The following is a 142,682-nucleotide window of genomic DNA, read 5'->3' as shown; positions in this document are numbered from 1 at the left end:
TCCAATCATCATCCACAACTGCTTATCCAGTAGAGGGTTGCAGTGTTTGCTTGGAGCCAACCCAGGAAGCCCAGGGCACAAGGCAGAGAAACACCCTGGAAAGGATGTCAGCCAATTGCAGGGTCTTATAAGACAACAGCTCTACGCTGTTTTATTTTGTTGTTGCTTTGTGACAGAGAAATGAACATTTCACTAGAGCTGGAAACATACCAGTACTGCTATCCAGCAGCTAATGGAACGTGTGTTAAAAGTAGCTACTCTGGATTTGCCAGGTTTGCCTTGTACGTGTTTTTTGTGTCGGGGATGACCATGACCATCATGGGGAACCTGGTGGTCATCATCTCCATCGCGCACTTCAAGCAGCTGCACACACCGACCAACATGCTGGTGATGTCACTGGCCCTGGCCGACCTGCTTCTGGGGGCCGTCGTGATGCCCTTCAGCATGATCAGATCAGTGGAGGGCTGCTGGTACTTTGGAGATACCTTCTGCTCATTACACTCCACTTTCGACTTGTTCCTCACGTGTCTGTCAATCTTTCACCTGATTTCCATTGCAGTTGATCGATACCAGGCAGTTTGCAATCCTCTGCGGTACCATGACACAGTGACCGTTCCTGTGGCTTGGCTGATGGTAGCATTGAGCTGGGCTGCAGCTGCTTCTTACTCCTGTGGTCTCCTTTATTCTAAGGCTAATGTGACAGGCCTAGATAAATACATCACTTCCATAAATTGCTTGGGAAGCTGCATCCTTCTGTTCAATGCACTGTGGAGTACCCTAGACTCTCTGATTGGATTTTTCCTACCATGTTCGGTAATGATTGGTCTTTATGCTAAAATATTTATTGTAGCCAGACAACATATCAGGCAGCTTGGAAATGCGAGGCAGCAGCCATGTATAACAGAGGGACATGGCAACAGGAAAACTCACAGCTCGGAGCAAAAGGCTGCAAAGACCCTTGGCATTGTTGTAGGCGCCTTCATACTCTGCTGGATGCCTTTCTTTGTCAACTCTATACTCGACCCCTATATTGACTTTGCAACTCCTCCTGTTCTTTTTGAGGGGTTTGTCTGGCTGGGTTATTTTAATTCCACTTTAAATCCTATAATCTATGGACTGTTTTACCCGTGGTTTCAAAAGTCATTGAAACTCATTATATCTTTAAAGATTTTTTCAACACATTCCTCAGATACAAAGGTTTTTCCAGAAAATTGATTATTCATAAATCCATATTTCAGTATCATGTTTAGCATATGTACGTAAATACTCCACTTACATTCATGTTTTAAAAGAAGCAGAAATAGCTGTTTGTTTCTTTCAGCTCTTTTAATAAAAGTGAAATCTTTTAAGCGCTCCAAAAACTAATTGTTAATAGAATTCTCTTCTACACCTTTGTCACGGATCAACCCCGGGGATCCCCCGACTGACGTCACGAAGATCACGCCGCCGGGGATTCCTTGATCCTGCCTTCCCCGTTTTTTACGAACTGTCAGTCCTACGCCGCTATACCGGGTTGTCCGGTTTCTCCGGTTCTCGGTACATCCACCTACCGCAAGCTGTTGCTGATTATTTCCTAGATTAGGGAGACTATTTTAGCCATCGGATCTTGCACCCTGATGCTAGATCTTCAAGAATTATTGCTGAGTTCGAGCGTTTTCCTGTTTTTGCCTCTCCGTGTTCTCTGACCGTTTGTTCTGCCGTTTTTGACTCCGAGTTTTCTGTCCAGCCCCTTTTGATGCCCGACGTGAATCGCCTGACCTTCGCCTGTACCCTGACTACGAGACCAGCCCAGCCCCCAAGACCGACTCCGTACATCGCCCGACCCCAGCCTGTCCCACGACTATGATCCAGCCTGCTCCTTTCAATTTTTCTGAGCGATACGTTCGCCAGTAGACCTTCTGTTCTTCGGACACTTTATTTATCTTTATTAATTAAAGTCCCTTGCACCTGTTTCCGCGACAGCGTCCTCTTTGTTCCCTACCAATACCGTCACAACCTTAGCAATAATTTTCAGGTACACCTGCACTCTGAAGTGTACTTAATGTATAAGCACTGCCAGTTAAGCCAGGAAACAATTTAAATCCTCAGCACTGGAGGCGTGAGGCAACAGGTTTAAACCCAGAGAAACAGCAGGCTAATTGATGGTTTAAATATTTATTTTGGGAAAGTATTGAAAGTTTTGAAATATAGATTTATATTTAAATATAACAATATTTGATGTTTAAATAGTTTAAATAATGGGAACCTGTGATTCAGATACAAAGCTGACAGGGATCAGGGACAAGAGATCGTAGCGAAAAGGAGAAGCCGGGCTCAGCGAGTCCATCCCTGCAGTGTCAAGAATTATGCAAATTTAAGAATGACAGAAATGAAGTGCAGCTGTTATAATCACAAGTTCCCACTATTTAAACATGAAATATTGTTATATTTAAATATAAATCTATATTTCAAAACTTTCAATATGTGGGAAGATGGTGGCGCAGGAGATAGTGCCCCAGCAAACATGCCCATTTGGGCCCCGCATGGGCAGGTGTGAGTTTACTGTGGGTCAGTGTGGGCAGGGCAAACCCACACTAATCCCACGTGGGGCCCATGCGGGTTAGCCCACGTGGGGCCTGCAGCAGTTTTGCCCTTTGGGGCCCCCATGTGGGTTTTCTGTGGGCCAGCCCCTGGCCCCCCTGTGAGTAAGCCCATGCAAGGCCTGCAGCAGTTTTGTTTGACAGCCCCTTTTTAATTAGAACTGCACACAGTCACCAAGGCAAGTAATTATTATTAATTATTATTAGTGATTAATGAAATTATTAATAATTTATTACCAACAGCAACATCAATAATAATAATTATTGTTGTTGAGGATGATTATTATTAATTAATTATTATCAAGAATAATAATATTTAATTTTTATTATTATTATTATTATTCTTCTTGTTATTATTATTATCTAAAGCTGTGTGACATTTTGGCTGTGGGTTGGAAAACAATCCCGTCATACAGAGTGTTCTGGCCCTGCCATTTATTTTGTGTGGTCACTGGGGACACATTCCCTGCCCTGTGCCATAGCTTCTGCGATAGGCTCCGAACCCCCAGCGACCCTGAATAGGACACGAGGGTACAGAAGCTGGATGGATGGATGGATGGGTGGGGGACACGCGCTGGGCGTTTGAGTGCAGCGGGAAGCTCGCGATCTCGAGACAGGTGTTTCGACCGTTAGGAGAGAAAGCGACAGCGACAGTGAAAGCTAATTAAAACAATTATTGATCATCCCTTGATAGCCCCATTTAAAGGCACTCCCTGTGAGTATAAATGTTACGTTAATTTACATGTTTAACCGCATTCAGTTTAACCGCATTTTGAGTTGTTGAAAACCACAATGAAAGTTAAATTGCTCCGTTCTTGTCGGCTGAACACGTATCCGCTTGATCGGCTAAATATAGGCAGGGCTGCCAACTCTCACGCATCTGGCGTGACACTCAAGCTTTCGGACTCTCACGCTCGTGCAAGAAATCTTATGGCAAATTTATATTATTACATTATAAACCTAAAATTAGCTGCAGCAAAAGCGTTGGGGTAGTTTTCAAACCCTACAGACCATTTACAAGGGAATAAAACTGTCACAAAGGTGTAAGTGCGTGTGCGGACTTGTCTGAAATCGAAAATCTCACGCCAACCGGCTGACCGAAGTTGACAGCCCTGTATAGGTTATACTTAAATATAAGGTAAGATGTAATATTAAACGTTCCTTTATATATGCACATCTATATTGACGCGCAGAGGTAATGATTTAGGCTACCTGAAGTGTATGTGTTCCTGTACATTTATTGGAAAGACACTTTCGAAAATTAAACGAAACTAATCGATCTCCGCACAAGCAGTTCGTCTCACAAGTACATCGTTATGAACTTCTTTCACATTATCTTTTTATTTTTGATGTGTAGTGTTGGTCATACGTATAACATCTACATACAATGCGGGGCGGGGGGGGGGGGGGGGGGGCAGACGGACACCGACAGGATTCATGGTGTTCATGTGTTTCTTTTAATGACAGCAGTCAATATAACAACTGAACTAAACATCAGAACATTTCTTTTTATGACAATTATCCACAAAGTGTGCAGCTTTTGTCACTGCAGTATATTTTTGTCTGCTTTTCAGCGACACATTTTCCGACGCGAGCACTCTGTCCGTTGGTGGGAGTGTGTTCACCTGTGTGTGCGCGCGCATCAGGGCGGAACTCCGCCATGCGCGATACAGAGAGCAGAGGAGAATTGTAAATGCGTGACCGCGTAGAGACAAAAATGACAAGCAGTTGTGTAAATAATTTATTAACTTAAATAACATAAAGCTCCACATCGTACTGTACTCTGTCTCTGTCTCTGCTCTGCCACTAATCTAGTTTCTCTGTTGCCTCACATGAAGTACAGTGGTACCTCGGTTCTTGAACTTAATCTGTTCCGGACTCCGGATCGAATCCTAAAAAGTTTGAGTTCCGATCGAATTTTTCCCATAAGAAATAATGGAAAACCAATTAATTGGTTCCCGGCCCCCCAAAATTACATCTAAATATGTTTTTATTTATTTTTTTAGCATTCAAACACAAAATGAACAGGATAAAACGAGCATTTTTTTCTTAATGGCTTCCAAAACAATAAAGATCTTATCCCAACATTACCCCTGTCCTGCCCCAATCGTCCGCTCCTTCCATGTGCCACGCCCCCTCGTTAACCCAGTGTGGGATCCCCATGTGATCAGCTGTTTCTGGTTGTTGTCATTAGTCCTCTGTATAAGTCCGCTTGTAAATTTTGTTTCGACTTGCTTACAGTACTGGCTTAAAGCAACGCATTCTGACCCTGACGCAATGCATTACGGTTAGATGCATTGCGACCTGGCTGCACAAACTGGAACCGCCTCCGTGTCGACACACCTTTGCCCTTATTGGCTGAAGAGTTTAGTTACATGCATGACGTTTGTATCCCATCAGTTCCGATGCTTAATCTGCTATTTCTTTGATTATTTATGTTGTGAGGAAAGTTTATGTTAGTTATGTGATTTATTTATTGCTGTATACTGTTTGGCTATCCTTGAACCCCTGGATCTTTGCCTTAATGTATGTTTTGTTGCATTTGTATTTCTGAGCAAATCTTCAATAAAAAAAATAAAAAAAATACACACGGCCATTAGAGCACAAAAAAAAAAAAAAAAATCTGCTATTTCTCCTGAATATCACGTAAAGCAGTGAGAACTGGTTTTCAGTTAATTTACCTGGTAAAATAAAGTTTAAATAAATGACATAAATGCTCTAATAGTACACATAAGTTTGTGATTTATTTATTGTTAGTTACTGTAATGTTGCGCTGCTTTATTTGGTTAATCGTCCAGTCTGTGAAGAAGGCATTCAAGTAAGAATTGCATTGTCCCACCTCGATAGAGGCGCAGGGATTGCTGGGATTGCTGCGAGAGAGTGGTGTTGAGCTGCAGCGATTGTTTGGGATTGTTTTTTTGGAGTGTTTTGAGTGTTTGTGTGCTTTACCTGTTTACGTGGGTGGCTGTTTATTTCTATTTATTGTTCTTATTTCGGTCAGCGTGAGTGCTTGTCTGTCCTGTCTGTTAATCAACAGCGCGATTATTACCGACAGAGAGCTGCGGGTGTCGCGTGCGCGGCGTTTTTCTGTCCGCGTTTAAACTCCGTAACAAACACCCGCGGGGCGATTATAACTAATAACATCTAACGTCGGTATCGCTACCAAGCGTCGGAAAAGGACAGTTGCTCCTGAGCTTTGCTCGGTCGCCAGTCGGGGCCGGGAGGACATTTTCCACTTTTTTCCCGCTCCGGCAGTAGCCTGCTGTGAGGGGGTTTTTGTGGTTTTTCGACCTCCCAAGAGCAACTTCGATTTCGCCTTGTTTTTAGTTCATACTTGGTTCAGGCAGAAGTTCTTCTGGTAAGTAGTAGTAAGTTTATCAGGTTTAAAATTTTTAATAAAATAATAATAAAGTTCCGTTTTAACACAAGTAATAACTTATTTTAGTGTACTCCGCACGTTACTGCATTTATTGTTACGCAAATTAATCTTTATAGTTAAATACACTATATAAATTTACTGGGCTGGGAGTACGGGGTCATAGTGAGTTAGTTAATTATGGGGCCAGCTCAGTGTTGCGTTTGCAAGATGTTTGCCCTTCTGGACGTTGGTGTCCAGTCGGACTTCATCTGCGAGCGATGTAAGCTAGTGGACTCACTCATGGTCAAGGTTCGCCACCTTGAGGAGCAACTGGCTCGCATCCAATGCAACAGTGAGTTAGATGAGCTAGTTGATACGCCGTTTAGGGAGACGGTGTGTACGCCACTAACGGGGGGGAGGGAGAATGAAGAGCAGAGAGGTCGAGAGAGCTGGGTGACCGTAGGTCGTAGACGCAGGAAAAGGCGTACACACGTTACAGAGGCGGCATCACCTGAGGTGTCTGTGTCTAACAGGTTTCAGGTGCTTCCAGCTTTAGAGCCGGAAGGGACTGGGGAAGCAGGTGGGCCCTTGGGCACTGAGGAGCCCCCTCCCCCCAGAAAGAGGGAGGTTGTGGTAGTGGGGGATTCAATTATTAGGGGAGTAGACAGTTATGTGTGCACGCGTGATAGAGGGTCCCGTACGGTGTCTTGCCTGCCTGGTGCCCAGGTAGGAGACCTTCCAGATCGTGTGGACAAGCTTTTGGCCCCAGCTGGGGTGGATCCAGTTGTTGTGGTGCATGTTGGCACCAACGACATAGGCAAGGGTAGAAGGGCTGTTCTGCAGGATAAATTTATAGAAGTCGCCAATAAGCTTAGAAGCAGAACGTCCATGGTGGTATTTTCCGAAATACTCCCCGTGCCACGCGCAAGTGAGGCTAAGTTAGCTGAGATAAGGAGATTAAATGCGTGGCTAAAAGGATGGTGTAGGAAAGAGGGGTTTAGGTTTATGGGGCACTGGAGGACCTTCTGGAACAGGTGGGACCTGTTCAAGCCGGATGGGTTGCATCTGAACCGGAGGGGAACCAGTGTACTGGGAAGGCGTATTTGTAGAGTAGTTGAGGAATGTTTAAACTAGGGACTGGGGGGGCAGGGAGGTTAGTTAAGTATGTAACTGGGGGGAAACGGAAAGCCCAAAAAAATCATATTATAAGTAGGCACTGTAATAAGCCTACCCTTTGTTGTCTGTATTTAAACGCCAGGAGTATTAGGAATAAAATTCATGATTTAGAGGCTCTTATCTCATCGGACTCTTATGATATTATAGCAATAACTGAAACGTGGTTGAGTGATAAGGATGGACAAGAATATAATATGGATGGTTACACATTGTTCCGTAAAGACCGTATAGGTAAGAAGGGAGGTGGTGTTGCAGTATATGTAAAGGAAATCTTGCAGGCAAGGGAGCTTACTGATATAAGTAAAAGTACGGAAGCTATATGGGTAAAATTAGATGCTACAAACTCAAATAGCCTAATTGTCGGTGTTTGTTACAGAGCACCCAATGTAGCTGCTGAGGAAAGCAGATTGTTATACAGTGATATTAGGATTATGAGCAATAAAAATGATGTGGTAGTTATGGGTGATTTTAATCTACCGGGGATACAGTGGGACATTGTTGCTGGCTCTTCTGAAAATGAACTTGAGATGGTGGAATTAGTACAGGATTGTTTTTTTACTCAGTTTGTTAACACCCCTACCAGGGGAGATGCCATTCTTGATCTTGTTTTGTCTAATAACCAGGACAGGATTGGTAAATTAGATGTTTTAGAACCACTTGACAGTAGCGATCATAACATGGTTAAATTTGAGGTTAAGTTTAGTGCCCGAAGAGCAAAGTCCAAATCAAAAATATATAATGTTAGGAAGGCTAACTTCAATTGTATGAGATTAAAACTAGAAACCGTGAACTGGATGGAGTTAAATAACAAAACTGTTGAAGAGGCATGGGAATTTTTTAAAAGCACATTATTGCAAGTACAAGAGGACTTCATACCTGTTTCTAGCAAGAATAAATCTAGGAAATTGCAACCTAGGTGGTTTAATAGGGACATAAAGTATAAAGTAAGGAGGAAAAGGGCTTTGTTCCAGAGATGGAAAATAACTGATGATGACATAATAAAGCAAGAGTATCTAAATCTACAGGCTGAATTAAAAAATGACATTAGACGAGCTAAAAGGAATGTCGAAAGGAAGATCGCATTGGAGGCTAAGGATGACGTTAAAAGTTTCTTCCAGTATTTTAACTCTAAAAGAGCTCTAAAAGCTGAAATTACTAATCTGCAGGATAGTAAGGGTCTTATAATTGAAAACGACATTGACATAGTAAATGAGTTCAATGATAGTTTTGCACGGGTATTCACTGTCGAGGACACTAGTAACTTACCAGTTCTTATTACTAATTCAACATCGTCTATAACTAATATATATATAACTGAAGCTGATGTTTTGCAAAGCCTAGCTAAGCTCAAAATAAATAAATCACAGGGCCCTGATGGCATCTTACCTATAGTGTTAAAAGAGATGAGGGATATTATTTGCCGACCCTTAACATTACTGTTTCAAAAATCCTTATCTGAAGGTGTGGTACCTTCTGATTGGAAGCATGCCAACATAACGCCCATTTTCAAAAAAGGGGATAGAAGTAATTTGTCAAACTATAGGCCAATCAGTCTAACTTGTATAACTGGTAAAGTTATGGAGGCTATAATCAAAGAGAAAATGGTAGATTACCTGGACTCAAATAACATTTTGAGGGATAGCCAGCATGGATTTAGGAGAGGTAGATCCTGTTTAACAAATCTGTTGGAGTTTTTTGAGGAAGCTACTCAGGAAGTTGATGATAAGAAGGCCTATGATGTCATCTATTTAGATTTCCAAAAGGCTTTTGATGTTGTTCCCCACAAGAGGCTCTCACTTAAACTCAAAGCGACAGGTATTTTAGGAACTGTAGCGACTTGGATTGATAACTGGTTAACGGATAGGAAGCAGCGAGTAGTTATAAGAGGCTCGATGTCACAGTGGGCCTGCGTTCATAGTGGGGTACCGCAGGGTTCAATTTTAGGACCACTTTTGTTCCTAATTTACATAAATGATATAGACACCAATATATACAGTAAACTGGTGAAATTTGCAGATGACACCAAGGTGGGTGGTGTAGCAGATACTGAACTAGCGGCTCAGCAGCTACAGCGGGATCTTAATTTAATTAGTGACTGGGCTGACACCTGGCAGATGAAATTTAACATAGACAAATGTAAGGTACTCCATGTAGGGAGCAGAAATATAAAGTACAGGTATTTTATGGGACCTACTGAAATAAAGGTAGCTGATTATGAGAAAGACCTTGGTGTGTATGTTGATGCTTCCATGTCTCATTCTCGCCAGTGTGGGGAAGCAATAAAAAAGGCCAATAGGATGTTGGGGTACATCTCCAGGTGTGTGGAGTTTAAGTCAAGGGAGGTAATGCTAAGATTATACAATTCCTTGGTGAGACCTCACCTAGAATATTGTGTACAGGTTTGGTCACCATATCTTAAAAAGGACATAGCGGCCTTAGAAAAGGTGCAGCGTAGGGCCACAAGAATGATTCCTGGTCTTAGAGGAATGTCATACGAGGAAAGGTTATTTGAGCTAAATCTGTTCAGCCTCAAGCAAAGGAGACTGAGGGGGGACATGATCCAGGTCTATAAGATTCTAACAGGTTTGGATGCTGTTCAACCGAATAGTTACTTCAGCATTAGTTCAAATACAAGAACTCGTGGCCATAGGTGGAAATTAGCGGGAGAACATTTCAAACTGGATTTAAGGAAGCACTTCTTTACACAGCGTGTAGTCAGAGTATGGAATAGTCTTCCTGATAACGTAGTGCAAGCTGAATCCTTGGGTTCCTTTAAATCAGAGCTAGATAAGATTTTAACAACTCTGAGCTATTAGTTACGTTCTCCCCAAGCGAGCTCGATGGGCCGAATGGCCTCCTCTCGTTTGTATAGTTCTTATGTTCTTATGTTCTTATTGTAGTATGACTCATTTCCTGGTGCGTACAATTTATATTAGGTCAGCAATCACGATTCTACTTCTGATATTCAGATCGAGTTCTAGGTCAGACTTTCAAGAAATTCGAGTTCTAGTGAGTTCGAGAACCGAGGTACCACTGTATATCGCGGCCTTAACAGTATGCAGCGGTGAGGAAGGGTTTAAGGTTTAACCATGGGCGTAAATTATGGGGGGGTTGTAGCCCCCCCCCCAAATAAATCAAAACCAGCTAATACAACCCCCCCAATAATCATGTTTCCCCCGTAATGGGTGGAGACCTCAACCCCCCCAATGTTCCAGCCAATGTTACGCCCTTGGGGGAAACACTGATCTACATACAGTGTTTCGTATCATATATAAAACAATATTGATGTAGGTGCTCAGACAGAATTCATCTTGTAATTAGACAATATAAACGGTATCTGTACAGTACTTTCTTATGTTTTTCTTAGCATTTTCTTTTCTCTAGATAACTTTATTGTACAGTACAACTATATATATTCTATGCCATGTTCTATCATAAGTTTATTACATTTTCCATTATAGTTTGCTGCTGTCTTGTGAATAGACTAATATATTATTACCTCAATTTAGGTAAAGTATCTGGCAACAACTGGGGGTCCCAACCCATCTGCCAACACAAGATGCATCCTTGTGCATATGCTAACCACCCCACTGGCCCAGCAGTTGTGCTGGCGGGGCTCTGGCCAGAAAATGGCCTTTGGGGAGATGCTGGTCTGCAGAGCAGTCATAGGTACAGTATGTAATGTTCATATGCAATTAGACCCTAAGAAGGAGAACAAAGTCAAATCTTGAATTTAATTGTAAAGACCAAATTACAGAATATTTTGTGACTAGGAAATACAGTATACAAGTTTTGTGTTTCAGATTTCACTAGAAAATAAAGGCATGATAGTATTTCATAAAGACAGATCAGCCTGGCAAGTTGACTTAACTTAATTTAACTTCTAACTTGATCTTAAGTTCTGTTCCAAAGCTAGTTTAAAGGCTCCACCTGTGACTCAACTAGACTAAACCTTTTGCAACTGAGGTACCTTTTGCAACAGGCCAAAAAATGCAGGCCAGCCCAAAGTGTGGGCAAACTGTGGGCCCACAATGGGCCCCACTCTGCTTAATGTGGGCAGCCCACAAGGGCCCCACAGTGTGGGGCCCACATGTGCCCCGTGTTTCACGCCGGGAATGGGGCCCACAGCGGGCTGCCCACAGTGGCCCCACACGGGCCCCAAAGGGGCATGTTTGCTGGGGCTATTGTTCAGCAACTGGAGGGTTGCCGGTTCGAGCCCGGGTTTCTTCTGTCTCCGTCAAAGTGTCCTTGAGCAAGACACTGAACCCCCCATTGCTCCCGGTGTGCAGGTTGGCACCTTGCATGGCAGCCTCTGCCACCGGCGTGTGGATGGGTGAATGTGAGGCACAAATCGTGAAGTGCTTTGAGTACTCGTAAGAGTAGACAAGCGCTATATAAATGCAGTCCATTTACCATTTTACTAGGCAAAGGGGCGGGGCTGAAAGGGGCGGGGCTGCAGTACAGGTGGTGAGCTGGTGTAGCAGAAGCCAGCCTTACAGCACCCCACACCAACACCCCCTGGCGACTCTCGGCGCTAGCGGCCGATGCTGTGAGGCCCATGTGTAGGGTGGTCCAGACGCAGATAGTGGTAATCTTAAATCGACGACAGGTCCGGAATGTCTGGCTCTGGTACCAAAGACTGCTCATTAGGGCTGCTATACGTTTACATGCACAGCTAAGTCAAGCTACAGTTATACCTCGACTACGCCATTAAATCGGACTACTGTCCTCGTCCCAGTATGCATGCATGGGACGGGAATCAATTTAATGACCAAAGTATGTTCAACTCCGCTACAATAGGTGGCGATATGGCTTCTTTTGACTTGTTAGTAATGGGATTTTTCCCATTGACCTATTATACCACAGATGTAAAAAAATAATAATTAAATTAATAACAATGGATACGTGGACAAATGAAGTGACACAAGCTTTAATTGCAATCAGGTCAGGATAGCATAACAAGAAATAAAGTATTTTGTATAATATATTCTGACAGCACAGTATTGGAAAATTTTCAAATATTGTGGTTTTATTGATGGGCCGAATGGCCCCCAATCGTTTGTAAATATCTTATGTTCTTATGTCCTTATTGTAATAAATATTGGGGTATTGGCCCAGGCCACCCGACAGCTGCCTGCTGTTACTGACCAGCTCCCTGCTCTTTATCTCCTCTCAGGCCTTCCTGAAATCTCTCTCTCCCAGGGATGTGGACATTTTAAGTTCTTCATAACATTCTACCAGATAAATGTATTTATTCAACAGTCTGCAGTGCAACACAAAGCAGACGTGTGTGTGTGTGGGCGGGGCTTTGATGACAAAGGAGAAGAGCCCATTAGCTCTTTCTTGCGCCCTCCTGATTCCAGAGACCAATCAGCATATACTGCACATTCTTTGGTAGCCAATCAGCATAAACGTGCATCATAAGACACCTGTAATTCCAAGCCAACATTTAGTAAAATCCAAGGATGGGAAAGTTACACCCAGGATGTGGTGGTTCCCTGTCAGTCCTTCACCTTCATCATCTGGCCTCTGTTTTTCTCAGTTTATTTTTTCATGAGTTTCTTTATAAATGAAAACTACAGTCAGATTTCTTGTTTTACCTTCGCTAGGCCTTCAGACCTTGAGTACCACGAGCTTCTCTAATAGCTCACCCCCCATGAAGGATGTACACAGAGAAACTCCCCACACCCATTTCTGCCTCTCTGCACCTGATCCTACCTTCCCTGCTCTCAGCACATGCAAGAGGTCAGGCTGTTGCATCACCTGCGCTCTGTGTAATCTCTGTATTGACACCTTTGATTGGGGGGGGGGGGGGGGGCAGCTTGCTGCTAACTGGGCCCTTTGCTTCTGACGCTTACATCACGCTTAGGTAATACAGCAGGCCCCCCAGGACTGGAGTGGGGCCGTCTCAGCACATTAATCACACACTCAGTCTTTCTTCCTCTAAACAGTCACAGTGGGAATCATAGAGCGAAAGATAAAACATCCATAGTGTTTGCTGACTTCTAATGTTACCCAGTCATATCCTATGAAATGTACCTTAACCATCTTCCTGCGGTTATAAAAGGTATAAAATACATTACAACATAGAAAATAAAGTAGTAATGAAGTACTTTAGCATATCTTTAGCTTCTATGGCTTTATGCTGACTTCACACATCAAATCAAAAATGTTATGATGTTATAAACTGAAACAGACAACCTGGATTCTTGTTAATATAATCTGGTAACATGACAGCAATAAGACTAATATATGTTTATTTCACATATTTATTTACAATATTGTGTTTAATCAGAAAAGAAACCAAAGAAGTAATCTTGTCCATCTCAAAAAGACAAAACTACTAAATTACTGAGTTTCACTCTAATGTAAATATCCTTATTTGATCTGTATGTTGTTCGCTATCTCATAATGAGCAAAATGGTTTGTCGTGGTATGATTACTCTGCCAGCCAGTCCTGACTGGGATTAAAACTCGACCCTAGACATTGGGGTCCCCCAAGATAAATTTCGCCAGCCCACATACCCATTGGGCCATCAGGAAAATACCCGTTATGCCAGACGGCCTGTCCAGCTCTGCTCACAGTCGTGGGCTCAGGTTCCGAACCCAGTGAGCTGCACTCTGCACTCGGCTAACTGGCATCTCTGTATTGCCTGCAGTGCATGACTGTGTATGTGCCCTGTAATGAATTCACATCCCGCCCAGACTGTACCCCAGCCTTGTGCATGCGCTGCCTGGGATAGGCTCCAGGCCCCCAGTGACCCTGACCAGGAGTGTGGATGATAGATGAATGATTATTTAGCTCCCCCTACTGGCTACTGAGTATTTTTCACAATTTGTTATTCCTATACACAGCATTAAGGTCTACATTTTTATAAAACATGACTTTATATTATACTACCTTTTAAAATAAATATTTTATTACCAACATTTACTTTAAAATGTAATTGATTTTCTTTACTGTTTTGTGTTCTGATCAGTATGTCTCGTTAAAAAGTAAAAAGTAGTGATGATACACTTTGATACTCTCATCGGTAAAAATTTCTGCCATGTTCCTGTGTTGTGACTGTATTCTCAGGTAACCAGGACCTTTCTGTTCATAATCCCATCTCCCAGTTTCCATGGCAACACAGTCACCTTCACACCTGTGGAAAAACGCTGGACAAACACAAAATACTTTTGACAAAACTCTGAGCAATCAGTCCACTTTTCATGTCTCTCTGTTAAGTCTATAAATATATATTGGCATGAACACGTAGACTTTATCACCTAACACAAACTGGACATAAAATATACAAATTTAAACTCATCTCTAAGAAAGAAAAGTACTGGCTTCTACTGCCTTTGACAATCTACTGAGTCATGCTGTATATCACACACATAATCATGGCAGGCACTTGTCCCCATGCCTACTATATGCAAATATATTTATATTAGATGAAACAATAATTCCCGTCTGCATATTGCGTGACCTGCAGTAATAGGTTTGCTTGTCTCAAAGGGGATGTTCAAGTGCATAAATAAAGTTCTTTCCAAAAGAAAAACACTGAGCATGTTCAAAGGATGCAAAACACATCACCTTTAAGAAACCATCTCTCCAATCATCATCCACAACTTCTTATCCAGTAGAGGATTGCAGTGTTTGCTTGGAGCCAACCCAGGAAGCCCAGGGCACAAGGCTGAGAAACACCCTGGAAAGGACGGCAGCCAATTGTAGGGCCTTATATGACAATAGCTCTACGCTGTTTTATTTTGTTGTTGCTTTGTGACAGAGAAATGAACATTTCGCTAGAGCTGGAAACATACCAGTACTGCTATCCAGCAGTTAATGGAACGTGTGTTAAAAGTAGCTACTCTGGATTTGCCAGGTTTGCCTTGTACGTGTTTTTTGTGTCGGGGATGACCGTGACCATCACGGGGAACCTGGTGGTCATCATCTCCATCGCGCACTTCAAGCAGCTGCACACACCGACCAACATGCTGGTGATGTCACTGGCCCTGGCTGACCTGCTTCTGGGGGCCGTCGTGATGCCCTTCAGCATGATCAGATCAGTGGAAGGCTGCTGGTACTTCGGAGATACCTTCTGCTCATTACACTCCACTGTTGACATTTTCCTCTCAAACGTTTCAATATTTCACCTGACTTCTATTGCAGTTGATCGATACCAGGCAGTTTGCAATCCTCTGCGGTACCATGACACATTGACCATTCCTGTGGCTTGGCTGATGGTAGCATTAAGCTGGGCTGCAGCTGCTTCTTACTCCTACGGTCTCCTTTACTCTAAGGGCAGTGTGACAGGCCTAGATGGATACATCACTTCCATAAATTGCTTGGGGAGCTGCATCCTTCTGCTTAATGTGCTATGGAGCACCCTAAACACTCTGATTGGATTTTTCCTGCCATGTTCAATAATCGTTGGCCTTTATGCTAAAATATTTCTCATAGCCAGACAACATGTCAGACAACTTGGAGGTACGAGTCAGCAGCCTTGTTTTAAACAAGAAAATGGAAAGAGGAAAACTCACAGCTCAGAGCGAAAGGCTGCAAAGACCCTTGGCATTGTTGTAGGCGCCTTCATACTCTGCTGGATGCCTTTCTTTGTCACCTCTGTACTCGACCCCTATACTGACTTTGCAACTCCTCCTGTTCTTTATGAAGGTTTTATCTGGCTGGGGTATTTTAATTCTACTTTGAATCCTATAATCTATGGACTGTTTTACCCATGGTTTCAAAAGTCATTGAAACTCATTATATCTTTAAAGATTTTTGCTGCACATTCCTCAAATACAAATGTTTTTTCCTGAAAGTTGATTTATTCATAAATCCACCACATATTTCTGTATCATATTTACCATATATACATGCAGAGTGTACTTAAATTCTTGTTTTAAAATAGCAGAAGTAGCTGTTTGATACATTTTTTGTTAGTTTTTTGTGTTGTACCTCTTTGTTTATTTTTGGTAACATTACGTAATATAGTGAAAACAGTCTTATCTTTCAAGCACTCTGAACACTCTCTGTTTATACAATTATGTGTTATACACCTTAGCAATAATTTCAAGTTATAGTTGCACTGTAAAGTGTACTGACTGATTTACAGCACTGCACTATCCTAACGCTAATGCTAACTTAACATAGGAAACAATGCAAATCCCCAGACGTGAGACAAGAGGCATAAACATATAAAAAGAGCAGGCTGATGATTTTTGAAGGTTTGAAATGTTAAATATTTAAAGTTTAAGAAACTTCAACATTTCTATTCTGTTATTTTAAATATATATATATATATATATATATATATATATATATATATTGTTGCATTCTGTACTTAGATTAAAAAAACGACCCCCTGTAGAATGTGCTTGTGTTATGTCTCAAAATAAAATTGCACCAACTCAGCAATGGACACTGTAAAATAATACAATTAATAACATGGTTAACCATCTCATGCCTGACAGTCTCTGCAGGTTGGCAGGACATTTTAACTTGATAAGAAGTTAAACCACAACCACAACTGTCACCATCCACATGTTTTTTGGTGTTGGTTGTCATTTCTAATAAGACATTTATGGTAATATATATTCATTAGGTATGTAACAATACACTCAACTTACGATTCTGAGTTCAGGATGCGATTTTCTCACGATTTTTTAACAGAATGAGCTGCAGACAAATATATTTTAAAATATTCCTTTATTTATCTTTCTAAACTGTGTAAAACGTGTCCTCTTTCTTAACAGTGCAACTGAAATTGAATAAAACACTGATACCCAAATCAAAATACATAAAAAAATCTTCAAATAATAAACGGTAACGCTTTACATTAACTGCACCTACATAATGCTTTTATATTGCATTCATAAAACGTTCAGTACACCTTCATAATATATTCATTAAATATTCAGAAATCATTCATAAACATCATGTATGTATACCTTAACATCCTAACCTCCCTTAACAGCTATAATATACAAAAATAACAAACATTATATAATAATAAACATTATAGTTGTATAATCATAATGTTTGTTATTAACATATATTAAAGCTGTTAAGGGATGTTAGGATGTTAAGGTATACCTGCATGCTGCTTATGAATATTCTATGAATGCATTATGAAGGTGGACATAATATAAAGAAGTACGAAATAAACTAAGGCTTGCATGTGCAGCTTTTTTGCGTGGTTTGCCCTTTTAATAATATTCGCTCTGGCGGTGGTGAACTGAGCTCACTGTGGTGGACATGTTGAATCATGTTCTTTGTGCTATTTGTGTATGTTATCAGTCTTTTACAATGTTTGCACGTAGCTTTTTGTCTTGTCTGTGCTTTTCTCGCCGTTTTCGTTTGTGATTACCGGAAAGATAAAATGCTGCCATACCGCCGACTTAAGATCGGGGCGGGGTTGGGGGTGTCCAGGTGTCCTCAATTTCAAATTAGCTCGCCATCTCGCGTTCGGTCAAAACCAAAAACTAACGTACGACGTCGACGTGCATACGCAGTGACATCTGACGTCGAACTGACGTGAAATCAAACGTAATATTACACCAGGGCCGGTATGCATAAAACTTCCTAAGAATGATCTTAAGAATGGTCGTACACTTGGACTTAAGAGTAAAAAAAAATCTCGCCCCAAATACTGAGTTCAACCAATAGAGGAGCTGCACGGTGAATATATTAGTGACATTAAACCGTTAATGTACAGCTTTATACAACATACCGTTCTGTGATCATACCTTTAAGTGGTTGTACGAAAATTTACCTAGCACACCACCAATCAATTTCCACTAATAGATGCACATGTGGTATAAATTACTGTATGGGTCAAACGCAAAACTCATAGCAAGACATTGGATTCTAAAAGAAAACTAAACTGGACGACAAACGAAACGGTTCTTTTGGCACAGTTGGTGCTTAAATGGAAGGAAGTAGTGCGAGGAAAGTTTGGCCCAGCTGTTACAAGCACGGATAAAAAAAGCTTAGGAGGCTATTGCAAGCTCCGTAAATGCTACGTCACCTCGGGCAACGCGTTCAGCACCTGAATGTGAAAAAGGTGGTATAATGTTTTATCGACCTCGCGAAAGGAAATCACAGTTTATAAAACAAGCATGCAAGCTACAGGTTTGTGTCATTACTTATATTGCTCTTATGACCCTCGCTATAATAGATAATAATAATATTTATTATTATTATATTTTTCCAGTTGCCAAAAACGTAGAGTCATTATCACCTTCAGTTCAACTGTAAGTGCATTTTTTTAGGTAACGTAGGAGATTGTACCCGTTTCCTAATTAGGTTGGTAACAAAAAGAATGCCCTCATGATCGAGCCTGTACCTTTTTATCAATTCATTATTGTCGTACGTCTGCAGTACGTCCTTTCTTACTCTTTTCTCGGTCTCCGTCTTCGTGCGCGTAGTGCTGCTGCCATCGTGCAACTGGTTTAGGAGTCCTCTCCAGCTCTCTTAAATAATTTAGGAGCTGATACCAAGTCTTAACACTTAAGAATGTTTATGTTTGCCACTTATTCTTAAATCTGAGAGTAGGAGCAAAATCACGTCACTCTTAGAATTGTGACGCATTTAAGAGTGAAATTTTACTCTGAGAAATTTTATGCATTCCCGCCCAGATTTTCCGTTAAGTAAAGTACCGTTAAGTACTCCTAAAGTAGCAATTCATTTTCCACATCAGCTGGTTTAAATCGTCATACATTTACATCGATTTTTAACTGATTTGCGTTTAATCTTTGTATGCCTAATATTCATTCATTCATTTTTTATGTAATAGTCTTTTTCATGTACGTTTATTAATGTTTCAGAAGTGGCACCTGTGTTCATTATTCATACAGAAACATTCTCATTACTGAGTTAAAGTGGCAGCACTACAGTAATGGTTAGAACAGAAAGTCTGCAGGACGAGTCACATACACGACACAGTAACAGCTTAAGGACCAAAGTGTGATGATTATTTAGCTCCCCCTACTGGCTACTGAGTAATACAATATTGTCTTGACCAACTATTTATGGTACATTACTGCTATCACCTGCACTAAGTACTGACGTCAAAGCCTAATTTTTATAGTACAGTACATGACTTCATGGTAGGCTAGCTTTTATAATGAATATGTAATAACCAAAATTTAATTTCAAATATAACCGTTTCTCTTTACTGTGCTTTGCTGATCAGTATGATGCATAAATATCTTGTTAACACAGAGTAGTGCCAATATATTCTCTAATGGTAAGAATTTCTGCCATGTTCCTGTGTTCCTTTCTGTTCATAATCAATACAGCTCCCAGTTTCCATGGCAACACAGTCACCTTCAGACCTGTGGGAACATGCTGGAGAAACACAAAATACTTTTGACAAAACTCTAAGCAATCAGTTCACTTTGCATGTCTCTTCTGCTCAGTGTTTCAGTTTATATTGGCATTAACTCCTTTACACTAACATCTAATATAGACTGTACTTAAGACATAAATTAAATTAAATAATTTAAATCATCTCTCATAAAGAAAACAACTGGTTTCTACTTCCTTTGTCGATATGCTGAGTCATGCTGTATATCACACAGATAATTATGGCAGGCACTTGTTCCCATGCCTACTATATGCAAATATATTTATATTAGATGAAAGAAAAATTCCCATCTGCATATTGCGTGACCTGCTGTAATAGGTTTGCTTGTCTCAAAGGGGGTGTTCAAGTACATAAATAAAGTTCTTTCCAAAGGAAAACCACTGAGCATGTTCAAAGGATGCAAGACACATCACCTTTAAGGAACCATCTCATCATTCATCATCCATAACTGCTTATCCAGTAGAGGGTTGCAGTGTTTGCTTGGAGCCAACCCAGGAAGCCCAGGGCACAAGGCAGAGAAACACCCTGGAAAGGATGTCAGCCAATTGCAGGGTCTTATAAGACAACAGCTCTACGCTGTTTTATTTTGTTGTTGCTTTGTGACAGAGAAATGAACATTTCACTAGAGCTGGAAACATACCAGTACTGCTATCCAGCAGCTAATGGAACGTGTGTTAAAAGTAGCTACTCTGGATTTGCCAGGTTTGCCTTGTACATGATTTTTGTGTCGGGGATGACCATGACCATCACAGGGAACCTGGTGGTCATCATCTCCATCGCGCACTTCAAGCAACTGCACACACCGACCAACATGCTGGTGATGTCACTGGCCCTGGTCGACCTGCTTCTGGGGGTCGTCGTGATGCCCTTCAGCATGATCAGATCAGTGGAGGGCTGCTGGTACTTTGGAGATTCTTTCTGCTCATTGCACTCAACTTACGACTTGTTCCTCTCATGTGTTTCAGTCTTTCACCTGATTTCCATTGCGGTTGATCGATACCAGGCAGTTTGCAATCCTCTGCGGTACCATGACACAGTGACCATTCCTGTGGCTTGGCTGATGGTAGCGTTGAGCTGGGCTGCAGCTGCTTCTTACTCCTGTGGTCTCCTTTACTCTAAGGGCAGTGTGACAGGCCTAGATGAATACATCACTTCCATAAATTGCTTGGGGAGCTGCATCCTTCTGGTCAACGCACAGTGGAGCACCCCAAACACTGTGATTGGATTTTTCCTGCCATGTTCAGTAATGATTGGCCTTTATGCTAAAATATTTCTGGTAGCCAGACAACATGTCAGACAGCTTGGAGATATGAATCAGCAGCCACGTTTTAAACAGAAAAATGGGAAGAGGAAAACTCACAGCTCAGAGCGAAAGGCTGCAAAGACCCTTGGCATTGTTGTAGGCGCCTTCATACTCTGCTGGATGCCTTTCTTTGTCACCTCTATACTCGACCCCTATATTGACTTTGCAACTCCTCCTGTTCTTTATGAAGTGTTTTTCTGGCTGGGTTATTTTAATTCCACGTTAAATCCTATAATCTACGGACTGTTTTACCCGTGGTTTCAAAAGACATTGAAACTCATTATATCTTTAAAGATTTTTGCTGCACATTCCTCAAATACAAAGGTTTTTTCTGAAAGTTAATTTTTCATAGATTCAGCACATATTTCAGTCTCATATTACCATAAAAACATACATGATGTACTTAATGTCCTGTTTAAAAATAGCCGAAATAGCTGTTTGATTTTTTAAATTTTATTTTGCATTTTAACTCTTAATTTGTTTTTGGAAACATTACACAATAAAGTGAAGTGAGTCTTATCTTTCCAGCACTCCGAAAAATATTTGTTAAGAGAATTCTGTGTAATGCACCTTAGCAATAATTTTCAATTATACCTGCACTCTAAAGTGCACAGACTGTCTCTTAGCTAAGTGCCACTACAATAACCATAGATTAACATAGAAAACAAAGCAAATCCCCAGCACTAAAGACGTCACACAAGAGGCCTACAGCCATAAAAAGAGCAGACTAATGGATTATTTAATTTTGATTGGAGTAAACAGAGAATTCCAAGTCAACATTTAGTAAAATCCAAGGGTTGGAAAGTTACACCCAGGATGTGGTGGTTCCCTGTCAGTCCTTCACCTTCCTCATCTGGCCTCTGTTTTTCTCAGTTTATTTTTTCATGAGTTTCTTTATAAATGAAAACTACAGTCAGATTTCTTGTTTTACCTTCGCTAGGCCTTCAGACCTTGAGTACCACGAGCTTCTCTAATAGCTCACCCCCCATGAAGGATGTACACAGAGAAACTCCCCACACCCATTTCTGCCTCTCTGCACCTGATCCTACCTTCCCTGCTCTCAGCACATGCAAGAGGTCAGGCTGTTGCATCACCTGCGCTCTGTGTAATCTCTGTATTGACACCTTTGATTGGGGGGGGCAGCTTGCTGCTAACTGGGCCCTTTGCTTCTGACGCTTACATCACGCTTAGGTAATACAGCAGGCCCCCCAGGACTGGAGTGGGGCCGTCTCAGCACATTAATCACACACTCAGTCTTTCTTCCTCTAAACAGTCACAGTGGGAATCATAGAGCGAAAGAAAAAACATCCATAGTGTTTGCTGACTTCTAATGTTACCCAGTCAGATCCTATGAAATGTACCTTAACCATCTTCCTGGTGTTATGAAAGGTATGAAAAACATTAAAACATAGAAAATGAAGCAGTAATGAAGTACTTTATCTTGTGATTACTTTGCCAGCCAGTGCTGGACTGGGATTAAAAATCCGCCCTGGACATTGGGGTCCCCCACGATAAATTTTACCAGCCCACATACCCATTGGGCCATTGGGAAAATACCCAGTATGCCAGACGGCCTGTCCAGCTCTGCTCACAGTCATGGGCTCAGGGTTCCGAACCCAGTGAGCTGCACTCTGCACTCGGCTAACTGGCATCTCTGTATTGCCTGCAGTGCATGACTGTGTATGTGCCCTGTAATGAATTCACATCCCACCCAGACTGTACCCCAGCCTTGTGCATGCGCTGCCTGGGATAGGCTCCAGGCCCCCAGTGACCCTGACAAGATAGATGAATGATTATTTAGCTCCCCCTACTGGCTACTGAGTAATTTTCACAATATGTTATTCCTATCCACAGCATTAAGTACTATTTTTTTTTTATAAAACATGACTTTATATTATCCTACATTTTATAATAAATATTTTATAACCAAGATTTACTTTGAAATGTAATTGTCTCTCTATACGGTGCCGTGTTCTGATCAGAATGTCTTCTTACACCAATGTAGAGCCAATATGTTCTCTGCTGGTAAGAATTTCTGTCAGGTTCCTGTGTTTTGATTGTATTCTCAGTTCCCCAGAACCTTCTTGTTCATGATCAATATTATTTAGTTCCCCTGTGGTGACACGGTCACCTTCAGATCAGTAGATAGATGTTGACAAAATTCCTTGAGAAAACTCTGGAGAGTCCGTTTTGCATGTCTCTCCTGCTCTGTCTATCAGTTTATTGCCAAATATTTAAACATTAACATGTAACACAGACTTTGGATGTAAGACACAAAAATTAAACTCATCTCTCATAAATAACACTTCTGGTTACTAGTACGTTTGACACTATGCTGAGTCATGCTGTATATCACACAGATAATCATGGCAGGCACTTGTTCCCATGCCTACTATATGCAAATATATTTATATTAGATGAAAGAAAAATTCCCATCTGCATATTGCGTGACCTGCTGTAATAGGTTTGCTTGTCTCAAAGGGGGTGTTCAAGTACATAAATAAAGTTCTTTCCAAAGGAAAACCACTGAGCATGTTCAAAGGATGCAAGACACATCACCTTTAAGGAACCATCTCATCATTCATTATCCATAACTGCTTATCCAGTAGAGGGTTGCAGTGTTTGCTTGGAGCCAACCCAGGAAGCCCAGGGCACAAGGCAGAGAAACACCCTGGAAAGGATGTCAGCCAATTGCAGGGTCTTATAAGACAACAGCTCTACGCTGTTTTATTTTGGTGTTGCTTTGTGGCCAAGAAATGAACATTTCGCTAGAGCCGGAAACATACCAGTACTGCTATCCAGCAGCTAATGGAACGTGTGTTAAAAGTAGCTACTCTGGATTTGCCAGGTTTGCCTTGTACGTGTTTTTTGTGTCGGGGATGACCATGACCATCACGGGGAACCTGGTGGTCATCATCTCCATCACGCACTTCAAGCAGCTGCACACACCGACCAACATGCTGGTGATGTCACTGGCCCTGGCCGACCTGCTTCTGGGGGCCGTCGTGATGCCCTTCAGCATGATCAGATCAGTGGAGGGCTGCTGGTACTTTGGAGATACCTTCTGCTCATTGCACTCCACTGTTGACATTTTCCTCTCAAGCGTTTCAGTCTTTCACCTGATTTCCATTGCAGTTGATCGATACCAGGCAGTTTGCAATCCCCTGCGGTATCATGACACAGTGACCATTCCTGTGGCTTGGCTGATGGTAGCATTGAGCTGGGCTGCAGCTGCTTCTTACTCCTACGGTCTCCTTTATTCTAAGGCTAATGTGATGGGCCTAGATGAATACATCACTTCCATAAATTGCTTGGGGAGCTGCATCCTTCTGCTTAATGTGCTATGGAGCACCCTAAACACTCTGATTGGATTTTTCCTGCCATGTTCAATAATTGTTGGCCTTTATGCTAAAATATTTCTGGTAGCCAGACAACATGTCAGACAGCTTGGAGGTATGAATCAGCAGCCATGTTTTAAACAGGTAAATGGGAAGAGGAAAACTCACAGCTCAGAGCGAAAGGCTGCAAAGACCCTTGGCATTGTTGTAGGCGCCTTCATACTCTGCTGGATGCCTTTCTTTGTCACCTCTATAATCAACCCCTATATTGACTTTGCAACTCCTCCTGTTCTTTATGAAGTGTTTTTCTGGTTGGGTTATTTTAATTCTGCGTTAAATCCTATAATCTATGGACTGTTTTACCCGTGGTTTCAAAAGTCATTGAAACTCATTATATCTTTAAAGATTTTTGCTGCACATTCCTCAAATACAAAGGTTTTCCCTAAAAGTTGATTTGTCATAGATTCAGCACATATTTTAGTCTCATATTACCATAAAAACATACATGATGTACTTACTGTCCTGTTTAAAAATAGCAGAAATAGCTGTTTGATTTTTTTTATTTGGTTTTTACAAACTCTAAATTTGTTTTTGGAAACATTACACAATAAAGTGAAGTGAGTCTTATCTTTCCAGCACTCCGAAAAATATTTGTTAAGAGAATTCTGTGTAATACACCTTAGCAATAATTTTCAATTATACCTGCACTCTAAAGTGCACAGACTGTCTCTTAGCTAAGTGCCACTACACTAACCCTAAATTAACATAGAAATCAAAGCAAATCCCCAGCACTATAGACGTCACACAAGAGGCCTACAGCCATAAAAAGAGCAGACTAATGGATTATTTCATTTTGATTGGAGTAAACTGAGAATTACAAGTCAACATTTAGTGAAATCCAAGGGTTGGAAAGTTACACCCAGGATGTGGTGGTTCCCTGTCAGTCCTTCACCTTCATCATCTGGCCTCTGTTTTTCTCAGTTTATTTTTTCATGAGTTTCTTTATAAATGAAAACTACAGTCAGATTTCTTGTTTTATCTTCGCTAGGCCTTCAGACCTTGAGTACCACGAGCTTCTCTAATAGCTCACCCCCCATGAAGGATGTACACAGAGGAACCCCCCACACCCATTTCTGCCTCTCTGCACCTGATCCTACCTTCCCTGCTCTCAGCACATGCAAGAGGTCAGGCTGTTGCATCACCTGCGCTCTGTGTAATCTCTGTATTGACACCTTTGATTGGGGGGCAGCTTGCTGCTAACTGGGCCCTTTGCTTCTGACGCTTACATCACGCTTAGGTAATACAGCAGGCCCCCCAGGACTGGAGTGGGGCCGTCTCAGCACATTAATCACACACTCAGTCTTTCTTCCTCTAAACAGTCACAGTGGGAATCACAGAGCAAATGATAAAACATCTATAGTGTTTGCTGACTTCTAATGTTACCCAGTCAGATCCTATGAAATGTACCTTAACCATCTTCCTGGTGTTATGAAAGGTATGAAAAACATTAAAACATAGAAAATGAAGTAGTAATGAAGTACTTTAGCATATCTTTAGCTTCTATGGCTTTGTGCTGAATTCATACATCTAATCAGAAATGTTACAGACTAAACTGAACTAGACAACCTGGTTTCTTGTTAATATAATCTGGTAACATGACAGCAATAAGACTCATATACAGTATGTTTATTTCAACATATTTATTTAGAATATTGTGTTTAATCAGAAAAGAAAACAAAGAAGTAATCTTATCCTTCTCAAAAAGACAAAACTACTAAATTAATAATGCTCCATTTAATATAAATATCCCGTGTAATATAAATTGTTGTTATTATTCTATCTCATAATAAGCACCAGAATGGTTTGTATTCCAGGAGCCATTGGGGTTAACAGCCTTGTTCGAAGGCCCAATGATGGCAGGATTAATGTCCCAGCCAGGGTTCTGATGGTATGGTATGATTACAGTGGTATGATTACTCTGCCAGCCAGGGCTCTGATGGTAAAGTATGATTACAGTGGTATGATTACTTTGCCAACCAGGGCTCTGATGAAATGTCATGATTACAGTGGTATCATTACTCTCGAAGACTGGGCTCTGATGATATAGTATGATTTAGAGTTGGATATCTTGCGACCGGTCTTGGTCTCGAGACCACTTTTACGTGGTCTTGGTCTTGTCACAGTCTCAACGGTCTTTGGTCTTGGTCTTGTCTTAGTCTCGGATCCCTCGGCCTTGTCTTGGTCTCGCTGTCTTGGTCTTGCTGTCTCAGATCAACATAGTGGTCGGGAGATTTGGAGCGAAAAGTATCCATAACACACAACGTAACGTTCAATAATGCAACATTGTTATTATTTCGCCTTTCACGCCCTTCAAATGCAACCAATCAATGACATACATGCATTTCGTTGTGATTCAGACATTGGCGCGCATCCAATCAGAATACGCATTATTCGCGCAAAATAAATATAGCGCTAGTTAAACTTTAGTTAAATGTGTAATCACATGCCACTGCAGACATCAAGATGTCAGAATCTTTTAAGCACTTGTCCTTATTCTTATTAATGCACAATATGATGTGCAGTTTGTATTGGTATATAGTATTTGTAGTTTGCATTTGATTCATGTGACGTGTGCGCATGTCTTTATATTGTTTGATTACAGTATTTTATTTAAAATGGTGTTGTTTGACTAAATAAATGTGACCATTGACTTTTAAATAACATCTGCATATCATGTTGTGTTGATTTAACAGGCCTAATCCATTTCAGGGAAGTTGATATCATACAGTGTCATTTGGCTAGTACTACTACAATGGGACATGATGCAATTTTAAGTTTATAATTGTGTATCTTCAATTTGATGTTACAATTTCATCTACAAATTAAGTATAAATCAAATCAGTTACTTATTTCCTATTCTTTAGACAATTGTTGGAGGTTTTAGCTCCAGACTAGCTAGATGACTTTGGGACCAGTCAGTACCTGTCATGTCAGTCCTCAACAGCACAGAAAAGTAAAGAGAGTCTTTTTTTTCGGTCTCGGTCTTGGTCTCGTCTCGACTTTGTCTTGGTCTTGATTCGGTCTGTCTTGGTCTTAGTCTTGGTCTCGATACCCTCTGGTCTAGGTAGTGTCTTGGTTAAGGCGGTGTTGACTACAAGTCTAGTATGATTACAGCGGTATGAATATTCTCCAAGCCAGGCTTCTGAGGGGACAGTATGATTACAGTTGACTGGGCTTAAATATCAGGAAAATATCCGGTATGCCAGACGGCCTGTCCAGCTCTGCTCACAGTCGTGGACTCAGGTTCCGAACCCAGTGAGCTGCACTCTGCACTCGGCTAACTGGCATCTCTGTATTGCCAGCAGTGCATGGCTGTGTATGTGCCCTGTAATGAATTCACATCTCGCCCAGACTGTACCCCAGCCTTGTGCATGTGCTGCCTGGGATAGGCTCCAGGCCCCCAGTGACCCTGACCGGGAGTGTGGAAGATAGATGAATGATTATATAGCTCCCCCTACTGGCTACTGAGTAATACTATATTGTCTTGACCCACTATTTATGATACATTACTGCTATCACCTGCACTAAGTGCTGATGTCAAAGCCTAATTTTAATAGCACATGACTTTATGGTTGGCTACCTTTTATAATAAATATTTCATAACCAAAACTTTATTTCAAATATAATCGTTTCTCTTTACTGTGCTTTGCTGATCAGTATGACGCATAAATATCTTTTTAACACAGAGTAGTGCCAATATATTCTCTAATGGTAAGAATTTCTTTCATGTTCCTGTGTTGTGACTGTATTCTCAGGTAACCAGGACCTTTCTATTCATAATCAATACAGCTCCCAGTTTCAATGGCAACACAGTCACCTTCAAACCTGTGGAAAGATGCTGGAGAAACACAAAATACTTTTGACAAAACTCTGAGCAATCAGTCCACTTTGCATGTCTCTCCTGTTCAGTCTTTCAGTTTATATTGGCATTAACTCCTTTACACTAACACCTAATACAGACTGTACTTAAGATATGAAAATTAAAATCATCTCTTATAAAGAAAACAACTGGCTTCTACTTCCTTTGTTGATATGCTGAGTCATGCTGTAAATCACAGAGATAATCATGGCAGGCACTTGTCCCCATGCCTACTATATGCAAATATATTTATATTAGATGAAAAAAAAATTCCCATCTGCATATTGCGTGACCTGCAGTAATAGGTTTGCTTGTCTCAATGGGGATGTTCAAGTATATAAATAAAGTTCTTTCCAAAAGAAAAACACTGAGCATGTTCAAAGGATGCAAAACACATCACCTTTAAGAAAACATCTCTCCAATCATCATCCACAACTGCTTATCCAGTAGAGAGTTGCAGTGTTTGCTTGAAGCCAACCCAGGAAGCCCAGGGCACAAGGCAGAGAAACACCCTGGAAAGGATATCAGCCAATTGCAGGGTCTTATAAGACAACAGCTCTACGCTGTTTTATTTTGTTGTTGCTTTGTCACAGAGAAATGAACATTTCGCTAGAGCTGGAAACATACCAGTACTGCTATCCAGCAGCTAATGGAACGTGTGTTAAAAGTAGCTACTCTGGATTTGCCAGGTGTGCCTTGTACATGTTTTTTGTGTCGGGGATGACCATGACCATCACAGGGAACCTGGTGGTCATCATCTCCATCGCGCACTTCAAGCAGCTGCACACACCGACCAACATGCTGGTGATGTCACTGGCCCTGGCCGACCTGCTTCTGGGGGCCGTCGTGATGCCCTTCAGCATGATCAGATCAGTGGAGGGCTGCTGGTACTTTGGACATTCTTTCTGCTCGTTACACTCCACTGTTGACATGATACTTACAGGTGCTTCAATATTTCACCTGATTTCCATTGCGGTTGATCGATACCAGGCAGTTTGCAATCCTCTGCGGTACCATGACACAGTGACCATTCCTGTGGCTTGGCTGATGGTAGCGTTGAGCTGGGCTGCAGCTGCTTCTTACTCCTACGGTCTCCTTTATTCTAAGGCTAATGTAATGGGACTAGAAGACATCACTTCCATAAATTGCTTGGGGAGCTGCATCATTCTGTTCAATGCACTGTGGGGCACCCTACATACTCTGATTGGATTTTTCCTGCCATGTTCGGTAATGATTGGCCTTTATGTTAGAATATTTCTAGTAGCCAGACAACATGTCAGACAGCTTGGAGATATGAATCAGCAGCCATGTTTTAAACAGGTAAATGGGAAGAGGACAACTCACAGCTCAGAGCGAAAGGCTGCAAAGACCCTTGGCATTGTTGTAGGTGCCTTCATACTCTGCTGGATGCCTTTCTTTATCACCTCTATAATCGACCCCTATATTGACTTTGCAACTCCTCCTGTTCTTTATGAAGTGTTTTTCTGTTTGGCTTATTTTAATTCTGCGTTAAATCCTATAATCTATGGACTGTTTTACCCGTGGTTTCAAAAGTCATTAAAACTCATCGTATCTTTAAAGATTTTTAATGCACATTCCTCAAATACAAAGGTTTTTTCTGAAAGTTAATTTTTCATAGATTCAGCACATATTTCAGTTTCATATTACCAAAAAAACATACAAAATAGCAGAAAAAAGCTGTTTGATTTTTTAAATTTGGTTTTTACACTTTAACTTTTAATTTGTTTTTGGAAACATTACACAATAAAGTGAAGTGAGTCTTACCTTTCCAGCACTCCCAAAAATATTTTTTAATAGAATTCTGTGTAATGCACCTTAGCAATAATTTTCAATTATACCTGCACTCTAAAGTGCACAGACTGTCTCTTAGCTAAGTGCCACTACAATAACCATAGATTAACATAGAAAACAAAGCAAATCCCCAGCACTAAAGATGTCACACAAGAGGCCTACAGCCATAAAAAGAGCAGACTAATGGATTATTTAATTTTGATTGGAGTAAATGGTGGCGCGGGAGGTAGTGCTATCGTTCGGCAACCAGAGGGTTTCAGGTTCAAGCCCAGGTTCCTCCTGACCCCATCAAAGTGTCCTTGAGCAAGACACTGAACCCCAAATTGCTCCCGGTGTGCAGGTTGGCACCTTGCATGGCAGCCTCTGCCACCGGCGTGTGGATGGGTGAATGTGAGGCACAAATTGTGAAGTGCTTTGAGTACTCGTAGGAGTAGAAAAGCGCTATATAAATGCAGTCCATTTACCATTTAAACTGAGAATTCCAAGTCAACATTTAGTAAAATCCAAGGGTTAGAAAGTTACACCCAGGATGTGGTGGATCCCTGTCAGTCCTTCACCTTCATCATCTGGCCTCTGTTTTTCTCAGTATATTTTTTCATGAGTTTCTTTATAAATGAAAACTCCAGTCAGATTTCTTGTTTTACCTTCGCTAGGCCTTCAGACCTTGAGTACCACGAGCTTCTCTAATAGCTCACCCCCCATGAAGGATGTACACAGAGAAACTCCCCACACCCATTTCTGCCTCTCTGCACCTGATCCTACCTTCCCTGCTCTCAGCACATGCAAGAGGTCAGGCTGTTGCATCACCTGCGCTCTGTGTAATCTCTGTATTGACACCTTTGATTGGGGGGCAGCTTGCTGCTAACTGGGCCCTTTGCTTCTCACGCTTACATCACGCTTAGGTAATACAGCAGGCCCCCCAGGACTGGAGTGGGGCCGTCTCAGCACATTAATCACACACTCAGTCTTTCTTCCTCTAAACAGTCACAGTGGGAATCATAGAGCGAAAGATAAAACATCCATAGTGTTTGCTGACTTCTAATGTTACCCAGTCAGATCCTATGAAATGTACCTTAACCATCTTCCTGGTGTTATGAAAGGTATGCAAAACATTAAAACATAGAAAATGAAGTAGTAATGAAGTACTTTATCTTGTGATTACTTTGCCAGCCAGTGCTGGACTGGGATTAAAAATCCGCCCTGGACATTGGGGTCCCCCACGATAAATTTTACCAGCCCACATACCCATTGGGCCATTGGGAAAATACCCAGTATGCCAGACGGCCTGTCCAGCTCTGCTCACAGTCCTGGACTCAGGTTCCGAACCCAGTGAGCTGCACTCTGCACTCGGCTAACTGGCATCTCTGTATTGCCTGCAGTGCATGACAGTGTATGTGCCCTGTAATGAATTCACATCCCACCCAGACTGTACCCCAGCCTTGTGCATGCGCTGCCTGGGTTAGGCTCCAGGCCCCCAGTGACCCTGACCAGGAGTGTGGAAGAATGATGAATGATTATTTAGCTCCCCCTACTGGCTACTGAGTATTTTTCACAATTTGTTATTCCTATACACAGCATTAAGTACTATTTTTTTTTTATAAAACATGACTTTATATTATACTACCTTTTATAATAAATATTTTATAACCAACATTTACTTTAAAATGTAATTGATTTTCTTTACTGTTCTGCGTTCTGATTAGTATGTCTCGTTAAAACAAAGTAGTGATGATATGTTCTTCATTGGTAAGAATTTCTGCCAGATTCCATGGCAACACAGTCACCGTCAGACCTGTGGAAAGATGCTGGAGAAGCACAAAATACTTTTGACAAAACTCTGAGCAATCAGTCAACTTTGCATGTCTCTCTGTTCAGTCTTTCAGTTTATATTGACATTAAGTCCTAAACACTAACACCTAATATAGATTGTACTTAAGACATAAAAATTAAAATCATCTCTCATAAAGAAAACAACTGGCTTTTACTTCCTTTGTCGATATGCTGAGTCATGTTGTAAATCACAGAGATAATCATGGCAGGCACTTGTCCCCATGCCTACTATATGCAAATATATTTATATTAGATGAAAGAAAAATTCCCATCTGCATATTGCATGACCTGCTGTAATAGGTTTGCTTGTCTCAAAGGGGAAGTTCAAGTATATAAATGAAGTTCTTTCCAAAAGAAAAACACTGAGCATGTTCAAGAGATGGAAAACTCATCACCTTTAAGAAAACGTCTCATCATTCATCATCCATAACTGCTTATCCAGTAGAGGGTTGCAGTGTTTGCTTGGAGCCAACCCAGGAAGCCCAGGGCACAAGGCAGAGAAACACCCTGGAAAGGATGTCAGCCAATTGCAGGGTCTTATAAGACAACAGCTATATGCTGTTTTATTTTGGTGTTGCTTTGTGACAGAGAAATGAACATTTCGCTAGAGTTGGAAACATACCAGTACTGCTATCCAGCAGCTAATGGAACGTGTGTTAAAAGTAGCTACTCTGGATTTGGCAGGTTTGCCTTGTACATGTTTTTTGTGTCGGGGATGACCATGACCATCACAGGGAACCTGGTGGTCATCATCTCCATCGCGCACTTCAAGCAGCTGCACACACCGACCAACATGCTGGTGATGTCACTGGCCCTGGCTGACCTGCTTCTGGGGGTCGTCGTGATGCCCTTCAGCATGATCAGATCAGTGGAGGGCTGCTGGTACTTTGGAGATTCTTTCTGCTCGTTACACTCAACTTTTGACATTTTCCTCTCAAATGTTTCAATATTTCACCTGATTTCCATTGCGGTTGATCGATACCAGGCAGTTTGCAATCCTCTGCGGTACCATGACACAGTGACCATTGCTGTGGCTTGGCTGATGGTAGCGTTGAGCTGGGCTGCAGCTGCTTCTTACTCCTGTGGTCTCCTTTACTCTAAGGGCAGTGTGACAAGCCTAGATGGATACATCACTTCCATAAATTGCTTGGGGAGCTGCATCCATCTGTTTAATGTGCTATGGAGTACCCTAAACACTCTGATTGTATTTTTCCTGCCATGTTCAATAATTGTTGGCCTTTATGCTAAAATATTTCTGGTAGCCCGACAACATATCAGACAGCTTGGAGGTACCAGTCAGCAGCCACGTTTTAAACAAAAAAATGGGAAGAGGAAAACTCACAGCTCAGAGCGAAAGGCTGCAAAGACCCTTGGCATTGTTGTAGGTGCCTTCATACTCTGCTGGATGCCTTTCTTTGTCACCTCTATAATCGACCCCTATATTGACTTTGTAACTCCTCCTGTTCTTTATGAAGTGTTTTTCTGGCTGGGTTATTTTAATTCCACGTTAAATCCTATAATCTACGGACTGTTTTACCCGTGGTTTCAAAAGTCATTGAAACTCATTATATCTTTAAAGATTTTTGCTGCACATTCCTCAAATACAAAGGTTTTTTCTGAAAGTTGATTTTTCAGATTCACCACATATTTCAGTCTCATATTACCATAAAAACATACATGTTGTACTTACTGTTCTGTTTAAAAATGGCAGAAATAGCTGTTTGATTTTTTTAACTTGATTTTGCATTTGAACTCTTAATTTGTTTTTGGAAACATTACACAATAAAGTGAAGAAAGTTTTATCTTTCCAGCGCTCTGAAAAATATTTGTTAAGAGAATTCTGTGTAATTGTCACGCCCACATAGGCGGGGCCGAGTGCCGGTGACCAATCAACAGCCAATAGCGCTACTAGCACTACTATTTGAACCGACTTCTCCTAGAAGACGGTGCGATGTATTTTTGCCATTTCCGCATGCGCCTTGCTAAGCAGTTTCTCTGTTTCCTGTCTCCCCGGTTTGTCCTGCCTGCCCGTCTTGCTCCGCTTCCTCGCCGGTCCCTTTCATCCCTTCCCATCGGAAGCTCGTCTCGTCAGTCTTTGTAGGATTGATCTCTCCAGTACTCGACCCACGCCTGTGACTCGACCTCAATTTCGGATTCCCCTCCTGGTTTTGGTTGCACCCGAGTTTCTCAATAAACCTGCCTGCCTCCGCATTCCGGGGTCCACCTCCTCCATCCTCACTGGGCGTTACAGTAATGCACCTTAGCAATAACTTTCAATTATACCTGCACTCTAAAGTGCACAGACTGTCTCTTAGCTAAGTGCCACTACACTAACCATAGATTAACATAGAAAACAAAGCAAATCCCCAGCACTAAAGACGTCACACAAGAGGCCTACAGCCATAAAAAGAGCAGACTAATGGATTGTTTAATTTTGATTGGAGTAAACAGAGAATTCCAAGTCAACATTTAGTAAAATCCAAGGGTTGGAAAGTTACACCCAGGATGTGGTGGCTCCCTGTCAGTCCTTCACCTACATCATCTGGCCTGTTTTTCTCAGTTTATTTTTTCATAAGTTTCTTTATAAACGAAAACTACAGTCAGATTTCTTGTTTTACCTTCGCTAGGCCTTCAGACCTTGAGTACCACGAGCTTCTCTAATAGCTCACCCCCCATGAAGGATGTACACAGAGAATCTCCCCACACCCATTTCTGCCTCTCTGCACCTGATCCTACCTTCCCTGCTCTCAGCACATGCAAGAGGTTAGGCTGTTGCATCACCTGCACTCTGTGTAATCTCTGTATTGACACCTTTGATTGGGGGGCATCTTGCTGCTAACTGGGCCCTTTGCTTCTCACACTTACATCACGCTTAGGTAATACAGCAGGCCCCCCAGGACTGGAGTGGGGCCGTCTCAGCACATTAATCACACACTCAGTCTTTCTTCCTCTAAACAGTCACAGTGGGAATCATAGAGCGAAAGAAAAAACATCCATAGTGTTTGCTGACTTCTAATGTTACCCAGTCAGATCCTATGAAATGTACCTTAACCATATTCTTGGTGTTATAAAAGGTATGAAATACATTAAAACATAGAAAATAAAGTAGTAATGAAGTACTTTAGCATATCTTTAGCTTCTGTGGCTTTATGCTGAATTCACACAACAAATCAGAAATGTTACAGACTAAACTGAACCAGACAACCTGGTTTCTCGTTAATATAATCTGGTAACATGACAGCAATAAGACTCATATATGTTTATTTCACATATTTATTTAGAATATTGTGTTTAATCAGAATAGAAAACAAAGAAGTAATCTTATCCTTCTCAAAAAGACAAAACTACTAAATGAATAATGTTCCATTTAATATCAATATCCAGAGTGATAGAAAATGATCTGTAAGTTGTTCTCTATCTTATAATGAGCAACCAGAATGGTTTGTATTCCAAGAGCTGTTGGGGTTAACAATGGCAGGATTACTCTCCCAGCCAGGGCTCTGATGATATGGTATGATTACAGTGATACGATTTCTTTGCCAGTCAGGGCTCTGACGGTACGGTATGATTACCGGCTTAAAAATCAGGAAAACACCTGGTATACCAACGGCCTGTCCAGCTCTGCTCCCAGTCGTGGACTCAGGTTCCGAACCCAGTGAGCTGCACTCTGCACTCGGCTAACTGGCATCTCTGTATTGCCTGCAGTGCATGACTGTGTATGTGCCCTGTAATGAATTCACATCCCGCCCAGACTGTACCCCAGCCTTGTGCATGCGCTGCCTGGGATAGGCTCCAGGCCCCCAGTGACCCTGACCAGGAGTGTGGAAGATAGATGAATGATTATTTAGCACCCCCTACTGGCTACTGAGTAATTTTCACAATATGTTATTCCTATCCACAGCATTAAGTACTATTTTTTTATATAAAACATGACTTTATAGAATACTACCTTTTATAAATAATATCTTATAACCAACATTTTATTTGAAATGTAATTGTTTCTCTATACGGTGCCGTGTTCTGATCAGAATGTCTTCTTACACCATATGTTCTCCGCTGGTAAGAATTTCTGTCAGGTTCCTGTGTTTTGACTGTATTCTCAGTTCCCCAGAACCTTCTTGTTCATGATCAATATTATTTAGTTCCCCTGTGGTGACACGGTCACCTTCAGATGAGTACATAGATGTTGACAAAATTCCTTGAGATAACTCTGCACAGTCCGTTTTTGCATGTCTCTCCCGCTCTGTCTATCAGTTTATTGCCAGATATTTAGACATTAACATGTAACACAGACTTTGGATGTAAGACACACAAATTAAACTCATCTCTCATAAATAACACTTCTGGTTACTAGTACTTTTGACAGTATGCTGAGTCATGCTGTATATCACACAGATAATCATGGCAGGCACTAGTTCCCATGCCTACTGTATGCAAATATATTTATATTAGATGAAAGAAAAATTCCCATCTGCATATTACGTGACCTGCTGTAATAGGTTTGCTTGTCTCAAAGGGGATGTTCAAGTATATAAATAAAGTTCTTTCCAAAGGAAAACCACTGAGCATGTTCAATGGATGCAAAACACATCACCTTTAAGAAAACATCTCTCCAATAATCATCCATAACTGCTTATCCAGTAGAGGGTTGCAGTGTTTGCTTGGAGCAAACCCAGGAAGCCCAGGGCACAAGGCAGAGAAACACCCTGGAAAGGATGTCAGCCAACTGCAGTGCCTTATAAGACAACAGCTCTACGCTGTTTTATTTTGTTGTTGCTTTGTGACAGAGAAATGAACATTTCGCTAGAGCTGGAAACATACCAGTACTGCTATCCAGCAGCTAATGGAACGTGTGTTAAAAGTAGCTACTCTGGACTTGCCAGGTTTGCCTTGTACGTGTTTTTTGCGTTGGGGATGACCGTGACCATCACGGGGAACCTGGTGGTCATCATCTCCATCGCGCACTTCAAGCAGCTGCACACACCGACCAACATGCTGGTGATGTCACTGGCCCTGGCCGACCTGCTTCTGGGGGCCGTCGTGATGCCCTTCAGCATGATCAGATCAGTGGAAGGCTGCTGGTACTTTGGAGATTCTTTCTGCTCATTGCACTCAACTTTCGACATGTTCCTTTCAAATGTTTCAATATTTCACCTGATTTCCATTGCGGTTGATCGATACCAGGCAGTTTGCAATCCTCTGCGGTACCATGACACAGTGACCATTGCTGTGGCTTGGCTGATGGTAGCGTTGAGCTGGGCTGCAGCTGCTTCTTACTGCTACAGTCTCCTTTACTCTAAGGGCAGTGTGACAGGTCTAGATGGATACATCACTTCCATAAATTGCTTGGGGAGCTGCACCCTTCTGTTTAATGTGCTATGGAGCACCCTAAACACTCTGATTGGATTTTTCCTGCCATGTTCGGTCATGATGGGCTTGTACATTAAAATATTTCTGGTAGCCAGACAACATGTCAGACAGCTTGGAGATATGAATCAGCAGCCATGTTTTAAAGAGGTAAATGGGAAGAGGAAAACTCACAACTCAGAGCGAAAGGCTGCAAAGACCCTTGGCATTGTTGTAGGCGCCTTCATACTCTGCTGGATGCCTTTGTTTCTCAGCTCCCTACTTGACCCCTATATTGACTTTGCAACTCCTCCTGTTCTTTATGAAGGTTTTATCTGGCTGGGTTATTTTAATTCCACTTTAAATCCTATAATCTATGGACTGTTTTACCCGTGGTTTCAAAAGTCATTAAAACTCATTATATCTTTAAAGATTTTTGCTTCACATTCCTCAAATACAAGTGTTTTTCCTGAAAGTTGATTTATTCATAAATCAACCAGATATTTCTGTATCATATTTACCATATATACATAGAGTGTACTTAAATTAAAATAGCAGAAGTAGCTGTTAAATTTGTAAAATTAGATTTTTGTATTTTTATTCTTCCTTTGTTTTCAGTAACATTACATAATGAAGTGAAAACAGTCTTATCTTTCAAGCACTCTGAACACTATTTGTTTATACAATTATGTGTTATACACCTTAGCAATAATTTCAAGTTATACTTGCACTCTAAAGCAAGGTTTCTCAACCCAGTCCTCGGGGACCACCAGACGGTCCACGTTTTTGCTCTCTCCCAATTGGCAGGGAATTGGGAGAGAGCAAAAACATGGACCGTCTGGTGGTCCCCGAGGACCGGGTTGAGAAACCCTGCTCTAAAGTGTACTGGCTGATTTACAACACTGCACTATCCTAACGCTAACGCTAACTTAACATTGGAAACAATTCAAATCCCCAGACGTGAGACAAGAGGCATAAACATAAAAAAAGAGCAGGCTGATGATTTTTAAAGGTTTGAAATGTTACATTTGAATATAAATGTAACAATTTCAAGTTTAAGAAACTTTAAACATTTCTATTCTGCTATTTTATACAAAAATTTTGTTGCATTCTGTACTTAGATTAAAAAAAGACCCCCTGTAAATTGTGCTTGTTTTATGTCTCAAATAAAATTGCACCAACTCAGCAATGGACACTGTAAAATAATACAATTAATAACATTGTTAAGCATCTCATGCCTGACAGTCTCTGCAGGCTGGCAGGACATTTTAACTTGATAAGAAATTCTGAAACCATAACTGTCACCATGTACCTGTTTCTTGGTGTTGGTTGTCATTTCTGATGCCATTTATGATAATATATATTCATTAATTCTTTATATATGTCTTTTTCATGTACGTTTATTAATGTTTCAGAAGTGGCACCTCTGTTCATTATTCATACAGAAACATTCTCATTCCTGAGTTAAAGTGGCAGCGCTACAGTAATGGTTAGAACAGAAAGTCTGCAGGACGAGTCACACGACACAGTAACAGCTTAAGGAGCAAAGTGTGACCAAACTTCACCAAGGTGTTTGTGGGAAGCCAGTCAGAATAAGCATGCCGGCTCTGATTGGCTCTCTGTGTTTTTGAAGAGGAATTCCTCTCCAATCATTAGAAAGCAAGGCCACAGGTCTGACAGGTGACATTTTCAAAGTCACATAACCATTGCATGTCTTATAATGACTTGATGCTTATTAACTCTAACTGAAATCAAATTATGTATGTTAGGAATTTGCCCAATTTAACTTTGCGTAACACATTTAGATTCAGATTCAGAATACTTTATTGATCCCTGAGGAAATAATGTGGGTACAGTTGCTCCCGGACAGTAAGAAGATGAGTAACAAGTTAAATACAATAACAATAATTCAAATTCACAATACTAAAATTACAAATGGACAAATATTACAATAACCAAAATTACAAATGGGCCAAAATTACAAATGGAACTCAATATACAAAAATATTATATAGAATAATATATTATATAAACAGTACACAAATAATATTCTAATACGTTAAATAAATTAACTATACATGGGGTTGAGTTGCGGATGTGGAGGTGTTGTACAGACAGACAGCCACAGGCTTCCTGTGTCGTTCAGTGGAGCATTTGGGCCTTAGCCTCTCACTGAACGAGCTCCTGTGACTGGCCAGCACGTCAAGGGGTGGGTGGGAGAAATTGTCCAGCATTGTGCTGAGCTTGGACAACATCCGCCTCTCCTATACCACCTTAAGAGAGTCCAGCATTGTGCTGAGCTTGGACAACATCCGCCTCTCCTATACCACCTTAAGAGAATCCAGCATTGTGCTTAGCTTGGACAACATCCGCCTCTCCTATACCACCTTAAGAGAGTCCAGCATTGTGCTGAGCTTGGACAACATCCTCCTCTCCTATACCACCTTAAGAGAATCCAGCATTGTGCTTAGCTTGGACAACATCCGCCTCTCCTATACCACCTTAAGAGAATCCAGCATTGTGCTTAGCTTGGACAACATCCGCCTCTCCTATACCACCTTAAGAGAATCCAGCATTGTGCTTAGCTTGGACAACATCCGCCTCTCCTATACCACCTTAAGAGAGTCCAGCATTGTGCTGAGCTTGGACAACATCCTCCTCTCCTATACCACCTTCAGAGAGTCCAGCATTGTGCTGAGCTTGGACAACATCCGCCTCTCCTATACCACCTTAAGAGAGTCCAGCATTGTGCTTAGCTTGGACAACATCCGCCTCTCCTATACCACCTTAAGAGAATCCAGCATTGTGCTTAGCTTGGACAACATCCGCCTCTCCTATACCACCTTAAGAGAATCCAGCATTGTGCTTAGCTTGGACAACATCCGCCTCTCCTATACCACCTTAAGAGAGTCTGGCTCCATCCCCACAACGTTACTGGCCTTGCGAATCAGTTTATTGAGTCTGTTGGCATCCGCTACCCTCAGCCTGCTGCCCCAGCATGCAACAGCATACAGTATGGCACTGCAGCGTAGAGTATGGCACTGCAATGTACAGTATGGCACTGCAGCGTAGAGTATGGCACTGCAGCGTAGAGTATGGCATTGCAATGTACAGTATGTCACTGCAGCGTAGAGTATGGCACTGGCCACAACAGACTAATAGAAAAAACTGAGCATAGTCCGACAGATGTTAAAGGACCTCAGCCTCCTCAGAAAATAGAGGCGGCTCTGGCCCGTCTTGTACAGTGACGTAGTGTTTTTAACCCAGTCCAGTTTATTGTCGATGTGTACTCTGAGGTATTCATAGTCCTCCACTATGTCCACATCAAACCCCAGGATTGAAACAGGGGTCACTGGTTTTCTGGTCCTCACTGATTCCACTTGAGAATAAGCAGTGCTTTTGTTTAATTTTAACTTCATATTGTTGTAGTGTTTTGATTATTACAACATTCAGTACACCTGAGATGTTTCACAGATTGAAGTGCTATATTAATTCACAGGTATCACTTTCCCAGGGGGCCTTGGGAAAGAGGAAAAACGCAGCTCTACCCCCAACAGGCTACGCCAGACCTTGCCAGACCAGCTCCCTGCTCTTTATCTCCTCACAGGCCTTCCTGAAATCTCTCTCTCCCAGTGATGCGGAATTTTTAAATTCTTCATAACATTCTACCAGATAAAGGTCTTTATTCAACAGTCTGCAGTGCAACACAAAGCAGACGTGTGTGTGTGGGCGGGGCTTTGATGAGACAGACAAAGGAGAAGAGCCCTTTAGCTCTTTCTTGCGCCCTCCTGATTCCAGAGACCAATCAGCATATACTGCACATTCTTTGGTAGCCAATCAGCATAAACATGCATCATAAGCAACCTGCGATTCCAAGTCGACATGTGGTAAAATCCAAGGGTTGGATAGCTACACCCAGGATGTGGTGGTTCCCTGTCAGTCCTTGACCTTCATCATCTGGCCTCTGTTTTTCTCAGTTTATTTTTTCATGAGTTTCTTTATAAATGAAAACTACAGTCAGATTTCTTGTTTTATCTTCGCTAGGCCTTCAGACCTTGAGTACCACGAGCTTCTCTAATAGCTCACCCCCCATGAAGGATGTACACAGAGAAACTCCCCACACCCATTTCTGCCTCTCTGCACCTGATCCTACCTTCCCTGCTCTCAGCACATGCAAGAGGTCAGGCTGTTGCATCACCTGCGCTCTGTGTAATCTCTGTATTGACACCTTTGATTGGGGGGGGGGGGGCAGCTTGCTGCTAACTGGGCCCTTTGCTTCTGACGCTTACATCACGCTTAGGTAATACAGCAGGCCCCCCAAGACTGGAGTGGGGCCGTCTCAGCACATTAATCACACACTCAGTCTTTCTTCCTCTAAACAGTCACAGTGGGAATCACAGAGCGAAAGATAAAACATCCATAGTGTTTGCTGACTTCTAATGTTACCCAGTCAGATCCTATGAAATGTACCTTAACCATCTTCCTGGTGTTATGAAAGGTATGAAAAACATTAAAACATAGAAAATGAAGTAGTAATGAAGTACTTTAACATATCTTTAGCTTCTATAGCTTTATTCTGAATTCACACATCAAATCAGAAATGTTACAGGCTACACTGAACCTGAAAATAAGACCCATACGTTTTTATTTAACATTTTTATTAAGAAAAGACACAAAAGAATTAATTTCTCCAACTCAAAAAGACAAAACTACTAAATTAATAATGCTCCATTTAATATAAATATCCTGAGTAATATAAATTGTTGTAACTAATCTATCTCATAATAATCACCAGAATGGTTTGTATTCCAGGAGCCGTTGGGGTTAACAGCCTTGTTCAAAGGCCCAGTGATGGCAGGATTACTCTCCCAGCCAGGGCTATGATGGAATGGTATGATTACAGTGGTATGATTACTCTCCCAGCCTGGGCTCTGATGGTATGGTATGATTACAGTGGTATGATTACTCTCCCAGCCAGGGCTCTGATGGTATGGTATGATTACAGTGGTATGATTACTCTCCCAGCCAGGGCTATGATGGTATGGTATGATTACAGTGGTATGATTACTCTCCCAGCCAGGGCTATGATGGTATGGTATGATTACAGTGGTATGATTACTCTCCCAGCCAGGGCTCTGATGGTATGGTATGATTACAGTGGTATGATTACTCTCCCAGCCAGGGCTATGATGGTATGGTATGATTACAGTGGTATGATTACTCTCCCAGCCAGGGCTATGATGGTATGGTATGATTACAGTGGTATGATTACTCTCCCAGCCAGGGCTCTGATGGTATGGTATGATTACAGTGGTATGATTACTCTCCCAGCCAGGGCTATGATGGTATGGTATGATTACAGTGGTATGATTACTCTCCCAGCCAGGGCTATGATGGTATAGTATGATTACAGTGGTATGATTACTCTCCCAGCCAGGGCTATGATGGTATGGTATGATTACAGTGGTATGATTACTCTCCCAGCCAGGGCTATGATGGTATGGTATGATTACAGTGGTATGATTACTCTCCCAGCCAGGGCTCTGATGGTATGGTATGATTACAGTGGTATGATTACTCTCCCAGCCATGGCTCTGATGGTATGGTATGATTACAGTGGTATGATTACTCTCCCAGCCAGGGCTCTGATGGTATAGTATGATTACAGTGGTATGATTACTCTCCCAGCCAGGGCTATGATGGTATGGTATGATTACAGTGGTATGATTACTCTCCCAGCCAGGGCTATGATGGTAAAGTATGATTACAGTGGTATGATTACTCTCCCAGCCAGGGCTATGATGGTATGGTATGATTACAGTGGCATGATTACTCTGCCAGCCAGGGCTCTGATGGTATGGTATGATTACAGTGGTATGATTACTCTCCCAGCCAGGGCTCTGATGGTATGGTATGATTACAGTGGCATGATTACTCTCCCAGCCAGGGCTCTGATAGTATAGTATGATTACAGTGGTGTGATTACTCTCCCAGCCAGGGCTCTGATGGTATGGTATGATTACAGTGGTATGATTACTCTCCCAGCCAGGGCTCTGATGGTATAGTATGATTACAGTGGTATGATTACTCTCCCAGCCAGGGCTATGATGGTATGGTATGATTACAGTGGTATGATTACTCTCCCAGCCAGGGCTCTGATGGTATGGTATGATTACAGTGGTATGATTACTCTCCCAGCCAGGGCTCTGATGGTATGGTATGATTACAGTGGTATGATTACTCTCCCAGCCAGGGCTATGATGGTAAAGTATGATTACAGTGGTATGATTACTCTCCCAGCCAGGGCTATGATGGTATGGTATGATTACAGTGGCATGATTACTCTGCCAGCCAGGGCTCTGATGGTATGGTATGATTACAGTGGTATGATTACTCTCCCAGCCAGGGCTATGATGGTATGGTATGATTACAGTGGCATGATTACTCTCCCAGCCAGGGCACTGATGGTATGGTATGATTACAGTGGTATGATTACTCTCCCAGCCAGGGCTATGATGGTATGGTATGATTACAGTGGCATGATTACTCTCCCAGCCAGGGCTCTGATGGTATGGTATGATTACAGTGGTATGATTACTCTGCCAGCCAGGGCTCTGATGGTATGGTATGATTACAGTGGTATGATTATTCTGCCAGCCAGGGCTATGATGGTATGGTATGATTACAGTGGCATGATTACTCTCCCAGCCAGGGCTATGATCGTATGGTATGATTACAGTGGCATGATTACTCTCCCAGCCAGGGCTCTGATGGTATGGTATGATTACAGTGGTATGATTACTCTCCCAGCCAGGGCTATGATGGTATGGTATGATTACAATGGTAAGATTACTCAGCCAGCCAGGGCTATGATGGTATGGTATGATTACAGTGGCATGATTACTCTCCCAGCCAGGGCTCTGATGGTATGGTATGATTACAGTGGTATGATTACTCTCCCAGCCAGGGCTATGATGGTATGGTATGATTGCAGTGGTATGATTACTCTCCCAGCCAGGGCTCTGATGGTATGGTATGATTACAGTGGTATGATTACTCTCCCAGCCAGGGCTCTGATGGTATGGTATGATTGCAGTGGTATGATTACTCTCCCAGCCAGGGCTATGATGGTATGGTATGATTACAGTGGTATGATTACTCTCCCAGCCAGGGCTATGATGGTATGGAATGATTACAGTGGTATGATTACTCTCCCAGCCAGGGCTCTGATGGTTTGGAATGATTACAGTGGTATGATTACTCTCCCAGCCAGGGCTATGATGGTATGGTATGATTACAGTGGTATGATTACTCTCCCAGCCAGGGCTCTGATGGTATGGTATGATTATAGCAGTATTATTACTCTCGCAGTCTGGGCTCTGATGGTATGTTATGATTACAGTAGTATTATTACTCTCGCAGTCTGGGCTCTTTTGATATGGTATTATTACAGCGGTATAATTACTCTGCCAGCCAGGACTCTGATGGTAAAGTATTACAGTATTACAGTGGTATGATTACTCTGCCAGTCAGGGCTCAGATGGTATGGTATGATTACAGTGGTATGATTACTCTCCCAGCCAGGGCTCTGATGGTATGGTATGATTGCAGTGGTATGATTACTCTCCCAGCCAGGGCTATGATGGTATGGTATGATTACAGTGGTATGATTACTCTCCCAGCCAGGGCTATGATGGTATGGTATGATTGCAGTGGTATGATTACTCTCCCAGCCAGGGCTCTGATGGTATGGTATGATTGCAGTGGTATGATTACTCTCCCAGCCAGGGCTCTGATGGTATGGAATGATTACAGTGGTATGATTACTCTCCCAGCCAGGGCTCTGATGGTATGGTATGATTACAGCGGTATGATTACTCTCCCAGTCAGGGCTCAGATGGTTTGGTATGATTACACTGTTATGATTACTCTCTGAGCCAGGCCTCTGAGAGGACAGTATGAATACAGTTGACTGACTGGAAAATACCCGGTATGCCAGACGGCCTGTCCAGCTCTGCTCACAGTCATGGGCTCAGGTTCCGAACCCAGTGAGCTGCACTCTGCACTCGGCTAACTGGCATCTCTGTATTGCCTGCAGTGCATGACTGTGTATGTGCCCTGTAATGAATTCACATCCCGCCCAGACTGTACCCCAGCCTTGTGCATGCACTGCCTGGGATAGGCTCCAGGCCCCCAGTGACCCTGACCAGGAGTGTGGACGATAGATGAATGATTATTTAGCTCCCCCTACTGGCTACTGAGTAATACTATATTGTCTTGTCCCACTGTTGATGATACATTACTCAAATCAGCTGTATTAAGTACTGATTTCTAAGCCTAGTTTTCATACTACATGACTTTATTTTAGGCTAGCTTTTATAGTAAATAATTCATAACCAAAATTAAATTTCATATATACGCGTTTCTCTTTACTGTGCTTTGCTGATCAGTATGACGAATAAATATCTCGTTAACACAGAGTAGTGCCAATATTTTCTCTAATGGTAAGAATTTTTTTCATGTTCCTGTGTTGTGACTGTATTCTCAGGTAACCAGTCTAAAGTCAAAACAAAACTCAGTTTTTTATATAGAAATCGTATGTCTTTTACTGCTTCTGCGAAGTGTATGATTGTCAAGGTGTCCATATTGCCATTATTCTATTATGGTGACATTATTTATAGAACAGCAGGCAAAGGAATTTTACATAAACTTGATATAATTTATCACTCAGTTCTTCGATTTGTCACAAACGCACCATTTAATACACACCACTGTCTTCTTTATTCTGCAGCCCAACTGCCTTCATTGTAGACTCGTCGCAACACACATTGGTTCTCTTTTATCTATAAAACACTTCTTGGTTTCACACCTCCCTACTTGACAGATTTGCTGCAGATTCTACCTAAACCTACATATAACACACGGACGTCTTCTCTCATTAAATTGAAGCCTCCAAGATTTAGGTCCTCTGTTGGTCGTAAATCATTCCAATTTACAGCCGCAACTGATTGGAATTCATTACAACTATCACTAAAACTGAACAATTTTATAGATGTTATTACTTTTAAAAAACACCTAACAGACATATTTAAGGATACATGCAATTGTTTCTAAACTGCTAAATGTTTTTGTCTATGTAATATAATTTGGTATTGTATATCATTTTGTTCATTGTCTTTGTTTTACGTCGTCTATCAAGTGCCCTCGGGTACTTGCCAGGCTGTCATTGTAAATAAGAATTTGTTCTTAATGCTTTGCCTGGTAAAATAAAAGTTTAAATAAAAAAATAAATAAATAACCAGGACCTTTCTGATCATAATCAATACAGCTCTCAGTTTCCATGGCAACACAGTCACCTTCAGACATGTGGAAAGATGCTGGAGAAACACACAATACTTTTGACAAAACTCTGAGCAATCAGTCAACTTTGCATGTCTCTCCTGTTCAGTCTTTCAGTTTATATTGGCATTAACTCCTTTACACTAAAACCTAATACAGACTGTACTTAAGATATGAAAATTAAAATCATCTCTTATAAAGAAAACAACTGGCTTTTACTTCCTTTGTCGATATGCTGAGTCATGCTGTAAATCACACAGATAATCATGACAGGTACTTGTCCCCATGCCTACTATATGCAAATATATTTATATTAGATGAAAGAAAAATTCCCATCTGCGTATTGCATGTCCTGCTGTAATAGGTTTGCTTGTCCCAAAGGGGATGTTCAAGTATATAAATAAAGTTCTTTCCAAAAGAAAAACACTGAGCATGTTCAAGAGATGGAAAACTCATCACCTTTAAGAAAACATCTCATCATTCATCATCCATAACCGCTTATCCAGTAGAGGGTTGCAGTATTTGCTTGGAGCCAACCCAGGAAGCCCAGGGCACAAGGCAGAGAAACACCCTGGAAAGGATGTCAGCCAATTGCAGGGTCTTATAAGACAACAGCTCTACGCTGTTTTATTTTGGTGTTGCTTTGTGGCCAAGAAATGAACATTTCGCTAGAGCCGGAAACATACCAGTACTGCTATCCAGCAGCTAATGGAACGTGTGTTAAAAGTAGCTACTCTGGATTTGCCAGGTTTGCCTTGTACGTGTTTTTTGTGTCGGGGATGACCGTGACCATCACGGGGAACCTGGTGGTCATCATCTCCATCGCGCACTTCAAGCAGCTGCACACACCGACCAACATGCTGGTGATGTCACTGGCCCTGGCCGACCTGCTTCTGGGGGCCGTCGTGATGCCCTTCAGCATGATCAGATCAGTGGAGGGCTGCTGGTACTTTGGAGATACCTTCTGCTCATTACACTCTACTTTCGACATGTTCCTCTCATGTGTTTCAGTCTTTCACCTGATTTCCATCGCGGTTGATCGATACCAGGCAGTTTGCAATCCTCTGCATTACCATGACACAGTGACCATTCCTGTGGCTTGGCTGATGGTAGCGTTGAGCTGGGCTGCAGCTGCTTCTTACTCCTGTGCTTTCCTTTACTCTAAGGGCAGTATGTCAGGCCTAGATGGATACACTACTTCCATAAATTGCTTGGGGAGCTGCATCCTTCTGTTCAACGCACAGTGGAGCAGCCTAAACACTCTGATTGGATTTTTCCTGCCATGTTCGGTAATGATTGGCCTTTATGTTAGAATATTTCTGGTAGCCAGACAACATGTCAGACAACTTGGAAGTATGAGTCAGCAGCCATGTTATAAACAAAAAAATGGGAAGAGGAAAACTCACAGCTCAGAGCGAAAGGCTGCAAAGACCCTTGGCATTGTTGTAGGCGCCTTCATACTCTGCTGGATGCCTTTGTTTCTCAGCTCCCTACTTGATCCCTATATTGACTTTGCAACTCCTCCTGTTCTTTATGAAGGTTTTATCTGGCTGGGGTATTTTAATTCCGCGTTAAATCCTATAATCTATGGACTGTTTTACCCGTGGTTTCAAAAGTCATTGAAACTCATTATATCTTTAAAGATTTTTGCTGCACATTCCTCAAATACAAAGGTTTTTTCTGAAAGTTGATTTTTCATAGATTCACCACATATTTCAGTCTCATATTACCATAAAAACATACATAATGTACTTACTGTCCTGTTTAAAAATAGCCAAAATAGCTGATTGATTTTTTTAATTTGGTTTTTGCGTTTTAACTTTTGATTTGTTTTTTGAAATATTACACAATAAAGGGAAATGAGTCTTATCTTTCCAGCACTCTGAAAAAAAATTGTTAATAGAATTCTGTATTATGCACCTTAGCAATAATTTTCAATTATACCTGCACTCTAAAGTGCACACACTGTCTCTTAGCTAAGTGCCACTACACTAACCCTAGATTAACATAGAAAGCAAAGCAAATCCCCAGCACAAAAGACGTCACACAAGAGGCCAACAGCCATAAAAAGAGCAGACTAATGGATTGTTTAATTTTGATTGGAGTAAACAGAGAATTCCAAGTCAACATTTAGTGAAATCCAAGGGTTGGAAAGTTACACCCAGGATGTGGTGGTTCCCTGTCAGTCCTTCACCTTCATCATCTGGCCTCTGTTTTTCTCAGTTTATTTTTTCATAAGTTTCTTTATAAATGAAAACTACAGTCAGATTTCTTGTTTTACCTTCGCTAGGCCTTCAGACCTTGAGTACCACGAGCTTCTCTAATAGCTCACCCCCCATGAAGGATGTACACAGAGAAACTCCCCACACCCATTTCTGCCTCTCTGCACCTGTTCCTACCTTCCCTGCTCTCAGCACATGCAAGAGGTCAGGCTGTTGCATCACCTGCGCTCTGTGTAATCTCTGTATTGACACCTTTGATTGGGGGGCAGCTTGCTGCTAACTGGGCCCTTTGCTTCTCACACTTACATCACGCTTAGGTAATACAGCAGGCCCCCCAGGACTGGAGTGGGGCCGTCTCAGCACATTAATCACACACTCAGTCTTTCTTCCACTAAACAGTCACAGTGGGAATCATAGAGTGAAAGATAAAACATCCATAGTGTTTGCTGACTTCTAATGTTACCCAGTCAGATCCTATGAAATGTACCTTAACCATCTTCCTGCGGTTATGAAAGGTATGAAAAACATTAAAACATAGAAAATGAAGTAGTAATGAAGTACTTTATCTTGTGATTACTCTGCCAGCCAGTCCTGACTGGGATTAAAACTCGACCCTGGACATTGGGGTCCCCCACGATAAATTTCGCCAGCCCACATACCCATTGGGCCATTGGGAAAATACCCAGTATGCCAGACGGCCTGTCCAGCTCTGCTCCCAGTCGTGGGCTCAGGTTCCGAACCCAGTGAGCTGCACTCGGCTAACTGGCATCTCTGTATTGCCTGCAGTGCATGACAGTGTATGTGCCCTGTAATGAATTCACATCCCACCCAGACTGTACCCCAGCCTTGTGCATGCGCTGCCTGGGATAGGCTCCAGGCCCCCAGTGACCCTGACAAGGAGTGTGGAAGATAGATGAATGATTATTTAGCTCCCTCTACTGGCTACAGAGTAATACTGTATTGTCTTCACCCACTATTGATGATACATTACTGTTATTACCTGCACTAAGTACTGATTTAAAAGCCTAATTTTTATAGTACATGACTCCATGGTAGGCTAGCTTTTATAATTAATATGTAATAACCAAAATTTAATTTCAAATATAATCATTTCTCTCTTCTGTGCTTTGCTGATCAGTATGATGCATAAATATCTTTTTAACACAGAGTAGTGCCAATATACAATCTAATGGGAAGAATTTCTTTCATGTTCCTGTGTTGTGACTGTATTCTCAGGTAACCAGGACCTTTCTGTTCATAATCAATACAGCTCGCAGTTTCCATGGCAACACAGTCACCTTCAGACCTGTGGAATGGAGAAAAACAAACTACTTTTGACAAAACTCTGAGCAATCAGTTCACTTTGCATGTCTCTCCTATTCAGTCTTTCAGTTTATATTGGCATTAACTCCTTTACACTAAAACCTGATACAGACTGTACTTAAGATGTGAAAATTAAAATCATCTCTCATAAAGAAAACAACTGGCTACTACTTCCTTTGTCGATATGCTGAGTCATGCTGTAAATCACACAGATAATCATGGCAGGCACTTGTCCCCATGCCTACTATATGCAAATATATTTATATTAGATGAAAGAAAAATTCCCATCTGCGTATTGCATGTCCTGCTGTAATAGGTTTGCTTGTCTCAAAGGGGATGTTCAAGTATATAAATAAAGTTCTTTCCAAAAGAAAAACACTGAGCATGTTCAAGAGATGGAAAACTCATCACCTTTAAGAAAACGTCTCATCATTCATCATCCATAACTGCTTATACAGTAGAGGGTTGCAGCGTTTGCTTGGAGCCAACCCAGGAAGCCCAGGGCACAAGGCAGAGAAACACCCTGGAAAGGATGTCAGCCAATTGCAGGGTTTTATAAGACAACAGCTCTACGCTGTTTTATTTTGTTGTTGCTTTGTGGCAGAGAAATGAACATTTCGCTAGAGCTGGAAACATACCAGTACTGCTATCCAGCAGCTAATGGAACGTGTGTTAAAAGTAGCTACTCTGGATTTGGCAGGTTTGCCTTGTACATGTTTTTTGCATCGGGGATGACCATGACCATCACGGGGAACCTGGTGGTCATCATCTCCATCGCGCACTTCAAGCAGCTGCGCACACCGACCAACATGCTGGTGATGTCACTGGCCCTGGCCGACCTGCTTCTGGGGACCGTCGTGATGCCCTTCAGCATGATCAGATCAGTGGAGGGCTGCTGGTACTTTGGAGATACCTTCTGCTCATTACACTCAACTTTTGACATGTTCCTTTCATGTGCTTCAATCTTTCACCTGGTTTCCATTGCGGTTGATCGATACCAGGCAGTTTGCAATCCTCTGCGGTACCATGACACAGTGACCATTCCTGTGGCTTGGCTGATGGTAGCGTTGAGCTGGGCTGCAGCTGCTTCTTACTCCTACGGTCTCCTTTATTCTAAGGCTAATATGATGGGCCTAGATGAATACATCACTTCCATAAATTGCTTGGGGAGTTGCATCCTTCTGTTCAATGCACTGTGGGGCACCCTACATACTCTGATAGTTTTTTTCCTGCCGTGTTCGGTCATGGTTGGCCTTTATGTTAAAATATTTCTAGTCGCCAGACAACATGTCAGACAACTTGGAGATATGAATCAGCAGCCATGTTTTAAACAAAATAATGGGAAGAGGAAAACTCACAGCTCAGAGCGAAAGGCTGCAAAGACCCTTGGCATTGTTGTAGGCGCCTTCATACTCTGCTGGATGCCTTTCTTTGTCACCTCTATACTCGACCCCTATATTGACTTTGCAACTCCTCCTGTTCTTTATGAAGGGTTTTTCTGGTTGGGCTATTTTAATTCTACTTTAAATCCTATAATCTATGGACTGTTTTACCCGTGGTTTCAAAAGTCATTGAAACTCATTATATCTTTAAAGATTTTTTCAGCATATTCCTCAAATACAAAAGTTTTTTCTGAAAGTTGATTTTTTATTAATTCACCACATATTTCAGTCTCATATTACCATAAAAACATACATAATGTACTTACTGTCCAGTTTAAAAATAGCAGAAATAGCTGCTTGATTTTTAAAATTAGTTTATTGCATTTTAACTTTTAATTTGTTTTTTGAAATATTACACAATAAAGGGAAGTGAGTCTTATCTTTCCAGCACTCCGAAAAATATTTGTTAATAGAATTCTGTGTAATGCACCTTAGCAATAATTTTCAATTATACCTGCACTCTAAAGTGCCACTACACTAACCCTAAATTAACATAAAAAACAAAGCAAATCCCCAGCACTAAAGACGTCACACAAGAGGCCTACAGCCATAAAAAGAGCAGACTAATGGATTGTTTAATTTTGATTGGAGTAAACAGAGAATTCCAAGTCAACATTTAGTGAAATCCAAGGGTTGGAAAGTTACACCCAGGATGTGGTGGTTCCCTGTCAGTCCTTCACCTTCATCATCTGGCCTCTGTTTTTCTCAGTTTATTTTTTCAGAAGTTTCTTTATAAATGAAAACTACAGTCAGATTTCTTGTTTTACCTTCGCTAGGCCTTCAGACCTTTGAGTACCACGAGCTTCTCTAATAGCTCACCCCACATTAAGGATGTACACAGAGAAACTCCCCACACCCATTTCTGCCTCTCTGCACCTGATCCTACCTTCCCTGCTCTCAGCACATGCAAGAGGTCAGGCTGTTGCATCACCTGCGCTCTGTGTAATCTCTGTATTGACACCTTTGATTGGGGGGCATCTTGCTGCTAACTGGGCCCTTTGCTTCTCACGCTTACATCACGCTTAGGTAATACAGCAGGCCCCCCAGGACTGGAGTGGGGCCGTCTCAGCACATTAATCACACACTCAGTCTTTCTTCCTCTAAACAGTCACAGTGGGAATCACAGAGCAAAAGATAAAACATCCATAGTGTTTGCTGACTTCTAATGTTACCCAGTCAGATCCTATGAAATGTACCTTAACCATCTTCCTGGTGTTATGAAAGGTATGAAAAACATTAAAACATAGAAAATGAAGTAGTAATGAAGTACTTTAGCATATCTTTAGTTTCTATGGCTTTGTGCTGAATTCATACATCTAATCAGAAATGTTACAGACTAAACTGAACTAGACAACCTGGTTTCTTGTTAATATAATCTGGTAACATGACAGCAATAAGACTCATATACAGTATGTTTATTTCAACATATTTATTTAGAATATTGTGTTTAATCAGAAAAGAAAACAAAGAAGTAATCTTATCCTTCTCAAAAAGACAAAACTACTAAATTAATAATGCTCCATTTAATATAAATATCCCGTGTAATATAAATTGTTGTTATTATTCTATCTCATAATAAGCACCAGAATGGTTTGTATTCCAGGAGCCATTGGGGTTAACAGCCTTGTTCGAAGGCCCAATGATGGCAGGATTAATGTCCCAGCCAGGGTTCTGATGGTATGGTATGATTACAGTACAGTGGTATGATTACTCTGCCAGCCAGGGCTCTGATGGTAAAGTATGATTACAGTGGTATGATTACTCTGCCAACTAGGGCTCTGATGGTAAAGTATGATTACAGTGGTATGATTACTTTGCCAACCAGGGCTCTGATGAAATGTCATGATTACAGTGGTATCATTACTCTCGAAGACTGGGCTCTGATGATATAGTATGATTTAGAGTTGGATATCTTGCGACCGGTCTTGGTCTCGAGACCACTTTTACGTGGCCTTGGTCTTGTCACAGTCTCAACGGTCTTTGGTCTTGGTCTTGTCTTAGTCTCGGATCCCTCGGCCTTGTCTTGGTCTCGCTGTCTTGGTCTTGCTGTCTCAGATCAACATAGTGGTCGGGAGATTTGGAGCGAAAAGTATCCATAACATACAACGTAACGTTCAATAATGCAACATTGTTATTATTTCGCCTTTCACGCCCTTGAAATGCAACCAATCAATGACATACATGCATTTTGTTGTGATTCAGACATTCATCCAATCAGAATACGCATTATTCGCGCAAAATAAATATAGCGCTAGTTAAACTTTAGTTAAATGTGTAATCACATGCCACTGCAGACATCAAGATGTCAGAATCTTTTAAGCACTTGTCCTTATTCTTATTAATGCACAATATGATGTGCAGTTTGTATTGGTATATAGTATTTGTAGTTTGCATTTGATTCATGTGACGTGTGCGCATGTCTTTATATTGTTTGATTACAGTATTTTATTTAAATTGATGTTGTTTGACTAAATAAATGTGACCATTGACTTTTAAATAACATCTGCATATCATGTTGTGTTGATTTAACAGGCCTAATCCATTTCAGGGAAGTTGATATCATACAGTGTCATTTGGCTAGTACTACTACAATGGGACATGATGCAATTTTAAGTTTATAATTGTGTATCTGCAATTTGATGTTACAATTTCATCTACAAATTAAGTATAAGTCAAATCAGTTACTTATTTCCTATTCTTTAGACAATTGTTGGAGGTTTTAGCTCCAGACTAGCTAGATGACTTTGGGACCAGTCAGTACCTGTCATGTCAGTCCTCAACAGCACAGAAAAGTTAAGGGAGTCTTTTTTTTTCGGTCTCGGTCTTGGTCTCGTCTCGACTTTGTCTTGGTCTTGATTCGGTCTGTCTTGGTCTTAGTCTTGGTCTCGATACCCTCTGGTCTAGGTAGTGTCTTGGTTAAGGCGGTGTTGACTACAAGTCTAGTATGATTACAGCGGTATGAATATTCTCCAAGCCAGGCTTCTGAGGGGACAGTATGATTACAGTTGACTGGGCTTAAATATCAGGAAAATATCCGGTATGCCAGACGGCCTGTCCAGCTCTGCTCACAGTCGTGGGCTCAGGTTCCGAACCCAGTGAGCTGCACTCTGCACTCGGCTAACTGGCATCTCTGTATTGCCTGCAGTGCATGACTGTGTATGTGCCCTGTAATGAATTCACATCCCGCCCAGACTGTACCCCAGCCTTGTGCATGCGCTGCCTGGGATAGGCTCCAGGTCCCCAGTGACCCTGACCGAGAGTGTGGAAGATAGATGAATGATTATTTAGCTCCCCCTACTGGCTACTGAGTAATACTATATTGTCTTGACCCACTATTTATGATACATTACTGCTATCACCTGCACTAAGTGCTGATGTCAAAGCCTAATTTTAATAGCACATGACTTTATGGTTGGCAACCTTTTATAATAAATATTTCATAACCAAAACTTTATTTCAAATATAATCGTTTCTCTTTACTGTGCTTTGCTGATCAGTATGACGCATAAATATCTTTTTAACACAGAGTAGTGCCAATATATTCTCTAATGGTAAGAATTTTTTTCATGTTCCTGTGTTGTGACTGTATTCTCAGGTAACCAGGACCTTTCTATTCATAATCAATACAGCTCCCAGTTTCAATGGCAACACAGTCACCTTCAAACCTGTGGAAAGATGCTGGAGAAACACAAAATACTTTTGACAAAACTCTGAGCAATCAGTCCACTTTGCATGTCTCTCCTGTTCAGTCTTTCAGTTTATATTGGCATTAACTCCTTTACACTAACACCTAATACAGACTGTACTTAAGATATGAAAATTAAAATCATCTCTTATAAAGAAAACAACTGGCTTCTACTTCCTTTATCGATATGCTGAGTCATGCTGTAAATCACAGAGATAATCATGGCAGGCACTTGTCCCCATGCCTACTATATGCAAATATATTTATATTAGATGAAAAAAAAATTCCCATCTGCATATTGCATGACCTGCAGTAATAGGTTTGCTTGTCTCAATGGGGATGTTCAAGTATATAAATAAAGTTCTTTCCAAAGGAAAACCACTGAGCATGTTCAAAGGATGCAAAACACATCACCTTTAAGAAAACATCTCTCCAATCATCATCCACAACTGCTTATCCAGTAGAGAGTTGCAGTGTTTGCTTGAAGCCAACCCAGGAAGCCCAGGGCACAAGGCAGAGAAACACCCTGGAAAGGATGTCAGCCAATTGCAGGGTCTTATAAGACAACAGCTCTACGCTGTTTTATTTTGTTGTTGCTTTGTCACAGAGAAATGAACATTTCGCTAGAGCTGGAAACATACCAGTACTGCTATCCAGCAGCTAATGGAACGTGTGTTAAAAGTAGCTACTCTGGATTTGCCAGGTGTGCCTTGTACATGTTTTTTGTGTCGGGGATGACCATGACCATCACAGGGAACCTGGTGGTCATCATCTCCATCGCGCACTTCAAGCAGCTGCACACACCGACCAACATGCTGGTGATGTCACTGGCCCTGGCCGACCTGCTTCTGGGGGCCGTCGTGATGCCCTTCAGCATGATCAGATCAGTGGAGGGCTGCTGGTACTTTGGAGATTCTTTCTGCTCGTTACACTCCACTGTTGATATGATACTTACAGGTGCTTCAATATTTCACCTGATTTCCATTGCGGTTGATCGATACCAGGCAGTTTGCAATCCTCTGCGGTACCATGACACAGTGACCATTCCTGTGGCTTGGCTGATGGTAGCGTTGAGCTGGGCTGCAGCTGCTTCTTACTCCTACGGTCTCCTTTATTCTAAGGCTAATGTAATGGGACTAGAAGACATCACTTCCATAAATTGCTTGGGGAGTTGCATCATTCTGTTCAATGCACTGTGGGGCACCCTACATACTATGATTGGATTTTTCCTGCCATGTTCGGTAATGATTGGCCTTTATGTTAGAATATTTCTAGTAGCCAGACAACATGTCAGACAGCTTGGAGATATGAATCAGCAGCCATGTTTTAAAGAGGTAAATGGGAAGAGGACAACTCACAGCTCAGAGCGAAAGGCTGCAAAGACCCTTGGCATTGTTGTAGGTGCCTTCATACTCTGCTGGATGCCTTTCTTTATCACCTCTATAATCGACCCCTATATTGACTTTGCAACTCCTCCTGTTCTTTATGAAGTGTTTTTCTGTTTGGCTTATTTTAATTCTGCGTTAAATCCTATAATCTATGGACTGTTTTACCCGTGGTTTCAAAAGTCATTAAAACTCATCGTATCTTTAAAGATTTTTAATGCACATTCCTCAAATACAAAGGTTTTTTCTGAAAGTTGATTTTTCATAGATTCAGCACATATTTCAGTTTCATATTACCAAAAAACATACAAAATAGCAGAAAAAAGCTGTTTGATTTTTTAAATTTGGTTTTTACACTTTAACTTTTAATTTGTTTTTGGAAACATTACACAATAAAGTGAAGTGAGTCTTATCTTTCCAGCACTCCCAAAAATATTTTTTAATAGAATTCTGTGTAATGCACCTTAGCAATAATTTTCAATTATACCTGCACTCTAAAGTGCACAGACTATCACTTAGCTAAGTGCCACTACACTAACCATAGATTAACATAGAAAACAAAGCAAATCCCCAGCACTAAAGACGTCACACAAGAGGCCTACAGCCATAAAAAGAGCAGACTAATTGATTATTTAATTTTGATTGGAGTAAATGGTGGCGCGGGAGGTAGTGCTATCGTTCGGCAACCAGAGGGTTTCAGGTTCAAGCCCAGGTTCCTCCTGACCCCATCAAAGTGTCCTTGAACAAGACACTGAACCCCAAATTGCTCCCGGTGAGCTGGTTGGCGCCTTGCATGGCAGCTACCACCACCGGCGTGTGGATGGATGAATGTGAGGCATGTATCGTAAAGCGCATTGAGTACTCGTAGGAGTAGAAAAGCGCTATATAAATGCAGTCCATTTACCATTTAAACTGAGAATTCCAAGTCAACATTTAGTAAAATCCAAGGGTTAGAAAGTTACACCCAGGATGTGGTGGATCCCTGTCAGTCCTTCACCTACATCAACTGGCCTCTGTTTTTCTCAGTATATTTTTTCATGAGTTTCTTTATAAATGAAAACTCCAGTCAGATTTCTTGTTTTACCTTCGCTAGGCCTTCAGACCTTGAGTACCACGAGCTTCTCTAATAGCTCACCCCCCATGAAGGATGTACACAGAGAAACTCCCCACACCAATTTCTGCCTCTCTGCACCTGATCCTACCTTCCCTGCTCTCAGCACATGCAAGAGGTCAGGCTGTTGCATCACCTGCGCTCTGTGTAATCTCTGTATTGACACCTTTGATTGGGGGGCAGCTTGCTGCTAACTGGGCCCTTTGCTTCTCACGCTTACATCACGCTTAGGTAATACAGCAGGCCCCCCAGGACTGGAGTGGGGCCGTCTCAGCACATTAATCACACACTCAGTCTTTCTTCCTCTAAACAGTCACAGTGGGAATCATAGAGCGAAAGATAAAACATCCATAGTGTTTGCTGACTTCTAATGTTACCCAGTCAGATCCTATGAAATGTACCTTAACCATCTTCCTGGTGTTATGAAAGGTATGCAAAACATTAAAACATAGAAAATGAAGTAGTAATGAAGTACTTTATCTTGTGATTACTTTGCCAGCCAGTGCTGGACTGGGATTAAAAATCCGCCCTGGACATTGGGGTCCCCCACGATAAATTTTACCAGCCCACATACCCATTGGGCCATTGGGAAAATACCCAGTATGCCAGACGGCCTGTCCAGCTCTGCTCACAGTCGTGGGCTCAGGTTCCGAACCCAGTGAGCTGCACTCTGCACTCGGCTAACTGGCATCTCTGTATTGCCTGCAGTGCATGACTGTGTATGTGCCCTGTAATGAATTCACATCCCACCCAGACTGTACCCCAGCCTTGTGCATGCGCTGCCTGGGATAGGCTCCAGGCCCCCAGTGACCCTGACCAGGAGTGTGGAAGAATGATGAATGATTATTTAGCTCCCCCTACTGGCTACTGAGTATTTTTCACAATTTGTTATTCCTATACACAGCATTAAGTACTATTTTTTTTTTTATAAAACATGACTTTATATTATACTACCTTTTATAATAAATATTTTATAACCAACATTTACTTTAAAATGTAATTGATTTTCTTTACTGTTCTGCGTTCTGATTAGTATGTCTCGTTAAAACAAAGTAGTGATGATATGTTCTTCATTGGTAAGAATTTCTGCCAGATTCCATGGCAACACAGTCACCGTCAGACCTGTGGAAAGATGCTGGAGAAGCACAAAATACTTTTGACAAAACTCTGAGCAATCAGTCAACTTTGCATGTCTCTCTGTTCAGTCTTTCAGTTTATATTGACATTAAGTCCTAAACACTAACACCTAATATAGATTGTACTTAAGACATAAAAATTAAAATCATCTCTCATAAAGAAAACAACTGGCTTTTACTTCCTTTGTCGATATGCTGAGTCATGTTGTAAATCACAGAGATAATCATGGCAGGCACTTGTCCCCATGCCTACTATATGCAAATATATTTATATTAGATGAAAGAAAAATTCCCATCTGCATATTGCATGACCTGCTGTAATAGGTTTGCTTGTCTCAAAGGGGAAGTTCAAGTATATAAATAAAGTTCTTTCCAAAAGAAAAACACTGAGCATGTTCAAGAGATGGAAAACTCATCACCTTTAAGAAAACGTCTCATCATTCATCATCCATAACTGCTTATCCAGTAGAGGGTTGCAGTGTTTGCTTGGAGCCAACCCGGTAAGCCCAGGGCACAAGGCAGAGAAACACCCTGGAAAGGATGTCAGCCAATTGCAGGGTCTTATAAGACAACAGCTATATGCTGTTTTATTTTGGTGTTGCTTTGTGACAGAGAAATGAACATTTCGCTAGAGTTGGAAACATACCAGTACTGCTATCCAGCAGCTAATGGAACGTGTGTTAAAAGTAGCTACTCTGGATTTGGCAGGTTTGCCTTGTACATGTTTTTTGTGTCGGGGATGACCATGACCATCACAGGGAACCTGGTGGTCATCATCTCCATCGCGCACTTCAAGCAGCTGCACACACCGACCAACATGCTGGTGATGTCACTGGCCCTGGCTGACCTGCTTCTGGGGGTCGTCGTGATGCCCTTCAGCATGATCAGATCAGTGGAGGGCTGCTGGTACTTTGGAGATTCTTTCTGCTCGTTACACTCAACTTTTGACATTTTCCTCTCAAATGTTTCAATATTTCACCTGATTTCCATTGCGGTTGATCGATACCAGGCAGTTTGCAATCCTCTGCGGTACCATGACACAGTGACCATTGCTGTGGCTTGGCTGATGGTAGCGTTGAGCTGGGCTGCAGCTGCTTCTTACTCCTGTGGTCTCCTTTACTCTAAGGGCAGTGTGACAAGCCTAGATGGATACATCACTTCCATAAATTGCTTGGGGAGCTGCATCCATCTGTTTAATGTGCTATGGAGCACCCTAAACACTCTGATTGTATTTTTCCTGCCATGTTCAATAATTGTTGGCCTTTATGCTAAAATATTTCTGGTAGCCAGACAACATATCAGACAGCTTGGAGGTACCAGTCAGCAGCCACGTTTTAAACAAAAAAATGGGAAGAGGAAAACTCACAGCTCAGAGCGAAAGGCTGCAAAGACCCTTGGCATTGTTGTAGGTGCCTTCATACTCTGCTGGATGCCTTTCTTTGTCACCTCTATAATCGACCCCTATATTGACTTTGTAACTCCTCCTGTTCTTTATGAAGTGTTTTTCTGGCTGGGTTATTTTAATTCCACGTTAAATCCTATAATCTACGGACTGTTTTACCCGTGGTTTCAAAAGTCATTGAAACTCATTATATCTTTAAAGATTTTTGCTGCACATTCCTCAAATACAAAGGTTTTTTCTGAAAGTTGATTTTTCAGATTCACCACATATTTCAGTCTCATATTACCATAAAAACATACATGTTGTACTTACTGTTCTGTTTAAAAATGGCAGAAATAGCTGTTTGATTTTTTTAATTTGATTTTGCATTTTAACTCTTAATTTGTTTTTGTAAACATTACACAATAAAGTGAAGAAAGTTTTATCTTTCCAGCGCTCTGAAAAATATTTGTTAAGAGAATTCTGTGTAATTGTCACGCCCACATAGGCGGGGCCGAGTGCCGGTGACCAATCAACAGCCAATAGCGCTACTAGCACTACTATTTGAACCGACTTCTCCTAGAAGCCGGTGCGATGTATTTTTGCCATTTCCGCATGCGCCTTGCTAAGCAGTTTCTCTGTTTCCTGTCTCCCCGGTTTGTCCTGCCTGCCCGTCTTGCTCCGCTTCCTCGCCGGTCCCTTTCATCCCTTCCCATCGGAAGCTCGTCTCGTCAGTCTTTGTAGGATTGATCTCTCCGGTACTCGACCCACGCCTGTGACTCGACCTCGATTTCGGATTCCCCTCCTGGTTTTGGTTGCACCCGAGTTTCTCAATAAACCTGCCTGCCTCCTCATTCCGGGGTCCACCTCCTCCATCCTCACTGGGCGTTACAGTAATGCACCTTAGCAATAATTTTCAATTATACCTGCACTCTAAAGTGCACAGACTGTCTCTTAGCTAAGTGCCACTACACTAACCATAGATTAACATAGAAAACAAAGCAAATCCCCAGCACTAAAGACCTCACACAAGAGGCCAACAGCCATAAAAAGAGCAGACTAATGGATTGTTTAATTTTGATTGGAGTAAACAGAGAATTCCAAGTCAACATTTAGTAAAATCCAAGGGTTGGAAAGTTACACCCAGGATGTGGTGGCTCCCTGTCAGTCCTTCACCTTCATCATCTGGCCTCTGTTTTTCTCAGTTTATTTTTTCATAAGTTTCTTTATAAACGAAAACTACAGTCAGATTTCTTGTTTTACCTTCGCTAGGCCTTCAGACCTTGAGTGCCACGAGCTTCTCTAATAGCTCACCCCCCATGAAGGATGTACACAGAGAATCTCCCCACACCCATTTCTGCCTCTCTGCACCTGATCCTACCTTCCCTGCTCTCAGCACATGCAAGAGGTCAGGCTGTTGCATCACCTGCGCTCTGTGTAATCTCTGTATTGACACCTTTGATTGGGGGGCAGCTTGCTGCTAACTGGGCCCTTTGCTTCTCACACTTACATCACGCTTAGGTAATACAGCAGGCCCCCCAGGACTGGAGTGGGGCCGTCTCAGCACATTAATCACACACTCAGTCTTTCTTCCTCTAAACAGTCACAGTGGGAATCATAGAGCGAAAGAAAAAACATCCATAGTGTTTGCTGACTTCTAATGTTACCCAGTCAGATCCTATGAAATGTACCTTAACCATATTCTTGGTGTTATAAAAGGTATGAAATACATTAAAACATAGAAAATAAAGTAGTAATGAAGTACTTTAGCATATCTTTAGCTTCTGTGGCTTTATGCTGAATTCACACAACAAATCAGAAATGTTACAGACTAAACTGAACCAGACAACCTGGTTTCTTGTTAATATAATCTGGTAACATGACAGCAATAAGACTCATATATGTTTATTTCACATATTTATTTAGAATATTGTGTTTAATCAGAATAGAAAACAAAGAAGTAATCTTATCCTTCTCAAAAAGACAAAACTACTAAATGAATAATGTTCCATTTAATATCAATATCCAGTGATAGAAAATGATCTGTAAGTTGTTCTCTATCTTATAATGAGCAACCAGAATGGTTTGTATTCCAAGAGCTGTTGGGGTTAACAATGGCAGGATTACTCTCCCAGCCAGGGCTCTGATGATATGGTATGAGTACAGTGATACGATTTCTTTGCCAGTCAGGGCTCTGACGGTACGGTATGATTACCGGCTTAAAAATCAGGAAAACACCTGGTATACCAACGGCCTGTCCAGCTCTGCTCACAGTCGTGGACTCAGTTTCTGAACCCAGTGAGCTGCACTCTGCACTCGGCTACCTGGCATCTCTGTATTGCCAGCAGTGCATGGCTGTGTATGTGCCCTGTAATGAATTCACATCCCGCCCAGACTGTACCCCAGCCTTGTGCATGCGCTGCCTGGGATAGGCTCCAGGTCCCCAGTGACCCTGACCAGGAGTGTGGAAGATAGATGAATGATTATTTAGCTCCCCCTACTGGCTACTGAGTAATTTTCACAATATGTTATTCCTATCCACAGCATTAAGTACTATTTTTTTATATAAAACATGACTTTATAGTATACTACCTTTTATAAATAATATCTTATAACCAACATTTTATTTGAAATGTAATTGTTTCTCTATACGGTGCCGTGTTCTGATCAGAATGTCTTCTTACACCATATGTTCTCCGCTGGTAAGAATTTCTGTCAGGTTCCTGTGTTTTGACTGTATTCTCAGTTCCCCAGAACCTTCTTGTTCATGATCAATATTATTTAGTTCCCCTGTGGTGACACGGTCACCTTCAGATCAGTACATAGATGTTGACAAAATTCCTTGAGAAAACTCTGCACAGTCCGTTTTTGCATGTCTCTCCCGCTCTGTCTATCAGTTTATTGCCAGATATTTAGACATTAACATGTAACACAGACTTTGGATGTAAGACACACAAATTAAACTCATCTCTCATAAATAACACTTCTGGTTACTAGTACTTTTGACAGTATGCTGAGTCATGCTGTATATCACACAGATAATCATGGCAGGCACTAGTTCCCATGCCTACTGTATGCAAATATATTTATATTAGATGAAAGAAAAATTCCCATCTGCATATTACGTGACCTGCTGTAATAGGTTTGCTTGTCTCAAAGGGGATGTTCAAGTATATAAATAAAGTTCTTTCCAAAGGAAAACCACTGAGCATGTTCAATGGATGCAAAACACATCACCTTTAAGAAAACATCTCTCCAATAATCATCCATAACTGCTTATCCAGTAGAGGGTTGCAGTGTTTGCTTGGAGCGAACCCAGGAAGCCCAGGGCACAAGGCAGAGAAACACCCTGGAAAGGATGTCAGCCAACTGCAGTGCCTTATAAGACAACAGCTCTACGCTGTTTTATTTTGTTGTTGCTTTGTGACAGAGAAATGAACATTTCGCTAGAGCTGGAAACATACCAGTACTGCTATCCAGCAGCTAATGGAACGTGTGTTAAAAGTAGCTACTCTGGATTTGGCAGGTTTGCCTTGTACGTGTTTTTTGCGTTGGGGATGACCGTGACCATCACGGGGAACCTGGTGGTCATCATCTCCATCGCGCACTTCAAGCAGCTGCACACACCGACCAACATGCTGGTGATGTCACTGGCCCTGGCCGACCTGCTTCTGGGGGCCGTCGTGATGCCCTTCAGCATGATCAGATCAGTGGAAGGCTGCTGGTACTTTGGAGATTCTTTCTGCTCATTGCACTCAACTTTCGACATGTTCCTTTCAAATGTTTCAATATTTCACCTGATTTCCATTGCGGTTGATCGATACCAGGCAGTTTGCAATCCTCTGCGGTACCATGACACAGTGACCATTCCTGTGGCTTGGCTGATGGTAGCGTTGAGCTGGGCTGCAGCTGCTTCTTACTGCTACAGTCTCCTTTACTCTAAGGGCAGTGTGACAGGCCTAGATGAATACATCACTTCCATAAATTGCTTGGGGAGCTGCACCCTTCTGTTTAATGTGCTATGGAGCACCCTAAACACTCTGATTGGATTTTTCCTGCCATGTTCGGTCATGATGGGCTTGTACATTAAAATATTTCTAGTAGCCAGACAACATGTCAGACAGCTTGGAGATATGAATCAGCAGCCATGTTTTAAAGAGGTAAATGGAAAGAGGACAACTCACAGCTCAGAGAGAAAGGCTGCAAAGACCCTTGGCATTGTTGTAGGCGCCTTCATACTCTGCTGGATGCCTTTGTTTCTCAGCTCCCTACTTGACCCCTATATTGACTTTGCAACTCCTCCTGTTCTTTATGAAGGTTTTATCTGGCTGGGTTATTTTAATTCCACTTTAAATCCTATAATCTATGGACTGTTTTACCCGTGGTTTCAAAAGTCATTAAAACTCATTATATCTTTAAAGATTTTTGCTTCACATTCCTCAAATACAAGTGTTTTTCCTGAAAGTTGATTTATTCATAAATCAACCAGATATTTCTGTATCATATTTACCATATATACATAGAGTGTACTTAAATTAAAATAGCAGAAGTAGCTGTTAAATTTGTAAAATTAGATTTTTGTATTTTTATTCTTCATTTGTTTTCAGTAACATTACGTAATATAGTGAAAACAGTCTTATCTTTCAAGCACTCTGAACACTCTCTGTTTATACAATTATGTGTTATACACCTTAGCAATAATTTCAAGGTATACTTGCACTCTAAAGTGTACTGACTGATTTACAGCACTGCACTATCCTAACGCTAACGCTAACTTAACATAGGAAACAATGCAAATCCCCAGACGTGAGACAAGAGGCATAAACATAAAAAAAGAGCAGGCTGATGATTTTTGAAGGTTTGAAATGTTACATTTGAATATAAATGTAACAATTTCAAGTTTAAGAAACTTTAAACATTTCTATTCTGCTATTTTATACAAAAATTTTGTTGCATTCTGTACTTAGATTAAAAAAAGACCCCCTGTAAATTGTGCTTGTTTTATGTCTCAAATAAAATTGCACCAACTCAGCAATGGACACTGTAAAATAATACAATTAATAACATTGTTAAGCATCTCATGCCTGACAGTCTCTGCAGGCTGGCAGGACATTTTAACTTGATAAGAAATTCTGAAACCATAACTGTCACCATGTACCTGTTTCTTGGTGTTGGTTGTCATTTCTGATGACATTTATGATAATATATATTCATTAATTCTTTATATATGTCTTTTTCATGTACGTTTATTAATGTTTCAGAAGTGGCACCAGTGTTCATTATTCATACAGAAACATTCTCATTCCTGAGTTAAAGTGGCAGCGCTACAGTAATGGTTAGAACAGAAAGTCTGCAGGATGAGTCACACGACACAGTAACAGCTTAAGGAGCAAAGTGTGACCAAACTTCACCAAGGTGTTTGTGGGAAGCCAGTCAGAATAAGCATGCCGGCTCTGATTGGCTCTCCGTGTTTTTGAAGAGGAATTCCTCTCCAATCATTAGAAAGCAAGGCCACAGGTCTGACAGGTGACATTTTCAAAGTCACATAACCATTGCATGTCTTATAATGACTTGATGCTTATTAACTCTAACCGAAATCAAATTATATATGTTAGGAATTTGCCCAATTTAACTTTGCGTAACACATTTAGATTCAGATTCAGAATACTTTATTGATCCCTGAGGAAATAATGTGGGTACAGTTGCTCCCGGACAGTAAGAAGATGAGTAACAAGTTAAATACAATAACAATAATTCAAATTCACAATACTAAAATTACAAATGGACAAATATTACAATAACCAAAATTACAAATGGGCCAAAATTACAAATGGAACTCAATATACAAAAATATTATATAGAATAATATATTATATAAACAGTACACAAATAATATTCTAATACGTTAAATAAATTAACTATACATGGGGTTGAGTTGCGGATGTGGAGGTGTTGTACAGACAGACAGCCACAGGCAGGAATGACTTCCTGTGTCGTTCAGTGGAGCATTTGGGCCTTAGCCTCTCACTGAACGAGCTCCTGTGACTGGCCAGCACGTCATGGGGTGGGTGGGAGAAATTGTCCAGCATTGTGCTGAGCTTGGACAACATCCGCCTCTCCTATACCACCTTAAGAGAGTCCAGCATTGTGCTGAGCTTGGACAACATCCGCCTCTCCTATACCACCTTAAGAGAATCCAGCATTGTGCTGAGCTTGGACAACATCTGCCTCTCCTATACCACCTTAAGAGAGTCCAGCATTGTGCTGAGCTTGGACAACATCCGCCTCTCCTATACCACCTTAAGAGAGTCCAGCATTGTGCTGAGCTTGGACAACATCCGCCTCTCCTATACCACCTTAAGAGAATCCAGCATTGTGCTTAGCTTGGACAACATCCGCCTCTCCTATACCACCTTAAGAGAGTCCAGCATTGTGCTGAGCTTGGACAACATCCGCCTCTCCTATACCACCTTAAAAGAGTCCAGCATTGTGCTGAGCTTGGACAACATCCGCCTCTCCTATACCACCTTAAGAGAATCCAGCATTGTGATGAGCTTGGACAACATCCGCCTCTCCTATACCACCTTAAGAGAGTCCAGCATTGTGCTGAGCTTGGACAACATCCGCCTCTCCTATACCACCTTAAGAGAGTCCAGCATTGTGCTGAGCTTGGACAACATCCGCCTCTCCTATACCACCTTAAGAGAATCCAGCATTGTGCTTAGCTTGGACAACATCCGCCTCTCCTATACCACCTTAAGAGAGTCCAGCATTGTGCTGAGCTTGGACAACATCCGCCTCTCCTATACCACCTTAAGAGAATCCAGAATTGTGCTTAGCTTGGACAACATCCGCCTCTCCTATACCACCTTAAGAGAGTCCAGCATTGTGCTGAGCTTGGACAACATCCTCCTCTCCTATACCACCTTCAGAGAGTCCAGCATTGTGCTGAGCTTGGACAACATCCGCCTCTCCTATACCACCTTAAGAGAGTCCAGCATTGTGCTGAGCTTGGACAACATCCGCCTCTCCTATACCACCTTAAGAGAATCCAGCATTGTGCTGAGCTTGGACAACATCCACCTCTCCTATACCACCTTAAGAGAGTCCAGCATTGTGCTGAGCTTGGACAACATCCGCCTCTCCTATACCACCTTAAGAGAGTCCAGCATTGTGCTGAGCTTGGACAACATCCGCCTCTCCTATACCACCTTAAGAGAATCCAGCATTGTGCTTAGCTTGGACAACATCCGCCTCTACTATACCACCTTAAGAGAGTCCAGCATTGTGCTGAGCTTGGACAACATCCGCCTCTCCTATACCACCTTAAGAGTCCAGCATTGTGCTGAGCTTGGACAACATCCGCCTCTCCTATACCACCTTAAGAGAGTCCAGCATTGTGCTTAGCTTGGACAACATCCGCCTCTCCTATACCACCTTAAGAGAGTCCAGCATTGTGCTGAGCTTGGACAACATCCGCCTCTCCTATACCACCTTAAGAGAGTCCAGCATTGTGCTGAGCTTGGACAACATCCGCCTCTCCTATACCACCTTAAGAGAGTCCAGCATTGTGCTGAGCTTGGACAACATCCGCCTCTCCTATACCACCTTAAGAGAATCCAGCATTGTGATGAGCTTGGACAACATCCACCTCTCCTATACCACCTTAAGAGAGTCCAGCATTGTGCTGAGCTTGGACAACATCCGCCTCTCCTATACCACCTTAAGAGAGTCCAGCATTGTGCTGAGCTTGGACAACATCCGCCTCTCCTATACCACCTTAAGAGAATCCAGCATTGTGCTTAGCTTGGACAACATCCGCCTCTCCTATACCACCTTAAGAGAGTCCAGCATTGTGCTGAGCTTGGACAACATCCGCCTCTCCTATACCACCTTAAGAGAATCCAGAATTGTGCTTAGCTTGGACAACATCCGCCTCTCCTATACCACCTTAAGAGAGTCCAGCATTGTGCTTAGCTTGGACAACATCCTCCTCTCCTATACCACCTTCAGAGAGTCCAGCATTGTGCTGAGCTTGGACAACATCCGCCTCTCCTATACCACCTTAAGAGAGTCCAGCATTGTGCTGAGCTTGGACAACATCCGCCTCTCCTATACCACCTTAAGAGAATCCAGCATTGTGCTGAGCTTGGACAACATCCGCCTCTCCTATACCACCTTAAGAGAGTCCAGCATTGTGCTGAGCTTGGACAACATCCGCCTCTCCTATACCACCTTAAGAGAGTCCAGCATTGTGCTGAGCTTGGACAACATCCGCCTCTCCTATACCACCTTAAGAGAATCCAGCATTGTGCTTAGCTTGGACAACATCCGCCTCTACTATACCACCTTAAGAGAGTCCAGCATTGTGCTGAGCTTGGACAACATCCGCCTCTCCTATACCACCTTAAGAGTCCAGCATTGTGCTGAGCTTGGACAACATCCGCCTCTCCTATACCACCTTAAGAGAGTCCAGCATTGTGCTTAGCTTGGACAACATCCGCCTCTCCTATACCACCTTAAGAGAGTCCAGCATTGTGCTGAGCTTGGACAACATCCGCCTCTCCTATACCACCTTAAGAGAGTCCAGCATTGTGCTGAGCTTGGACAACATCCGCCTCTCCTATACCACCTTAAGAGAATCCAGCATTGTGCTTAGCTTGGACAACATCCGCCTCTCCTATTCCACCTTAAGAGAGTCCAGCATTGTGCTGAGCTTGGACAACATCCTCCTCTCCTATACCACCTTCAGAGAGTCCAGCATTGTGCTGAGCTTGGACAACATCCGCCTCTCCTATACCACCTTAAGAGAGTCCAGCATTGTGCTTAGCTTGGACAACATCCGCCTCTCCTATACCACCTTAAGAGAATCCAGCATTGTGCTTAGCTTGGACAACATCCGCCTCTCCTATACCACCTTAAGAGAATCCAGCATTGTGCTTAGCTTGGACAACATCCGCCTCTCCTATACCACCTTAAGAGAGTCCAGCATTGTGCTGAGCTTGGACAACATCCTCCTCTCCTATACCACCTTCAGAGAGTCCAGCATTGTGCTGAGCTTGGACAACATCCGCCTCTCCTATACCACCTTAAGAGAGTCCAGCATTGTGCTTAGCTTGGACAACATCCGCCTCTCCTATACCACCTTAAGGGAATCCAGCATTGTGCTTAGCTTGGACAACATCCGCCTCTCCTATACCACCTTTAGAGAGTCTGGCTCCATCCCCACAACGTTACTGGCCTTGCGAATCAGTTTATTGAGTCTGTTGGCATCCGCTACCCTCAGCCTGCTGCCCCAGCATGCAACAGCATAGAGTATGGCACTGCAGCGTAGAGTATGGCACTGCAATGTACAGTATGGCACTGCAGCGTAGAGTATGGCACTGGCCACAACAGACTAATAGAAAAAACTGAGCACAGTCTGACAGATGTTAAAGGACCTCAGCCTCCTCAGAAAATAGAGGCGGCTCTGGCCCGTCTTGTACAGTGACGTAGTGTTTTTAACCCAGTCCAGTTTATTGTCGATGTGTACTCTGAGGTATTCATAGTCCTCCACTATGTCCACATCAAACCCCAGGATTGAAACAGGGGTCACTGGTTTTCTGGTCCTCACTGATTCCACTTGAGAATAAGCAGTGCTTTTGTTTAATTTTAAGTTCATATTGTTGTAGTGTTTTGATTATTACAACATTCAGTACACCTGAGATGTTTCACAGATTGAAGTGCTATATTAATTCACAGGTATCACTTTCCCAGGGGGCCTTGGGAAAGAGGAAAAACGCAGCTCTACCCCCAACAGGCTACGCCAGACCTTGCCAGACCAGCTCCCTGCTCTTTATCTCCTCACAGGCCTTCCTGAAATCTCTCTCTCCCAGTGATGCGGAATTTTTAAATTCTTCATAACATTCTACCAGATAAAGGTCTTTATTCAACAGTCTGCAGTGCAACACAAAGCAGACGTGTGTGTGTGGGCGGGGCTTTGATGAGACAGACAAAGGAGAAGAGCCCTTTAGCTCTTTCTTGCGCCCTCCTGATTCCAGAGACCAATCAGCATATACTGCACATTCTTTGGTAGCCAATCAGCATAAACGTGCATCATAAGACACCTGTAATTCCAAGCCAACATTTAGTAAAATCCAAGGATGGGAAAGTTATACCCAGGATGTGGTGGTTCCCTGTCAGTCCTTCACCTTCATCATCTGGCCTCTGTTTTTCTCAGTTTATTTTTTCATGAGTTTCTTTATAAATGAAAACTACAGTCAGATTTCTTGTTTTACCTTCCCTAGGCCTTCAGACCTTGAGTACCATGAGCTTCACTAATAGCTCACCCCCCATGAAGGATGTACACAGAGAAACCCCCCACACCCATTTCTGCCTCTCTGCACCTGATCCTACCTTCCCTGCTCTCAGCACATGCAAGAGGTCAGGCTGTTGCATCACCTGCGCTCTGTGTAATCTCTGTATTGACACCTTTGATTGGGGGGGGGGGGGGGGCAGCTTGCTGCTAACTGGGCCCTTTGCTTCTGACGCTTACATCACGCTTAGGTAATACAGCAGGCCCCCCAGGACTGGAGTGGGGCCATCTCAGCACATTAATCACACACTCAGTCTTTCTTCCTCTAAACAGTCACAGTGGGAATCATAGAGCGAAAGATAAAACATCCATAGTGTTTGCTGACTTCTAATGTTACCCAGTCAGATCCTATGAAATGTACCTTAACCATCTTCCTGGTGTTATGAAAGGTATGCAAAACATTAAAACATAGAAAATGAAGTAGTAATGAAGTACTTTAGCATATCTTTAGCTTCTATAGCTTTATTCTGAATTCACACATCAAATCAGAAATGTTACAGGCTACACTGAACCTGAAAATAAGACCCATACGTTTTTATTTAACATTTTTATTAAGAAAAGACACAAAAGAATTAATTTCTCCAACTCAAAAAGACAAAACTACTAAATTAATAATGCTCCATTTAATATAAATATCCTGAGTAATATAAATTGTTGTAACTAATCTATCTCATAATAATCACCAGAATGGTTTGTATTCCAGGAGCCGTTGGGGTTAACAGCCTTGTTCAAAGGCCCAGTGATGGCAGGATTACTCTCCCAGCCAGGGCTATGATGGAATGGTATGATAACAGTGGTATGATTACTCTCCCAGCCTGGGCTCTGATGGTATGGTATGATTACAGTGGTATGATTACTCTCCCAGCCAGGGCTCTGATGGTATGGTATGATTACAGTGGTATGATTACTCTCCCAGCCAGGGCTCTGATGGTATGGTATGATTACAGTGGTATGATTACTCTCCCAGCCAGGGCTATGATGGTATGGTATGATTACAGTGGTATGATTACTCTCCCAGCCAGGGCTCTGATGGTATGGTATGATTACAGTGGTATGATTACTCTCCCAGCCAGGGCTATGATGGAATGGTATGATTACAGTGGTATGATTACTCTCCCAGCCTGGGCTCTGATGGTATGGTATGATTACAGTGGTATGATTACTCTCCCAGCCAGGGCTCTGATGGTATGGTATGATTACAGTGGTATGATTACTCTCCCAGCCAGGGCTCTGATGGTATGGTATGATTACAGTGGTATGATTACTCTCCCAGCCAGGGCTATGATGGTATGGTATGATTACAGTGGTATGATTACTCTCCCAGCCAGGGCTATGATGGTATGGTATGATTACAGTGGTATTATTACTCTCCCAGCCAGGGCTATGATGGTATGGTATGATTACAGTGGTATGATTACTCTCCCAGCCAGTGCTATAATGGTATGGTATGATTACAGTGGTATGATTACTCTCCCAGCCAGGGCTATGATGGTATGGTATGATTACAGTGGTATTATTACTCTCCCAGCCAGGGCTATGATGGTATGGTATGATTACAGTGGTATGATTACTCTCCCAGCCAGTGCTATAATGGTATGGTATGATTACAGTGGTATGATTACTCTCCCAGCCAGGGCTATGATGGTATGGTATGATTACAGTGGTATTATTACTCTCCCAGCCAGGGCTATGATGGTATGGTATGATTACAGTGGTATGATTACTCTCCCAGCCAGGGCTCTGATGGTATGGTATGATTACAGTGGTATGATTACTCTCCCAGCCAGGGCTATGATGGTATGGTATGATTACAGTGGTATGATTACTCTCCCAGCCAGGGCTATGATGGTATGGTATGATTACAGTGGTATTATTACTCTCCCAGCCAGGGCTATGATGGTATGGTATGATTACAGTGGTATGATTACTCTCCCAGCCAGGGCTCTGATGGTTTGGTATGATTACAGTGGCATGATTACTCTCCCAGCCAGGGCTATGATGGTATGGTATGATTACAGTGGTATGATAACTCTCCCAGCCAGGGCTACGATGGTATGGTATGATTACAGTGGTATGATTACTCTCCCAGCCAGGGCTCTGATGGTATGGTATGATTACAGTGGTATGATTACTCTCCCAGCCAGGGCTATGATGGTATGGTATGATTACAGTGGTATGATTACTCTCCCAGCCAGGGCTATGATGGTATGGTATGATTACAGTGGCATGATTACTCTCCCAGCCAGGGCTCTGATGGTATAGTATGATTACAGTGGTATGATTACTCTCCCAGCCAGGGCTATGATGGTATGGTATGATTACAGTGGTATGATTACTCTCCCAGCCAGTGCTATAATGGTATGGTATGATTACAGTGGTATGATTACTCTCCCAGCCAGGGCTATGATGGTATGGTATGATTACAGTGGTATTATTACTCTCCCAGCCAGGGCTATGATGGTATGGTATGATTACAGTGGTATGATTACTCTCCCAGCCAGGGCTATGATGGTATGGTATGATTACAGTGGTATGATAACTCTCCCAGCCAGGGCTATGATGGTTTGGTATGATTACAGTGGCATGATTACTCTCCCAGCCAGGGCTCTGATGGTATGGTATGATTACAGTGGTATGATTACTCTCCCAGCCAGGGCTATGATGGTATGATATGATTACAGTGGTATGATTACTCTCCCAGCCAGGGCTCTGATGGTATGGTATGATTACAGTGGTATGATTACTCTCCCAGCCATGGCTCTGATGGTATGGTATGATTACAGTGGTATGATTACTCTCCCAGCCAGGGCTCTGATGGTATGGTATGATTACAGTGGTATGATTACTCTCCCAGCCAGGGCTATGATGGTATGGTATGATTACAGTGGCATGATTACTCTCCCAGCCAGGGCTCTGATGGTATGGTATGATTACAGTGGTATGATTACTCTCCCAGCCAGGGCTATGATGGTATGGTATGATTACAGTGGTATGATTACTCTCCCAGCCAGGGCTATGATGGTATGGTATGATTACAGTGGTATGATTACTCTCCCAGCCAGGGCTCTGATGGTATGGTATGATTACAGTGGTATGATTACTCTCCCAGCCAGGGCTCTGATGGTATGGTATGATTACAGTGGTATGATTACTCTCCCAGCCAGGGCTATGATGGTATGGTATGATTACAGTGGTATGATTACTCTCCCAGCCAGGGCTCTGATGGTATGGTATGATTACAGTGGTATGATTACTCTCCCAGCCAGGGCTATGATGGTAAAGTATGATTACAGTGGTATGATTACTCTCCCAGCCAGGGCTATGATGGTATGGTATGATTACAGTGGCATGATTACTCTGCCAGCCAGGGCTCTGATGGTATGGTATGATTACAGTGGTATGATTACTCTCCCAGCCAGGGCTATGATGGTATGGTATGATTACAGTGGCATGATTACTCTCCCAGCCAGGGCTTTGATGGTATGGTATGATTACAGTGGTATGATTACTCTGCCAGCCAGGGCTCTGATGGTATGGTATGATTACAGTGGTATGATTACTCTCCCAGCCAGGGCTCTGATGGTATGGTATGATTACAGTGGTATGATTACTCTCCCAGCCAGGGCTCTGATGGTATGGTATGATTACAGTGGTATGATTACTCTCCCAGCCAGGGCTCTGATGGTATGGTATGATTACAGTGGTATGATTATTCTGCCAGCCAGGGCTATGATGGTATGGTATGATTACAGTGGTATGATTACTCTCCCAGCCAGGGCTCTGATAGTATGGTATGATTACAGTGGTATGATTACTCTCCCAGCCAGGGCTCTGATGGTATGGTATGATTACAGTGGTATGATTACTCTCCCAGCCAGGGCTCTGATGGTATAGTATGATTACAGTGGCATGATTACTCTCCCAGCCAGGGCTATGATGGTATGGTATGATTACAGTGGTATGATTACTCTCCCAGCCAGGGCTCTGATGGTATGGTATGATTACAGTGGTATGATTACTCTCCCAGCCAGGGCTATGATGGTAAAGTATGATTACAGTGGTATGATTACTCTCCCAGCCAGGGCTATGATGGTATGGTATGATTACAGTGGCATGATTACTCTGCCAGCCAGGGCTCTGATGGTATGGTATGATTACAGTGGTATGATTACTCTCCCAGCCAGGGCTATGATGGTATGGTATGATTACAGTGGCATGATTACTCTCCCAGCCAGGGCTTTGATGGTATGGTATGATTACAGTGGTATGATTACTCTGCCAGCCAGGGCTCTGATGGTATGGTATGATTACAGTGGTATGATTACTCTGCCAGCCAGGGCTATGATGGTATGGTATGATTACAGTGGCATGATTACTCTCCCAGCCAGGGCTATGATGGTATGGTATGATTACAGTGGCATGATTACTCTCCCAGCCAGGGCTCTGATGGTATGGTATGATTACAGTGGTATGATTACTCTCCCAGCCAGGGCTATGATGGTATGGTATGATTACAATGGTATGATTACTCAGCCAGCCAGGGCTATGATGGTATGGTATGATTACAGTGGTATGATAACTCTCCCAGCCAGGGCTCTGATGGTATGGTATGATTACAGTGGTATGATTACTCTCCCAGCCAGGGCTATGATGGTATGGTATGATTGCAGTGGTATGATTACTCTCCCAGCCAGGGCTCTGATGGTATGGTATGATTGCAGTGTTATGATTACTCTCCCAGCCAGGGCTATGATGGTATGGTATGATTACAGTGGTATGATTACTCTCCCAGCCAGGGCTATGATGGTATGGAATGATTACAGTGGTATGATTACTCTCCCAGCCAGGGCTCTGATGGTTTGGAATGATTACAGTGGTATGATTACTCTCCCAGCCAGGGCTCTGATGGTATGGTATGATTATAGCAGTATTATTACTCTCGCAGTCTGGGCTCTGATGGTATGTTATGATTACAGTAGTATTATTACTCTCGCAGTCTGGGCTCTTTTGATATGGTATTATTACAGCGGTATAATTACTCTGCCAGCCAGGACTCTGATGGTATGGAATGATTGCAGTGGTATGATTACTCTCCCAGCCAGGGCTATGATGGTATGGTATGATTACAGTGGTATGATTACTCTCCCAGCCAGGGCTATGATGGTATGGTATGATTGCAGTGATATGATTACTCTCCCAGCCAGGGCTCTGATGGTATGGTATGATTGCAGTGGTATGATTACTCTCCCAGCCAGGGTTCTGATGGTATGGAATGATTACAGTGGTATGATTACTCTCCCAGCCAGGGCTCTGATGGTATGGTATGATTACAGCGGTATGATTACTCTCCCAGTCAGGGCTCAGATGGTTTGGTATGATTACACTGTTATGATTACTCTCTGAGCCAGGCCTCTGAGAGGACAGTATGAATACAGTTGACTGACTGGAAAATACCCGGTATGCCAGATGGTCTGTCCAGCTCTGCTCCCAGTTACGGGCTCAGTTTCTGAACCCAGTGAGCTGCACTCTGCACTCGGCTAACTGGCATCTCTGTATTGCCAGCAGTGCATGACAGTGTATGTGTCCTGTAATGAATTCACATCCCGCCCAGACTGTACCCCAGCCTTGTGCATGCACTGCCTGGGATAGGCTCCAGGCCCCCAGTGACCCTGACCAGGAGTGTGGAAGATAGATGAATGATTATTTAGCTCCCCCTACTGGCTACTGAGTAATACTATATTGTCTTGTCCCACTGTTGATGATACATTACTCAAATCAGCTGTATTAAGTACTGATTTCTAAGCCTAGTTTTCATACTACATGACTTTATTTTAGGCTAGCTTTTATAGTAAATAATTCATAACCAAAATTAAATTTCATATATACGCGTTTCTCTTTACTGTGCTTTGCTGATCAGTATGACGAATAAATATCTCGTTAACACAGAGTAGTGCCAATATTTTCTCTAATGGTAAGAATTTTTTTCATGTTCCTGTGTTGTGACTGTATTCTCAGGTAACCAGTCTAAAGTCAAAACAAAACTCAGTTTTTTATATAGAAATCGTATGTCTTTTACTGCTTCTGCGAAGTGTATGATTGTCAAGGTGTCCATATTGCCATTATTCTATTATGGTGACATTATTTATAGAACAGCAGGCAAAGGAATTTTACATAAACTTGATATAATTTATCACTCAGTTCTTCGATTTGTCACAAACGCACCATTTAATACACACCACTGTCTTCTTTATTCTGCAGCCCAACTGCCTTCATTGTAGACTTGTCGCAACACACATTGGTTCTCTTTTATCTATAAAACACTTCTTGGTTTCACACCTCCCTACTTGACAGATTTGCTGCAGATTCTACCTAAACCTACATATAACACACGGACGTCTTCTCTCATTAAAATGAAGCCTCCAAGATTTAGGTCCTCTGTTGGTCGTAAATCATTCCAATTTACAGCCGCAACTGATTGGAATTCATTACAACTATCACTAAAACTGAACAATTTTATAGATGTTATTACTTTTAAAAAACACCTAACAGACATATTTAAGGATACATGCAATTGTTTCTAAACTGCTAAATGTTTTTGTCTATGTAATATAATTTGGTATTGTATATCATTTTGTTCATTGTCTTTGTTTTACGTTGTCTATCAAGTGCCCTCGGGTACTTGCCAGGCTGGCATTGTAAATAAGAATTTGTTCTTAATGCTTTGCCTGGTAAAATAAAAGTTTAAATAAAAAAATAAATAAATAACCAGGACCTTTCTGATCATAATCAATACAGCTCTCAGTTTCCATGGCAACACAGTCACCTTCAGACATGTGGAAAGATGCTGGAGAAACACACAATACTTTTGACAAAACTCTGAGCAATCAGTCAACTTTGCATGTCTCTCCTGTTCAGTCTTTCAGTTTATATTGGCATTAACTCCTTTGCACTAAAACCTAATATAGACTGTACTTAAGATATGAAAATTAAAATCATCTCTTATAAAGAAAACAACTGGCTTCTACTTCCTTTGTCGATATGCTGAGTCATGCTGTAAATCACACAGATAATCATGGCAGGCACTTGTCCCCATGCCTACTATATGCAAATATATTTATATTAGATGAAAGAAAAATTCCCATCTGCGTATTGCATGTCCTGCTGTAATAGGTTTGCTTGTCCCAAAGGGGATGTTCAAGTATATAAATAAAGTTCTTTCCAAAAGAAAAACACTGAGCATGTTCAAGAGATGGAAAACTCATCACCTTTAAGAAAACGTCTCATCATTCATCATCCATAACTGCTTATCCAGTAGAGGGTTGCAGTATTTGCTTGGAGTCAACCCAGGAAGCCCAGGGCACAAGGCAGAGAAACACCCTGGAAAGGATGTCAGCCAATTGCAGGGTCTTATAAGACAACAGCTCTACGCTGTTTTATTTTGGTGTTGCTTTGTGGCCAAGAAATGAACATTTCGCTAGAGCCGGAAACATACCAGTACTGCTATCCAGCAGCTAATGGAACGTGTGTTAAAAGTAGCTACTCTGGATTTGCCAGGTTTGCCTTGTACGTGTTTTTTGTGTCGGGGATGACCGTGACCATCACGGGGAACCTGGTGGTCATCATCTCCATCGCGCACTTCAAGCAGCTGCACACACCGACCAACATGCTGGTGATGTCACTGGCCCTGGCCGACCTGCTTCTGGGGGCCGTCGTGATGCCCTTCAGCATGATCAGATCAGTGGAGGGCTGCTGGTACTTTGGAGATACCTTCTGCTCATTACACTCTACTTTCGACTTGTTCCTCTCATGTGTTTCAGTCTTTCACCTGATTTCCATCGCGGTTGATCGATACCAGGCAGTTTGCAATCCTCTGCAGTACCATGACACAGTGACCATTCCTGTGGCTTGGCTGATGGTAGCGTTGAGCTGGGCTGCAGCTGCTTCTTACTCCTGTGCTCTCCTTTACTCTAAGGGCAGTATGTCAGGCCTAGATGGATACACTACTTCCATAAATTGCTTGGGGAGCTGCATCCTTCTGTTCAACGCACAGTGGAGCAGCCTAAACACTCTGATTGGATTTTTCCTGCCATGTTCGGTAATGATTGGCCTTTATGTTAGAATATTTCTGGTAGCCAGACAACATGTCAGACAACTTGGAAGTATGAGTCAGCAGCCATGTTATAAACAAAAAAATGGGAAGAGGAAAACTCACAGCTCAGAGCGAAAGGCTGCAAAGACCCTTGGCATTGTTGTAGGCGCCTTCATACTCTGCTGGATGCCTTTGTTTCTCAGCTCCCTACTTGATCCCTATATTGACTTTGCAACTCCTCCTGTTCTTTATGAAGGTTTTATCTGGCTGGGGTATTTTAATTCCGCGTTAAATCCTATTATCTATGGACTGTTTTACCCGTGGTTTCAAAAGTCATTGAAACTCATTATATCTTTAAAGATTTTTGCTGCACATTCCTCAAATACAAAGGTTTTTTCTGAAAGTTGATTTTTCATAGATTCACCACATATTTCAGTCTCAAATTACCATAAAAACATACATAATGTACTTACTGTCCTGTTTAAAAATAGCCAAAATAGCTGATTGATTTTTTAAATTTGGTTTTTGCGTTTTAACTTTTGATTTGTTTTTTGAAATATTACACAATAAAGGGAAGTGAGTCTTATCTTTCCAGCACTCTGAAAAAAAATTGTTAATAGAATTCTGTATTATGCACCTTAGCAGTAATTTTCAATTATACCTGCACTCTAAAGTGCACAGACTGTCTCTTAGCTAAGTGCCACTACACTAACCCTAGATTAACATAGAAAACAAAGCAAATCCCCAGCACTAAAGACGTCACACAAGAGGCCTACAGCCATAAAAAGAGCAGACTAATGGATTGTTTAATTTTGATTGGAGTAAACAGAGAATTCCAAGTCAACATTTAGTGAAATCCAAGGGTTGGAAAGTTACACCCAGGATGTGGTGGTTCCCTGTCAGTCCTTCACCTTCATCATCTGGCCTCTGTTTTTCTCAGTTTATTTTTTCATAAGTTTCTTTATAAATGAAAACTACAGTCAGATTTCTTGTTTTACCTTCGCTAGGCCTTCAGACCTTGAGTACCACGAGCTTCTCTAATAGCTCACCCCCCATGAAGGATGTATACAGAGAAACTCCCCACACCCATTTCAGCCTCTCTGCACCTGTTCCTACCTTCCCTGCTCTCAGCACATGCAAGAGGTCAGGCTGTTGCATCACCTGCGCTCTGTGTAATCTCTGTATTGACACCTTTGATTGGGGGGCAGCTTGCTGCTAACTGGGCCCTTTGCTTCTCACACTTACATCACGCTTAGGTAATACAGCAGGCCCCCCAGGACTGGAGTGGGGCCGTCTCAGCACATTAATCACACACTCAGTCTTTCTTCCACTAAACAGTCACAGTGGGAATCATAGAGTGAAAGATAAAACATCCATAGTGTTTGCTGACTTCTAATGTTACCCAGTCAGATCCTATGAAATGTACCTTAATTATCTTCCTGCGGTTATGAAAGGTATGAAAAACATTAAAACATAGAAAATGAAGTAGTAATGAAGTACTTTATCTTGTGATTACTCTGCCAGCCAGTCCTGACTGGGATTAAAACTCGACCCTGGACATTGGGGTCCCCCACGATAAATTTCGCCAGCCCACATACCCATTGGGCCATTGGGAAAATACCCAGTATGCCAGACGGCCTGTCCAGCTCTGCTCCCAGTCGTGGACTCAGGTTCCGAACCCAGTGAGCTGCACTCTGCACTCGGCTAACTGGCATCTCTGTATTGCCTGCAGTGCATGACTGTGTATGTGCCCTGTAATGAATTCACATCCCGCCCAGACTGTACCCCAGCCTTGTGCATGCGCTGCCTGGGATAGGCTCCAGGCCCCCAGTGACCCTGACAAGGAGTGTGGAAGATAGATGAATGATTATTTAGCTCCCTCTACTGGCTACTGAGTAATACTGTATTGTCTTCACCCACTATTGATGATACATTACTGCTATTACCTGCACTAAGTACTGATTTAAAAGCCTAATTTTTATAGTACATGACTCCATGGTAGGCTAGCTTTTATAATGAATATGTAATAACCAAAATTTAATTTCAAATATAATCATTTCTCTCTTCTGTGCTTTGCTGATCAGTATGATGCATAAATATCTTTTTAACATAGAGTAGTGCCAATATACAATCTAATGGGAAGAATTTCTTTCATGTTCCTGTGTTGTGACTGTATTCTCAGGTAACCAGGACCTTTCTGTTCATAATCAATACAGCTCGCAGTTTCCATGGCAACACAGTCACCTTCAGACCTGTGGAATGGAGAAAAACAAACTACTTTTGACAAAACTCTGAGCAATCAGTTCACTTTGCATGTCTCTCCTATTCAGTCTTTCAGTTTATATTAGCATTAACTCCTTTACACTAAAACCTGATACAGACTGTACTTAAGATGTGAAAATTAAAATCATCTCTTATAAAGAAAACAACTGGCTACTACTTCCTTTGTCGATATGCTGAGTCATGCTGTAAATCACACAGATAATCATGGCAGGCACTTGTCCCCATGCCTACTATATGCAAATATATTTATATTAGATGAAAGAAAAATTCCCATCTGCGTATTGCATGTCCTGCTGTAATAGGTTTGCTTGTCTCAAAGGGGATGTTCAAGTATATAAATAAAGTTCTTTCCAAAAGAAAAACACTGAGCATGTTCAAGAGATGGAAAACTCATCACCTTTAAGAAAACGTCTCATCATTCATCATCCATAACTGCTTATACAGTAGAGGGTTGCAGCGTTTGCTTGGAGCCAACCCAGGAAGCCCAGGGCACAAGGCAGAGAAACACCCTGGAAAGGATGTCAGCCAATTGCAGGGTCTTATAAGACAACAGCTCTACGCTGTTTTATTTTGTTGTTGCTTTGTGGCAGAGAAATGAACATTTCGCTAGAGCTGGAAACATACCAGTACTGCTATCCAGCAGCTAATGGAACGTGTGTTAAAAGTAGCTACTCTGGATTTGGCAGGTTTGCCTTGTACATGTTTTTTGCATCGGGGATGACCGTGACCATCACGGGGAACCTGGTGGTCATCATCTCCATCGCGCACTTCAAGCAGCTGCACACACCGACCAACATGCTGGTGATGTCACTGGCCCTGGCCGACCTGCTTCTGGGGGCCGTCGTGATGCCCTTCAGCATGATCAGATCAGTGGAGGGCTGCTGGTACTTTGGAGATACCTTCTGCTCATTACACTCCACTTTTGACATGTTCCTTTCATGTGCTTCAATCTTTCACCTGGTTTCCATTGCGGTTGATCGATACCAGGCAGTTTGCAATCCTCTGCGGTACCATGACACAGTGACCATTCCTGCGGCTTGGCTGATGGTAGCGTTGAGCTGGGCTGCAGCTGCTTCTTACTCCTGTGGTCTCCTTTATTCTAAGGCTAATATGATGGGCCTAGATGAATACATCACTTCCATAAATTGCTTGGGGAGTTGCATCCTTCTGTTCAATGCACTGTGGGGCACCCTACATACTCTGATAGTTTTTTTCCTGCCGTGTTCGGTCATGGTTGGCCTTTATGTTAAAATATTTCTAGTCGCCAGACAACATGTCAGACAGCTTGGAGATATGAATCAGCAGCCATGTTTTAAACAGGTAAATGGAAAGAGGAAAACTCACAGCTCAGAGAGAAAGGCTGCAAAGACCCTTGGCATTGTTGTAGGTGCCTTCATACTCTGCTGGATGCCTTTCTTTATCACCTCTATACTCGACCCCTATATTGACTTTGCAACTCCTCCTGTTCTTTATGAAGGGTTTTTCTGGTTGGGCTATTTTAATTCTACTTTAAATCCTATAATCTATGGACTGTTTTACCCGTGGTTTCAAAAGTCATTGAAACTCATTATATCTTTAAAGATTTTTTCAGCATATTCCTCAAATACAAAAGTTTTTTCTGAAAGTTGATTTTTTATTAATTCACCACATATTTCAGTCTCATATTACCATAAAAACATACATAATGTACTTACTGTCCAGTTTAAAAATAGCAGAAATAGCTGCTTGATTTTTAAAATTAGTTTATTGCATTTTAACTTTTAATTTGTTTTTTGAAATATTACACAATAAAGGGAAGTGAGTCTTATCTTTCCAGCACTCCGAAAAATATTTGTTAATAGAATTCTGTGTAATGCACCTTAGCAATAATTTTCAATTATACCTGCACTCTAAAGTGCCACTACACTAACCCTAAATTAACATAAAAAACAAAGCAAATCCCCAGCACTAAAGACGTCACACAAGAGGCCTACAGCCATAAAAAGAGCAGACTAATGGATTGTTTAATTTTGATTGGAGTAAACAGAGAATTCCAAGTCAACATTTAGTGAAATCCAAGGGTTGGAAAGTTACACCCAGGATGTGGTGGTTCCCTGTCAGTCCTTCACCTTCATCATCTGGCCTCTGTTTTTCTCAGTTTATTTTTTCAGAAGTTTCTTTATAAATGAAAACTACAGTCAGATTTCTTGTTTTACCTTCGCTAGGCCTTCAGACCTTTGAGTACCACGAGCTTCTCTAATAGCTCACCCCACATTAAGGATGTACACAGAGAAACTCCCCACACCCATTTCTGCCTCTCTGCACCTGATCCTACCTTCCCTGCTCTCAGCACATGCAAGAGGTCAGGCTGTTGCATCACCTGCGCTCTGTGTAATCTCTGTATTGACACCTTTGATTGGGGGGCAGCTTGCTGCTAACTGGGCCCTTTGCTTCTGACGCTTACATCACGCTTAGGTAATACAGCAGGCCCCCCAGGACTGGAGTGGGGCCGTCTCAGCACATTAATCACACACTCAGTCTTTCTTCCTCTAAACAGTCACAGTGGGAATCACAGAGCAAAAGATAAAACATCCATAGTGTTTGCTGACTTCTAATGTTACCCAGTCAGATCCTATGAAATGTACCTTAACCATCTTCCTGGTGTTATGAAAGGTATGAAAAACATTAAAACATAGAAAATGAAGTAGTAATGAAGTACTTTAGCATATCTTTAGCTTCTATGGCTTTGTGCTGAATTCATACATCTAATCAGAAATGTTACAGACTAAACTGAACTAGACAACCTGGTTTCTTGTTAATATAATCTGGTAACATGACAGCAATAAGACTCATATACAGTATGTTTATTTCAACATATTTATTTAGAATATTGTGTTTAATCAGAAAAGAAAACAAAGAAGTAATCTTATCCTTCTCAAAAAGACAAAACTACTAAATTAATAATGCTCCATTTAATATAAATATCCCGTGTAATATAAATTGTTGTTATTATTCTATCTCATAATAAGCACCAGAATGGTTTGTATTCCAGGAGCCATTGGGGTTAACAGCCTTGTTCGAAGGCCCAATGATGGCAGGATTAATGTCCCAGCCAGGGTTCTGATGGTATGGTATGATTACAGTGGTATGATTACTCTGCCAGCCAGGGCTCTGATGGTAAAGTATGATTACAGTGGTATGATTACTCTGCCAACTAGGGCTCTGATGGTAAAGTATGATTACAGTGGTATGATTACTTTGCCAACCAGGGCTCTGATGAAATGTCATGATTACAGTGGTATCATTACTCTCGAAGACTGGGCTCTGATGATATAGTATGATTTAGAGTTGGATATCTTGCGACCGGTCTTGGTCTCGAGACCACTTTTACGTGGTCTTGGTCTTGTCACAGTCTCAACGGTCTTTGGTCTTGGTCTTGTCTTAGTCTCGGATCCCTCGGCCTTGTCTTGGTCTCGCTGTCTTGGTCTTGCTGTCTCAGATCAACATAGTGGTCGGGAGATTTGGAGCGAAAAGTATCCATAACATACAACGTAACGTTCAATAATGCAACATTGTTATTATTTCGCCTTTCACGCCCTTCAAATGCAACCAATCAATGACATACATGCATTTTGTTGTGATTCAGACATTGGCGCGCATCCAATCAGAATACGCATTATTCGCGCAAAATAAATATAGCGCTAGTTAAACTTTAGTTAAATGTGTAATCACATGCCACTGCAGACATCAAGATGTCAGAATCTTTTAAGCACTTGTCCTTATTCTTATTAATGCACAATATGATGTGCAGTTTGTATTGGTATATAGTATTTGTAGTTTGCATTTGATTCATGTGACGTGTGCGCATGTCTTTATATTGTTTGATTACAGTATTTTATTTAAAATGGTGTTGTTTGACTAAATAAATGTGACCATTGACTTTTAAATAACATCTGCATATCATGTTGTGTTGATTTAACAGGCCTAATCCATTTCAGGGAAGTTGATATCATACAGTGTCATTTGGCTAGTACTACTACAATGGGACATGATGCAATTTTAAGTTTATAATTGTGTATCTTCAATTTGATGTTACAATTTCATCTACAAATTAAATATAAATCAAATCAGTTACTTATTTCCTATTCTTTAGACAATTGTTGGAGGTTTTAGCTCCAGACTAGCTAGATGACTTTGGGACCAGTCAGTACCTGTCATGTCAGTCCTCAACAGCACAGAAAAGTTAAGGGAGTCTTTTTTTTTCGGTCTCGGTCTTGGTCTCGTCTCGACTTTGTCTTGGTCTTGATTCGGTCTGTCTTGGTCTTAGTCTTGGTCTCGATACCCTCTGGTCTAGGTAGTGTCTTGGTTAAGGCGGTGTTGACTACAAGTCTAGTATGATTACAGCGGTATGAATATTCTCCAAGCCAGGCTTCTGAGGGGACAGTATGATTACAGTTGACTGGGCTTAAATATCAGGAAAATATCCGGTATGCCAGACGGCCTGTCCAGCTCTGCTCACAGTCGTGGGCTCAGGTTCCGAACCCAGTGAGCTGCACTCTGCACTCGGCTAACTGGCATCTCTGTATTGCCAGCAGTGCATGACTGTGTATGTGCCCTGTAATGAATTCACATCTCGCCCAGACTGTACCCCAGCCTTGTGCATGCACTGCCTGGGATAGGCTCCAGGCCCCCAGTGACCCTGACCAGGAGTGTGGAAGATAGATGAATGATTATATAGCTCCCCCTACTGGCTACTGAGTAATACTATATTGTCTTGACCCGCTATTTATGATACATTACTGCTATCACCTGCACTAAGTGCTGATGTCAAAGCCTAATTTTAATAGCACATGACTTTGTGGTTGGCAACCTTTTATAATAAATATTTCATAACCAAAACTTTATTTCAAATATAATCGTTTCTCTTTACTGTGCTTTGCTGATCAGTATGACGCATAAATATCTTTTTAACACAGAGTAGTGCCAATACATTTTCTAATGGTAAGAATTTTTTTCATGTTCCTGTGTTGTGACTGTATTCTCAGGTAACCAGGACCTTTCTATTCATAATCAATACAGCTCCCAGTTTCCATGGCAACACAGTCACCTTCAAACCTGTGGAAAGATGCTGGAGAAACACAAAATACTTTTGACAAAACTCTGAGCAATCAGTCCACTTTGCATGTCTCTCCTGTTCAGTCTTTCAGTTTATATTGGCATTAACTCCTTTGCACTAAAACCTAATACAGACTGTACTTAAGATATGAAAATTAAAATCATCTCTTATAAAGAAAACAACTGGCTTCTACTTCCTTCGTCAATATGCTGAGTCATGCTGTAAATCACACAGATAATCATGGCAGGCACTTGTCCCCATGCCTACTATATGCAAATATATTTATATTAGATGAAAGAAAAATTCCCATCTGCGTATTGCATGTCCTGCTGTAATAGGTTTGCTTGTCTCAAAGGGGATGTTCAAGTACATAAATGAAGTTCTTTCCAAAAGAAAAACACTGAGCATGTTCAAGAGATGGAAAACTCATCACCTTTAAGAAAACATCTCATCATTCATCATCCATAACTGCTTATCCAGTAGAGGGTTGCAGTGTTTCCTTGGAGCGAACCCAGGAAGCCCAGGGCACAAGGCAGAGAAACACCCTGGAAAGGATGTCAGCCAACTGCAGGGTCTTATAAGACAACAGCTCTACGCTGTTTTATTTTGTTGTTGCTTTGTGACAGAGAAATGAACATTTCGCTAGAGCTGGAAACATACCAGTACTGCTATCCAGCAGCTAATGGAACTTGTGTTAAAAGTAGCTACTCTGGATTTGCCAGGTTTGCCTTGTACGTGTTTTTTGTGTCTGGGATGACCGTGACCATCACAGGGAACCTGGTGGTCATCATCTCAATCGCGCACTTCAAGCAGCTGCACACACCGACCAACATGCTGGTGATGTCACTGGCCCTGGCCGACCTGCTTCTGGGGGCCGTCGTGATGCCCTTCAGCATGATCAGATCAGTGGAGGGCTGCTGGTACTTTGGAGATACCTTCTGCTCATTGCACTCAACTTTCGACTTTTTCCTTGCATGTGCTTCAATATTCCACCTGATTTCCATTGCGGTTGATCGATACCAGGCAGTTTGCAATCCTCTGCGCTACCATGACACAGTGACCATTGCTGTGGCTTGGCTGATGGTTGCGTTGAGCTGGGCTGCAGCTGCTTCTTACTCCTGTGCTTTCCTTTACTCTAAGGGCAGTATGTCAGGCCTAGATGGATACATCACTTCCATAAATTGCTTGGGGAGCTGCATCCTTCTGTTCAACGCACAGTGGAGCACCCCAAACACTCTGATTGGATTTTTCCTGCCATGTTCGGTCATGATGGGCTTGTACATTAAAATATTTCTGGTAGCCAGACAACATGTCAGACAGCTTGGAGATATGAGTCAGCAGCCATGTTTTAAACAAAATAATGGGAAGAGGAAAACTCACAGCTCAGAGCGAAAGGCTGCAAAGACCCTTGGCATTGTTGTAGGTGCCTTCATACTCTGCTGGATGCCTTACTTTATCACCTCTGTACTCGACCCCTATATTGACTTTGCAACTCCTCCTGTTCTTTATGAAGTGTTTGTCTGGCTGGGTTATTTTAATTCCACTTTAAATCCTATAATCTATGGACTGTTTTACCCATGGTTTCAAAAGTCATTGAAACTCATTATATCTTTAAAGATTTTTTCAACTCATTCCTCAGATACAAAGGTTTTTCCAGAAAATTGATTATTCATAAATCCACCGCATATTTCAGTATCATGTTTAGCATATGTACCTAAATACTCCACTTACATTCATGTTTTTAAAAAAGCAGAAATAGCTGTTTGTTTCTTTCAGCTCTTTTAATAAAAGTGAAAATAGTGTAATCTTTTAAGCACTCCAAAAACTAATTGTTAATAAAATTCTGTTCTACACCTTAGCAATAATTTTCAGGTACACCTGCACTCTGAAGTGTACTTAATGATTAAGCTCTGCCAGTTAAGCCAGGAAACAATTCACATCCTCAGCACTGGAGGCATGAGGCGTGAGGTTTAAACCCAGAGAAACAGCGGGCTAATTGATGGTTTAAAACATTTTTTTGGGAAAGTATTGAAAGTTTTGAAATATAGATTTATATTTAAATATAACAATATTTGATGTTTAAATAGTTTAAATAATGGGAACCTGTGATTCAGATACAAAGCTGACAGGGATCAGGGACAAGAGATCGTAGCGAAAAGGAGAAGCCGGGCTCAGCGAGTCCATCCCTGCAGTGTAAGGTAAGGCAGGCTCATGTGCAGAAGCTGGAGAGCTGAGGCATAGACCTGCACTGACAAGGGGATCAGAAGACGCTGAGCAGGGGATCGGGCAGGAGGATAATCAGGCACCCGGGGAAAAACAGGGGTGAAGAATGACGCAAATTTAAGAATGACAGAAATGAAGTGCAGCTGTTGTAGTCGGTGAAGGCTCGCCGACAAAGGGGCGGGGCTGGAAGGGGCGGGACTGAAAGGGGCGGGGCTGCAGTACAGGTGGTGAGCTGGTGTAGCAGAACCCAGCCTTACAGCACCCCACACCAACACCCCCTGGCGATTCTCGGCGCTAGAGGCCGATGCTGTGAGGCCCATCTACAATAGGTGGAATTATGACTCCTTTCAGCTTGTTAGTATTGTGCTTTTTCCGGTTGACCTATTATTGAAGACGTAAAACTAATAATAATGGATACATGGACAAATGAAGTGACACAAGCTTTAATTGGAGGCTAAGGATGACGTTAAAAGTTTCTTCCAGTATTTTAACTCTAAAAGAGCTCTAAAAGCTGAAATCACTAATCTGCAGGATAGTAAGGGTCTTATAATTGAAAACGACATTGACATAGTAAATGAGTTCAATGATAGTTTTGCACGGGTATTCACTGTTGAGGACACTAGTAACTTACCAGTTCTTATTACTAATCCAACATCGTCTATAACTAATATATATATAACTGAAGCTGATGTTTTGCAAAGCCTAGCTAAGCTCAAAATAAATAAATCACAGGGCCCTGATGGCATCTTACCTATAGTGTTAAAAGAGATGAGGGATATTATTTGCCAACCCTTAACATTACTGTTTCAAAAATCCTTATCTGAAGGTGTGGTACCTTCTGATTGGAAGCATGCCAACATAACGCCCATTTTCAAAAAAGGGGATAGAAGTAATTTGTCAAACTATAGGTTTCATCTATCAGTCTAACTTGTATAACTGGTAAAGTTATGGAGGCTATAATCAAAGAGAAAATGGTAGATTACCTGGACTCAAATAACATTTTGAGGGATAGCCAGCATGGATTTAGGAGAGGTAGATCCTGTTTAACAAATCTGTTGGAGTTTTTTGAGGAAGCTACTCAGGAAGTTGATGATAAGAAGGCCTATGATGTCATCTATTTAGATTTCCAAAAGGCTTTTGATGTTGTTCCCCACAAGAGGCTCTCACTTAAACTCAAAGCGACAGGTATTTTAGGAACTGTAGCGACTTGGATTGATAACTGGTTAACGGATAGGAAGCAGCGAGTAGTTATTAGAGGCTCGATGTCACAGTGGGCCTGCGTTCATAGTGGGGTACCGCAGGGTTCAATTTTAGGACCACTTTTGTTCCTTATTTACATAAATGATATAGACACCAATATATACAGTAAACTGGTGAAATTTGCAGATGACACCAAGGTGGGTGGTGTAGCAGATACTGAACTAGCGGCTCAGCAGCTACAGCGGGATCTTAATTTAATTAGTGACTGGGCTGACACCTGGCAGATGAAATTTAACATAGACAAATGTAAGGTACTCCATGTAGGGAGCAGAAATATAAAGTACAGGTATTTTATGGGACCTACTGAAATAAAGGTAGCTGATTATGAGAAAGACCTTGGTGTGTATGTTGATGCTTCCATGTCTCATTCTCGCCAGTGCGGGGAAGCAATAAAAAAGGCCAATAGGATGTTGGGGTATATCTCCAGGTGTGTGGAGTTTAAGTCAAGGGAGGTAATGCTAAGATTATACAATTCCTTGGTGAGACCTCACCTAGAATATTGTGTACAGGTTTGGTCACCATATCTTAAAAAGGACATAGCGGCCTTAGAAAAGGTGCAGCGTAGGGCCACAAGAATGATTCCTGGTCTTAGAGGAATGTCATACGAGGAAAGGTTATTTGAGCTAAATCTGTTCAGCCTCAAGCAAAGGAGACTGAGGGGGGACATGATCCAGGTCTATAAGATTCTAACAGGTTTGGATGCTGTTCAACCGAATAGTTACTTCAGCATTAGTTCAAATACAAGAACTCGTGGCCATAGGTGGAAATTAGCGGGAGAATATTTCAAACTGGATTTAAGGAAGCACTTCTTTACACAGCGTGTAGTCAGAGTATGGAATAGTCTTCCTGATAACGTAGTGCAAGCTGAATCCTTGGGTTCCTTTAAATCAGAGCTAGATAAGATTTTAACAACTCTGAGCTATTAGTTAAGTTCTCCCCAAGCGAGCTCGATGGGCCGAATGGCCTCCTCTCGTTTGTATATTTCTTATGTTCTTATGTTCTTATTGCGATCTGGTCACAGATCAGGATCTCATAACAGGAAATAAAGTATTTTGTATAATATATTATGACAGCACGGTATTCAAATATTGCAGTGTAATTTTGTTGCAATAAATATTGAGGTATTTATTAAACAAAATAGGAGTTCAAAATAAATTTCTCAAAAACCCTCCTAGGAGTAATTTGAACAGTAACAAGGAAAATGATTATGATTGTCTCAGAGAACGCATGCAGAAGGTAAACTGTAAGCTGATTTTTAAACGTAGGCCTATACCAGATAATCTGGAAAATGACTTATCATTAAGATTGCAAAACTTGCTAGGTTTTTTTTTCCTATGACAGAGTAAAAATGTTTTAACAAAACCTAAATGTAATATCCATACCAAACTGAAGGTAACAAAAAGCCTGATTTTAATCTAGCTGACAAGCGATGTAATAATCAGATGTGCATAACATGCGATGTTGGTATTAATATCGCACGTCATCCAGCCCTATAATATACTACAGCCATTTTCAAATACAGTACAGCTCAGTGTCATTTGGAACCAGTACCAGTTTTATGCCAGTGGAGAACCATCACCTTGAAGTACCGTACTTTGGTACCTTCCTCTACATCTGCTGCAGCTAGTTGACAGCAGGTATTTGACCGCTGCACACATCATGCCAACACTGTCCTATATGTCAAAATCTTGCTTTATGTAAATGTCAAGAGCAAACATACACAAACGGAGACATTTTGATGAGAGTGATGGTGTTGCGTCTCACGGCTGCAACCCAAGCCATGCAATTGCTCTTTGGCATCTTCTCCATCTGCTGTAGCTGCCCGTTTTTCCAGGTAGGAAGTCTAAAAAAGTTGTCTCATGGTTAATTTTTCAACCGTTGGATTTATTACTGCAGTCTTTCACACGACATACCATTTTGCCAGTTTCAAAAGTAAATGAACAAAAAGAAAAGGCTCCAAGTTGAATGCAGAACAGATATCCAGAGTCCACAATACCTTAAAAATGCCATTTTACCCAAGATGCACTTTGGTGATATGTCATCTGCCAAAGACCAATTGGACTTGGGTACTAATATATCAATCATGTTAGAGCAGATATGTGATGATATCACATGTTGTAGCAGGACTGACTACTTAATAAAAAATACCTTTTGTAAAATGCACTTGTTTTTATGTCACAAATGAAATTGATCCAACTGAATGATGGACAACATAAAATATGTCACAAAAATTAAGGAGCTAGGTGTGATCTTTGCTGAGGTGTTTGTGGAAAGTAACATTCCAGGTCTGATTGGCTCTCTGAGTTTTTGAAGAGGAATTCTTCTCCAATCATTAGAAAGCAAGGCCACAGGTCTGACAGGTAACATTTTAAAAATCACATGACCATTGCATTTAAAATGATATATGTTTAGAGTGACCAGATACTCCATGTCAGGGAGGACACTCTGAGCTAGGACAGGAATTGTAAATTACCATGTCAATTAAACGGACCTGGATTTCACTTGAGCACTGAGTTCTTGCTGTGTGCTGATTGGTCAGTCTCCTATAATCATGCATGTGTCACTAATGTTAATGTGAAACAGCTGGATGAGTCTTTCAGTCAAGGAAACAAACCAGTCAAAGCACAAGAAGAGTTGAACTCTTTAGCCGAGCACAGGAGCCTTTTAATTTGGAAGTAGTTTGTAAAACCCGAAGTAGCTCAAAGTGACCTCCCTGACATGGATAATCTGGTCACCCTATATATGTTAGGAATGTGCCCAATATAACTAAGTAATCATACATTTCACTTGAGAAAAAGCAATGTTTTTTTTCTAATTTTTTATTTTTGTAACTGCTCTTCCTGGCTTCAGACCTGTGGTTTTAGCCATGTTTTAATAATCTGTGAATTTATGCTATTTATATTCTTTTAAAGGTTTTGTGTTAATAAACGTTGCCCAGTTCCTGGGATACGAGTCTCTGTCATTTTTGCGATGTAGCTGTGCTTGTGGGAATCCTGAGGGTAACAGTAATCACACACCTTAAGGGGTGGGGCCTTAGGTGGCATAGCCTGGTCTTCTAACTACACTTAGTGACCTCGTATTACAAGGCTACACTTACGTAATACAGCAGGCCCCACAGGACTGAAGTGGGGCCGTCTCAGCACATTAATCACACACTCAGTCTTTCTTCCTCTAAACAGTCACAGTGGGAATCATAGAGCGAAAGATAAAACATCCATAGTGTTTGCTGACTTCTAATGTTACCCAGTCAGATCCTATGAAATGTACCTTAACCATCTTCCTGGTGTTATAAAAGGTATGAAAAACATTAAAACATAGAAAATGAAGTAGTAATGAAGTACTTTAGCATATCTTTAGCTTCTACGGCTACGGCTTTATGCTGACTTCACACATCAAATCAGAAATGTTGCAGGCTAAACTGAACCAGACAACCTGACTTCTTATTAATACAATATGGTAATATAACAGCAATAAGAATCATACATTTTTATTTCACATTGTTATTAAGAATACTATGTTTAACAAGAAAAGACAAAAAAGAAGTAATTTCTCCATCTCAAAAAGACAAAACTACTAAATTAATAATGTTCCATTTAATATAAATATCCTGAGTAATATAAATTGTTGTAACTAATCTATCTCATAATAAGCACCAGAATGGTTTGTATTCCAGGAGCCATTGGGGTTAACAGCCTTGTTCAAAGGCCCAGTGATGGCAGGATTAATGTCCCAGCCAGGGCTCTGATGAAATGGTATGATTACAGTGGTATCATTACTCTCGCAGACTGGGCTCTGATGATATAGTATGATTACAGCGGTATCATTACTCTCTGGGTTCTGATGATATGGTACAGTATGATTACAGTGGTATGATTATTCTCCAAGCCAGGCTTCTGAGGGGACAGTATGATTACAGTTGACTGGGCTTAAAAATCAGGAAAATACCCAGTAAGCCAGACGGTCTGTCCAGCTCTGCTCACAGTCGTGGACTCAGGTTCCAAACCCAGTGAGCTGCACTCTGCACTCGGCTAACTGGCATCTCTGTATTGCCTGCAGTGCATGACAGTGTATGTGTCCTGTAATGAATTCACATCCCGCCCAGACTGTACCCCAGCCTTGTGCATGCGCTGCCTGGGATAGGCTCCAGGCCCCCAGTGACCCTGACCAGGAGTGTGGAAGATAGATGAATGATTATTTAGCTCCCCCTACTGGCTACTGAGTAATACTATATTGTCTTGACCCGCTATTTATGATACATTACTGCTATCACCTGCACTAAGTACTGACTTCAAAGCCTAATTTTAATAGCAAATGACTTTATGGTAGGCTACCTTTTATAATAAATATTTCATAACCAAAACTTTATTTCACATATAATCGTTTCTCTTTACTATGACGCAAAAATATCTTGTTAACACAGAGTAGTGCCAATATATTCTCAAATGGTAAGAATTTCTTTCATGTTCCTGTGTTGTGACTGTATTCTCAGGTAACCAGGACCTTTATATTCATAATCAATACAGCTCCCAGTTTCCATGGCAACACAGTCACCTTCAGACCTGTGGAAAGATGCTGGAGAAACACAAAATACTTTTGACAAAACTCTGAGCAATCAGTCCACTTTGCATGTCTCTCCTGTTCAGTCTTTCAGTTTATATTGACATTAAGTCCTAAACACTAAAACCTAATACAGACTGTACTTAAGATATAAAAATTAAAATCACCTCTCATAAAGAAAACAACTGACTTCTACTTCCTTTGTCGATATGCTGAGTCATGCTGTAAATCACACAGATAATCATGGCAGGCACTTGTCCCCATGCCTACTATATGCAAATATATTTAAATTAGATGAAAGAAAAATTCCCATCTGCATATTGCGTGACCTGCTGTAATAGGTTTGCTTGTCTCAAAGGGGATGTTCAAGTATATAAATAAAGTTCTTTCCAAAAGAAAAACACAGCATGTTCAAGAGATGGAAAACTCATGACCTTTAAGAAAACGTCTCATCATTCATCATCCATAACTGCTTATCCAGTAGAAGGTTGCAGAGTTTGCTTGGAGCCAACCCAGGAAGCCCAGGGCACAAGGCAGAGAAACACCCTGGAAAGGATGTCAGCCAATTGCAGGGTCTTATAAGACAACAGCTCTACGCTGTTTTATTCTGTTGTTGCTTTGTGGCAGAGAAATGAACATTTCGCTAGAGCTGAAAACATACCAGTACTGCTATCCAGCAGCTAATGAAACGTGTGTTAAAAGTAGCTACTCTGGATTTGCCAGGATTGCCTTGTACGTGTTTTTTGTGTCGGGGATGACCATGACCATCACGGGGAACCTGGTGGTCATCATCTCCATCGCGCACTTCAAGCAGCTGCACACACCGACTAACATGCTGGTGATGTCACTGGCCCTGGCTGACCTGCTTCTGGGGGCCGTCGTGATGCCCTTCAGCATAATCAGATCAGTGGAGGGCTGCTGGTACTTTGGAGATTCTTTCTGCTCATTGCACTCAACTTTCGACTATTTCCTCGCATGTGCTTCAATATTCCACCTGGTTTCCATTGCAGTTGATCGATACCAGGCAGTTTGCAATCCTCTGCGGTACCATGACACAGTGTCCATTCCTGTGGCTTGGCTGATGGTAGCGTTGAGCTGGGCTGCAGCTGCTTCTTACTCCTGTGGTCTCGTTTACTCTAAGGGCAGTGTGACAGGCCTAGATGGATACATCACTTCCATAAATTGCTTGGGGAGCTGCATCCTTCTGTTCAACGCACAGTGGAGCACCCCAAACACTCTGATTGTATTTTTCCTGCCATGTTCGGTAATGATTGGCCTTTATGCTAAAATATTTCTGGTAGCCGGACAACATGTCAGACATCTTGGAGATATGAGGCAACAGCCACGTTTTAAACAAAATAATGGGAAGAGGAAAACTCACAGCTCAGAGCGAAAGGCTGCAAAGACCCTTGGCATTGTTGTAGGTGCCTTCATACTCTGCTGGATGCCTTACTTTGTCACCTCTATACTCGACCCCTATATTGACTTTGTAACTCCTCCTGTTCTTTATGAAGTGTTTTTCTGGTTGGGCTATTTTAATTCCGCGTTAAATCCTATAATCTACGGACTGTTTTACCCGTGGTTTCAAAAGTCATTGAAACTCATTATATCTTTAAAGATTTTTAATGCATATTCCTCAAATACAAAGCTTTTTTCTGAAAGTTGATTTTTCATAGATTCAGCACATATTTCAGTCTCATATTACCATAAAAACATACATGATGTACTAAATGTCTTGTTTAAAAATAGCAGAAATAGCTGATTGATTTTTAAATTTTTTTTTTTTGCATTTTAACTTTTAATTTGTTTTTTGAAATATTATACAATAAAGGGAAGTGAGTCTTATCTTTCCAGCACTCTGAAAAATATTTGTTAAGAGAATTCTGTGTAATGCACCTTAGCAATATTTTTCAATTATACCTGCACTCTAAAGTGCACAGACTGTCTCTTAGCTAAGTGCCACTACACTAACCATAGATTAACATAGAAAACAAAGCAAATCCCCAGCACTAAAGACGTCACACAAGAGGCCTACAGCCATAAAAAGAGCAGACTAATGGATTGTTTAATTTTGATTGGAGTAAACAGAGAATTCCAAGTCAACATTTAGTGAAATCCAAGGGTTGGAAAGTTACACCCAGGATGTGGTGGTTCCCTGTCAGTCCTTCACCTTCATCATCTGGCCTCTGTTTTTCTCAGTTTATTTTTTCAGAAGTTTCTTTATAAATGAAAACTACAGTCAGATTTCTTATTTTACCTTCGCTAGGCCTTCAGACCTTGAGTACCACGAGCTTCTCTAATAGCTCACCCCCCATGAAGGATGTACACAGAGAAACTCCCCACACCCATTTCTGCCTCTCTGCACCTGATCCTACCTTCCCTGCTCTCAGCACATGCAAGAGGTCAGGCTGTTGCATCACCTGCGCTCTGTGTAATCTCTGTATTGACACCTTTGATTGGGGGGCAGCTTGCTGCTAACTGGGCCCTTTGCTTCTCACGCTTACATCACGCTTAGGTAATACAGCAGGCCCCCCAGGACTGGAGTGGGGCCGTCTCAGCACATTAATCACACACTCAGTCTTTCTTCCTCTAAACAGTCACAGTGGGAATCATAGAGCGAAAGATAAAACATCCATAGTGTTTGCTGACTTCTAATGTTACCCAGTCAGATCCTATGAAATGTACCCTAGCCACCTTCCTGCGGTTATGAAAGGTATGAAAAACATTAAAACATAACAGCAATAAGACTCATATATGTTTATTTCACATATTTATTTACAATATTGTGTTTAATCAGAAAAGAAGCCAAAGAAATAATCTTGTCCATCTCAAAAAGACAAAGCTACTAAATTACTGAGTTTCACTCTAATGTAAATATCCTTATTTGATCTGTATGTTGTTCGCTATCTCATAATGAGCTAGATGGTTTGTGTTGGTATGATTACTCTCCCAGCCAGGGCTCTGATGGTATGATTACAGAATTTAGAGACCATTGCTGACACACAAAAACAAATGTGTCCTCTGCATCTAACCCATATGTGACATCACAAGCAGCAGCTAATTCAGTGTCTGGGGAGCAGTGCTTGGGGGCTGTACCTTGCTCAGAGTACCTCAGTGATACAGTGCTGGTCAAGGGTTCAAACCAGCATTCTTACAATTACAAGTGCCTTTCCCTAACCATTAGGCCACCATTGCCCCAGTCATACAGTGGTTTGATTACTCTGCCAGCCAGTCCTGACTGGGATTAAAAATCTGCCCTGGACATTGGGGTCGCCCACGACAAACTTTGCCAGCCCACATACCCATTGGGCCATTGGGAAAATACCCAGTATGCCAGACGGCCTGTCCAGCTCTGCTCCCAGTCGTGGACTCAGTTTCTGAACCCAGTGAGCTGCACTCTGCACTCGGCTAACTGGCATCTCTGTATTGCCTGCAGTGCATGACTGTGTATGTGCCCTGTAATGAATTCACATCCCACCCAGACTGTACCCCAGCCTTGTGCATGCGCTGCCTGTGATAGGCTCCAGGCCCCCAGTGACCCTGACCAGGAGTGTGGAAGATAGATGAATGATTATTTAGCACCCCCTACTGGCTACTGAGTAATACTATATTATATAGTATTATGCTATATATAATACTATTTAAGCCTATTTTTAATAGTACATGACTTTACAGTAGACTAGCTTTTATAATAAATATTGTTTAACCAACATTTAATTTGATATGTAATTGATTTTCTTTACTGTTCTGTGTTATGATCGGTATGTCTCGTTAAAACAAAGTAGTGATGATCCTGTTCAATTTAAGAATTTATATTGCATTAATCACATAGACATTATCACCTAACACAAACTGGACATAAAATATACAAATTTATAAAATAAAACAACTGGCTTCTACCTCTTTTGTCAATATGCTGAGTCATGCTGTATATCACACAGATAATCATGGCAGGCACTTGTCCCCATGCCTACTATATGCAAATATATTTATATTAGATGAAAGAAAAATTCCCATCTGCATATTGCGTGACCTGCTGTAATAGGTTTGCTTGTCTCAAAGGGGATGTTCAAGTACATAAATAAAGTTCTTTCCAAAAGATAAACACTGAGCATGTTCAAAGGATGCAAAACACATCACCTTTAAGAAAACGTCTCATCATTCATCATCCATAACTGCTTATCCAGTAGAGGGTTGCAGTGTTTGCTTGGAGCGAACCCAGGAAGCCCAGGGCACAAGGCAGAGAAACACCCTGGAAAGGATGTCAGCCAATTGCAGGGTCTTATAAGACAACAGCTCTACACTGTTTTATTTTGGTGTTGCTTTGTGGCAGAAAAATGAACATTTCGCTAGAGTTGGAAACATACCAGTACTGCTATCCAGCAGCTAATGGAACGTGTGTTAAAAGTAGCTACTCTGGATTTGCCAGGTTTGTCTTGTACGTGTTTTTTGTGTCGGGGATGACCGTGACCATCACGGGGAACCTGGTGGTCATCATCTCCATCGCGCACTTCAAGCAGCTGCACACACCGACCAACATGCTGGTGATGTCACTGGCCCTGGCTGACCTGCTTCTGGGGGCCGTCGTGATGCCCTTCAGCATGATCAGATCAGTGGAGGGCTGCTGGTACTTTGGAGATTCTTTCTGCTCATTACACTCCACTTTTGACATTTTCCTTTCATGTGCTTCAATTTTCCACCTGATTTCCATTGCGGTTGATCGATACCAGGCAGTTTGCAATCCTCTGCGGTACCATGACACAGTGACCATTCCTGTGGCTTGGCTGATGGTAGCGTTGAGCTGGGCTGCAGCTGCTTCTTACTCCTACGGTCTCCTTTATTCTAAGGCTAATGTGATGGGCCTAGATGAATACATCGCTTCCATAAATTGCTTGGGGAGCTGCATCCTTCTGTTCAACGCACAGTGGAGCACCCCAAACACTCTGATTGGATTTTTCCTGCCATGTTCAGTGATTATTGGCCTTTATGCTAAGATATTTTTGGTAGCCAGACAACATGTCAGACAGCTTGGAGATATGAATCAGCAGCCATGTTTTAAACAGGTAAATGGGAAGAGGACAACTCACAGCTCAGAGCGAAAGGCTGCAAAGACCCTTGGCATTGTTGTAGGCGCCTTCATACTCTGCTGGATGCCTTTGTTTCTCAGCTCCCTACTTGATCCCTATATTGACTTTGCAACTCCTCCTGTTCTTTATGAAGGTTTAGTCTGGCTCGGCTATTTTAATTCTACTTTAAATCCTGTAATCTATGGACTGTTTTACCCGTGGTTTAGAAAGTCGTTGAAACTCATTATATCTTTAAACATTTTTTCAGCATATTCCTCAAATACAAAGATTTTTTTCTGAAAATTGATTTGTCATTAATTCACCACATGTTTGAAATGCCTTAAAATGACTGTTTGACTTCTTTTCTTTTTTTCTTTCAGCTCTTTTAATTTGTTTTGCGAAACATTACATAATAAAGCGAAAAGCATCATATTTTTCAAACACACCAAACAGTAATAGTTAATATAATTCTGTGTTATACACCTTATCAATAATTCTCAGTTATAGTTGCACTCTAAATTGTACTGAATGATTACAGCACTGCTACATAGCTAACTGTCATTGCCTTAACCATAACAATTTCAATTCAGTTACAATTCTTTTTTATTGTCATGTGTACTAGTACGAGTATTGTGTACAATGAAATGCTTGCTTGCATGTGCTCCTGCAGACCCTAGTTTAAGATAGAAAACAATGCAAATCCCCAGCACTGGAGACGTGAGGCATGAGGCCTAAACCCATAAATATGGGCTGATTGTGTAATTTCTAATAGGCGTAAACATGAATTTCCTAGTCAACATCCAGTAAAATCAACGGAGGGGAAAGTTACACCCAGGATGTGGTGGTTCCCTGTCAGTCCTTCACCTTCATCATCTGGCCTCTGTTTTTCTCAGTTTATTTTTTCAGAAGTTTCTTTATAAATGAAAACTACAGTCAGATTTCTTGTTTTACCTTCGCTAGGCCTTCAGACCTTGAGTACCACGAGCTTCTCTAATAGCTCACCCCCCATGAAGGATGTACACAGAGAAACTCCCCACACCCATTTCTGCCTCTCTGCACCTGATCCTACCTTCCCTGCTCTCAGCACATGCAAGAGGTCAGGCTGTTGCATCACCTGCGCTCTGTGTAATCTCTGTATTGACACCTTTGATTGGGGGGCAGCTTGCTGCTAACTGGGCCCTTTGCTTCTCACGCTTACATCACGCTTAGGTAATACAGCAGGCCCCCCAGGACTGGAGTGGGGCCGTCTCAGCACATTAATCACACACTAAGTCTTTCTTCCTCTAAACAGTCACAGTGGGAATCATAGAGCGAAAGATAAAACATCCATAGTGTTTGCTGACTTCTAATGTTACCCAGTCAGATCCTATGAAATGTACCTTAACCATCTTCCTGGTGTTATGAAAGGTATGAAAAACATTAAAACATAGAAAATTAAGTAGTAATGAAGTACTTTATCTTGTGATTACTTTGCCAGCCAGTGCTGGACTGGGATTAAAAATCCGCCCCGGACATTGGGGTCCCCCACGATAAATTTTACCAGCCCACATACCCATTGGGCCATTGGGAAAATACCCAGTATGCCAGACGGCCTGTCCAGCTCTGCTCCCAGTCGTGGGCTCAGGTTCCGAACCCAGTGAGCTGCACTCTGCACTCGGCTAACTGGCATCTCTGTATTGCCTGCAGTGCATGACTGTGTATGTGCCCTGTAATGAATTCACATCCCGCCCAGACTGTACCCCAGCCTTGTGCATGCGCTGCCTGGGATAGGCTCCAGGCCCCCAGTGACCCTGACCAGGAGTGTGGAAGATGGATGAATGATTATTTAGCTCCCCCTACTGGCTACTGAGTATTTTTCACAATATGTTATTCCTATACACAGCATTAACTACTACTTTTTTTTATAAAACATGACTTTATATTATACTACCTTTTATAATAAATATTTTATAACCAACATTTACTTTAAAATATAATTGATTTTCTTTACTGTTCTGTGTTCTGATTAGTATGTCTCGTTAAAACAAAGTAGTGATGATATGTTCTTCATTGGTAAGAATTTCTGCCAGTTTCCATGGCAACACAGTCACCATCAGACCTGTGGAAAGATGCTGGAGAAGCACAAAATACTTTTGACAAAACTCTGAGCAATCAGTCAACTTTGCATGTCTCTCTGTTCAGTCTTTCAGTTTATATTGACATTAAGTCCTAAACACTAACACCTAATATAGACTGTACTTAAGATATAAAAATTAAAATCATCTCTCATAAAGAAAACAACTGGCTTTTACTTCCTTTGTCGATATGCTGAGTCATGCTGTATATCACACAGATAATCATGGCAGGCACTTGTCCCCATGCCTACTATATGCAAATATATTTAAATTAGATGAAAGAAAAATTCCCATCTGCATATTGCGTGACCTGCTGTAATAGGTTTGCTTGTCTCAAAGGGGATGTTCAAGTACATAAATAAAGTTCTTTCCAAAGGAAAACCACTGAGCATGTTCAAAGGATGCAAAACACATCACCTTTAAGAAAACATCTCTCCAATCATCATCCACAACTGCTTATCCAGTAGAGGGTTGCAGTGTTTGCTTGGAGCCAACCCAGGAAGCCCAGGGCACAAGGCAGAGAAACACCCTGGAAAGGACACCAGCCAACTGCAGTGCCTTATAAGACAACAGCTCTACGCTGTTTTATTTCATTGTTGCTTTGTGGCGGAGAAATGAACATTTCGCTAGAGCTGGAAACATACCAGTACTGCTATCCAGCAGCTAATGGAACGTGTGTTAAAAGTAGCTACTCTGGATTTGGCAGGTTTGCCTTGTACGTGTTTTTTGTGTCGGGGATGACCGTGACCGTCACGGGGAACCTGGTGATCATCATCTCCATCGCGCACTTCAAGCAGCTGCACACACCGACCAACATGCTGGTGATGTCACTGGCCCTGGCCGACCTGCTTCTGGGGGCCGTCGTGATGCCCTTCAGCATGATCAGATCAGTGGAGGGCTGCTGGTACTTTGGAGATTCTTTCTGCTCATTACACTCCACTTTCTACATGTTCCTCACGTCCGTGTCAATATTTCACCTGATTTCCATTGCGGTTGATCGATACCAGGCAGTTTGCAATCCTCTGCGGTACCATGACACAGTGACCATTCCTGTGGCTTGGCTGATGGTAGCATTGAGCTGGGCTGCAGCTGCTTTTTACTCCTACGGTCTCCTTTATTCTAAGGCTAATATGATGGGCCTAGATGAATACATCACTTCCATAAATTGCTTGGGGAGCTGCACTTTTCTGTTCAATACGCTGTGGAGTACCCTAGACTCTCTGATTGGATTTTTCCTGCCATGTTCGGTCATGATTGGCCTTTATGTTAAAATATTTCTGGTAGCCAGACAACATGTCAGACAGCTTGGAGATATGAGGCAACAGCCAAGTTTTAAACAGGGACACGGCAACAGCAAAACTCACAGCTCAGAGCGAAAGGCTGCAAAGACCCTTGGCTTTGTTGTAGGTGGCTTCATACTCTGCTGGATGCCTTTGTTTGTCAATTCCACACTCAACCCCTATACTGACTTTGCAACTCCTCCTGTTCTTTATGAAGGGTTTGTCTGGCTGGGTTATTTTAATTCTGCGTTAAATCCTATAATCTATGGACTGTTTTACCCGTGGTTTCAAAAGTCATTGAAGCTCATTCTATCTTTAAAGATTTTTTCAACACATTCCTCAGATACAAATGTTTTTTCTGAAAGCTGATTATTCATAAATTCACCACATATTTCAGTATCATATAACATACATACATACTGTACTTACATTCAAGTTTAAAAATAGCAGAAATATCTGTTTGTTTCTTTCAGCTCTTTTAATTTGTTTTCGGTAACATTACATAATAAAGTGAAAAGAGTGTTATCTTGCAGCTTAGCAATAATTTTCAGTTACACCTGCACTCTGAATTGTACTTAATGATTTATATCACTGTCAGTTACAGCCAATTAAGCGAGGAAACGCTTCAAACATCTAGCGCTGCAAGTGTGAGACAAGAGGTCTGCCCAGAACGAGAGCGTGTGAATGACTGTCTAAATCATTTTTGGGAAAGTATTGGATGTTTTGAAGTATACATTTATACTTAAATGTCGCAATACTGTTCAAATTATTTCAACATCTTTATTCAGTTATTTTATTCAGAAATATTTTTTGAATTTCATACTTAGATTAAAAAACTACCCCTTGTAAAATGCACTTCAAATAATGCAATTAATAACATTAGTTCAAACATCTCATACACATAACAGTCTCTGCAGGGGGGCAGGACTTTTTAACTTGATAAGAAATTCTGAAATCAAACCAGTGTCATATTTTCACAAATGTGTCGCCATGATTTTTGCATTGGTTGTCATTCCTGATGAGTTCTAAATAAATACCCAAAGTCAGAATCCCTACAAATCACCAAAGGGCTTTTTTGTCATCCTCATGTGACTGCCCCGGTTAACCCGGATCTGTCTCTGTCTGTCTCTGTTCGTCCTCAGGAGCTCCTGCGGAGCCCTTGCTCAGCCCAGCCCAGTAAAGCCCATTACTGCGGCCCTCTTTGCCCTGCCTCCCGTCTCTCACTCCCTGTCCACCCTCCAATGTCCCATAGTGTCCGTTCTGGCCCCACACTTGCAAGAACCCTTACACCTCAATTTGCTCCATTGCCTTCCCACCAAGTCCCGTTCATGCCTCAGTCTGTTGGTTCCCTTAACCAACCTTGGTCTTTATCTAAGTTCCCTGGTTGTGTCCCTGTTGGATGTCACCCTGTTATGCATCCTGTCTCCAGTTCCCCCAGTCTAGTTGCATTGACCAGACTCATGTCTGTTCTAGTGCACCTTTTGTTGAATGCCTTTCTCCAGTCTGTCCTGTCCCTAGGTTTCCTTGCCTCCCACATATAGCTCTGTGATGTCCCTGGTCATTGGTATTGTTCCTGGTCTGTGGTCCCGGCAGTACCTTCTTGTGTGCCCATTGTCCATGCATTGGATGGGAGGGTACTGTATCAGGTTCTGTCCTCTTCTATATGTTAGTTCTCCATTTGGCAAGCTAGTGATGCTGGCCATCCCATTTTCTTTAGTTCCTCATGTGTTCGGCTGCTTCTAAGGCTGTTTCGTGGCTTAATGGGCATAGCAGGTGGTTTATAATCAAGTTCCCCTATTGTCATGAGTATAAGGCTGGCCTCAGCCACGTTAGTTATTTTGCATCTATGGTTCTTTGTACATCCTGTCTTGGGGTATTTGTTGGTTCCTTGTTTTAGTTCCTTGTTTTTAGTGATGTTCAGTGGCCCTTGTTGTTCTAGTCTCCCTGGTCTTTGATCCTTTGTCTGTTGATTGGCCACATCTGTGCTTCGGGATTCCTTGCTCCTATTGTAATTAGTAAGTACCCACACCTGTCTCTGTCTCCCTTTCCTCTATCATGTGTATTTAGGTTCCTGCCCTTATTCTGTTCCCCAGTTAGTCATTGTGATTGTTCTTACTCTCTTTGTTTCTGTGATGCTCCCTGCTTGAATCCTGTATGTCTTCATGTCAGTGTTTCTCTAAGCATGTACAATGTTAGTTTCCCTTATTTCCCTGTTTACTTGTAGTCTAGTTAGTTACTGTTCTGTTTTTACCTGCTCTGGTTTGATCCCCCATGCTTCCTTTTGTTTTCTGTGTGTGTGTGTGGGGGGGGGGGTCATGTATATATTATATTGTCTGGTTTCAATGTCCCCACAATATGATAAAAAAGCCTGTTATTTTCACATGGTGGAGACCATTTGTACGGAAACTCAATTTTATAAAAATCAGTGACTGCAATCAAAAAATTAAAAATATCAGAAGTCTTGTGTTTTGTTTTGTTACTTACAGTTAAGGTTAGGGTTGGGTAGGGGTTAAGGTTGTCTTTGTTAAATTAGGGTTTTTCCTATAGAAATTAATCCCCACAGTCCCCACAAACATGTGTGTGTGTATATATGTGTGTATATATGTATACATATTAAAATAAAACAAACCCCCTGCTAAGTGAGAGCAGCTTTAAGGATCGTCCCTTTGTGCTTTCATCATGCCAGCCCATAATAGTCACCATGCCAGCCCATAATAGTCACCATGCCAGCCCATAATAGATGCGTGAAGAGCAGGCAATAATAATGCACAAAAACAGCTAAGTAGACACATGACACATGACAACTAGGGACACAGCACAGGTATTTACAATGACATCAGACAAATGCTATTTACAAATAGCGTGGAGCATGCTGGGAGAGCTCAAATGCACTCTGCTGCGTGGAAGCCATCGCATCAGCGCTACAGTATACTGCCCGTCCTTTGGTAGCCAATCAGCATAAGCACTGCCTTATAAGCAACCTGGAATTCTGAGTCGGCATGTAATAAAACCAAAGGATGGGAAAGTTACACCCAGTACCTGGTTGTGCTACGTGATAAAAACAGAATAACTATAGACATAAGGGATTGGGCCCCAATCAGTTTCATAGTTATATAATGGTTATTGTTGCATAAAAAGCAACACTGTAGCTTATGTATAACACATGGGCGTCACTAGACCCCTTTTACGCAGTATTTATGTGCTGCACTGCAGTAACATCTCATGTTCAGCATGTTTTTCTACTCCAAAATGCAGCAACGTGGTTTTCACCACAAATAGAGCCAAAGTACAGCTCGGCCTTTGCCCCAGTACAGCTCGGCCTCTGCCCCAGTACAGCTCGTCCTGTATCCCAGTACTGCTCAGCCTCTGCCCCAGTACAGCTCATCCTGTGCCCCAGTACAGCTCGGCCTCTGCCCCAGTACAACTTGGCCTCTGCCCCAATACAGCTTGTCCTGTATCCCAGTACAGCTCAGCCTCTGCCCCAGTACAGCTCGGCCTCTGCCCCAGTACAGCTCGGCCTCTGCCCCAGTACAGCTCGGCCTGTGGCCCAGTACAACTCGGCCTCTGCCCCAGTACAGCTCGGCCTCTGCCCCAGTACAGCTCGGCCTCTGCCCCAGTACAGCTCGGCCTCTGCCCCAGTACAGCTCGTCCTGTATCCCAGTACAGCTCAGCCTCTGCCCCAGTACAGCTCATCCTGTGCCCCAGTACAGCTCGGCCTCTGCCCCAGTACAACTTGGCCTCTGCCCCAATACAGCTTGTCCTGTATCCCAGTACAGCTCAGCCTCTGCCCCAGTACAGCTCAGCCTCTGCCCCAGTACAGCTCGGCCTCTGCCCCAGTACAGCTCGGCCTCTGCCCCAGTACAGCTCGGCCTCTGCCCCAGTAGACCTCTATGTCTAGCAAAGCCCCTGATAAAACCTGAGTTGCAACAAAGAAACAGAATAGACATTAATGGTTTGTTTTCTGTCACACCAAGCGATACTGGGAAAGAGCAGAGGCCCATTCCTGGCCCTGTCCAAGCGTGAGGACCAGCCAAACCCACCTCCTAATCTCCCGGGTCCTCACGGTGTCTTTGCATAGTGACATCAGTTCCTAACTGGTGACATCCCTCTTGGCTGTGTGATTCTGTGATACCCATAAACACATGTGAGGAGTCTCTCCGGTTTTGGTCCCACAGCATATCAATGCTGCGGAGTCACATCCTCACGTGGCTCCTAGGCAAGCAGGCACACGGTATATAACTAGGAGCAGTGTCTGATTATCAAAGCTGAGGTGAAAGGACCTCTTTCTTACATTCAGACCTCAAAAAAATATATGTGAATACAGGCGACACTCCATATCCAAAGATTCAACCAAACGTCAATCGAAAATATCAGGAAAAAATAATTCCAGCAAGCTTGCAAAAAGCAAAACTTGAATTTGCTGAGCACATTGCACTACGCTGAATCGACGTGACTGAAGTGAAGTGTAGTTTTGGATGTTGGTGAGTGTTAACACAGTGTGTGTGTGTGTGTGTGTGAGACAGAATGATTTTATATTTTCTGTATGTACTACGATAGTTGCATCTGTACTCAACGTACAGACTTGTTTTCTTGTCACTATTCCCTAAGCAATACAGTAAAACAACTATTTACTTAGCATTTACTTTATATTAAGTATTATACGTAATCTATATATTTTTATAGTACACGGGAGGATGTGCCTAGGTTATATGTAAAAAGCATCCATGAATTTCTGGTATCTGCAGGGGTTCCTGGAACCGATCCTCCTTGGACAATGAGGGATGACTGACAGCTGCTTTTTTGCACCTCCCCTCGATTGTAGATCCATTTTTGCCGGTTTTCCATGGAACAAAGTCTGCCTGGTGGACACATCTCTCATTGTTTTCTATCACAGAACTCGTCCTGCGGTGGGAACATACAAGTCGAATATCTAATAGTAAATGCGGTTATTTCCATTTTTCTGTCAGTGGTCACAGTGTTCGGAAACCTGCTGGTCATCACCTCGCTCTGTGTCTTCAGACAACTCCACAGTCCAGCTAACGTTCTCACCCTCTCTCTGGCTGTCACAGATCTCTTGGTTGGAGTAATCATCATGCCAATAAACTGTGTGCGATTGTCTTGTTGGCATTTTGGGGTAACTATGTGCTGGTTTTACAATGTGTTTACTTGGGCTATTACCACGTCATCTCTTTGCCATGTAGTGCTCATAGCAATTAACCAATATTTTGCTGTGTGTCTCCCCCTACAATATAACTGCAAGATGTCCATTAATAGGACTGTGAAATGTATATTTCTCGGTTGGACCATATCCTTCTTATACAACATACTTTTGTCATACTTTGCCCACTTTGAAGAAGTGCAAAATGTTTGTGTCGATGAATGCATGGGCTCCTATGACAACAACTGGCTGATCGCGGACATGATGATTACCTTTATCATCCCAGGTACTGTCATTTTCATATTGTATGCACAGATTTTCAAAGTGGCATTAAAACATTTGATCAAAATAAATTCAACAAGGCAGTGCAACGGGGAAAAAAAGGGCCTTGAGAATTCATGAGAAGAAGGCAACGAAATCTTTAGGCACCGTCGTATTTATTTATCTGTGTTGCTGGATACCGTTGTACATATCACTTATGAACACAGACAAAATGTCAAATCCAAACTTGGCTGCAAAATACATATTGTACTTGTTCTATTTTAATTCTAGTGTAAATCCTTTTATATATGCTTTTTTCCACCCGTGGTTTAAAAAGTCTACCAAACTCATCTTAACTCTTAAAATATTGAAATCATCCTCTGTTCACCTGAATGGATTGCCTGACAGCAAATAAGAGCATCCTTATTTATAATTACACTTGAGCAAGATACATGACCAAGGGCGATGTCATGCAAGCTTGTTTTTTCTCTTCTCTAGGGGAATAGTAGGAGAGTGTGGTCAAAAAGCATTACAAGAAACAAGAAGGAAACTGCATCTGAAATAAATGTCGTGATTTTTCAGTACATTGTTATCTTTTATAGTTTTGTATCTTTTGGGACTTATGAGTCTCGAGAGATTGTGTGTAGGTGAACGAGTAACGGAACTCAAACATTTCTCCTTGTTGGCATGGCAGTGCTGTGGCTTTCATAATAATTTAATAAATACTTGTAGAAGGAACTCTGAGCTGCATACAGCACCTGTGTCCTTAGTCTAATCATTATTTCACCTGAATACTTCACGGTTTTATATAAAAGCTCATTAATTAACTGTAATTCATATTTCACCCACTTGAGTAAAATTCATTGTTCAAGTAGTAATTTTTTGCTTTATAGCTTTGACATTTTTAGATTGTTGAGGTTTTGTAGCACTTAAAGTGCGTTAAAAATAAAATCTATTATTATTATTATTATTATTATTATTATTATTATTATTATTTTCCTGGTCAGGGTCATGGGGGCAGGGCTGGGGGTGCTTCAGCACTGCCTAGAATGGTTATACCGCCCTGTTTCACCCCCAAGAAATTCCAAAAGACCTGTTTAAATATCAATTATTTTATTATTAAATATGAATTACTGCATGGCAAACGGGGAGGGCACAGGGGTGCAGTGGGTAGCACTGTCGCCTCTCACCTCTGGGACCAGGGTCTGAGTCTCCACCATGGTTCCGTGTGTGTGGAGTTTGCATGTTCTCCCCGTGTCGTCATGGGGTTTCGTCCAGGTACTCTGGTTTCCCCTCACAGTCCAAACACATGCTGAGGTTAACTGGAGTTACCAAATTGCCCATAGGTGTGCACGTGTGAGTGCCTGGTGTGTGTTTGTGTGCCCTGTGATGGATTCGCGCCCCATCCCATACCCTCTGGGATATGCTCCAGAACCCCCCCGCGACCCTGTATAGGACAAGTGGTTTCACAAAATGGATCGATGGATGTATGGAGTGCAAATAATTAATCTATAATTTTATACAATTCCAGTACTTATTATTGAGAAAATCAATCCCCTACAAAGGTACATGTATATGGGGTGTGACAGAATGTGCTAAAAAGTATCAGATTGTATATCAGAGAATAAGACAGCAAGCACAAGAGTGTGGACTGTGAAGGAAAGCTTGATAGTGTGTGTGAGAGGTGTGATTATGTCTACACCCTAGATGAGAGACACTCATTTTTCTAAATGCATGTCTGTGGACTGTAGGAGGTAACACAGAAAACACTGAGAAATCACATAAACTCTGCACATGCATAGGAGAATAAGTATTCGAACCCCCAACCCTGGTGGAAAGATGCATTAGTGATACCTAGCAAGCTGCCCTCTAGCTACCTCCTCTATCCTGCTTATAACCCTGGACCTTGTGAAAGCTGCCCTCAATCTATCCTCAATCTATTTATCCACTCCCAGTGAAACTATTTATCCACTCCCACTTATTTTAGTGTACTCCAGCCAAACCCTGCACAGAGCCACGTAACTATTCCGACTGTAAAGCAGATCCGCTGACTCAAAGGCGGATCCGACCCAGAGTCAACTGCTATCTGGGTAGTAACCATATAGGCTCCAGGCCCCGGTGACCCTGACCAGGAGTTAGAAATATAGATGAATCATTTAGCACCACCTACTAGCTCAGGGGAGGGCAATCTTACCCACAAAGGGCCGGTGTGTGTGCAGGTTTTAGGGTAACCTTTAGGTCAGCTGTTCAAACCCAGGTGTGAGGACTCTTCAGCCAATCAGTCCACTAATTCAGGGTTCTTCAAATCTGGACCTCGATTCCAAATCCAGGCCTTGTTTTCAGTTCTCCCAGGTAGTTAGTTTAATAATTACTGATTCTGATTGGTCAGGGGCTTCACACCTGACTGACAGGTAAAGGAAGGCTGGAAAACCAGCAGTGCTCGGACCTCGAGGATCGTTACTTGAATAACCCTGCTCTAATTAGTGACTTAATTAGGGAGTTGCAGTGAAAACCAGCACACACACCGGCCCTTTGCAGGTAAGATTGCCCACCCCTGCACTAGCTACTGAGTAACAGTATATTGTTACTAAGTCATCATTCACTATTGATGATACATTATTCCTATGAACTGTATGAAGTACTCATTTTTATAATTTTATATTTTATTAATTTCCCTTTAATATTGTGTGGAGGTTGGGGACAGCGCCTTTGGATTGGCAGACTGGGGAGACTGGGGTGGTGGTCCCAGTCTTTAAGAAATGGGACCAAATGATGTGTTCCAACTTCAGGGGCATCGCTCTCCTCAGCCTGCCTGGGAAGGTCTATACTGGTGTACTGCCTGTTGGTCGAACCTTAGATCTAAGAGGAACAATGCAGATTCCATCCTGGTTGCAGAATGCTAGACCATCTCTTCACCCTCACAAGAATAGGTTCATGGTTTTTTGCCCAACCAGTCTAGATGTGTTTTGTGGACTTGGAAAAGGCATACGATCGTGTCCCTGGGGGGTCCTGTGCTGGGGCACGAGGTTGGTTATTGGGGGCAATCCAGCCCCTATATAAACAGAGCAAGAGTTTGGTTTGCATTGCTAGAGATAAGTCAGACTCATTCCCGGTGGAGGCTGGACTCCGCAAGTCCCCATTGTCACTGATTCTGTTCATAACTTTTATGGACAGAATTTTTAGGCATAGCCTAGAGGTGGAGAGGGTCCAGTTCGGTGACCTCAAGATCACATCTTTGTTTTTGTGGATGATGTGGTCCTGCTGACATCATCAGGCTGTGATCTGCAGCATGCAGTGGGATGGTTTGCAGCTGAGTGTGAGGCAGCCAAAATGAGGATCAGCACCTCTAAGTCTGACGCCACGGTTCTCGACCTGAAAAGGGTGGATTGTCCTCTACTGGTGGGGATGAGATACTGCCTCGAGTGGATGAGTTTAAATATCTAGGGGTCTTGTTCATGAGTGAGGGAAGAAGGGAGCGGGAGATCGACAGACAGATCGGTGCAGCTTCGGCAGTAATGTGGACGCTGTACCGTTCTGTCATGCTAAAATGTGAGTTCAGCTGGAAGTCAAAGTTATTGATTTACCGGTTGATCTTCTTTCCTACATGCACCTATGGTCACGAGCTTTGGTTTGTGACTGAAAGAATGAGATCGCAGATACAAGTGGCAGAAATGAGTTTCCTCTGCAGGGTGGCTGGGCTCAGCCTTACAGATAGGGTGAGGAGCTCGGACATTCAGGAGGGGCTCAAAGGAGAGCCACTGCTCCTCTGTGTAGAGAGGAGCCAGTTGAAGTGGTTCGATGCCTCCTAGACAGCTCCCTGGAGAGGTGTTTTGGGCATGTCCAACTCGGAGGTGGCCCCGGAGCAGACTCTTTCGGCTGGCCGGAGAACACCTTGGTATTCCCCCAGTGGAGCTGGTGAGAGGGAGGTCTGGGCATTCCTGCTTAGACTGCTGACTCTGTATAAGCAGCAGTTGATGGATGGATGGATGGATGCTTTATTTTATCTTGGTGTTTCTTTTTGTATTCATATTGGCTTGCCTGGTGTGGATTACACTTTACTGTGTTCGCTTGGTTTAAAGAGCAGCCCCATTCCGTGAGGCAGATGTGATTTCATGTCAGTTTTATGACAAGACCAGAGAGCCTAAATACAGTGGTACCTCAGTTCTCAAACTCATTAAAACTCGAATTTCTTAAAAGTCGAACCAACCACTTCGGGAAAAAATTACCTAGTACTCGATCTGAATCTCAGAAGTCAAACCGTGAACGCCGACCTAAGATAACTTGTACGTGCGGGGAAATGAGTCACGCAGCACACCTCTCAGAGGAAACAAAGCGTAAGGCTTCAGTCTCAGCCTTTCATTTGCTGTGATAGCATCCTGCATGTTTACACTAACTGAATACATATATTTAGACAGTAAAAATACATTTAGACAATGACAGTAACAGTAATTATTACGGAAGTCTGTAGATACGGAAGTCTGTAGAGGACAGGCACGAACTTTTTCTTTTCTTTTCGTTATCTCGAGATCACGACTTATTTTTTTCCCATGATCTCGAGGTTTAGTACGTATTTTTTATTTTATTTTTATTTAATTTTTCTATCCTCATATGGACGAATACATCAGATTTTACTTTGATCGTGGACTGTCCCAATCACAATCACAATCAGAATCATAATCAGAAGACTTTATTAATCCCGGAGGAAATTGCTCACATTGCGACTGCACAATCACATATAAACACGAAGACAAGAACAATACAATATAAGTATAAAAACAGGAATGAAGTGTAAAACAAATTACGGCACTTTTAAGCATTTTTTTTTTTTTTTTTTTTTTTTTTTTTTTTTTATATTCCCTCCTCCACCCCCCCTCTGCGGGGGACTGTATCTATTTTTTTTTTTTTTTTTTTTTTTTTTTTTTAAATCATTATTTATTTATTTATTTTTTATTTTATTTTATATTTTTATTTACTTCCTCAAAAGAAGGAGAGGGAGGGGGGGGACAAAGGAGAAGGAGGGAAGAGAGAGAGAGGGAGAGAGAGGAATGGAAAGAAAACAGAAAAAAAAAAAAAAACAAAAGAAAAACAAAAAAAAACAAAAAAACCAAGAAAAAAACAAAACAGATAATCTGCTTCCATGTCTGTTGAAAAGAGAAAGACAACATACAACATCTGTACTAATCACAACGACCATCAAACGTTAAATGTTGTTGAACAGCACACACAACCAGCCTTACAACCCATGCCCAGAAACAACAGCCGATCAAGACAGTGTGTGTCCGTGAGCACGTGTCCGTGAGCACCTGTGTGCACACCTGTGTGTCAGCGCGCTGGTGTTCCTAAGGTTTCTCCAAGTAATTGTCTAGTAGTGTGTGTGGGGAGCCACAGCCCCGCCCACCCAGGACATGAAGTCGACACGGGGGAGACCCGGGCCCCAGATATCCAGAGGCCCCCCAGGGCACGGGAACCCCAGGAGGACCAACGCAGGGACAATTGCAGCCCCCACCGAGAAAAGGGCAGAGGAGCGCTCCGGAGGGGGGCCATCCGGCAGCCACATCACAGGAGCCCCAGGGGGCCGTGGCGACGAGCACGCAGGCCCCGCCGGCGGCCGGCCACACCAGGGCAGACCGGACCCCGGGCCCAGAGATCCAAGGGACCCCCCACCCCCCAGCCAGGGCCCCGACAGAGCCGGAAGGGCCAGGCCCCGGCAGGCAACCGCCGAGAGTGAGCCAGCACACACCAGAGCATCCAGCCCCAGACATCGAGAACCACCAACGCATCGGCGGCCGGGGGCCTCATCCACCAGCAGGGAGTGTGGCGGGGGGTAATAGAGCCTGAGATGTTATTTCAGGTGGAGTCTAAGACCCAACCTGACACATACGTATAGACAGACAGGCACACACATACACAAGCATACGTTCCCACCCTCATGCACACATAAACAAATATTCACCCATTCGCCCAACATGAAGACACAGAAATGAACGCCGTACACACAGTCACACTCCCCATATATACTCTATACTCCGAGATCTAGGCACCACCGCCCCCAGAGGGGCAATCCGCCACCAGACCTCGGAGATGGATCCCTTTTTTCCTCTGGCATGGGGACAAGAAGACCACCCCGGACCCCACAGCAGCCTAGAAGCCCACCAGCCCAGACCCCGACCGGACGGCCAGCTCCTCCCAGCCCCCGGCCCCAGATGGTGAACAGAGAACGGGTGTGTGAAAAGACCCCATGCTTCCCTCCGCCCGCTCATATGTGGTGTTGGTGCGTGTTGTTCTAAAGTGCTTTAAAACAGGGGAAGGGCATGGTGCTAACCACCCTCTGCCAATCAGCAGCTGGTGTCAGCTCGGCCCCTCCCCAGAACCCTCAATGTCTATATGCAACTTAAAATTGAGAAGTGGGCACTGGCACCAGAGGTAAGGCTGAATGAACAGACCGCCCTCTGGACGCCATTCCTTGTGCCCACCCCCAAGGCCCTAAATGTATGTGTCATGAGAGAGTAAGTAATGAGAGTGTCTAAGTTGTGATGTGTGATTGAGACACAGGTGGCCACGGGAGGACAGAGGAGGAATCCCCTGCATCCCAGCGACGCACCTGCACCTCAAAGCCCTATATGTGTGTTTTAAGCATTCTAATAAATAAAATAAAAATAAAATAAGATAGAAAATCTCTGTACAGGAATCTAAAGTACCTTTGTCCAAAAGTTACAGGAAAAGTAAAAGTATATAGGCCCTATTGCACAGTAAAGTAAAAGTATATTGCACCAGTATCATAAGTGGTTATATTGCACTTCTTTGTAAAACCAAGTTAGACTTCAAACTGTGGGAAAAAGTCATGGATACGAGAAAATAACACTGTCTTTCGGTGCTAGAAAATTATCATATTAGTGTTCGTCATTCGAGAAGGAGGCTCAGAAATTTGCAGCTATACCGTCGGAGAAATTATAGTGAGCCTGAACGAGTAGTCAGTTTCATTACCAACCAACTGGAGAGTCCGGGACGTTTCCATGGCTACCGGGTGATGTTTGAAAGATGTTGGCTTAAAAGAATAAGAAAAAATAAGTCGTGATCTCGAGTTAACGACTTTGGTTATGTCGAGATGACGAGAAAAATAAGTCGTGATTTCGAGATAACGAAAAGAAAAAAAAACATTATGCATGTCCTCTACAGACTTCCGTATAAATGTGCGAATTCGGACGCCCCACCAGATTCACCGCCCTCTCTGACGCTTGCAGGATCCGCATCTCACGTGCCAAACCACACGCCAACGCGCTCGTCATGTGACAGGGGCGTGGCTCCAAACCCGGAAATGAACAGAGCGAAAGGCCGTCGCCAAAGAGAAGGTAGGGTAAAATGGGAACGGGCGTGCCATGTCCAAGAGTCAGCTGAGCACTTACTAAAAATCGTTTTTCGGTGGTCGCCGCCTTGTCAACTAATATTGTGCTGCGTGGGTAGATTACGAACATCCCTCGTAACATCACTTGTTTTGCCATTTATTTAGAATTTAACATGGTGGTTTCCTTGCGTTTTTAACGCCAATTTATATCGTCGTTTTGTTTACCTAATATTTCGAACGTGTTTTAAAATACAGATTTAAATATTTTGTGCAGTTCCACATTTTTCTGGTAAATAAATTACAGTAATGGGAGCTCACTATGAGGATTCGTAAAATAAATATACGTTGGACTCTCTAAAAGCTAACAGCTGATTAACCATCCGTGTAGCACCCAACCCAGCACACAGTGTGTTAAGATCGTTTCATTTTCCTGTCTTTTCAGATGACAAAAATGATATAAAGTACTATTGGGTCGTGTCGTCTGTGGGTAACGATAAATTTGTAAACCAGGCTTGTGTCCAAACAGCTTTAAATCAATGCGGAGTAGTTATTTTTTTGCTCTTTAAATCTGACGTTTACTCCGAGATGAGGTTGACGTCATTTTCATCTACTTTTCCATAGCTCTTCTCCCAAAGTAGTTGCTTAGTTGATTGCAATTATTATTTAGCTATGGTTATTCAATAAATAACACTTATAACACAGTTGCTGGTTTAGCTTCCTGATTTCCCGCAGGCTGTGCTGCTTTTTATCTCTGCCGTTAAGCAAGGAACTTACCATGTTACAGTAACTGTAAAACTGTAGCTTCCTTTACTGAATTTCAGTGGACATAAGGAATGTACTACAATCTGAAACATAATTCAGTCACAAGCAGGCATTCTGAAACATTTATCTGCTATCCATACAAGTAGCTGAACCAGGATATCAAAAATTATTGTATATTCTCACTGTTGTTGGCAGGAAAAGTTAAATGTTACCTAGCCTGTAATAGGACTTGGTTCCATTGGTTTCCTAATGTATTAATTTGATGTTATCTTTGTGACCCCAATGAGAAAAGCACATTTTCCATTTTCTTTTGTAGACCGTTGATTCATCATGGCATACCAGTTTGGAGTGCCACAAGACCCTAATCAGCTCGTCCAGGAAATAGGATCAAACATTCATAAAATAACACAACAGAGTAAGTTCTTGTGCAATTGGTCACCGATAATCATCTAATAAGTAACTACACTTAAGACCTATCGGTTCATACCACAGTTAATATTCTTGTGATTTAGTAGCATTTAACGTGAAGCATAAATCGCAGAATTTTGAGGTTTTACCTAAAAAATATATTCACTTAGAGCTGCCTTTTATTTTTCGAATGAGTCTGAGTTTTTATTTATATGAAATTTACAAATTCATGTTTGTGGTCACCAGTAAAACAACAAAAAAGATGGTCGCTATTTCAGCATGTTTTAATTGACACCCAGTAATGTGATGTACTATTCATGTAGTTGTTATTATTATTCTAAATCAAACTGTGATTAAGAACAAGCATGTTCTTACTCCTCCTCCACGCCAAAAAGGGTCTGATAATTTCTTGATTTTATGTTTGCCTCTAAAAGACTCTATAATATGTCCTTTTCTTCCCAAGCATCTGAGATCCAGCGAATTATAAACCTTCTGGGAAGCCCGCAGGACACCGCCGAGCTCAGGCAGCAGCTGTAAGTACAGTGCACTCTGGTTCTCACCCAGACCAACTACCAGTCAGCAGCCTGTCTTTATGGTGTCATTGTGAGATTTTACCTGCACACCGGAAAGGATTAATATGTCACTTGGGCAGATTGAGTTCAAATGCTACTGGCAGTGGGTTAGCAACCACCAGTTTGCTTTCGCAAGCAACACGTCAGAGTTTTGGAGTTGATGCAAATGAGGGTGCATATGGTGTGATAGGCCCAGGGCAATGCCTTGAAGGGCACCGGTATGTTGATTTACAGTCAACACTTCTCCTTGACAGCATGGGTTGTAGGGGAATGGGCAGAGTACTTACAGATAGCCAGCACAAGTACAGAAACAGCGCTGGGACTGTACTGATAGACAGGGTGGTGCCTTTCAGTGCTCAAATTGCAAACTCTGTAGGGAGTTTTTTATTTATTTCTTTAGGTGTCTAAAGAAAGCCAAACAGTAAGAATCAATCGTGCAAAAGCTAGTCACAGATGACACACTCTTTTTTTTTTTTTATACAGGCACTTCTTATTTTCTCTCTGAGTTTATAAAACAGCTCTCACCTTGTTTTCATGTTATTTGTATGTTTCTTTTTTTTTTTTAATCCCAGACAACAAAAACAGCACAATGTTAATCAGCTGGCTAAAGAAACTGACAGATGCATGAAGGAATTTGGATCCCTCCCTGTCACCACAGATCAGGTATATCTTTCATTGCACAAATTCCTGGACTGGTCCCATATCATTGTGAAATAACTTTTGGGAAATTAAAACACGAGTACGTCACAGACACCTAGGAGAACTAATATGGTGCAATGCAATACTTATAATCCCTTATCCTGTCTCTGTTAGCGTAGCATTAAGGAGACTTTCTGTTTTGCAGCTGCACCCTAGCAGGTGGCACATTTAGATTAGATTAGATTAGATTAGATTAGATTAGATTAGATTAGATTAGATTAGACTTTATTAATCCCACAATGGGGAAATTCTTTGAGAATTTAGCGCGGTTCTTATTCCTATAATCATGCATTTTACTTTCCTTGACGTTATACTACAGACAGCCATAGTCTGTCGTGCCTGAGTTCAGGAAATAGGATTTACAGTCACACCTAGGCCCAGGTAATTTTTTGTGTGTGGAGGAATCTGGATCAGATGTGATCTTCGGAGACGGACGTTGTTAGACGTCTACTGAGCAGCAGCTAATCCAGCAATAAGTAGCATCCTACCCTACGGCAGGGCCTATTCACGAAGAGAGAGGCTACGTTTTATGTGAAAGGCTCGTGTGCATAACATAATGTCACATTTATGCTTAACCATTAAGTTCAGAATTGTTCTGTACATTTAGAATGCTGTATTATAATCAAATCAGTTCTAATGTATAATTGTGTAAAATATGAGGGGGACTTGTAGAGTATCCACAGTCCTGTTACAGGGGAATGTTAAACAGATTATGGGTTCCAGTCAAAAACCTTGGAAGAAATTAATTTGTAGATGAAACGGAGCTTTTTCTTTGATAAACGGGGACAAAAATCTCAGTGGAACTGAATTTTTAGGAGGGACAGAATATAGGGTTGTGAAAATGAAACTGAGAAATTGTTCTGGTGATTGGGGATGGATTTGTGTCTCAGTGGGTTAAGTCTTTGTGCCAGTGACAGGAAGGTCACCGGCTCGAGCCCCAGTCTCGACAGAATAGTCACATCTGTGATGGGCCCTTGAGTAAGCCCCCCCCCCCCCCCAAAAAAAATACTCCAGGGGTACCAGGATGCTTTGATCTCCGTTATATACTGTATGTGTGTATGTTTCAAAGGAGAGCAAGATAGGATCTGCAAAAAGAAGCATTCCAATGTCCTTGTGAAGATGGAAAATAAAGCATGATTTAGTTTCAAAATAAATTTGGTGTTTTTGCATTGTGATGTTTATATTATTTTGCGTATATGTTTACTATTCTTCTCATCCAGCGTCAGAGGAAGTTGCAGAAAGACCGCCTTGTGAACGATTTCAGCAATGCTCTGGCAAACTTCCAGAAGACTCAACGGCAGGCTGCCGAAAAGGAAAAGGAGTTTGTTGCCAGAGTCCGTGCCGGTTCCAGGTTATCGGTGAGCTGTGCTAGTTCCTTACTGCCAGACTAAAGCAGGGCATTGCGGTAGTGAGAGGGCTGGGCAGGCAGCAGGGATTGACAGCAGTGATTTGGTTTTAAATACAACACTGAAATATACCAATATGCAAAAACTAAATTGGCCTTCTGACAAGGGTGCCGTCTTTATCTACAGGTTGGCCATCCTGACGAGTCCTTCGGAGGAATTCCATCGCCTTTTGACAGGTCAGGGTTGTTCTCATGTCTCACTGTCAGCTTCCTAAGCAGATCCGGACCAGCTTCTGTTGGGGCCCTAAGCAAAATTTGATTAACCAAGTTGTTTCTTGCTATTCTGACAGGGTGATTACTTGTGGGGGCCCCCTGGTGGTGGCTGGGCGCTTAGCAGCCAATATATTTGCTTATGCCTTGAGCTGGTCCTGCTCATAATGCTCAAAAAGGCACAGTAGCTGTAAGGGGCGCCACAGTGGGGCTAAATCTGACCCCTAGATCGATCTCATAATGTGAAATAATATCCATGAACAGTGAGCTATTTTCATTTCATACTGCATAATGTTTTGGAGGGAACATTATATCTCTTAAAATAATTTTGGTCATTTTGAAAAGAAATTCCAGCCAAAGGTCACTATGAATCAGTGGGATGCACAAAACGTCCAGCTGCTTCCCTCATTTCGTATCTCTGTCAGTGACTGACTCCCTAAAGGAGGTCTGTAGTAAAGTCCAGCCAGAGGCTTTTTCAGATTTTTTTTTTTAATTGAAAGCTAATCTTAAGCATTGAATTTAGATTGTTTTAACTATTTATAACGTTTTATAGTTACAAGTTTTTACCTTTTTGGTTCTGTAATCTTTTTAATACCCAGATGCTCTTGCCATGAATATAGCCCTAGTTGCTGGAATGGTGTTAAGTATCAACCTAAGTAACTCTGTTGGTGTGTTTGACATGTGAAAGTGACATTACGTTGAAGTGACATTTCTGTTAAGAGAGCATATGCCCCTCACTCTCCTCACTTCCTAATTTTCAGTTTCCCCAAGTGTCCTTGTTTCTATGCAGAAGATGCTGAATTCTAAAGAAGTGTACAGTTAACTATTGACTGTGAGATTCAAGAGAGAGATTCGAGATTCTGTCACATGCACAGTTCTACTGGTGCAAGTTACCGTGAGATGAAAATCTGACTTGCTCCTTTGCAAAAAAGAGTACAGATAAAGTTATAAGAGGGAGGTGCTCAGGAGTTGTAGGGTAAAAACAAAGTATAAATGGAAGATAAAGGTACAGTATAGTGCGAAAGTCAAAAGAAATGTTTAAAGCTGTTTATCTGGGTATTAAGTACACATTAGCTCAGAACAAAAACACAATTTAACATTAGGATATATGGAACTTAAGAGTAAAACAATAAAAACTAACAGAAATTTCTTCTGTTCTCCAAAGGGTTACTGGTATCTTGTTGGTTGGCTAGATGAACACCCTTCAGTTCCCAAACCTCTCCTCAGGGGTACCTCAGCCATTCCATCTATTCCATCTGTTTATTAAATTTCACCACCATCTCACTTAATTCATTTAATTAGAAAAAAAAACTCAATGCGATACTGATTAACTATATGAAGTGTGCTAGTGGTCAAGTCAAAAAATACTTGAGTGTATGGTAATACTAATACACTTTAACAAGCATATTTGTTTTGCATAAATATAAAGATCATTTAAACATTTTCTTTGGCTGCCTAATACTTTTGCACAGTGTTGTATGCATAAATATTCAATTCAAAGACAATATCTTTTAGAAAATAGCATTATTGTCAGGATCAGTCCCTGCTATGTCTGTCGTTTCTCCATTTGACCAGCAGGTGTCACTGGCCATCTTGTTCCTTTCTGTGTTTGGTACCTTTTTACAGTCCCTAGTGTGTTCCCCTGCTCCTCAGGCCACTGTGTGGCTAGATGGTCTGAACACGCGGCTAAGAACCGTGCACCCCTACCTTTGTGAACCAAATTAGTTGGACCTTTTAGTGATTCATTTTCTCCAGTTTATCATATTCTTGTCCTTTTGTTTTTTTGTTTGTTTCTAGTTATCCCTGCCCATGTCTAGTTCTGTAGTTATGTTCTGTTTCCTAGATTCTCCTGTTTCAGTCCTTAGTGCTTATTAATTACCCTCACCTTTTCCCTATAGCTCCTAGTCCCTTGTGTGTTATTAATAATGACTCACACTTGTCCCTTGTCATGCCTTCATTATCTGTGTATATTAATGCCTGCCCTTGATCCTCAGTTGGTCATTGTATGTGCTGCATTACACGTGTTCCTGCATGCGCTACCTAAGTGTGTTCCTTACATGTGTTCTTCATGTTAGTTTTTAGTTGTTCTCCTTTGGTGGTGCCATAAGATAATGGAACTGAAAAATTAATATCGCCTACTGTTGTCTATGCACAACATATTACTCATGGTGATGCTGATGTAAACAACAAGGTCAGTGCTGCCAGTCGTTTTAAAGTATAGCGCATACAGTTGTGTACAGTACATGATAATGACCAACTATGTTACTGTACTGCATCATTACCATACTATAATTATCGTTATTTGAGAGTGTACTCCTTTTACTTATTAAAGAAAAAATTTATTGCAACCTAGGTGTGTAGTAGGTTTAGGTTTGTGTAAGTGCACTATCATGTTCACACAACAACAAATTAATGATGCATTTCTCATATTCCTGTCGTTAAGTGACTCATGACTGTAATATAAATGTGATTTAGATGTTTTATTAACAAATCGGTTTCCTCTGCTTTTAAACCCCGCTAATTTGCTGCAGTGAGAGCCAGTCTCACCTTCAAGTCCAGGAGGAATCCTTTACAGAGGACGACTTGCGTCTCATCGAGGAGCGAGAGAGCGCCATCCGCCAACTGGAGGTCAGAACAGCCCTGTTAATTATAAACTCATCTTTTATTTCACTATTCAAATTAAGGATTTTTGGCTTCCTTAGAGCACTAACGCTGTCTTTTACATAATGTTTGCATAAAGAACCTTCCTGTTGGTAGCCACCATCTTAATTTTACATGATATAATGTAATATCTTTAAAAACCCACAAGGACAGTATTTCATTTGAAGGCATGTGCTTCTGCCTCAGACATATGGAGCTTCCCACAACACATGGTGTTTGGGCTCTTCCAAGTCAAAAAGAACTGGAGAACGCCTGTTACTAGCCCCTTTGTTTGTAGAAGTGAGATGGATGCTTCTGAAAGTCGCTTATATTCCAGTCAGAAACCTGAAATGCGCTGGCTTGTATGGATGCCATGTAGAATTTCTGACACCTTCCTTCTGTTTCAGTCTGATATTACAGATATAAATGTGATTTTCAAAGATTTGGGCATGATGGTTCATGAGCAGGGAGACCTGATTGGTGAGTGCAGCCACCAATCAGCACATATAAACAATTATCTAGTATAGTTAAACCAGAAAAAGGACTACATTTGTTTTAAATGCATAATAAAATATATTTCATTGCATTTTTGTGTTTATGTGTGTGTAGAGGGGGTGTCATGTATATATTACTTGTGATAAAAACCTGTTATTTTGACAGTGGGGGGACCGTTTTTTTCAGTCCCCCAAGGGAAACTGAATTTTATAGAAATCTGTAACTGCAGTCAAACAACTAAAAATGCCAAAAGTCTTGTATTTTGTTTGGTTACTTTTGGTTAAGATTAGGGCTGGGCAGGGGTTAAGATCGTCTTTATTGGGATTAGGGTTTTGTACATCGAAGAAATCAGTAGAGACGTGTCTGTGTGTGTGTGGGGGGGGGGGGGGTTGAATTTCATGGTTTACTTGAGGGCACCCATAACTTACTCAGTTATTGGTGAAATACATGCCATAAGCTAACATAGTTCTCACTTGAAATACAAGAACTGTCATGATTGACTAATGATACATGGACATGGGATCAGTACACTTAGTAACTGGTTACTTTATGCATGACGTAAGCATGTACTACTACATTATTTGTGCCCCCTCAGGTAACGTGTTACTGGTTTAATGAATCAAAAGGATTTGGTGTCGCAGCACAGTATGATACAGGCTGCAGTTATTAAATCTGTGTAAACTATGGCTGTGTGTCTACAGACAGCATAGAAGCCAACGTGGAAAACGCTGACATCAATGTGCAGTCTGCCACACAGCAGCTGGCCAGGGCGGCAGATTACCAGGTAACCCAGTCACCAGTTCATAGGCCAGGTATCCCAGTTAACAGTTCATTGGACAGTGCATGGATGGAGAACTGAAACAGTGTGTGCACGAAGCTATATACAAGCTTTATCATTTCTCCCATTTGATTACATTCCATGCTGTGACCTTAGAAAATTCCAGAGGACATTATAAATCCGCAGATTTCAGCCCGGACATTGCTGTGAAGTTCACTGGTCATCCACCTCGAAATGATGCATGCATCTTCTGGGAGGCGTAGCCAGTATATGAAGGAGGAACATCAGCCCTGTGGCTTTGCATAACAAAGTCATCTTGATTTGTGTTTTTCTCCATTACTCAGGGCAGATCACGGAAGAAGATCTGCATACTCATCGTGGTCCTGGTTGTGGTTGCTGTGGTTATTGGTTTAATCATCTGGGGTTCGCTCAAAAGCTAACGTCTCAGCCGCCGTTGGAATCCATGTGGTCCTGTCATGCTGGTCCAATATTCCAAGTGTTCATCATCCTTCTAACAAATTTTTAAATCCCTCGCATTTTATTGCAAGTCTCATTACAGTTATACATTCGATTAAATGATTTCCTTCCTGCTGTTTATAAAACGTACATTTTTCAGTAATGAAGATCCGCTCTGTGTACATTTAAAAGATTTTTTTTTTTTTTTTACAATGTTAAAGTGCCACACCATAGATTCCATGGACATCTGTGAATGAATTTACAGATACGATCTACAGCTTTAATTCTTAAGGCTTTTGTTGCCATGTAAAGCACTGAAATGTTTATGTATCATTTATAACTTTAAACACTGCAGCTCTTCACATTGCAGTAACATGATTAATTGTATACAGATTAAATAATGCCATTTTTTTCAGTATGATAGTTTTAGCCATTTTGACTTTATATTTGATTTCTTTATATTTGATCTCCACTGTGCCAATACCAGGCTTGTGGCCTGTTATGTCGGTTGCAGGTGCAATGAAGATACATGTCTTCCAGATCATCTTAAGGTCCCCAAAGCCAACATGAGTTTATTACTTTCCTTAGAACTTCCATGTTCTAAAGAACATGGAAGTTCTAAGGAAGAACATGTCAGCACTTCCATGATCATTCTGGTCCTCTAACTCAATGATTCCCAATCGCCGGGGGCCTCCAGACAGTCCATGTTTTTTGTTCTCCCCCAGCTCCCAGCCAATCGAGAACGCCAAACACTTGGTACGGGTCTCTTAGGAGCTGTAAGAGCGCAAATATGTGGACTCTCTGGGGGTTCTACTGGGAAGTCCATCATGACAGACCTTGGCTTGCCACATCTGTCACCTGCCTCCTTCCATTGGGGGACAGATGGCTCATTTTTTAATCGACCTGATCTGAGGTGTCGCCACCCAATCCTGCTGTATTTGACTTATACGGTTACACGGCATGACCCTGTACTTCTTGATCAGAGACATAATTTTGTGTAACACATAGTAATTTCTGGGCGAGGGGGGATTTCAAATATGAAGTAACAATAAGAATAAAGGCTTTTAAGCTTTGTATGTGTTTAATATGTTTAGTTTTTTAAAAAAAACTTTGAAAAATATTTGCAAAATACAACTAGAGTTAGTATATCCTATAGCAACAACAACATGACAGAACACAGGTGAAATTATACAGACTGATATTAAAACATTTCTCATTTATAGACTTAATCGTAATTTGTCAGCAGCAGTTTGTTGATTGCTCAGCTTTTGTTTTTCAGTTCCTGCCAGTTTTTCTGATATCCAGGTGTTGAAGGGGCTAGAGAATCTTGCATGTTGCTGTGAGGGCTGGACGCCCTCAGGAGTCTAGGTTTTGTGTCCATGTTAAAATTAAATTTCTACTTTGTATGCTTTCTGCAAACCGCAGTGTCAAATACAAATGTTTATACTGTAGATGTCTGTAGATGACTGTTCTGGAGGGATATGCCATTGGGATCAACCTCTCCTGTGGGTTTGCTATTAAATCTGCAACACTGGGGAGCTCCTTAATAAACACAGGTTCCAGTTCTTGACTACAAGCCCTGAGCATATGGATAGTTCAGCTCAAGGTGACATGAGTGGCTTATTCATTATTTATATTTTTCCTTTCCTCTGACCTGACCTGGGGTAACCTTACAATACGTTTGGTTTAAACATAGCAGTGCTGCTTGTTTGTTTAATTGATTTCTTGGCTGCAGGCAGCCCCTGGTATGTCTTTCTTTTCGTAGCCATTTTTTTGTTGTTTACCTTCCTCAGTCACTCGCCCAGTTTTCCAAAACACTCTTCCTAAACGGCGAGGCCGCTCCGCTTTCTTTGCGGACTGTTTTTCGGCACTGTCCTCCTCTTCAAAGAACTGTGCCTTAAAGTGCTGTTTCGTTATCTCCGTGGTAGCTGTGACTCTCCTGGCCAACCATCATCTCTTCCTGCCTCTTCAGGTGTCTTCAAAGCCAATCAGCACCCAAGCACTCAAATACAGCTGCATGCAGAATGCGTGACGTGTGCTGTCTCACGCCATGAACGGAATCGTGGAATGTGAAGCAAATTTATCAGCACATACATTTTCCAAAGCAAAAAATACTGCACGTGTATTGCACTCTGTATACGCTATGCACCATAAATATAGCGGAAAGGAACAGCAAAATACTGCTTTATATTTTATTGCAGTATCCTGTTCATGGCTAGTATAACAGGGTCCTAGTACAGGGTTATTCAAATCACGGTCCTCAAGGTCTGAGCACTGCTGGTTTTCCAGCCTTCCTTTGCCTGTCAGTCAGGTGTGAAGCCTCTGACCAATCAGAATCAGTACTTATTAACTAACTACCTGGGAGAACTGATAACAAGGCCTGGATTTGGAATCGAGGTCCAGATTTGAAGAACCCTGCCCTAGTATGTCAAACCCTTAACTTCATGAACCATAACAAACATTACCCTAAGTGATAGTTTGCAGGACGTTCGCACCATTGACCATAATCCACTTGGATGACACCACACCTTTCACCAAGCCCTGTAATTCTGCAGTTCCGTCTTCATCCTGTGTGCCCGATTATGCTGATGTCACTGGCACCTCGAAAATGCGAGAGGGCACCAGCATCTCCAAGGTACAAATATTGTGGCACAATGAAGCTGTTGATTGTGTGGTTATTTTACACTTACTGTACTTATTCATGGAAAAGGACGAATGCACCTGCCTTTTGTTTTCAGCTTCATGACCTGATATATAAACACAGTATCACACCGACTTTTTAACTCTTCTTACCCAATTCCTGATTCTGACACCGATTTTTCTCATGATATTGATCTGATACCAGCAGGATGGTACTGCTTGTGTCAAAGAGGTTCTCCAGCAGTTACTGCAGAATATGTCTCCTCTCATGTGGTTATCTGTAGGGGTGGCTTTCCGCTCTGCAACAGACAGCAGATTGTGTATGGAATTACTCTAAAGAAAAATAAGCATCCAGAATCCCACTGGTTCGGGAAAGAGCTGAGCTGTGAGGATTGAAATTGAAATTTATTTACTGAGTGTGACATTCTTCATGTGGTGAAAAAGAGACTAGCGAGCACAAGGCAGTAACCTGAAAAGGAAGAACCACAGTGTCAGCAGTGCATCTGGGCACGTTAAACTGCAAAATGCAGCCAAAACATCTGTCAGGTCAGTCTAACCAGGTCTGAGGTAGAATCACCTTTTAAAATAGATATCTTGATACTCTCATATGCACTTAATCAAAGGCTGTGTTTATTATGCTTGCAATCACCACACTGATTGCACGTGGTATGTTTCAGATCTAAGTGTTTTAGGTGTCGTATGGTACAACAGACTTTAACTTTGAATACCTCAGCAGTTCGGTCTACAGCCTACAGGTGTAGTCTGCATGATATCCTGAGATCCATGTTTCCTACATTCCTTCATGCTCTAAATGGCCGTTTTAACCGTTTTTTAATGACATTCAACTGAAAATTTCTTATTTCATCGTAAGACAAACTTCTTTAAGTCATTTGACCCAAACACTCAAGAGATTTTCTTTTTTCCGCTGCCAGAAAAGCTTTTTCTTCCTCTGTTTCGCGGCCGTTGGCTCCGTCTCTCGCTTTTGTTTTTCTTTTGAAGAAAGTAACAAACAAGTATAACGACAGCAGCTGCAATCCAAGGCAGGTTGCCTCTTCGTGACATGTGACAGGGGACGCCATGCACGATGCTCACACCTGTCAGCTTTCTGGGTGTGGTTCGGCTGAAGTGTGGACCAAAACTCCATTCAGCTGTATAGCCAGGTGGGACTTCAGATTTCAGGCTGACAGCTGGGACTAATGAGGCTGTGGCATTCATAGGCCAAAACATGCAGAGACTGGACAAAGCCTTGTTACATTTTCCTTTCCTGAATAGGTAATTGTGTTGGTTTGAATTCAACAGGAAATACCAGTTACCATAGTACTGCACTATAAAGCAGCGTTGGGTGTACTGTAAGTTTCAGAACGTGGTAGAAGTACAGAAATCTCTCTACTTCCCTTGACTTCACTGTACATTATAATGAATGACAAAGTGGAAGTGATCTTAAACAAATATCATATAAATAACAATTAGACCTTCCACTATAAAACTGAAGACGTGAAAATGCATTTGCTTTTTTAATTGTTTTTCTAAGTACAAAACGTCCAGTTAATTAGTTTAAAAAATCTCACTTCATACAGTGTAAGATTGTAAGATTAACTTGCTGTTTTAATAAATTAAGATCAGGCGGTTGTAAAAACACACACAGATACTAAATCAGTGCAATAATTTCAATATTCGTTTTTTTTTCTTAAAATTTTCGTATTCGGGGGTATGTAATAATTAGAGGTTTACAATAGAGGTTTTCATAATTTCTTCTATCTTAAAGAAATGCGATCTGATACATGGCAAAGAAATATTTATTTGAACATTGTTTATTACACAAAGTAAACGTTGGAAGTGAGACGTCCTCCGCTTCACTCCCACATCAGAGACAATAAAGTGTCTGTCAGCAAACAACATTTTAGGTCTTTCTCTGACACTATAATGATGAAAAATGTCACTGCAGAAAGAGGTGATTCCGAGCGAAAACAAGCAGTTGCAGTGGGAAACATGCAGCGTGGTCGCGGCAGTGTGTGGGACGTGTGTGGGACGTGTCCCTGCAGATCAAAGCCATCGCACAAGTTCAAACAGAAACGCCAGCATGGGAGAAGCGCGTCTCGCTGAGACTCTGATCGTTTAGTCTCGATGCGGAGGCGAAAACAGGCACGCTTTTCATCCTACCTGCAAAGTGCATCTACCTCCTGAGGAGAAACATTAATTTGAATTGCGTTTTTTTTTTGTTTGTTTGTTTCCTCGATTTATATACTTTATATTTTAGATAGGAGTCTGATATGCCTGGACCAAAATACGTATGTTCTCTGGTTTTCCTAACAACTTTCCGGTTTTCTGCTGTGCTTTCCTCGGGCATCGGGTTCAAACATTCAGCTATCTTGGATTCACATGGGAAATACCGCATTAAATGGAAGCATCACGAAACCACCATAACGTTTGAGATGGAGGTGGAAACAACGGGTTACGTCGGATTTGGCTTTTCCCCTAACGGAGAAATGGCGTTATCAGATATCGTAATTGGGGGAGTGGAGAATGGCAAGCCGTATATACAGGTACGATCTGGCTGATCTTCCAGCTTTGAACAGTCCAGCAACACACACGCATAGATATGACTGACATTTAACTAGACATCGTATTCACAAAACTTGCACACCAAGAGAAAGAATAGATTATGACTATGAATACTACTTTTATTACCAAGGGTGTTTTGATTCTTAGTTTTATAAATGTAAACTTTTATAAATGTAAACTTTATTCAAGTTGGTTTCAGTTCTGTCTTTGTTTACGTTTTAATGGCACAAACATTTATACAGGCATGTTGAAATTACTTCATCCCACTGATTAGTACAGACGTGTCCATGCAGCGTGTTATTTTAGTTCACACTGGTTCTGGTTTCGATTCTCCCCAAGCGGCAGTGTGCACAGGAGTTCAGCGCGGAGTCGGTCGGCCGGTGGCAGAAGCTTAGCAGAGCCGAGCCGCTCCGTTTCGGTTCTCCGAAACATGCACACATCTGCACGCGTAGGCACCCCCCCTCCCCTCCCTCTCTTCATTTGACTTTACCACCGCTTGAATCTTTCTTCAGCCGCTGTGTGATGGATTTCCTAGCGCCTAACATTTTCAGTACAAATCTGAGGATTATTCAGCTATCAAAAAATACCGGTTAGTGACCATTATGTTCACTAATTGTTGAACTTAGAGGCAGGATAACTTTGTATCAGGGGTGCCATAAGGAGGGAGGCAGTTAAGACAATTCCAGGGGCCCCTGAGTGACAGGGGCCCTAAAAATGTGGAACATAATATGATTGGTCTGGGTTGGGGGCCCAATATAATATGCTTTACACACCCATTTGTGACCTCACATGTTCAGGCCTGGAGGTTCCACCCCTCGTTTCATGTGTGTGGAGTTTGCATTCTTGGTACTTAGGTTGTGCCCTTCATTGTGTGCCTGTGACAGGCTGGCATCCCGCCAGAGGGCTGCCCTGCCCTGTGCTTCCTGAGATTGGCTGCAAGCTCACCAAGACCCAACACTCTATAAGCTTTTAGAGGTCGGATGGAACACTTGCTATGGATGATGTGGCGAAACACTGGGATCTGGCCTGATTAAGCTAGTTTCACACAATAGATGTGCTGCCTCAGCTGTTACCAGAGTGGAAAAATGCCTTTTAATTATAAAGGGTTCCTTCCTTCTTCAATGGTGATAGGCTCATTCTGTGATAATGTACAGTGTACTTTATTTACACGCTGGAATTCGTGCTTAAAAGTTTTTTTAATCAGGGAAGAGCTGTCCGTCCAGAGAAGTCTGTTGGTCATTCGCTGCCCCGATTTTCCCAGGACTGTTTTACAGACTCCAAGAGGAAAGTTCACAGAGACCCAGAGCAGAACTACAGGCTGGAGTACGCCATGGAGAACCTCACTCACACTGTCCTGGGCTTTAGCAGAGAGCTCCGCACCTGCGACCGGAGGGACAAGGATATCACGGTACGGACAGCGCACGTGGAGCACGACCGCGCACCCCCGAGGGCCCTTGCTGCACACATGTGGACTGGCATGTATGAGTCTGTGCACACGCACGTGTGTGTGCACAAGTGACCCTAGTGAGAAAGGAAAAAGCAAAACCTCCATTTGTAAAACAAACAGTACCGTAGCCTACTTGCATATAACACCTAGCTCAAATTAGTGATACATTTTATTAGGAATTCTTCATACTCTGGACATTTTTAGTATATTGGTCATAAGAAAACGTGAATAATATTTAAAGGGAATTTGAATTATGCTGCATATCTAAATAAGTATGAATAAGTACCAGTAAGTGTAATTTTTTTGGGCAGACTGGTATGTTTGAGTAGAGTGCAGTTTAGAAAGTGCAGTGATTTTGAAATGATTATTGTTTGTTGAGATGTTGTGTCCGACCCCAGTATAGTCAGTGGTTTTGCGCTTTCCTTGGATTCTGGCAGTTTCTCCCTCTCCCATCAAGTCCTCTAGTTCTTGGAGAGGACTGTAGATTTTGATTTAAGGCTTGGGACAAGCATTGTGAGAGCATAATGTAAAGACCGATTTGTCTTTTTGGTGTTGGGCCCAGGAGAGCACAGTGCGGGTGATCTGGGCGTACCACACTGAAGACATCGGGCTCTCTGGGCCCAAGTACCACGGCAGTAACCGAGGACGGAAGAGCCTGAGGCTGCTCAACCACAGGGACACCACCGACATTCCCGCGGGGACGGACTTTTTCGAGTTGCAGAACTTCAACGTGAGTGGGATGGACGTTAGGAAAAATGCACTGCTTTCGATACTCTGGGCGATGTTTTGATGAAATCTACTACTCTCGTCTTCTCATATGTTTCTCCTTTATAAGCCTGAAATGAGCAGCAGATTTTTTAAGAGAGATTCTGCAGCAGAGCCAATCATTCTGCTGGATTTCGATTTTGCTGATTTGAGAATAACAACGTCCAATAATAAATTCACTCATTTGACCTTGAGGGAAGATTTTAACCTGTTTTTCTGTTTCTATTAAGACAGGTGCCCGTGCCCTTTAAGGACACGACCTACTGGTGTCAGTTGTTTAAAATCCCAGAAGTACAGAGGAAACATCACATTATAGCAGTGAGTAACCTGATATCTATGTATCTGATCCTTTAGGAGAGATTATTAAAACCACGTCTGTGTCTTTTATGGACTGTGTCTTGTGTGATGTTTGTGGGTAGAGATGAGTGAACAGTAGCAAATCAGGATTACCGATTCACGCTCAGGGGTAAGAGTGGAGCTGTCAGATCGTTCCACCTGGCCTACAAATCATCTGTCAGTTCCTCGGCGTCTGTCGTCGCCGGCAGACACTCCCCTCCCAACTTTGATTGTTTCATGTCCGCACCTGCTGTTTTTATTTGGATAATTGCTGATTACAAACCTGGGTAAATCATTCAAATGATAAGTATCAAGAGCAGTCACATGGTCTGCTGCAAATCCTCTCAGGATTACAGGGAGCGGGCGCAGTCGAGGCGTCTGCTATGAGGAGAAATTTGAAAGGAGACTGGAGAGATTTCGCAGGTGTTGTTCATTCTTGTGTTATTCATCAACTATTCATATCTACTCATATTATATTATTAGTTTAATTTATTATGAAAGTACATCTTGTATTTTATAACAGAGTACCATAAAATCAGATGTTGATATTCATTTTGATACAAGTGGGTTTAAAAACTGTGAAAATGACAGCAGGAGAATAGGAATTTCATGTTGCCATGGCTACTTAGCCCTTGACCTTAAATATTTTGGGAACTCAATGAATGGGAATCGCTTCCTCGGGCCTGTGTCCTGTACTGTACTGTACTCTAGCTTCCTTCATCAGTTGATACTAATTAGGCCACACGAGAACAGAGACTGCCCTGTATCCGTTTTAAGCCTCTTTGGCTAGAATAGTGATGTAATTGTTTGAAAAAAATAGTTCCACTGCATTTCTTATTTGGTGGCTGATGATACATTCTTTCGGAATGTGTAGACAAAATATATAAAGGCGGTTATAAATCACTCAGATTTCTCTTCTGGTTTTTATGTCATTCATTAGACAAAGATAAATTCCCAGTATAAAAATTAACTGTCAGGGTCAGCCCCTGTGTTCCTGATCCCCGGCTTCCTGTGTATTTGTCTACGCTCCGGGCGCTTACACGATCGTAACAATTAACATTATGTCAGCAAGTTCTAGTAAATAGTAAAAAGTTAAATTAGAACCACTAGTCACGTCAGTTATCTTATCGAAAGTAGACCTGGAATAACTAAACATCACAGATCTTTGTATGGATTGTTAATCTTTATAAACCGATATCTGCAGTAAGGCTGGTTTCGTATGAGAGGAGTGACTCATTAATGATGAAATAATCCTGTATTTGCATAAGTACATTGAAATGCCTCTCTCTCTCTCTCCTTTTAAGACATACAAAATTGGAGGGGGGGGGGGGGCATACACCACCCCCAATTAAGTAGGTATAAAGAAAATTTCTTTTTAAAGCTTATCAGACAAAATATTAGTATTTTTTCCAGCCAGATGATGAGCCACACAGAGGCACCAATGAAGCCGTGCATTCAGTGAAGACATAGCTAAGGCATTCTGACACCACCTGCTGTCACTGCATCGATGCCCTGTCACTGCATCGATGCCCTGTCACTGCATCGATGCCCTGTCTGTTTCCTCCATCTTGACCAATCAGGGTCAGTGGAAAAAGCCTGAGCCTGAAGAACTGAAGGCAGCAGCTTTCTCACTGGAGTACAGGCAAGAGCAGTTAAACGCCTCCCGTAATTGACTTGGGACCGGTATTCATTAAAGTCTGCAGCAATTTGCAGTGAAAACAGTGCCGGAACGAAGGTCTGGTAATAATTAGGGGCGACTCTAGAGAGTTTGGATGTGATGCCAGTACCTACAGCTCAGCCCCCCCCCCCGAAGAGTCTGACACGCAGATACGGCAGAACACATAATCTGCGAGATCTCACTTTTGATCGGGCCGACGTGTTTCTGACAGGCTGTAGGGAGCGGGCGTCTTTCTGCCATGTGTTACGCCAGCTGACATGCCACTTGGGGGCATTTCTTTCATTCCGGCAGGCTGGACGGGGACCACATTTGTGAAACCTGCCTAAGAGGTTTTATCAGAAACAGCTTCGGTTAGAAACTGGGCTGGCTGAGAAATGCTGATGTTGTGACGTGTAAAGGATGAAGTCGATGTGAAATACTCCTCACATCCTCTAAACTGGCGCCCGGACACGTCCATCTTGTGGAATTATTTAAAACGGGCACTTGTACCAATGAGTGTAGATTTTACATTTATTTTATATCACAGTTTACAAGTAGTTTACGATCGTATTGGTGAACAGTATTAACGTTCTCTGAAAACCCTGCAATGTTTGACAGGCGAACACAAAAATTTCCGAGTCTGGTTGCTGAAAACATAATAACACCCTCAGTTCAGTGATGCTTTATTTTAGCTTAAAAAGAGACCAACCCATCATCTTCTTCATATGAACTTAGCATAAAGCTGTAGCTTCAAGCATCGCATATTGGCTGAGCGGATGTGGGCAAACAAATCTGAAGGAAAACTGAAGTAGGAATGTTTAAATATTTATGCGACGGTCACAGGCCACGCTTTGGTCTCGTCTCCTGCTGATCTTAAAAGAGGCCTCACAGCATGATGTCATTGCTCTGCTTTTGTGTGGGTTTCACTTCAATGCCGAAGTCTCCATTAAAAAAGAAATGGGGTTTTTTTTGTTGTTGTTGTTTCCGTTGCATGGGATGATCTCGTTTTCCCTTATATTCCTGTTTCCCGAGGCTGTTAAATGGCCTGTGAACGTGTGTGGTCGTTCTTCACTTTCCTAGGTCGAGCCCATGATCGAGAAAGGCCACGAGAACTTGGTCCACCACATTTTGCTGTACCAGTGTGACAGAAATGTGAATGCGAGCGAGCAAGATCCAGGCCATGAGTGCTACCACCCAAACATGCCTGACTCATTTCTCACCTGTGAGACTGTCATCTTCGCCTGGGCAACAGGAGGGGAGGTTTGTGGTCTGTGCCGACTGCTTACTGGTTCAGCTTTTTGACTTTCATGAGATTTCTGACATGTAAATGGTTATGTATGAAAATAACACTAAACCTGGGAAGTAAGTACCAGTACAATTTTATGTCCCATTGTAGGAATAATAGTATTTTTATATGTATCTCATTACCAGTCCTTAAAAATCTTAAATAGACGGCACTAAATTAGTAATGAGATACTTATAAAATAAAGTAGCAACATTTAGGATATTAGGCTCTGCCCATAAAACACAACTGAGCTGGGCATCTGGCCCAGATTAGTGTAGAAAATGCCTGCACTGTGCAGTGTGAATGTTGATTAATTTATAATATTTAGCTGAGCAAACCCTTTTTTCTTTGCTAGCTTATGCTTTTATACAATCCTTCACATGTACACTGTATGTATGTATCCTCAGTCTTCTGCCAGAAGTGAACAGCAATGCTGGAGCACATTTCTCCAGGCACAGCAGATGCCTCACGGCATTCTGGGTACAAGTCCTAAATGCTAGAGTAGAGTTGCTGAGCTATGATTGGGCGATGTGGCCCATGTGCCTGTTTATGCCGTGGTACTTGACCCGCTTTACGTACATTGCTAATATCTGTTGCTGTCACCTTGTTTCTCTGTTGGTTGCGAAGGGCTTCGCCTACCCAAAGCACGTCGGGCTCTCCATCGGCACTTCCATGGACCCGCTTTACGTCCTGATGGAGGTCCACTACGACAATCCATCCTTACAACAAGGTACATCAACAAGGGCCTCCTACACAACTTCCCCCAAATTCTCTTTTATCATGGTGAATATAATGATATATCCTCACTGTCCCTGTGTTTACCCCTCTGTTAATGTTTACGTCAGATGAGCCCCAGTCCTCTCTGAACCATTGCTGACCATGTCCCCACTGTAGGAGTGGTGGACAGCTCAGGCCTACGGTTTTTCTACACTCCGGTGCTGAGACGGTACGACGCGGGGGTAATCGAGACGGGCGTGTGGGTCAGCCTCTACCACATGCTCCCCCCGGGCCTCCCGGAATTTGTCTCGGAGGGACACTGCACCAAGGAGTGTCTTCAGGAGGTACGGGCCTGGAGTCCTGCAGTCTGTCTGGGCCGTCAGAAATCGATGGCAATGGTTTTATTTCCAAGTCTTTCGAAGCACTCACTGGGATGCGACTGGCCACAACTGGGCTTGGACAGATGGGCACTACAGTAATATGGTATACCACGGTATTTTGGGTGTACTGTGGTATTTTGGGTATAGCAGGCTGGGGTGGGGGAGTCCCTCATCATAAAATTTTGCAGATTACAAAATATCAGAATATATTGTGGTATAATGTATGATTGTATGAAAAATTAGATACCGACCAAACCTAAATACAACCCGACCAAAAAAAACGATCCATTTAGTCGTGTATAACATCCTGTCATGTCTTGTGCTGCTGTCCTCGTACCTAAAGCAATGCCTTTGTGTTTTGTGGTTCTTTTAAGTCCCTGGAGCACGAGATGCCGAGCGGGATCCGGATATTCGCGGTTCTGATGCACTCGCACCTAGCTGGGAGGGCCATCAAGGTCCGGCATTTCCGGAACAAGGATGAGCTGCAGCACCTGGCCCAGGATGATGAGTTCGACTTCAACTTCCAGGAACTCCAGTCCCTCACAGACGAGAGGCTGGTGTTACCTGTTGGTTTGCTATTGCATTTATATGCATGACTGAAAATCTGCATGATTTCAGTATTTCTGTGATGTTCTAGACATACATCTGGGAGAAATATGGAATTCCAGAAGAACATCTGCATGGATTAACATTTACATGAGGCATGAAACATTGTAACTGTATTTTTTATGTTTTATGTCAGTCAGAGCACCTCCTTGAAGCACAAAAAAATGTGTTCCTGGTTGCTTCCTTAAAACATACGACTACTTAAAATTACTCTTTTTCCAGAATTTGATGATATATTTTGAATTGCATGTCATGTTCAGTTCAAGATCTCAAAGTCCCACCCTGCTAAAATGTTGAGAATGCTGTAGCTAAAATGCTGTTGCTTCTCCATCCTTCCGCTACGGATGGGTGTGGAGTGACCAAATGACTCCCTGACCATTCTCTCATCCGCAGGGCGACAGTTTGATCACAGAGTGCAAGTATAACACAGAAGGCAGGGAGAACATGACTTGGGTAAGCGCTGTCTACAGTTTGTCCTCAGGAATGTCTGCTTGTTGCATTTATTACAAACATGTACGCTGGCCTTCTAGAACCTTCTTTGCGGGTTATATTAGGTTGATCCATCCCACAGTAACAATGCAGCCTGTCCTCTGTTTTTTCCCTTAATTGGCAGTGTCTGTTATATCATTTATTTGTTTTGGAGCTCAGCTGCCGGCTGCCATTCCATACTATTCAAATTAGCTTGTCTCTAACATCTGGTTTCCCGTCTGGTAGGGAGGGGGCTTCGGAACGGGCAGGACTGCCATTTAATTTATTTATTGTTTTCTGTGCTGTTCCTTGGAACTTCAAAGCTGCTCAGATCTTGCAAATTTTGCGCCCTGTAGCCTTTCGTTGCAACTGCAAACGTTGGTTACGACCTTAACCCCAGCATGCATTAATGCTCCCCATCCTTGTTGGCACTGTTCTGCATCAGTGTCAACAGATTGCATTAATATACTTTTGATTTTGTCTTTCTAAATACTTGTATTAAGTCAGCTTATGCTGGAGATGTGAGTCTTGCAGTCATTCTCCCGCAATTCTGCCACTAAGTGCTTTCGGACTGAAGCACTGCCTGTTCTTGGCTGAACAGCCTGTCTGCAAACACGGGGCTGCGGCTGGACACGGCTGATAAAGCTGTTTGCCGCTGCTGGCTCTGTTTCTAAGAGAAACATCAGAAAGGCAGTTTTACAACAGAAGAATGTTGTGTGCTTGTCCCACTTATTTTGTTATTCATGAGGATTGTTCCATCGTTACTTCACAATGGAATATTAAGCCACTAACATAAGACACTGTTGATCAGCTGTGTAAGTGAAATAATTAACATGCATAATATTTTGAAATGTATTTGTTCCATGAGAACTACTCCATGCCATATCATATTTGTCCAGAGGGTGGTGCCACTCTCTCTCTCTCTCTCTCTCTCTCTCTAAAGCTCTAAAGAAGTTACATTAGTCCACAAAATGTGCTGATCCTTAATAGCGCATTACTGCAAAAATTTTTAGTGGCATGAAAGAACAGCTTTACATAAGTATTTAAATATTTAAAGATTGTCCTACATTAGATGTTAAGAAAAAAAATGCCCTTGGTTCATTTTACAGAATTTAAAAACATTTTACAAGCATGGTATGTCGTTTACTGATATTTGGATATTTCTTGGAAAATAAAATATTCTTAATTGTGAGTGTTTCTTTTCCATGACGTGACCAGATTGGTGTCTTTCTTGCCTAATTCTGTGCCCCACATCTCCACAGGGCGGGCTAAGCACCAGGGATGAGATGTGTCTGTCCTACATGCTGTATTACCCAAGGATTAACCTCGCCAGATGCGAGAGCCTTCCGGAAATCTCTGGCCAGCTAAAGTTCATTGGTGTAAAAAAGATCCAGGAACCCGTCACGTGAGTGTGCAGTTTGACATTCTGGGTCATAACATCAACACATAACACAACACCTGTGTCATTTCTGCCTGCTAACACGCCTGTCAGTGTGCTGCCCTACACGATGGATCACGCCTGTTACACGCCTGTCAGTGTGCTGCCCTACACGCTGGATCACGCCTGTTACATGCCTGTCAGTGTGCTGCCCTACACGCTGGATCACGCCTGTTACATGCCTGCCAGTGTGCTGCCCTACACGCTGGATCACGCCTGTTACACGCCTGTCAGTGTGCTGCCCTACACGCTGGATCACGCCTGTTACAAGCCTGTCAGTGTGCTGCCCTACACGCTGGATCACGCCTGTTACACACCTGTCAGTGTGCTGCTCTACACGCTGGATCACGCCTGTTACACGCCTGTCAGTGTGCTGCCCTACACGCTGGATCACGCCTGTCAGTGTGCTGCCCTACATGCTGGATCACGCCTGTTACATGCCTGTCAGTGTGCTGCCCTACACGCTGGATCACGCCTGTTACATGCCTGTCAGTGTGCTGCCCTACACGCTGGATCATGCCTGTTACATGCCTGTCAGTGTGCTGCCCTTCACTCTGGATCACGCCTGTTACACACCTGTCAGTGTGACTACATTTAAATAAAATATTTTAAGCTCAAAATAAACGTTTCATAAAAACAGCTGTAATAACACATGGGTCATGCTTGCTGCAGACTCCTTAACTGTGAAACTCCTGCAATAGATGTGAACGCCACCAGGTGCCCCCCCCCCCAGACAGAGATTAGTTCATTTTTACACTTGGAGATAGTTTGCACGCCTCTGGGACCTGGGTTTGTGTCTCTGCCTGGGTTCCATGTGTGTGGAGTTTGCATGTTCTCCCCGTGTCGTTGTCCATTTTCCCCCCACAGTCCAAAGACATGCTGAAGTTGATTGGGGTTACTAAATTGCCCATAGGTGAGCATGTGTGAGTGACAGGTGTGTGAGTGTGCCCTGAGATGGGCTGGCCCCCCATCCTGGGTTGTTCTCCGCCTCGTGCCCATACCTTCCAGGATAGGCTCCGGACCCCCAGTGACCCAGAAGGATAAACGGGTTGGAAAATGGATGGATGGATGGATGGATGGAGATAGTTTGCAATAGAATTTAAACATGTGGCAATAGGTTTTTTTTTCCTTTGTAGAATTACTCACAACACTGTCGGAGTCTGGAATCATTCAGTTCCTTTTCTGCTTTGAACTTATGAAAAGAGTTTGCTGGCAGTAAAGTAAAAAGAATTCTTACAAGAATATACAAGATCTTGGAACCTAACAGCTTGTGGTCAGTATTTTCAGGAGAGTGCAACACATTCATTGCCGTGGTACAGCAGAGCTGTAAAAGCTGCTCAAAAATAGATCCATCAATGCAATATTGATGCCTGGAATACCTGTACAACAACACAGGTCTCCTGAAGTCACTGATTTATCAGGATACTAAACGCGACACTTTGGTCTGCCTTTGGTCTGCCTTTGGTCTGCCTTTGGTCTGCCTTTCTGCTCCAGGGGAGGAAATCGGTGCTTGGGGCAAAGCCGGGTCTCTGTGAGGCATCTGATCCCCGCCAGTGTTCCCCGCAACAAAGGACGGGTGACCATCGCGAACTCGGGCCGGGCCCATTGAATTTAGAGTGTCTCTTCCTTCTGGGCCCAGGAACCAGACCTGAATAGCAATTACGGGACATTTCAGGCATTCCTGGCAGCAACAGCGGCCAGCCGGGCCCGTAAGACAGGCGGTGGGGTCAGTGCCGATCCTGGGAATAATGCCGGCAAGCGAGGGGCCTAGAAACAAGAGCCTTATGAGGCTCGGGTTAATGCACCTGCCCATTCTCCCTTTTGTGCCCGTTGGCGGGAGCGGAGCGATCTGTATAGGTCAGGCTGAACCACTCCAAACAGATTAGGTTACAAAGCTCCTTTTTGCTGCCCACCCCCACCCCCTACCCCAAACATGCACTTGTGAAGAAAGGAAAAAATGTTTTTGTAAGGGGAAAAAACCAGGGGAGTGCTGAGAACCAGCAACGTCCGTAATTAGGCTGCTTGACACAGACTTTCCCAGCAAGATAACGTAACTGCAGAAAGTGTCTGTTTAGCTTGATCAGTTTCAGCAAGCACGACTTTTTCCAAAAAAATGCCGCTTTCCGGCAGCGTCACGGAGAACTGGCCGCTCTGAATCTGTAAGGTCTGCGGCACTCACTCGCCGTGTCTCTCCCGCGAAGGACCTGGCCGTTCTACATCAAAAGCCCGCGGCGCTACAGCAACCTGTCGTTCACGGAGGCCATGGACAAGTTCAAGTGGTCGAAGAAGAGGGGCAAGGCCTTCAACGAAGTGGTGCTGCAGCTGCCGATGAACCTGCGATGCTCTAAGCACAGCCAGGATGAGTGGTCGGTGAGAGATGCCAGGGGTCATGCGGGGCGACGCGGCGCGGCATGGTGGGCCCCTGATACCCAGCTCAGGGTCGCCAACTCACACTTTCACGCAAGAAATGTTACGACGAATCTATATTATTCCATTGAAAACCTAAAATTAGCTACATCGAAAGCGTTGGGATAGTTTGCAAACCCTACAGTCTATTTCCAAGGTAATACATCTGTTACATACATGTAAATGTGTGTGCATGTGTCTGGACTTGTGCCAGCCAGCTGACCAAAGTTGGCATCCCTTGGGTAGCATGTCATTTCTCATATCATTATATGCCCAGACATTATACCACGGGGTACAGTGTTGCAATAGTATTTTCAAAACCAGCACTATTTTGAAAATTTGGCAATTAAAATTCACTGGGGTTGTGAGGGGGGGGGGGGGTGTCATGATAAGACCCGCAGATCTCAATATACCGTAACACCACCACGGCCTACTTGACGCAAATTTCCATTTCTCATCATTGAAGTTAGATTTGGCGTCTGTCCTTATACCCGCTACCATTAACACGCTGCTCACTCTGTTGTTGCCCCATTCAGATTCAAGGTACCTTGATGTCCCCCCCCAAAATAAGAGCAAAGGCCCGCCCCCCCCCCAGCCCCTGCAGTGAGGTGTCTACGCTGAGCGGCGGACCGGCACTGACTCCCACTCTCCTCTGCTCCCTGTTTTCATTCGCCACCTTGTTCTCTGCTGATTAGCACTGGCTCCGCTCCCGAGGTGAATCGCTCACACTGGATGTAATTGTAATGCAGGACTCCGGTGCTTGGACAGACCATCAGACATCATCTATCTGAGGTGATAACAAAAAAAAAAAAAGAAGAGGTGGAAAGTCCAAGTCCTGAAAGTACAAATCCCAACCAGGGTTTTGTTTGAGCCAACCGGTTGAGTATGAAGAGTCACATTCACAGAGTACTGAACTGGCTGGTTGAAACAAAATCCTGGTCAGGATTTGTTCAAGTGCATGTCTAAAACTACAACACAAAGCCATGTTACTGATGCAGTCAAATATGAAGGTATGCAGTTGGATAAAATTAATTTTTTTCTTAATTTTACATGTGTACATATAGTGTAACTGATAATTGTTGGCGTGTTTTTAATTATGTAACTTCTTCTCCAGCTTGGAAATCCAACCCTACAGAGGTCAAAGCCCCATAGGTGATCTACTAATTATATTTCTGCATAAAAATATGTTTCATTTTGTCACGTCTGTGCCGCCTCGCGTGTGGTCTACCTGCTCAACGTCACGTAAAGCAGATTAACCGCCATGCTCTTCTGCCATTTTGATTGAGCTTTCAGAGCTGAAGCATAAGAGGACATACAGTAGAATCAGCTTTGTACCAGTGAACAGGATGTTCTTCAATTACTTCCACGCTGTGATTTCCACCTAGCTCGAATAGTATATTTGTATTCAAGAGCCTTTATATTTTATCTAATAAATGTGTTTATCTCACAAAGATCCTACCTTGTGAAATTTCTTTTTTCTATCCCCAGAACCCTTGCTTCCAACGGTTTGTGCTCACGCTAAGTGTTTAAACATTTATAATTAAATAAGTGTCTAAAATGAGCAAACAGAACCTTAAGCATTTAACTGGTCCCACAGAGAGGATTCATGACGGCAAATGCTTCTGAAAGGGACACTAGAATATAAAAAAAAAAATGACAAGCACATCATGTGTTTCGCGAAACACTCTGGGTGACAGAACCACATGAAAATGGCCAGTAAGGGAACGGGATCATCATCTGTGAAACATTCAGGTCGGGTTGGGTGAAAGAGCAGCGTTCTAAGGAAGTACAGCATGCAATCCATCCTTTCTGCATGAATGGAGAGGCTGGGGTGCAGGCAGGAGCGGTTCGGGCTCACTAGGCTGTGAAGCTGATCATTCATGGATTATTCTAGCTGAATATGAGTGAATGACATCACACCAATTTATATCTACCCCAGGGAGCAAGAAACAGGTGAAATTAATCAGCGCATCAAACCTGTTTACGTAACTGCCTGGTCTGTTACGTTCCACCCTGCAGTGATCACTGCACACGCTCCCAATTTTCCCAGGTTTCTCCCAATTCTCCACCCCTCCCGGGACACGACACTCCCGATAAACTCGATTTTCCAGACCCAGACTTTTATGATCGTGAGAATCGATCCTCCACCCTCTCAGACACTTTTTCACAACCTAATCTTGCCAGGTATGCCAGCAATGTTGACCTTAGTACTGCAGTTATCGTGCTCCACAAATAGAGGAGATTCTGCCAGTATTAAAGTATTGAAAAGGTTAATGCCAACAATGGCATTTTCTGATTCAAAATTGCAGCGATTTAGAAAAGAACAGCTAGAAACATGAATCTCGAATTTGCACACACGGACCTTTCCTCCGTCTTCATCTATCACGTCTTCACCCAACTGACATCGTTTACCTGTGACAGACCAGT

At 42.2% G+C, this 142,682-nt stretch overlaps 20 protein-coding genes across 21 annotated transcripts; all 20 read left to right on the top strand.

The window, feature by feature from the left end:
* Positions 1-180: 180 nt before the first annotated feature.
* Positions 181-1,215, top strand: LOC140581198 (trace amine-associated receptor 13c-like). The gene has a single exon (XM_072703075.1). It carries the CDS (start codon positions 181-183, stop codon positions 1,213-1,215), a length of 1,035 nt encoding a protein of 344 aa, XP_072559176.1.
* Positions 1,216-14,889: 13,674 nt separating this feature from the next.
* LOC140581124 (trace amine-associated receptor 13c-like) lies at positions 14,890-15,918 on the top strand. The gene has a single exon (XM_072702933.1). It carries the CDS (start codon positions 14,890-14,892, stop codon positions 15,916-15,918), a length of 1,029 nt encoding a protein of 342 aa, XP_072559034.1.
* Positions 15,919-20,079: 4,161 nt separating this feature from the next.
* On the top strand, positions 20,080-21,319 carry LOC140581106 (trace amine-associated receptor 13c-like). Its single transcript, XM_072702883.1, has one exon. It carries the CDS (start codon positions 20,080-20,082, stop codon positions 21,112-21,114), a length of 1,035 nt encoding a protein of 344 aa, XP_072558984.1. The 3' UTR covers positions 21,115-21,319.
* Positions 21,320-23,528: 2,209 nt separating this feature from the next.
* LOC140581104 (trace amine-associated receptor 13c-like) lies at positions 23,529-24,563 on the top strand. Its single transcript, XM_072702876.1, has one exon. The coding sequence runs from the start codon at positions 23,529-23,531 to the stop codon at positions 24,561-24,563; it is 1,035 nt and encodes a 344-aa protein (XP_072558977.1).
* A 4,063-nt stretch (positions 24,564-28,626) lies between these two features.
* On the top strand, positions 28,627-29,658 carry LOC140581090 (trace amine-associated receptor 13c-like). The gene has a single exon (XM_072702848.1). The coding sequence runs from the start codon at positions 28,627-28,629 to the stop codon at positions 29,656-29,658; it is 1,032 nt and encodes a 343-aa protein (XP_072558949.1).
* Positions 29,659-32,263: 2,605 nt separating this feature from the next.
* On the top strand, positions 32,264-33,298 carry LOC140581085 (trace amine-associated receptor 13c-like). The gene has a single exon (XM_072702845.1). The coding sequence runs from the start codon at positions 32,264-32,266 to the stop codon at positions 33,296-33,298; it is 1,035 nt and encodes a 344-aa protein (XP_072558946.1).
* Positions 33,299-36,462: 3,164 nt separating this feature from the next.
* On the top strand, positions 36,463-37,497 carry LOC140581074 (trace amine-associated receptor 13c-like). The gene has a single exon (XM_072702835.1). The coding sequence runs from the start codon at positions 36,463-36,465 to the stop codon at positions 37,495-37,497; it is 1,035 nt and encodes a 344-aa protein (XP_072558936.1).
* Positions 37,498-47,012: 9,515 nt separating this feature from the next.
* Positions 47,013-48,047, top strand: LOC140581127 (trace amine-associated receptor 13c-like). The gene has a single exon (XM_072702934.1). The coding sequence runs from the start codon at positions 47,013-47,015 to the stop codon at positions 48,045-48,047; it is 1,035 nt and encodes a 344-aa protein (XP_072559035.1).
* Positions 48,048-50,509: 2,462 nt separating this feature from the next.
* On the top strand, positions 50,510-51,544 carry LOC140581079 (trace amine-associated receptor 13c-like). Its single transcript, XM_072702841.1, has one exon. It carries the CDS (start codon positions 50,510-50,512, stop codon positions 51,542-51,544), a length of 1,035 nt encoding a protein of 344 aa, XP_072558942.1.
* A 4,095-nt stretch (positions 51,545-55,639) lies between these two features.
* Positions 55,640-56,671, top strand: LOC140581082 (trace amine-associated receptor 13c-like). The gene has a single exon (XM_072702843.1). The coding sequence runs from the start codon at positions 55,640-55,642 to the stop codon at positions 56,669-56,671; it is 1,032 nt and encodes a 343-aa protein (XP_072558944.1).
* Positions 56,672-59,276: 2,605 nt separating this feature from the next.
* Positions 59,277-60,311, top strand: LOC140581086 (trace amine-associated receptor 13c-like). Its single transcript, XM_072702846.1, has one exon. It carries the CDS (start codon positions 59,277-59,279, stop codon positions 60,309-60,311), a length of 1,035 nt encoding a protein of 344 aa, XP_072558947.1.
* Positions 60,312-63,475: 3,164 nt separating this feature from the next.
* LOC140581087 (trace amine-associated receptor 13c-like) lies at positions 63,476-64,510 on the top strand. The gene has a single exon (XM_072702847.1). It carries the CDS (start codon positions 63,476-63,478, stop codon positions 64,508-64,510), a length of 1,035 nt encoding a protein of 344 aa, XP_072558948.1.
* A 13,347-nt stretch (positions 64,511-77,857) lies between these two features.
* LOC140581122 (trace amine-associated receptor 13c-like) lies at positions 77,858-78,892 on the top strand. The gene has a single exon (XM_072702932.1). The coding sequence runs from the start codon at positions 77,858-77,860 to the stop codon at positions 78,890-78,892; it is 1,035 nt and encodes a 344-aa protein (XP_072559033.1).
* Positions 78,893-81,361: 2,469 nt separating this feature from the next.
* LOC140581052 (trace amine-associated receptor 13c-like) lies at positions 81,362-82,396 on the top strand. The gene has a single exon (XM_072702807.1). It carries the CDS (start codon positions 81,362-81,364, stop codon positions 82,394-82,396), a length of 1,035 nt encoding a protein of 344 aa, XP_072558908.1.
* Positions 82,397-86,492: 4,096 nt separating this feature from the next.
* On the top strand, positions 86,493-87,527 carry LOC111850318 (trace amine-associated receptor 13c-like). The gene has a single exon (XM_023824084.2). The coding sequence runs from the start codon at positions 86,493-86,495 to the stop codon at positions 87,525-87,527; it is 1,035 nt and encodes a 344-aa protein (XP_023679852.2).
* Positions 87,528-94,533: 7,006 nt separating this feature from the next.
* LOC140581056 (trace amine-associated receptor 13c-like) lies at positions 94,534-95,568 on the top strand. The gene has a single exon (XM_072702812.1). The coding sequence runs from the start codon at positions 94,534-94,536 to the stop codon at positions 95,566-95,568; it is 1,035 nt and encodes a 344-aa protein (XP_072558913.1).
* A 2,671-nt stretch (positions 95,569-98,239) lies between these two features.
* LOC111843038 (trace amine-associated receptor 13c-like) lies at positions 98,240-99,268 on the top strand. The gene has a single exon (XM_023810249.2). It carries the CDS (start codon positions 98,240-98,242, stop codon positions 99,266-99,268), a length of 1,029 nt encoding a protein of 342 aa, XP_023666017.2.
* A 2,428-nt stretch (positions 99,269-101,696) lies between these two features.
* On the top strand, positions 101,697-102,731 carry LOC111836139 (trace amine-associated receptor 13c-like). The gene has a single exon (XM_023797154.2). It carries the CDS (start codon positions 101,697-101,699, stop codon positions 102,729-102,731), a length of 1,035 nt encoding a protein of 344 aa, XP_023652922.2.
* Positions 102,732-115,020: 12,289 nt separating this feature from the next.
* stx7l (syntaxin 7-like) lies at positions 115,021-124,622 on the top strand. 2 transcript variants are annotated; one of them, XM_023810272.2, is made up of 10 exons: positions 115,021-115,130; positions 116,202-116,300; positions 116,757-116,826; positions 117,438-117,528; positions 118,785-118,922; positions 119,097-119,146; positions 121,711-121,807; positions 122,227-122,299; positions 123,016-123,098; positions 123,437-124,622. In XM_023810272.2, the coding sequence occupies exons 2-10, from the start codon at positions 116,216-116,218 to the stop codon at positions 123,530-123,532; spliced, it is 783 nt and encodes a 260-aa protein (XP_023666040.2). In that variant the 5' UTR covers positions 115,021-115,130; positions 116,202-116,215; the 3' UTR covers positions 123,533-124,622. The 2 variants fall into 2 exon arrangements, with proteins under 2 accessions (XP_023666040.2, XP_023666041.2); XM_023810273.2 differs by lacking the exon at positions 115,021-115,130 and adding an exon at positions 115,134-115,234.
* A 3,575-nt stretch (positions 124,623-128,197) lies between these two features.
* moxd1 (monooxygenase, DBH-like 1) lies at positions 128,198-141,710 on the top strand. The gene is made up of 12 exons (XM_023810153.2): positions 128,198-128,731; positions 130,012-130,158; positions 130,760-130,927; positions 131,197-131,280; positions 134,036-134,215; positions 134,868-134,970; positions 135,135-135,301; positions 135,712-135,903; positions 136,337-136,396; positions 137,674-137,816; positions 140,051-140,219; positions 140,792-141,710. The coding sequence occupies exons 1-12, from the start codon at positions 128,459-128,461 to the stop codon at positions 140,948-140,950; spliced, it is 1,845 nt and encodes a 614-aa protein (XP_023665921.2). The 5' UTR covers positions 128,198-128,458; the 3' UTR covers positions 140,951-141,710.
* Positions 141,711-142,682: the final 972 nt, after the last annotated feature.

Source organism: Paramormyrops kingsleyae, chromosome 19 (assembly GCF_048594095.1).
Source record: "Paramormyrops kingsleyae isolate MSU_618 chromosome 19, PKINGS_0.4, whole genome shotgun sequence".
Taxonomy (NCBI): domain Eukaryota; kingdom Metazoa; phylum Chordata; class Actinopteri; order Osteoglossiformes; family Mormyridae; genus Paramormyrops; species Paramormyrops kingsleyae.
Note: the sequence above shows the minus strand (reverse complement) of the source record. Positions and strands in the feature narration are given on the sequence as shown.

Bases quoted from the DNA above. Each gene is read 5' to 3' on its own strand.
- LOC140581198 (XM_072703075.1), top strand. From the start codon at position 181: ATGAACATTTCACTAGAGCTGGAAACATACCAGTACTGCTATCCAGCA.
- LOC140581124 (XM_072702933.1), top strand. From the start codon at position 14,890: ATGAACATTTCGCTAGAGCTGGAAACATACCAGTACTGCTATCCAGCA.
- LOC140581106 (XM_072702883.1), top strand. From the start codon at position 20,080: ATGAACATTTCACTAGAGCTGGAAACATACCAGTACTGCTATCCAGCA.
- LOC140581104 (XM_072702876.1), top strand. From the start codon at position 23,529: ATGAACATTTCGCTAGAGCCGGAAACATACCAGTACTGCTATCCAGCA.
- LOC140581090 (XM_072702848.1), top strand. From the start codon at position 28,627: ATGAACATTTCGCTAGAGCTGGAAACATACCAGTACTGCTATCCAGCA.
- LOC140581085 (XM_072702845.1), top strand. From the start codon at position 32,264: ATGAACATTTCGCTAGAGTTGGAAACATACCAGTACTGCTATCCAGCA.
- LOC140581074 (XM_072702835.1), top strand. From the start codon at position 36,463: ATGAACATTTCGCTAGAGCTGGAAACATACCAGTACTGCTATCCAGCA.
- LOC140581127 (XM_072702934.1), top strand. From the start codon at position 47,013: ATGAACATTTCGCTAGAGCCGGAAACATACCAGTACTGCTATCCAGCA.
- LOC140581079 (XM_072702841.1), top strand. From the start codon at position 50,510: ATGAACATTTCGCTAGAGCTGGAAACATACCAGTACTGCTATCCAGCA.
- LOC140581082 (XM_072702843.1), top strand. From the start codon at position 55,640: ATGAACATTTCGCTAGAGCTGGAAACATACCAGTACTGCTATCCAGCA.
- LOC140581086 (XM_072702846.1), top strand. From the start codon at position 59,277: ATGAACATTTCGCTAGAGTTGGAAACATACCAGTACTGCTATCCAGCA.
- LOC140581087 (XM_072702847.1), top strand. From the start codon at position 63,476: ATGAACATTTCGCTAGAGCTGGAAACATACCAGTACTGCTATCCAGCA.
- LOC140581122 (XM_072702932.1), top strand. From the start codon at position 77,858: ATGAACATTTCGCTAGAGCCGGAAACATACCAGTACTGCTATCCAGCA.
- LOC140581052 (XM_072702807.1), top strand. From the start codon at position 81,362: ATGAACATTTCGCTAGAGCTGGAAACATACCAGTACTGCTATCCAGCA.
- LOC111850318 (XM_023824084.2), top strand. From the start codon at position 86,493: ATGAACATTTCGCTAGAGCTGGAAACATACCAGTACTGCTATCCAGCA.
- LOC140581056 (XM_072702812.1), top strand. From the start codon at position 94,534: ATGAACATTTCGCTAGAGCTGAAAACATACCAGTACTGCTATCCAGCA.
- LOC111843038 (XM_023810249.2), top strand. From the start codon at position 98,240: ATGAACATTTCGCTAGAGTTGGAAACATACCAGTACTGCTATCCAGCA.
- LOC111836139 (XM_023797154.2), top strand. From the start codon at position 101,697: ATGAACATTTCGCTAGAGCTGGAAACATACCAGTACTGCTATCCAGCA.
- stx7l (XM_023810272.2), top strand. From the start codon at position 116,216: ATGGCATACCAGTTTGGAGTGCCACAAGACCCTAATCAGCTCGTCCAG. The intron at 117,529-118,784 runs GTATATCTTTCA...CTTCTCATCCAG, and splicing joins TCCCTGTCACCACAGATCAG to CGTCAGAGGAAGTTGCAGAA. The intron at 119,147-121,710 runs GTCAGGGTTGTT...AATTTGCTGCAG, and splicing joins ATTCCATCGCCTTTTGACAG to TGAGAGCCAGTCTCACCTTC.
- moxd1 (XM_023810153.2), top strand. From the start codon at position 128,459: ATGCCTGGACCAAAATACGTATGTTCTCTGGTTTTCCTAACAACTTTC. The intron at 131,281-134,035 runs GTGAGTAACCTG...TCACTTTCCTAG, and splicing joins GGAAACATCACATTATAGCA to GTCGAGCCCATGATCGAGAA. The intron at 140,220-140,791 runs GTGAGAGATGCC...TGCCCCATTCAG, and splicing joins ACAGCCAGGATGAGTGGTCG to ATTCAAGGTACCTTGATGTC.